The sequence below is a fragment of the Delphinapterus leucas genome, chromosome 1 (genome assembly GCF_059928025.1).
Source record: "Delphinapterus leucas isolate spDelLeu-1000000601 "Yukka" chromosome 1, BTC_Dleu_Yukka2, whole genome shotgun sequence".
NCBI classification, from domain to species: domain Eukaryota; kingdom Metazoa; phylum Chordata; class Mammalia; order Artiodactyla; family Monodontidae; genus Delphinapterus; species Delphinapterus leucas.
In genome coordinates, this window is record NC_143129.1 from 170,815,810 (window position 1) to 170,959,988 (window position 144,179).

At 43.0% G+C, this 144,179-nt stretch overlaps 3 protein-coding genes across 12 annotated transcripts; 1 reads left to right on the forward strand and 2 right to left on the reverse strand.

The window, feature by feature from the left end:
* Nucleotides 1-14,496: 14,496 nt before the first annotated feature.
* MACO1 (macoilin 1) lies at nucleotides 14,497-70,648 on the reverse strand. Of its 2 annotated transcripts, XM_022551771.3 has the most exons (11): nucleotides 70,353-70,643; nucleotides 55,383-55,524; nucleotides 53,694-53,820; nucleotides 49,219-49,342; nucleotides 47,478-47,656; nucleotides 45,723-46,224; nucleotides 26,373-26,531; nucleotides 24,815-24,997; nucleotides 22,656-22,776; nucleotides 19,490-19,664; nucleotides 14,497-14,960 (listed from the first exon to the last, which is right to left on the reverse strand). In XM_022551771.3, the coding sequence occupies exons 1-11, from the start codon at nucleotides 70,430-70,432 to the stop codon at nucleotides 14,758-14,760; spliced, it is 1,995 nt and encodes a 664-aa protein (XP_022407479.1). In that variant the 5' UTR covers nucleotides 70,433-70,643; the 3' UTR covers nucleotides 14,497-14,757. The 2 variants fall into 2 exon arrangements, with proteins under 2 accessions (XP_022407479.1, XP_089754874.1); XM_089898748.1 differs by lacking the exon at nucleotides 14,497-14,960 and having other exon boundaries at nucleotides 19,563-19,728; nucleotides 70,353-70,648.
* Nucleotides 70,649-72,716: 2,068 nt separating this feature from the next.
* On the forward strand, nucleotides 72,717-112,401 carry LOC111163394 (RH-like protein). Its single transcript, XM_022552033.3, has 10 exons — nucleotides 72,717-79,342; nucleotides 89,277-89,463; nucleotides 93,036-93,186; nucleotides 95,621-95,768; nucleotides 96,545-96,711; nucleotides 98,259-98,396; nucleotides 100,751-100,884; nucleotides 104,483-104,562; nucleotides 107,554-107,627; nucleotides 112,235-112,401. The coding sequence occupies exons 1-10, from the start codon at nucleotides 79,195-79,197 to the stop codon at nucleotides 112,259-112,261; spliced, it is 1,254 nt and encodes a 417-aa protein (XP_022407741.2). The 5' UTR covers nucleotides 72,717-79,194; the 3' UTR covers nucleotides 112,262-112,401.
* Nucleotides 112,402-114,023: 1,622 nt separating this feature from the next.
* TMEM50A (transmembrane protein 50A) lies at nucleotides 114,024-134,887 on the reverse strand. Of its 9 annotated transcripts, none has more exons than XM_089898755.1 (8): nucleotides 133,849-133,873; nucleotides 132,931-133,036; nucleotides 131,107-131,219; nucleotides 128,640-128,707; nucleotides 126,503-126,595; nucleotides 123,507-123,567; nucleotides 121,777-121,851; nucleotides 114,024-114,521 (listed from the first exon to the last, which is right to left on the reverse strand). In XM_089898755.1, exons 2-7 carry the CDS (start codon nucleotides 133,021-133,023, stop codon nucleotides 121,809-121,811), a joined length of 471 nt encoding a protein of 156 aa, XP_089754881.1. In that variant the 5' UTR covers nucleotides 133,024-133,036; nucleotides 133,849-133,873; the 3' UTR covers nucleotides 114,024-114,521; nucleotides 121,777-121,808. The 9 variants fall into 9 exon arrangements, with proteins under 9 accessions (XP_089754881.1, XP_089754887.1, XP_022407584.1 ...); XM_089898761.1 differs by having other exon boundaries at nucleotides 121,767-121,851; XM_022551876.2 differs by lacking the exons at nucleotides 121,777-121,851; nucleotides 133,849-133,873 and adding an exon at nucleotides 134,712-134,887.
* Nucleotides 134,888-144,179: the final 9,292 nt, after the last annotated feature.

Consider the following 144,179-nt stretch of genomic DNA (forward strand, 5'->3'; position numbering starts at 1 on the left):
TGCAGAATCCCTGAACTGGATTCTTCTTTCCCTGCCTCACTTCCCCACTTCCCCACCAGGGCAATACTGCCCAAGAAGTTCCAAGGGCACCTCTCTCATCCTTGTCTCAGGGTCTGCTTCTGGGCGGACCCAACCCAGATAGCAGCCAAGATTGTCAATAACCAGAATCATGTATTATGTGGGCACAGGGATTTACAAAGGGAGAACACATCTGCTACTGGCTCAGGCCCTACAGCAACCCCAGCAGGCAGGCAGTGGGGATTATCCACTCCATTTTGTGGATGGAGAAGCTGAGGCTTAGAGAATAGCAATGATTTGCTCAAGGCCATACCAGCATCGGGGAGAAGGGCTAAAACCAGGGTGTCCGTATCCCAAGTTTTCAGCTTTGAGCTGCTCTGGGCTCCTGGAGTGCCCTGAGCTGGCTGGGAGGGTGTTTTCCACCCCTCTGACTTCTCTCCCCTGACGGATAGGCTGACTCTGGCCCCTCTGTGGGCCTGGGACAGTGGAGGGCAAATGGGCTGGTGGTAGGAATGGCTGGTTATTAAATTCATCTACCACTCAGCAGGCCTGACCCCATTCTGTCCTGGGAAAGCCAGCTTTGCCTGAGGGTGGCTGGGAGGGGAGGGTGGGGTGGGGGCCTGACCCAGCAGGAAGGGGTTAGGTGGGGGCCGTGAAGGCCAGAGAGTAGCTAGGGTGGGATGAGGTCAGAGGCAGCTTCTGGCCGTCTGTGTCCCCACAGTGTGAGGGCAGCCAGGGCCCCAGGGACAGGCAGGGCCACTGTGATGCAGTGGCCTAAAGAGAGGCCTGCTCATTCCCCCATCACTGCCTGAGCCATGGAAGTTCTGAACCCCCCAGATCCGGTACCCAAGCTCCAGAAGACAGCGGTTGGAGCAATACAGTGGCTATGACACGAAACCTGGTTGTGCCTGTGACTGCCCACTATTTAATGAGCACCAGCTGTATGCCACACGCTACTTAATAAGCACCAACTGCTGGGTACTCAACACACGTCTCATTTCATCCTCAGGCTGTGTAGGGAGTGGTTAGGTGTTTGAGTTCAGACTCAAGAACAGACCTGGGTCAGAATCCAAGCCCCACTCCATGGGTGTTTCTGCACCTCAGTGAGTTGTCTCACCTTGCTAACCTTAGTTTCCACATCTGTAAAATGGGCTTAATAACAGCAAGCATCTCATGGGAGGAACGTGGTGAGGATTCACTGCTAGATCATGTGTAACTTGCTGAACTCAGGGCCTGGCACATCGGGCACAGCAGCAAGGATGACGTTAGCACCTACTGTGTGCAGGCGCCATGCTAAGCACTTTCCATGGGTTATCTTATTTAAACTTTACAACCGCCCCAAAGGGAAGGGACTACTGTTAGCCCCTCTCTTATAGGTAAGGAAGCCAAAGCTCAGAGGGGTGAAATCCCGGGCCCAAGGTCACGCAGCTGGTGGCAGCAGAGGTAGCATTTGAATCCAGGTGGTCTCTCTGCCTTGGAGGCCTGATAAGCAAAAAACTCCCTGGCCTTATCCATCACCCTCCACCCGACCTGTGAGGTTAACAACCCACTGGCTCATTTATTTGATCTTTGAAGAGATACTGCTGGGTGAAGCGTTACTGGAGGCCCAGAGAAGACGAGGCCAGCCTGGAGCTGCAGACAAGATGGTGCCAGAGCCGAGACTAAACCCAGGGCCTCTGGCTCTCCGGTCAGGCCTCGTTCGGGACCGGGATGTCATTCCCAGCTCTGCCCTGCCCCCTCCTCACCCTTTCTTGGTGCAGGAGAGCTCCAGGGCTCCCCAGACCACTGAAGTATGGGACTGAGGCCCCAGTATTTTCTTTTCCACTGAGAGGTAAGGTGCCTGGAACACGTTGAGCACTTTAAAAATTTGGTCACATTGCAACCGTCTGGGTTACCATGGTGACCTCATTTTGAATTTGCTTCCCAAGGGAGAGTTGGTAACAATTAATACAGCACTTAGTGCTGGCTGCCCACAGCGAGGGTGGGAGAGGATCACAGAGTCCCCTGGGACCTACCTGCCCAGGGGAAGTGGCGCCTCCTCCTCTGAGCAGGGTCCTGGGGTTCCCCAAGGAGGCAGGGGAAGGGAGGATGCCCCGATCCTGCCCACCTCTTCAGCAGCCCCAGCAGCCATGTTGCTGGGGCTGAAGTAGATTGGGGTGCTCTGTTTTACAGATGGGGAGACTCAACAGAGCTAAGCCTTATCCAAGGCCACACAACAAGATCCAGGCAGCTTCAGCATCAAGCCAGAAGGCTGGTTTCCTGTGCTTCAGGACAGGGCTCTGGTAGTTGCCACGGTTGGGGAAGCCCAGCTCCAAAACTTCTCCCCTTCTTAAGCGCCTGCAATACTACCTTTTGTGAGCCATTTTAGAGGGTTAAGCGTTGCCCTCTCTGGGCCCCAAGGAGGGGCTAATGGACCTTTGCTCATTCATTGCCCCTTGAGTGCTAAGTGGATTGACTATAAGAGGGTGCGAGGTGTTAGGGCCAGGCTCTGAAGGAATCTGTTAGAGAAGACTGGGTAGACTAGGATGGGGAGAGCCTGGGAGGGAGACTGTGAAAGAGCTGCAGGCAAGGCTAGGCCTTAGCCATTTCTGGATAGGTGCCCCAAGAGGCGGAAGCGCTCCTCTTCCGTCCCATTCCTCCCCATCATTGCTTGGTCTCCACCCACTCCAGCTCTTGTAGAAAGTGAAGTAGAAAGACATATAGTAGAAAGAACAAGAAGTCTCTTGTTGAATTCAGACTCCGTCCCATTTTTCAGATGGGGAATCTGAGGCTCAGAGAAGCCTTAGAGAGGTCCAGAGACCCACAACCAGTAAGTGGTCAGCAGGGATTTGAGCCCACAACAGTCCAAGTGTACCATCTGCACTCAGCCATTACGCTTGGACTAGGTTCTCTCCATATACTCACATTCCCTTTTCAGGCTGGGCTAAGGGCTTGGGGATGTGTTAGCACAAATGTAGAGCTGGAGAGAAAATGGGCCTGAGGCTCTCCAGGCCTGGTGAAGGGCAAGAGACGGGGAGACAGAGCTGGTTGGCTTGTCTGCTGAGTAGGTGTGGCTCAGGCAAAAAGCTGGGAAATTGGGAGCATCAACTATAGAAGTTGGGTTTTAGTAAAGGGGTGGGGAGAAGAGGAATGGGGGGAATGGCGTTGATATCTCTGCTCATATCCAAAAATCGAGCTTGCAGCGTTTTGTTCATCTCAAACAAAATAAAACAAACCTGTGATTTTAGTATGCTGCCACCAGGTGGCGGTATAATTTGGCTGCTCCTATCAGATATTGACCTCCATTAAAATAAAAATTTCACTCATTTTTTTCAAAAAGGACAAAAATCTAAAGAATTAAATTTATACATCATTTCACATAATTTTTAAAATTAAGATAATATTTTAGGAGAAAAATTCCTGAGATACACGTTGGTTCATTCTTCCCTGACCCTTAATTGTATCTATCTAGGCCTGCCCTAAACCTTGGGCTCTCTGGTAGTCTAACTTCCCCTTTCTGTCTGGCTCGGGTCAACAACTGGAGCCCATCCCAAACGTTTTCATGCCAACTCAACATACTGGAAAGAGCAGGGGGCATGGAATCAGTTCCATCCCTCACCTCAATGAGTCCAATTTTGGAGCTAGCGTCTCACCACCCCAGGTCACCCCACACCTATACAGTAGATTTTCCATATTCCCTGGCTTTCCTCCCACTGGGTTTTAACTCTGACTGCCTGCCACACCCGAAGGTTAATTCCTCCAGACACAGACCTTGACGTATTCATCTGTATAGCTGCCCCAGATCTTAACCACAATGCCTGGAACATGGATGATGATCAACAGTTTGTTGAATGAACAGATGAATTCCCATTTCACAGATGAGAAAACTGAGGCTCCCAGAGGGAAATGATGATGATGGTAACAATAATAATTGACATTTGTTATGTACCGACTATGTGCCAGACATATATTAAATTCATTTAGTTCCCACAATAATTCTAGGAGGTAGGTACTATTATTACACTCAGTCATTTAGTTCTCACAATAATTCTAGGAGGTAGGTACTATTATTACACTCAATAAACAGATTAGGAAGCTGAGACTAGAGACATTTGGGATGGGGGCACAACTGAAGGAGACATAAGTCCAGTTCAGCAGCTCATTTGGGATAGGGAGCTGAGGGAAGGCATCGTTCTTCATCCATCGATCATTTATTCAGGAGAAGTTTACTGCAGCTAGATGCCCCGTATCTACGGGATCCTTAGTGCGTGCTAGGCCCTGTGGTCGGTGGGCGAGCATTGCCTTGTCTCCCCTCTTCACCCTGGTCAGGCTGTGAGTGAGGCTGTTCACCCAGCACCTCGTGGACAACCCGCCAACAGGCCACCTTGAATGCCACATCCTCACGCCACGTGGCAATTTGGGTGGGAGAGAAAGGAAGTGCTCTTGTGGAAGGTGGGTAATGACTCCTCGCTTCTTATTGGCCCTCATGCATTAGAGTTTCCATCCCTGAACCAATCAGAGTGGTCTGAAGGATGCCATTGGTGGATTGACTCCACCTACTCGCTCCTGTCGCCTGAAGCTGAGAACCATAAATTCTCACCTCACTCAGGGAGCTGGCCCCTCCAAATCAAGGCCAGCCTTCCTGCCCCCTCCTGCTCTGGTTGGCTGTGGGAACTCGGACACGGCCTCAGTCTGCTCGCCTGCACAGAGCTGTGGTGAGGGCCTGACCCAGGCAGGGCCCAGGAAAGCAATTGCCCACTAGACCCCTCCTTGACCGTGCATGATGTTCTGACTAGGCTGAATCATCCTCTCTCTTTCTCGCTCTCTCTCTGCAAACACCATGCACAAATCTTTCCCTCAAGCTTCCTACACTGTTGGTGGGAATGCAAATTGGTGCAGCCCCTATGGAGAACAGTATGGAGGTTTCTCAAAAAACTAAAAATAGAGTTGCCATATGATCCAGCAATCCCACTCCTGGGCATATATCCGGACAAAACTATAATTCAAAAATTTCATGCACCCCTATGTTCATAGCAGCCCTATTACAATAGCCAAGACATGGAAACAACCTAAATGTCCATTGACAGATGAATGGATAAAGATGATGTGGTACATGTATACGATGGCATACTACTCAGCCATAAAGAAGAATGAAACAATGTCATTTGCGGCAACAAGGATGGACCTAGAGATCATCATACTAAGTGAAGTAAGTCAGAAAGAGAAAGACAAATACCATGTGATACCACTTATATGTGGAATCTAAAATATGACACAAATGAACTTATCTATGAATCAGAAACAGACTCACAGTGACAGAGAACAGACTTGTGGTTGCCAAGGGGGAGGGGGTGGGGGGAGGGACGGACTGGGGGTTTGGGGATTAGCAGAGGCAAACTATGATGTACAGGATGGATAAACAACAAGGTCCTACTGCACAGCACAGGGAACTATATTCAATATCCTGTGATAAACCATAATGGGAGGAAAAAGCCCCTCCCTCTAACTGCCAGAGGAATCCCAGGCTGCAGGAGACGTGCATCTGAGGGAGGCTGGTAGACTGAAGGAGGCCAGAGGCTTCACTCCCTGCCTGTGTGACCCTGCCTCTCTGAGCCTCAGTTTCCTCACCTGTGAGGACAAGATAACTCTACCAACCCCCTGGGGTTGTTGTGGAAGTGAATGAGGGTAGGTGGACCTAGGTCCCCAGGAGGGAAGCACTCAGAGAGATTTTCTCTTGTTTATTGGGGAGGGAGTGCAGAATATGGATTGAAAGGGGATCCGGAGGCTGACAGATTCTAGTGCTCATTCTTTCATCCAGCAAACATTTATGGAGCATCTGCTATGTGCCAGGCATGATACTGGGTGCCAGGGATACAGAAGTGAGCAAAACAGACAAAAGTCCCTGTCTTCATGGAACTGACTTTTTCTGTCAGGGAAAACAGACAAACCACAAAATAAGTAAAAAATTTAAATGTGATAGATAGTAATAAATACCGAGAAGAATAAAGCAGAGAAGAGGGATAGAGACTATTTGGTTAGCTGGTCAGAGAAGGGCTCATTGAGAAGGTGACACTTGAGTAAAGACAGGAAGAAGGTAAGGAAATGAGTCAGACATTTGGAAAAGAAAGAATGGAGCTGTCACAGCCAAGAGAAGCCTAAAGAGACATGATGACTAAATGTAATGTGGTGTCCTAGATGGGGTCCTGGAACAGAATAAGGACACTAGGGCTTCCCTGGAGGCACAGTGGTTAGGAATCCACCTGCCAATGCAGGGGACATGGGCTCGAGCCCTGGTCCAGGAAGATCCCACATGCTGCAGAGCAACTAAGCCCATGCGCCACAACTACTGAGCCCGCACGTCATAACTACTGAGCCCGCATGCCTAGAGTCCGTGCTCTGCAACAAGAGAAGCCACCGCAATGAGAAGCCCGCGCACCGCAACGAAGAGTAGTCCCCACTCGCCACAACTAGAGAAAGCCTGCGTGCAGTAACGAAGACCCAACGCAGCCAAAAATAAAATAAATTAAAAAAAAAAGAAAAAGGACACTACGTAAAAACTGAGGAAATCTGAATTAAGTGTGGATTTTAGTTAATAATAATGTATCGATATTGGTTCATTAATTGTAACAAAGTTACCATGTTAATGTATGATGTTAATAACAGGGGAAGCTGGGTGGGGAGTATAGGAACTTCTGTACTATCTTATCAATTTTTCTGTATACCTAAAACTGTTCTAAAATAAAATGTTTATCCAAAAATGGGGGAAGAGAGGGCAGCAAGTGCAAAGGTCCTGAGGCAGGAGTGTGCCTGGTGGGATTAGCAAGGAGGTACTGCTTGAGGGAGATTAGGAGGAGAGGAGATCAGAGAGGTAGGTGTACAGGCTGGTGGGACAGTGTAAGGACTCCTTTCTTTGCTGCGAGGAGTATATAGAACCACCAGGAGTCTTTGACATCATCTGATTTGTGATCTAACAGCACCTCTCTGGTTGCTTTGTTGAAACTGGACCATGGGGAGGGGGGCAAGGGCTGAAGCAGGAAGGCCAGTGAGGAGGTTCCTGCAGAAGTCTGGGCGAGAGAGGATAGTGGGTCAGACCAGGATGGTAGCAGTGGAGGAGGTGAGAACAGGTCAAATTCTGGAAATATTTTGTTTTTCCAGGGGGAGAGCTGACCGGATTTGCTGACAGATTAGATGTGCAGTGTGAGAGAAAGAGAGCAGTCGGGGAGGATCCAGGGGTAGCCTGAGCAACTGGAAGGATGGAGGAAGATAGGTTTGGGAGGAAATTAGGAACTCGGTTTAAACAGATTGAGTTAGAGGAGTTGTCAAGAGGCATCTGGAAATACAAGTCTGGAGCTGAGGAGAGAGACCTAAACTGAAGATTATGAATGATGCTGGAGTCAGCAGCAAAGAAACAAAAGTTTAAACTCTAAAACCTGGGGAGGTGGGATCACCTTGGGGCAGGGAGGGTGAATGCTCAGGCGTGGACACACACACACACACATACACACACACACACATGTGAGTGTGCTTGCCACCATTTAAGCTTAGAGACTCACCCATTTAAGCTTAGAGACTTCCATGCCTTCGCTCATATCATCCTTGCAACAAACTCCCCAGCCTACTTCTCTTATGTTCTTCCTAAAACAGCCGGGAGGACTAGTGACGTGATGGGTGAGGTGAAGTGCGAACCAGCCCAGTGCCCGGCAGGTACCTATTCATTGACTTCTCACAGCAACAGTGTGACCTGGGGACCATTTTCATCACCCCCATTTGACAGATGAGGAAAGTGAGGCACAGAGAGTTCAGGTGACTTGGTCCAAGCTCTGTCCAACCGAAAGCATCCTAGCAGGTGGGTGTCACATCACCCCCTGCTGCTCTCACAAGGAATTCAGTTTATTCAGAGTCAGGGCTCATCAGTGGGCAGACAGCCTTATGCACAGGGCTTCCCCCACAAAGGCCCTGGTATCTGCTGAACCGCCTGCCACGCTGCCTGCACTGCCCCTGCTGGGCTAATTCCTTCGGTTCTCAGGACATTTTTGGCTTCCAGTGTGGCGGCCGGGATGGAGTGAACAGGGAGCACATTAGGCTGTCAGTTCCCACCCCCGGGGGCCCAGCTATATAGAGGCCTGGGAAAAATCACTGTGATAAATGTGGTTGGCAAGGGGAGTCCAGGACAAGGGCCAGAAGGGAAGCCCAGGGGCCAGACAGCAGAAGAGAGCCGACCAGGGTCTCTCCAGGGAAGGTGGGCAGACAGACCGGCTTCCCGGACAGCTCAGTTTGGCCAGCTAAAAACACCTTCGGTCCTGGCCCGGCCCCAGGCCTGCAAATGCCCATAACACCTGTCTGAGGCTCCAGACCCCGGCCAGGACTGAGGCTTCCTCTCGTTATCCTCTAGTTCCGCTTCTCAACCCTGACTGTACATTAGAAACCCCTGCAGAGTTTAAACAAAACAAAGCCCAGGTTCCTCCCAGCCTGGTTAAATCAGGCTCTTTGGGGGTGGGCCCTGGGGAATGGGCATTTTTAAGAGCTCCCCAAGTGGTTCTAACGAGTGACCAGGGTTGAGACCTGAGGCCTACTTCTCCTACAGATTCTGCAGTGCATGGAGAGGGATGCCAGCCCCGGGATGCCAAGATATGTAGATTTTTCAGCAGAAAACAAACAAACAAAAATCTGGATGTGAAATCCCCAATTTTCAAATGTTGAGTTGTTGTTTTGGCTTTTTTTTTGCTGTACGCGGGCCTCTCACTGCTGTGGCCTCTCCCGTTGCGGAGCACAGGCTCCGGACGCGCAGGCTCAGCGGCCATGGCTCACGGGCCCAGCCGCTCCGCGGCATGTGGGATCCTCCCGGACCGGGGCACAAACCCGCGTCCCCTGCGTCGGCAGGTGGACTCTCAACCACTGCGCCACCAGGGAAGCCCTGTTTTGGCTTTTAATTACATTTAAAATGTGTTTTAAAAACCATTATTTTTTATTATAAAAGTAATATTAGGTTTATGGTGGAAAATTTGGAATATACAGTGAAATGTAGAGAAGAAAATGAAAGTCACCTATAATCTTAACTGCCCCTTGGGTTCTGAATATGGAATGATTCCAGGACGTTCTGAAAGAAAGTTCCCACTTCAATGCGCTGGGGGAGAGGGGCCCCCCGGAGTCTTTTCCTGAGGAAAAAAGAGTTCCAATTCTTGAAAGCCTGGACATTCAACACCTTTAAAAGGCTGGTCCCTTAGACCTTTGATGCTTGTCAGAGACAGACTTTGAGAACTCACCTTATTTTTTAGATCAATATTTCTTCTTCCTAATACATAATAACAAAAATTACAATCAGAAAGAAAGAAATCTTTAGGGGAGAACCTCTGCCGTCCAGTGGAGACAGCGCTGGAGATGAAAAAAAGACCTCTGGCTAAGATCGCATGTGCCCTCTGGTGGCAGCTGGAGGGGATGGCTTCACAGGGCCATCAAGTCAGTGGTTCTCAAAGTGGGGTCCCAGGACCCAGCCTCACCTGGACACTTGTCAGAAACAACTTTTCAGGCCCTACCTCAGTTCTTTTGAATCAGAAACTCTGAGTGTGGGACCCAGCAATTTGTGTTTTAACAAGCCATTTAGGCACTTCCAATAAGCCCTAAAGTTTGAGAACCATTGTTTTAGATAAGTACAGGCCTGGTACCAGATAATGTGTCAAAACAGCACAAGCTCTGAGGACAAAAGGGAAGGAAATGGTGAAGGCGCTGGTGCTGGACAAACACCTCCTCAAGGTCCCTGCCCACACTCGGCCCCATCTCCCTCTCAGCCCTGAGGTATCTGGAGGCTGCAGAGTTGGGGAACAGGGGCAGAAGGGACCACTCACTGCCCAGAGTAAACCCATCCAGGCTTCTTGGACGGGGCTTAAAAGGCCACACCACATTGTGTGAAACTAAGACTTGGATTCCTAGGACAGAGATCAGAGGTATAAGGGCAGGGTGATTCCAGAACCCTAGCAAGCCCATCCTGAGCGGATGCAAGACTTGAACTTCAGGTAGAGGCAGAGGAATGAAAAGCAAACACTGAGGTAGGAATAAAGCAGGAACAAAGTAAGCCCCAGGAAGGAGGGGGCCGAGAAAAGAAGTGTGCTCCCCTTGGGCAGATGGATCAGTCTTTAACCAGATACCTTCCTGGAGGAAATGCTTTATAATTCGATTACTGTCAGAATGAAAAAGCCCCACATTGACTCAAGATGCAGCGGTGCTGGCACTCGGGGAAATTGGGTCTGAGGCTCCAACTGGATAGAAAACGCCTAGGCCCCCAGCAGGTTCCCTGCAGCGAGGCTTCCCTGACAGAGAAGTGATGGTTTTCAGGGCATCCAGCTGTTTAGGAAATCTCTGCACCTGGCAAAGTCAAGCAGGAGTTTGTAGAGAAAATCTGACAAGAAAAACAAGGTTTCAGCAGAAACCAGAGACAGGCAGATGGAAGCTGTCATGGTAAATACGCCACTTCAAATTTTCTCCTCCCCTAGAAACAGTTCTGTTTATACTGTCATTCTAACAGTAGTATTAAAGAGATGCTCTGATTCAGTTAAGACACTGTATTTCAGGTTACATGTCCAATCTATTAATTAACTTTATTCATTCAGTAAGTATTCACTGAGCACCTACTGTGTGGCAGTCATTGTTCTAGGTTCTGGGGTTAAGCGGTAAACAGACGGAAATCTCTGCCCTCGAAGAGTTTACATTCTAATGGCGGGGAGGGGAGAGATAATAAACAAAATAAGCAAAATGTGTAACGCTTTGAGTTCTTCATCTCCAGCTTGCCCCTCAAATATTAAGCTCTTGTTCTGAATTTTCAAAGCTGAACTAGGAGAGTGACAGTGTTGAGAGTCTTAGGGTTAGAAAAGTCAGCTCAGGCAGGGCTTCTAAACAAGTCATATGCAACTGAATCACCCGGAGACATTGTTAATGTGCAGATTTAGATGGGGGCCTGGGGAAGAGCTCCCAGGTGCTGATGCTGCAGGCCCACAGTGCGCACCACACTGCTGAGGACCCCACTTGGGAGTCAGGCTGCGGGGATGGAGCTGGCCCGGAATGCAGACTCCCAGCCAGACTGGCCTCACGGCCGCTCCCTGCTGGAGCTCCAGCTCCTAACCTCAGCAGAGGCCCTAGCTAGTTCACAGAGCACTCCTCTCCCTGATTTCCACAGCAACTCCTTCCGGCAGGCTGGGCAGCCAGGAACAATACTCCTTCTTAAAGGGGAGGAAACAGCACCTACCCCAGGGAAGTTGTGTGGTGGCAAAGCTGGGAGCAAACTCCCATCTCTGTCTAGAGGGCTTTGCCTGGCCAAGAACAGACTAGGGCCTTATAAAGAGGGGAGATGCTGCAGGCTTGTGAAGAAGCCAGCACAGCGGCAAACATCACTCAGAGTCACAGAAAACCAGGCATTTACGGGGCTCAAAGGGCCTTTAACCTAAACAGGTCTAGTTGCTGTGGCCCACCTGAAAACAGTTTACTAGTTGGCCTTCACTGAATTGGCTTTGGGGTGGGTTTCCAGTTTACCTGTCTGTCTCCCTCTGGCGTGATGTGAATTTCACAGGAAGCAATCTGATAGCAGCTGTTAGAGATGTTCAGCCCTCCCAGGTGGCTTGCCATAGCCTGACTGATGCAGCCAGGTGAGCCTGGGGACCTGGGATGGCAGGAGAAAGGACTATTCCCTTTCTTTAGGCTGGGAGCCATGAGGAATTACTCATTCTCATTTTACAGGATGTATTGGAAAGATGATCACAGAGGGAATGGGCACAAAACAGCTATTTCCTTATGTCAAGTTGGGAGACGTCAACAGAGGTCATTCGGCCAGTCAAAACACACTCAGCCCACGCTTTCTGTAAATATTTAACCATCCAGAATGGCAAACACTGCTTTATGGCATGTCATAAACGATACTGTACTAAGACGGAACCATTTCATGATGGGCCTAGAGCAACAAAGACAACAACTGGAGATCTCCTTGGTGGAAAAGAACATGACAATGAGAATGCTTTGGGCAGACACATTCCTTCAGGGAGGGCCAAGGCAAAAGCCAAGCCGCCAAGCCAAGGCGTTTCCCCTGGGGAACTCTGCTCACGGTATTAAGTGTGGTATGTTTGCAAGAGCCTAAATGGCTGAGACTCAGGAAGGCTATCCTGCAATAGGGACGGGGCTGAGGTGCCAAGAGCAGAATTTTCCGAAACTGGAGCCAAGATCAATTGTAACAATGGCCGAGAGAGGAAAACAGAGGCTGAGAGGGGCAGCTGGCTTCTCAGAGGAAGAAAACAGACAAAGCCTCTAGAAACAAGGGAGGACTACAGAAGCGGTTACCTTGGAGATCAGTTCAGGATCTGCGGCAGATAGGAAACCTAATAGGGTATTGGTCACAAACTGGCCTGACAAGATTCTGGAAAATGGAAATTTGCTCTCAAAAATTTCTCACCAACTACCTTCCAACCCCACCCCTAACCTTTTTTTTTTTTTTGCGGTATGCGGGCCTCTCACTGTTGTGGAGACGCCCAGGCTCGGCGGCCATGGCTCACGGGCCCAGCCGCTCCGCGGCATGTGGTATGTTCCTGGACCGGGGCACGAACCCGTGTCCCCTGCATCGGCAGGCGGACTCTCAACTACTGCTTTTTTTAGGAAAGAAGGATTGTACCAGAAAACAAGGCAGCCTTGGTTCTACTCAGATGACAGAGAGAAAGGAAAAGGGAGGGAGGGAGAAAAAGGGAAGGAAAGAGGGAGGGAGGAAGGAGGGAAGAGGAGGGACGGGGAGGAAGAGGGAGGGAGAGAGAATGAGAATGGATACATCCGAAGTAAGACTAGAACGAAAACTACTTGAGAGCCTGTATGGATTCATCCCAAATCCTGTAACCTGCGCCCCGCAGCACCCGTTGCCCGGGACACTGCCACTTGTCAGGGTTCGGAAATGAGGACAGAACAAGAGTGAAAATCTAAGGCCCATTCAGAACAATCTACCTTGTGGTGCCCTCCTGAAAAGTTAAAAAGGCAGAAAACTAGTTTTATCTGTAAGAAAATGTTTATTCTTTTGAACCCCACAGGAAAAAAAAAAAAAAAGGAATGCAGCCAAGACCAAGTATTTAACCAAAATAGTGTCCCAAAAGGCAGCAAAATGGGGGAAACCTCAACACAAAGTCAGTGACAATTTTCCATGTTTTTGCACAAAGATGAAAAAAATCTGTGACAATTCTGAGTAACACTTCCATGGTGACAATTACACAAGATGATTCAAAAATGCAAAGTGGCAGCAACATGCATACCTGGCTAAAGCTAGAAGGTTTTAATCCCAAAATAAGATCAGTGATTAAAAAGGAAGATTCTTTTTAACACTTCTATCTTGCTGACTTGCTTGTCCTACTTAATTTGCTTTAAATGAGACATACATGCCAATTAACAGGAAATTTTAGAACTATGTCCTTCCAGAATCCATGGCAAGGAAGTCAAACCATTCTATTTGGTTTCTTAATTTTCCTAGGTTCCAAATACAATTTTGCTTTGCCCCTCCCTCTCCCAGCCCCTCCCTCCACCCCCTCCCTGATTCTTAAACACTTCCAAAGGTTGCCAGTGCAAACACTTTTCTACCAATGTATAATATACACTTGAGACTGAAATCTTTGTGCAGAGTTTTGAGTTTTAAACTCTTTTAAAAAACAAAACAACACAACAAACCTTCCTTGGCACAAGAGCTGAGGAATTGTCAAGTTTCTTTTAAATCGTCAAACACAAGATGACGAAAAGTGGAAAGCACAGTTAAAGGAAATTTAAAAAAGATAAAACAAAACAAAACCTAGAACTGCAGCTTTTATTAGCCGGCATTGCAGTCTCTCGAACACAAACACCGCCCAGCTCCCCTTCCCAGGGTGCTTGCCTCGAGACAAGTCCAGAACACTGTGGTGCTTTCAATGAAAGGAAACAGAAGGTGTGGCTGAAGTGGTACCGAACAGCCCAGCTACCCACCAGTTCTATAGCAGGATCCGTAGTGAGCTTGACACAGAGAGAAGGTAGATGATGGTAAAGGGGGAAATTGTTTAAAATCAAGTTTCCTCTTGAAATGTCTTTTCCCAAGGCACTGTGAACAAGGCTGCTGCTAGCAATTTTCTAGGACTAAACACACCGATGGGAAGACACACATTTCAGACACAACCCGTTACATTCGCACAGCTGGTCCCATCACCTGAGTCTCCCCTCGGCTGAAATGACACTCCTTGGATTTGTTTGGTCCTTGGAGGGTAATCAATTTTTGTTTTCTGTAATTTTAGTTATCATTTTCTTTAATGCAGCCATAGCATCAAAGCTGTGTTCGGTTATTTAAACCTTTCACACTAAAAACTAAGTTTTCATTGTCATCCCATGTGAATCCAATGTGCAGGTTTTGCTTGCTGATTTAAGAACAAAACAAAACAAAAAGAAAGGGTTGAGAAGGAAAAACTCTGCTTTTTTTTTTTCTTCAAGAGGAAACTGTAAGAATACATAAAAGGCAAAACTGGCTACTTGAAATCCAAGAATGGTTTTAATGTAATGGCCGAGAAAAATAAACTGCAAAGTTCTGTGAGGTCTTCTAAAAACTTACAAGAAAAACTGGTGGGCAGTTCTAATCAGGCTTGGATGTTATCTTTCCCCCCCTTTTTAAAAACGACAACATATACAGTCCCACAAAATACAATATAAACTTTTTTTAATCTTGACTGCCAGAGACGCTCCCTTGTGATGCTTTCTGATAACCAAAGCCTGGAAAAAACACGCTGCTGGCCTTCATTTCTTCAGGGGCTGGTAAACAGAGGCATTGGGATCAAGTCCAGAGGGGCTGGTCTCCACAAATTTGGAAGAGTAGTGTGGGGAAACGGGGCTCAAGGGGCTGGTGGCGGCACTGTATGTTATGCTGGGCATGACGGCCATGACTTCGGCTATCTTCTGTTTTAGGTCCTTGATTTCCTGGTCTTTCTGAAGAATTTGTCCTGGAAGATCAAAGACCCACCATTAGTGAGAAGGGAGCGTTCACCCACCAGAGTGCCCTCTTGGGCCCACTGATCCCAAATGGATTCGACTCCAGCTTTGATGGTTTGTAAGGGGAGACACATTTTTCCAGTAATGTGCCAAACAGTAAATATTTAAACACTGTGAGCCACATACTGTCCTTGTCGTTTTTTGTTTTTTTTTTATTTTAAACCATAGAAAACTGCGAAAACCATTCTTAGCCCACGGGTGGTACAAGAAAAGGTGGCAGGCCAGATGTGGCCTACGGGTCATGGTGTCAAGAGGAACTGCGTTTAGGTAGGTGTGACGAAGCAAAGAGCTCAATCTCCAGGAGCCACATTTTGAGCTTGGCAGTCACCAGGGCAGCCGAAGAGGGTGCTTCTTTTGAACTCGGGCTCTACCTCTTGCACGGAAACATTTTTCTGGGAGGATGGACTATCTCGGAGTATGAGACCAAGGAATCCAACCAGCTCCTGCCTGCCGCAGGGCCGCTTCCCTTTCTGTGCTTCTCCAATGCTCTCTGTGTTAACTCGTGAGGTTTCTGTTTCTACTCCCTCACAAAGCTTTCCCTGCTCCTTCCATCTAAATCAGACCCTACCCCCAGCCCCCGACTCCTCGATTCTCAACACACCCTAAACTTTCCTTTCTGTCACTTTATTCTTTGTAATAATGATAATAATTACAATAGCTAACACGTATGTGCCAGGCACTGTTCTAAGTGCTTACGTAGACTAACTCATTTATTTACCCCAACAACCCTATCAGATGGGAATTATCATCACCATCATCCATTTTATAGATGAGGAAACCAGGGCACAGAGAGGTTGAGGGACAAGAGCTGGGATTCAAGATGATGCAGTTTGGCTCTGGAGTCTGCACTCCTGCCGACTGCATTTTTCTGTCTCCGGTGAGTGTTCATTTGGGTGATGATTTGTGTCCATCATCTCTCCACTGGCCCATGAGCTCCATGAGGGCTGAGACTGTCTCCCCATTTTTGTCCTTGCCAAATCCCTAGTGCCCAGCCCAGTGGAAAGCTGAGGCCCTGCAAGGTGTGTATCTTGCCCAAAGTCATTCAGTTATTAATGACTAAGCAGGACTTAAACCCAGGACCACTTTGTTCCAAAGCCCATGCAATTTCCATCATGCTTTGATGCTCCCTGGTCTACTAGGGGAAGAACACTTAGGAGTAGCCCTTCAGAAATTTAAATGCTGAAAAAAGGAAGAGATTGTATTTGAGTTGCACTCACTTTGAGTCCTACAGAAGACGGTAATATATTTAAAATGTAAGAGAGCATGGTGGCGTATTTTAAAAAATGATATAGTAGATGAAAGCCATTTTGGAACCAAGATGAATCAAATGATATAGAAAGTAGGAAGGAGAAACCCAGCAAGGGGCTTGATTTAAATTATGAAGTTGGGTTCTTATTAGAATATTCCAAGCATGAGCATGACAGTGGAGGGGAGTCGTGGGAAAGGCGGCGGCAAAGAGCCGCCCCGCTCTGGCTTCCTTCATGTCCCCTCAGCTTCAAGTAAGCATCAAATACCCTCCATCCCTTTGAACGAAGTAAGCCTCAGGCGAATAAAATACCTAACAGCATCTGATATATAAGCCACTGTATCTTTTTTCCATGAAGATTTAAGTTTGATTTCTTTAATCAGTAACATACAAACACTCCCAGAGCTTTGGAAAAGACAGTTCTCTTTGCTTTACGAGAATTTCTGGGCCAACAAGGAAGCATAATCTGTGCTGGGAAGCCAAGTTCCCCTCGGCTACTCTGAGACCCAGGTGCTGCTTCACTCCAGCAGACAACCTCTTTCAAGTCTGCAAATCCAAGTAAAAGGGATGAGGCAGAGAGAGGGTAGCCACTTCTCAAGGAGGTGAGCCAGGCAGGCAAAACACCAGCGTACGGTCAGAAGTTTAGCAGGATTCCCAGGAACCCTCCTTTTTTTTTTTTTTTGCGGTACGCGGGCCTCTCACTGTTGCGGCCCCTCCCGCTGCGGAGCACAGGCTCCGGACGCGCAGGCCCAGTGGCCATGGCCCACGGGCCCAGCCGCTCTGCGGCACGCGGGACCCTCCCGGACCGGGGTACGAACCCGCGCCCCCCGCATCGGCAGGCGGACTCCCAACCACCGCGCCACCAGGGAAGCCCCCCAGGAACCTTCTTTTTAAATGCCTTTCCCTGAGTCCACAGATCCATAAGACTGGTTCTCAACCCCTTCTCTTCTTGCTCTGCCACTGCCATCCCAAGCCACTCCTATGGCTTCATTGACTTCTCACAACTTCTACATCCCACCCCCAACCCCGGGGTTCTGGCCTTTTCTCTGGGGCTTAGGGCCCAAATTCCCACTGACTGATGAAGATCTTTAGGCTGAGTGTCCGGTAGGCAACTCCAGATCAAAGCATCCCAAACCAAACTCATTCTCTCTTCTCATTCCTTAATCTGTTTTGTTCTTCTTCCATGGTTCCAGCAACCCTGTTGGAACACATCACCTGCTTCCTCCTCAAAATCTAGGGGATACATCCTCTAGTACAGCTTCATTCACGGTCCTACTAATCTACTCTCTTCTTCCATGTCCCCCAGCTAGAGGCCACTGGACTGCTTACGTGGACATTCTCAACACTGTCCTTCCTTTGCTTAAATGCCATTCCCTCAGGTAACAATGTTCTTCCCTGCCATTCTCTGCTCTCAGAATTCATCCTTCGAAGTCCACTCAATGGTCCCTCCCTTATGAAGCCACCCTGATCTCTCCTCTGTCCTTTCAAGCCATCTGCCTCTACCTAGTGGCAGCAGGCCTCGTGCGTGGCTTTCCCTAGTGCAGCACTTCCCACAGCGTCCATGTTGTCCTCATGCTAATACTAAGACATTTATCCGCCTTCTTCACGTGCATTCCCTCATGAGCCTAAGTGGAGTCTTCCAGGAGCAACATGGCAAGTGAAATAACAATAGACTGAATGTAGAGACAGAGACGAGAACTGAAATATCTTCTATTAACCCAGAAATTAAAGAGATTTGCTAAATGTAAAATACTGCTTTTCTCACTAAATTTTTTTTGTTTTGAGAAATGGTTATTTTCATAAAATGTTAACACGCAATGTTTATTACATTATTTTTTAATGAATTAATAAATGTTTTAGGTTTTAATTTCTAATACATCAATATTGGTAGACATAATTCACTTGAAAAACACCTCCCTTGGGGTACTCAATAATTTTAAGAGTGTAAAGGGGTCCCCAAGACCAAAAAGTTTGAGCACAACTACCTTAGCGGATCCCCAGCTAGACTATGTCTTGTTCGTCTTTGTCTCCCCTTCACCTTCTAGTAAAATGCTTTATGCAGAGCAAGTGTGAACGCTCTGTAAGTACCTGCTGAAATATTCTTTTCCTTCTATTAAGTCAACTGTTTGAAAATTTTTTTCAGTAATCTATTGGTGGCTTATCAATTTCTTGAACAAAATCTAAATTTCTTTTCATCAGGTCATGTCAGGCCTCTGTTCAGAAGCTTTCCAAAGTTTCCCATGTCACGCAGAGTAAAGTCCAAAGTTCTTTCCATAGGCTGCAAAGTTTGGCAGAATGTGGCTCCTGCTACTTTTGACCCTAAAAACTCTCCCCGTCACTCAGGCTGCAGCCCCAGTGGCCACGACACATGTGCTTTTCCCCTAGAGACTTATATGGCTCACTCACTCTCTTCCTCTCAGTCTCTGTTCAAATGCTACCTATTCAAAGGCTCTTCCATGTCCTCCATGTCAAAGCAGCAGCCCTACACACACACACAGCCTGCGTCACCACTGCTTTATTTTCTTCACTGCACCCATCAGATATTATATATTTGCTTGTTACTGTCTGTCCCCTTAGGGGTTTGCACAGTGCCTGGCATGTAGTAAGTCTCAGTAATATCTGCCGAGGGAATAGCCTGCTCTCCAGACTTTCCTCCCTCCACTCCCTCATCTGCAGCCTCCACTCCAGCAAAGCAGAGCCAGCTGCCGCTCTGAACACATCAGGCCCTCCTAGCTTCCCTGGCCTTGCTCGAGCTGTTTCTTCTGTTCAGATGCCTCTCTACCCCTCACCGCCACTACACCGCTTCTTCACTGGGCTAACCCCTTCTCATCATTCAAGACCCAGCTCAGACATCAGCTCCCCTGAGAAAAAGCCCTCTCTAACTCTCCAGACTGGCTGAGTCCCTGGGTCTCTATGTTCCCACAGGCCCTGTACATCCTGTTACATCAGTATCTTTTGGTGACTCTGCAGTTCTCTATTTCTTCTACAACACTCTGAGCTCCTTGAGCAGAGAAACTCACTCTTCCCTGTGTGCCCTGCACTTGGTATGTTCTCATCTCAAAATATGTCTGCAGAATGAATTAATGTGATGATTCCTAGATGTCCACGGTGGGTACTTATCAAACCACTTGAAGAGGAAACGGAAATGCCTTTGGTTTGAGCTCTAAGGGAGCTCTGCTCTCCGTGTCCCCAGGCATTCTCAGCCATGCTGCGTGACCTGGGCTGTTCTCCTACCTTGGGCAATCTCGAGCTGTCGCTTTGCATCCCCCAGTGCAGAGAACAGGTCCAGCTTGATTCTTGTCTCTGCGCTCAGGCTGTTCTCCAGGTGCTGCGTTTTATCTTGCATGGCTGAGAGGGCTGACATTAACACCTCAGTGTCCTTCTCATTTTCCTTATACTTCCGAAGCTCCTATCAATATCATCAAAGCAGCAATGTTACAAGATAGTTTTGGCATCGATGTCTACAAATTAGCCTGAAATCACAAATAAAATCCCACTATTATTGACCTGGCCCCTAGAACACAGAATCCTGGTGTTTCATGGGTTTAGACCTCGCCCCTTAGAGGGAGTGCAAAATGTATTTATACAGTGATGTGCACATACAAAACGATAATTGTATTGGACTTTTTGAGATAACTGTGGACTCTGTCTCCAGATAAAACTTTCAGGCTTCCCTGGTAGCGCAGTGGTTAAGAATCCGCCTGGCAATGCAGGGGACACGGGTTTGAGTCCTGGCCCGGGAAGATCCCACATGCCACGGAGCAACTAGGCCTGTGCACCACAGCTACCGAGGCTACGCTCTAGAGCCCGGGAGCCACAACTACTGAGCCCACGAGCCACAACTACTGAGCCCGTGTGCCACAACTACTGAAGACCGTGCACCTACAGCCCATGCTCCGCAACAAGAGAAGTCACCATAAGGAGAAGCCTGTGCACTACAACGAAGAGTAGCCGCAACGAAGACCCAATACAGCCAAAAATAAATAAATTAAATAAATAAATTAAAAAAAATATATATAAAACACTTTCTTACAACCCTAATTCAGAACCACAAAGAACTGTTTCCCGGCTGCCGGCTGCAAATGTTGCTGTAACGCTGTAGTCAAACGTGCGAAAACTCTACTCTCAACCTACACTAAAAATGTTAATTATTTTGACAGCGTATACTGAAAAATAGGCCCACTTAAAACATCAGATAATGTAGCCTATATATATGTGTGTGTGTGCCCATGTGTGTGTGTGTGTATATATATATATATATATATATATGCTGATATTTTTTTCATTTTAAGAGAGAAATCAAAACTTATTATAGTCAATTAAAAAATACTTAAAAGTTCAAAGAAGAAAATAAAAATCACCCAAAATCCCAGTGCTGCAAAAAATTTGATCTATTTTCTTTTAGTCTTTTTTAAGTATACGTGTATCTTTCAGCATAACTGAAATCAAACTACACATACAAGTTTTTAAAAACATATAATCTCAATTGTTCTTTGAAAATGCAATTTTTATTGGCTGTTTAATATTCCTACATGTATATGTACCATAATTTATTAAACAAATCTCCCATTGTTAAGATGATTTCCAATTTTTTTGCATTTATATACCACTATGATGAACATCTCTGTATATCAATCATCGGTGAGGCTTTTAAATATTTACCTTAAGGACGGAGTCTGAGGAAAATATTCTTTAAAAATACGTGACCTTTTCCAGAAAGTTACACTTCCACCGGCAACATAATACGAGGCCTATTTCATTGTATCCTCACCCAGGTTGATACTGGCATTTAAAAATTCTTTGCTGATTTCACAAGAGATAAGTGATATCCAATTTTAATCTATCTGTCTTTGGTGACAGATGAGGATATATTCTTACATTGTTATCAGTCATTTATATTTCTTCTGTGAATTATCTATTCATATAGTTTGCCTACTTTCTGTGTGTTTGAGCTTTTCTTAGCAATCTTTATGAGCTATTTACATATTGAGAATTCTTTTTTTTTTTTTTTTTTTTTTTTTGCGGTACGCGGGCCTCTCACTGTTGTGGCCTCTCTTGTTGCGGAGCACAGGCTCCAGACGCGCAGGCTCAGCGGCCATGGCTCACGGGCCCAGCCGCTCCGCGGCATGTGGGACCTTCCCAGACCAGGGCACGAACCCGTGTCCCCTGCATCGGCAGGCAGACTCTCAACCACTGAGCCACCAGGGAAGCCCCCTAATTCTTTTTTTTATAATATTTGTTGCAATATCTGTACCCTCCCCAATTGATTTTTTCATTTTTTTTTCACTTTGTGATTTAAAACAAAATGGTATTTTTCCCTGGATTCAACTCTTCCTCTGGAATTTATTTTTGTGTGGTGTGAGATGAGCATCTCATTTTATTTTATTTTTTCCCGTTGTCTAGCTGTTCCTCAGCCTTTCACTGACTAACACTTGCTGTTCCATCCATTTCTTTTTTTTTTTTTTAAATAAATAAATTTATTTATTTATTTATGGCTGCATTGTTGCTGTGCACAGGCTTTCTCTAGTTGCGGCGAGTGGCGGCTACTCTTCATTGTGGTGTGCGACCTTCTCATTGCGGTGGCTTCTCTTGTTGCAGAGCATGGGCTCTAGGTGTGCAGGCTTCAGTAGTTGTGGCACATGGGCTTAAGTTGCTCCGCAGCATGTGGGATCTTCCTGGACCAGGGCTCGAACCCGTGTCCCCTGCATTGGCAGGCGGATTCTTAACCACTGCGCCACCAGGGAAGCTCTCCATCCATTTCTGATGCCGCCTTCACTGAACACTAAGTTAGGCTTTGTCTCTGGGTCACCTATTCTACCCCACTGACCTACCACTAATTTCTTATGGGCTCCATATGACTCAAATTACTGTAACTTTACAACTTATAACACTAGCCTTAAACATCCCTTTGAAGACCCAATGCCACCACATACTAGGCTAAGGTACACACAGCCCCAAAACTGGCTATGTCCACAGCACTGGCAGCTTTCCTCCCTATGCACTGCCTAGAGTGGCCATCTGTGAAGCTGAGAGCCATCCAAAATGGTCAATTCCCTGGCGATGGACAGAGAATTAGGGCTAAGAAGAGGTGTATACGTTCCAAAGCACACTAATCTGGCCTATAACCTGAAAAAGTGAAATGAATCTCCCGGAAGTCAAATTCTGGTATAAAACATGTCAAGGACCATTAACATTTCTGGCTTGTCTTAGAATCCAGATAAACTAAATATGACTTGAATGAGCTGGACAGGTGAGAGCTCCTTTTGGTCATACAGAGATTTTCAGATGCAATGGGGTTTGGCCTGTATCAGAAGGCACCATCTCTACACGGAAGCACAGAGCACAAACCTAACACGGAAGAGGAATTCAAGCGCGATGAAGTCTGTTTTTCCTCCTTTACCTGAACTTTCAGTTCTAGTTCTCTGATCTGGTCTTCTTTCACCTTCATGTCCATTGTGAGCTTCTTGCCCTCTGCTTCTAATTCTCTGATCCGATTCCGTAAGGTTTCGGTGCACTCTCCCCTTATGAAAAAGAAGAGAAGGGAAAAAGAGGATTTAAAAGACTATAGGTTTAACTATACTGCAGGACTGATATTTTTCTTATACTCCAGAGTCAGATTTTAGCTTTTGGCTCAGTCTGCTCATTCTCTCTGTTCTTTATAATTTCAAAAATGATCTAAAATAATTATTAACTGGGTGTCTAATATGAGCCAGGTGCCAAGCTAGGTACTTTACCCACACTTCCTTCTTTACTGGGGTAGGGTTTATTATCCTATTTCCCAGAGAAGAAAACTGACGCTACTTAGATATAATACTAGTTCAAGGTCACCCAGCTTGCAGGTCACAGAACTGGGATAAAAGAACTGAGGTTTCTCCACCTTGCCAATCCAGCAAGCTTCCCATCAGGCCATATGAGTTGAGACAAGGCACACAAGCTGAGCAAGAGAGAACCAGACGTGTGCTGTCTCCAGCAGGGGGCAGTGAGTTAACAAACATTTTCACTTTTGAGGGACTGTGCACTGGGAACGTCACCTTTCTTCAGTCATGAAGTTTTGACAAGACTGGAGTAAACAGAAAAAGAAGGGAGCAGCATGAGGTTCCTTCTCAGGGCTATAATAAGGACAAACTTAAAAAGATGATGGCAATGGCCAGTCCAAAGCTGGTGAACTGTTTAGGTTTCAGAAACAGCCTGGTGGAGAAGGTAGGTGTCCTTTGCCTACGAAAAGGAAGGCCCAGTGAGAGACTAAAGCCTTAAGATATACTTAAGAATCAAAACAGCCTCTACATAAATGATGGCAAACAAGGACCATCCAAGGATAAGACCAAAGGCAATAAGCTTAACCAAAAGCAAAAGAAATTAAGGGTAGAGACTGAAATCAATGTACTGATTCTCAAGCATAAGAGACACTAAACAATATGGTTAAGAAACTGTCATATCCTCCTCAGGGACTTTTTGAGAAAGAGTAACTGCTGGATGAATTAAGGAGAGCACAAGCCACACCAGATGACTGTTCAGGAAAATCTCCTGCAAGTGTAAGTGCTTCAGGAACACTCACAAATCTTTAAATGAGTGAACAAACAACCCCACCCCCCACCCCCGACATCCTAAGCAGGTTAGTAAAGGGTCTTGTGAATCTGTATAGATGCTAACGGGCCAAGTTAGCTCAGCCATCTGCAGTACAGAGTCTGCTGGGGGAAGGCAGGATCACGCAGGAGAAAGAGTTCTCTCTCCCGCTGCTATTTCCTAAAAGATGAAATGATGGTTCACCAATTGTTCTACAAATGCCAGAACCCAAAAGGAGGCTATTAACATGACAAATACAAAAAATCAAAAAGTAGAATTATATCACATAGACACAAATTTAGGGATAGAAACTTAAAATTAAATAAATAATAATTTACCCTCCCCTGCATCTGTAAACCCATAACTGACCCCCACCATGCAGATGAACTTCACCAGTCAAAAAAACAAAGAAAAAAGAAAAAGTGAAGTAGAAGCCAAAAAGACAGAGAGACAGAAGGGAAGAAAAAGAGGCTCTTGACTCTCTTCCCCATCTTTTCCAGGTCATTTGACAGTTTGCTGATGTCCAACAAAGACATGAGCAGTCAGTACACAGTGCTTGGGGGACCAAGATTTTATCTTTCTTCCATTTTAAGATTAAAAACACCAGAAACACACAACTAAGAGTAAAGCACAATGATAGTCCTATAAAGGGAACAAAAGTCCAGATTGGTTCCCTCAAAGCATTTAGTAATTATCGGTCTTACAGAAAGTGGCTGGAAATCCCTTTTTGAGCAGAATTTTGCCTCCCAGGTGTGGGAGGCATGGAGATTCCCTCATCCCACTTTAGACAGCAGGTCACTGGTCACTGAGGGATGAAGTTGTCATGACAGCATAAGCTTGCACAGATGGGGTTTAAACCAGCTAATAAAACAGTACTTAAAAGCAATCCATCCATGCATGATTGTGTATTTCCAGTCCTGCCCAAGGCATCAAATTCCCATTCTCAGTCCAAGGAAAGCCAACCTTGGATTAAGCACTCAGGTGACATCAACATACCTAGACGCAGCAGCAAATGCAACAGCCCGGGCAGCAGTAGCTTCTTCTAACTTCTTCCTTTTTTTTTCCTCCATTAACTGCTTTTCTACAAAACTTCGGGCTTCCTGCTCAGCTTTTAGCTTTTTCTCCAACTGGCTGATATTCTGCTTATCTTTTTGCTTCATCTGCACAGCATTATGTAACCTATATGGAAATGATTGCCATACAAAGTTTTACAATTAGAAACGTCCAATATAAACCCTGGAGAAACATGGCTCCTCTTTATCAGTTTGAGGCCAAAGCAAACAGGAGATTTGAACAGCAAATCATAAATGTCAATTCCCAGAGTGTCCAAGGAAAATACATTGTCATTATTATTTAACAATTCCTAAACGCCAATAAACAAGCTGCCTTACAAGACACAGAATTGGACCTAGCCTCTGCTGTATTAATGTAAGTGATCTACAGAAGGTAATCCAGAAAATAGGATAAAACAAGTTTCTATCAGAGGAAAAGATAACTGTAGAACTAATTCTAGTGCCCCAAAGCACCTTGAAAGAACTTCAGTCTGAGACCAAGGAAGGGCTGAACCAGATCCATTGACACTGAGGAAAAGGGTAGGAGGGGAAGGTCTTTCTCTGCCTGAACACAGTATGCCACAGCCTGCTGCAGCCCTTCCTTTCCCGCTGGGGGACGTTTCCTCAGAGCGCCCCGCGACAGTTAGAATCACAGGATGCTTAATTTCACATAAAAACTGCAGCCACATTCCCTTCCCTGCCACTACCACCCCCAGCTTTACGCATCAATATAAGGTGAGTTTCTCTCAATATATCAATGTAAGGTAAGATGTTCTCTATGTAATAATGCTAGAGCCATCGCACACATACGTGAGTCAGAAGCAATGGAGAGGTTATTTGCCTATAATGCTCTAGCTTTTGAGCTACATTCCCTGAAAACGATGAAGAACTGCTCTTTCAAGGAAAAGCCCAGAAAGCTCAGCACCTGTAATAGTAATCACTACCCCAGACACACGCTGTTTAGAGATGAAAAAAAAAGACAGGCCCACATTGAGTCAAGAAGTAATTCCAGAATGAATTAATGGAAAGCATAAAAGAATTCATGCAGAAGAGCTAGCTTTTTGTCTGCCTCTTCAAATAAAATCAAGTTCAACATCAGTTTTTAGTTCCAGAAATCAAAGGAGACAGAGTCTAATCCTCTGGAAATGTTCACTCAAGGGAACAAGAGTTTCAAATTGTGGCAGAAATACTTCTTGTCAATTTTACTCATATTGTCACAAAAGCTCAATAACTATTTTAAACTAAGAGAAGAAGTTATTAAATGAGAGAAGACAGAATAGTAATATTAATAAACTGTTTGGCTGCAACGAAATAAGTTTTTATAGATTTTATAACATGTTGAATATCTGGTCCTACATTAAATATTTTAAACATTTTGTTTAAAAAAAAAAACCCCTCTGCTAGATCCCTTTGTCGTCATGAGCCTTGTGCTCCAATCCCTGGAAACAAGAGCAATGCGAGGCTGCTTGACTCACGGCCAGAGGCCCACGAGGCACACGTACTTGTTCTGCAGCAGCTCGTTCTCTTGCCGGAGCTGGCCCATTTCTGAGCGGATCCCTCGCTCGGTGCTCGAGAGGGAGCTGATCTGACTGCGGAGCTCCTGTTCCACTTGCCTGCTGGCCTGCAGGTCGGCCTTTAACTTTTTAATGTCTTGTTCCAGCCTAGGAGAAGGAGAAACACAGCATCTTCATCACTGACAGGCCAACCCGGGGCCTCTGTGGGAGACCCTGGCTGAAGTCCCTGACTGCTGGGTGGCCGGTGGAGCACCCTGCCAGCAGCTCCTGACATCAACGCAACTCCCGTCTGCAATCAGCCTTCGAATCAGTGCTTCCGCCTGGGTCTCCCCCTTCCCACCAGAGGGTAACTTTTGATTTCCCCCCAAATATTTGTGAACACTGACAGGTGAAGATGGTGCTTGTGAGTATCTGAGCTGCTAATAAAGGAGGAGGGGAAGGCAGAGGGAGGGTGCCTGAAGGGCATGGTCCCCTCTCCACTGGTGAATTCCCCATGCCCCTCAGCAAGGGAGATATGCTAGTAACAACCAGCTCAGGACCCACATGCTTTGAGATATCCTGATAGATCAGAGTCTACTGTCTGAGATTCCCTCCCACCATGGGCCTAGAAGAAAACAGTGTCTGAGGCAGCCTCCTGAAACTGCTAGCATCCTTGCTAAATGGTGTTCACACTTATGGTGACTGTGACAGAAGAGCTCACTAGACTCAACAACAATGAAAAAAGGAACAAATTACATGATCTACGAATCACAAGAAAACTCAATCTGTGAAATGAAGCTTATCTTTTCAATTCCTTACTCCTGTTCCATCTATTTTCTTTAATGCAGTAATAGTTTCACTTTAAGTGATACGTATTGGGGAGCTATTATATGCACATGTAGGACTGAAAAGGGTCAACAAAGAATATAAAGTTAAGCCCCCTTCTTCATGAGAGGACTTTACAATTTCACTAGAGGCCAATAAAGAGACATTTAAAATGATTAAACCATAATACAGGAAGGCCATGGTTAAAAACATGCTAAAGGGAGTAACTAATATTTAATGAGAACTTACATGCCAGGCACTGTTCCATAGGTTTTAATGGTACAAACGCATTTAATCTGTACAACTATGAGCTAAATTGAATAACCTTGGCAATTATTAGTCCCATTTTTACAGATGAAGAAATTTAGATTCAGGAAAGGTTCCAGCCCAAGGTCACACAGGCAGCCTAGCTCTAGACTCCACTCTCTTCTCCAGCAGGCCAAACTGTGGCTCTATCAGCCACAGCATGGCATGGGGAGAAGTGTCGCATGAGTTCTGAGGAGAGAAGATGGGAAATGAGTTGGGCCTCGAAAGTTGGGCAGGATTTGGAGAAGCAGAAGGGGAGGAGAAGGCATTCTAAACAAGGGGAAAACATGCTCAAAAGCTCAAAGGTAGCAACAGCCACAGGCATTTGGAGGCAGAGCAATCAGTCTGGCCTCTGAGGAAGGCTTGTACTCTGGGAACAGGGTGAGAAAGGATAGAAGGGACCTGGCAGATTAGACCATGGAGAACGGCACTCAAGTTCAGGCCAAGGATGACTGCCAGGTGAGACTCAGAAGACACCTTTTCCTACAAACTTACAGTAGGCAAAAGTCAGTTAGCTCTGAAGAGACTCTTGTGCATTTCACTAATCCAACACACCAACAGAACCAAGAATTCTGGAGGGCAATGGTGATCTCTCCTTGGAACTGCCAGGTCCATAGACTAGGTCCTTACAGATATGTTTTATGAAGCACGAAATCCCCAGGGCCCATCAATCACAGTGATCAACACTTACTAAATACATGTATCGGTTGCCTGGCATTCCTTAGAAAACCAAAGAGCAGCTTTATTTACCTGTCTTACCTTTAGCCAATTGAAACAAAATCTCAAAACCAAAAAGTCATGAAACATCAATGGTTAGCTCCCAGGCCCAGTAGCCAGTCCCCCTGTCCAGTGCCTGGGAACACGGACTAGAGACTCTGTGTTCCAGAAGAGCTGCCGGGTCTCCTGACACAGCTCGCTCCCCAGGGAAGCGTCACAAATGGACATCATGCCACACTTTCCCTATTGCCAGGGTTATTCCAGTTGAATGTACTCCCGGAACTGTTCTAAACAATTACCGACTGGCATTTATACCATCCCCACACCGTCACTCATTCACCCGAAGTTACCCAAGGGATATTTTCTAAAACAGGTCGATGCTGTCAGGTTATCCTCATTAAGAAGTTTGGCTGAAAAATGTGTTAGGTAATTTATCTTTTTTGAGAAGTCGGTTTCACAGCCCGAGGGCTGCATTTTTAGTAAAAAGGATGAGCTTTAAGAAGAGACTAGGGACTTAGCAAGGTTTAGAAACGGGGTATAGGATCAGGATTCTCGACTCAGCTCTGGAGCCAGCTCTGCGACCCTGGACAAGGCATATAACCTTTCAGGACTCAGTTTCCCCATCTGAGGCAAACGATCTCTAAAGTTCCTCCCAGCTTGGTCTAGGATTTCTAGGCCTGACACACTTACCACTGGCTGTTGATCTGCTCCTTCAGATTAGCAACCTAAGCTGTATCATATGCAGAGGCCCAGGAATCAAGTTCCACACAACCAGCCACTGGGGCAAAGCATATGCCGCAGTTGGGAATGAAAGAAAAATTAAATCTGCGAAGTCTAGATGTCAAGAATTTTGAAGTTATTACTTTTTTAGAGTTTTTAACCTATAAAAGCCAAATTTCCTACCATGAACTAAGAATAACAATTTCTGAATGAAACTTTAGAGCTCTTTGAAAAATGTAAAAAAACCAAGGAGTTAGTGCAGTTAGGAGAGCAAAGTGTGCAAAAATATCTAGAGTGTAACTTCTGGAGATCGCAGAACACTAAACAATATTTTTGGTGTGTAGAACTATGAAAATTTTATCAAAGACATATAGCAGCACAATACAAGAAAAATAAAGTGACGTGGTTTCAAGGGTGTGTTCACTTTTTGAAAATTCATAAGTTGTACACTTAAGATTTGAGCACTTTTGTGGATGTGTGTTATACTTCAATAAAAAGCTTATTTTCAAAAATTAAATAACTTAAGTTCACAAGGCACAGAATTAAAATGCTTCAGGATTTTCATAACTGTTGCCATTGCTTCTGTAAAACTCTGAATGACTGTTTTCCAAACAGTTGCAGCAAACCTGTTAGTTAACACAGCATTCCTCAGTTTAAGGAACACTGGTCTACAGGAAACTGCATGACAACATGTAAGATAACTTAATGTGCTAAATGGTAAATTCTCAGTAACTTTTAAAATTTATTAGGGGAAACTTTTCATTGTCTCTCTGCAGAAAGCATTAATTTAATGTTGAACGTTCACTATATTTTAAATCTTAACTGAGGTAGGTGGTAAAATGATTTACAAACCCTTATTGGATTTATGTTTTTATTGCAAAAGTGATACCCAGTCAAAATAAAAAACTGCATACAACAGAAAAGTATAAAGAATAAACATGTAAATAACTCATAACCCTTTCATCCAGACAGAAACACTATTTGTATTTGGTTTACTTCATTTCTGCATGTCTTTTTCTTTCTCTTTCTTAACACATGTAAACATTTTTCATATTGCTGAGAGGGTATCACATGTATAGTTTACATAGCTTAAGCACCTTTCCACACGATTAGAAACTTTTCACAAACAACTTAATTGCTGCATAATATTACACTGCACAGAGGAACTGTACTCCCAATCCCCGCATGTGCTCAATAAAAAATGTATACATGAGTCTTTAAAGAATTACATGAATTAGTAAGTTGAACTGAATCGAGCCAGTCAAGTACCAGGGGCATTTATTAGACAGATAACTACTACTTGTCATAATGGTAAACTTAACCCTTTTGTGCTGAAGGTCAATACTTACTAGGTAAAATGCAGATATATAATTTATTGCTGTGAAACACCAAGAAGTACTGATTAAATGGTGTTAAGAGGTTAATGCAAAATCTTCAAATGTATTCATGGGATTTTACTAAAATGTCGATAGCTGCAACCTAAATTTGAAGCACGTGGCCAGGAAGACAATGAGGCAGAAGTAATAGTTTATAACCCTTAAAACTAATTTCAGTAAATAGGAATCAAAAGAAAGCAGGAAAAAATTTCATCTCCAAGCTCAAATCCATTTATCAGAGCTAAATCCTATTCTCCTCCCTACACAATAGAAGATTAAGGGATAAAAGAGAATTTTCCTCCAGCAGAACTATAAACTCATCCAAAAAAGAGAAATAATGGGTCAGACAGATCTTAACCAAACTTTGGTAAGGCTTCGGCAGGAAATAAACATACTCCCTCCTTGCCCAACTCCCGTGGCGCTAGTCACCCTTACGAAGGCTGTCCAGTAGTGCTGCCACTTGGCACACAGACAGGGCCCACAGCAAAGCTGAAGTCTATGCGTCCAATAAATATGTCTGTCTGGGCCCAATCAGACAAACCAGGGGTCTAATCAACTCAGAATGTTACCTGTTAGGTCCAGGCACCTTTCCGAGCCACTTTACTGATAAAATTTTAAATCAACTTCTAAACTTGTAAGCTACCTCTAAACTCCAGCAGAGCACCTAACTCACAAGCAAGAGGTGGGGCCCCTGGAGCAGCCCTTCCTCAGGGCTCCACTCGCCGGCCCAGCTGACTTCAGAGCAAAACTGCCAAGCTGAGGAACACTCTTACCCACTCCAAACCTCAACTCTACCTCATCTCCTCCCTCATTCCACCCAGCTAAGGTACGCTATAATGTAAATGGTTGCTAATTATTTAATTTTAAGGGAAAAAGTTACATTTTAATAAGGGGTAATTTCCTAGCTGACCAAAAGAATGAAGCTCAAACCTGAGTCTTTCAAGGCAGGCTAAGTAAGAAAAATATCTTTGAGCATCTTGAAGCACACCTGGTAGTAAAACAAAGTACAGTATTCAAGTGTCAGCTTTTAGTTGAAAGAGGTATTGTTAAGCATCTGAAAAGGTAGGGAGATATTTATGTCTAAGTGTTTGTAATCCTTATCTTTGTGAATTACTTGAATTACAGCCACAGTGCTATGACTTCATTGAAAGTTTAAAAGTCTCCAATGTGTAGAGCCAGTACCTTCATGTTTTTATAAAGCCTGAGGCTTTATGAGGCCTGACTGAGAACACAGAAGAACTTTAAGACTTTGGGGCAGGAAACTGCCCCAGGAAGCAAGTCCTGCGAAAAAGAGGGAGATCTTTTCTCAGCCAGGACTTCACCTACGGATGACTCCATACCCATTCCAGAAAACGACCTAAGTGTATATTTCTATGGGTTGCCAGCTTGACCCCATGAGGCCCTCAGGAAGATAAGGAGCCTCGGCTCTGCTGGTTATCTCTGAGCTCTAAGAAGCTGTGACAGAGATGCTGTAGGCCTTGCATGACAACACAGGACTTAAGAGTGCTGCTTACCACGTAAGAAAAGGGGCTTCAGAAGGTCACCTTCAAACGATACAGCCAAGTGACTGAAAGATGAGTTTTTTTCACAAACCCATCATACCAGCCAAAACGACCCGCTCCTTGTTTCCAGACATCTTCTGCCTTTAATTATACCACCCCTCCCTCCTGGAGGAATGGCCTCCAATTTTCAAGTCTCACTCATTCGAGACCCACTTAAAAAATAAAAACAAAAACCAAACTCTCCACCATGAGGTGCTGATTTCCCTCTCCTTCTGAAATCTGAAAGCCCTTACTGTTGGTGTTTCTGGTTTGGCACTAAACCATTTCCCTGTGCTGTTTTTACATTTGTTTTGGTTTTTAATATTTTCCTGTGTATATATCTTATTTCTAAAGAGCCTATAAGTTCTCTGAAGCCAGGGACTGGCGGTGCTCTAAAATTAGAAGCTGGAAGTGTATTTCTAAAGTTTCTTCCAACCCTTCCAAGACCATGTCTCTAACTCTCGCTCTGTGTCCATTTCCTCAGTGCTTAGATTAGAACAGGGTTAGCGTTATGATATATGAGGCTCTGGAAACAACCTATCTACAGAAGGCCGCCAGATTTTTAGTTTCAATAGTGGCTGAAGGAGACCGGGGTAAAGGGGCATTTGCTTATCAGGAAGGCAGGTGCACATGAAAAGACTGAATGAAGATGGGAATAAAGACACAGACCTACTAGAGCATGGACTTGAGGATATGGGGAGGTGAGAGAGTGGCATGGACATATATACACTACCAAACGTAAAATAGATAGCTAGTGGGAAGCAGCCGCTTGGCACAGGGAGATCAGCTCAGTGCTTTGTGACCACCTAGAGGGGTGGGATAGGGAGGGTGGGAGGGAGGGAGGTGCAAGAGGGAAGAGATGTGGGAATATATGTATATGTATAACTGATTCACTTTGTTACAAAGCAGAAACTAACACACCATTGTAAAGCAATTATACTCCAATAAAGATGTTTAAAAAAAAAAAAAAGACTGAATGAAGAGCAACTGCTTTATCTCGCTAAGTACCTAATTCCATTAGGAGATCCCCTGGCATAGGTTAATCATACAAGACAAAACTTGTTTAGGGACCACACAGCTGTCTATGCAGGAAACTGAGCTCATAAATCAAAGCTCTGTCCCCAAAAGAAATACTGTTTACCTTCTCCACCAACTCCTTCCCTTCCCCCCTTTCCAGGTCATTCACCCTGACAGGCTGGGTAGCATGGGTCACTCACATAAAAACATGAATGTCTTTCATCTTAAGTGAGGCCTACACTGACTTGAAGCTGCTCTAGTATATCCTATAAACCACAACTTTGGAAATAAGGAAATGAAGCTGCCTCTCTGTCTCTGGTTACTGTCTGGTTAGCTGTCTCACTCTGGTTACTACAATTGCTTACCAGGCACAAGTATCCAAAAATAAGCAACAGCCTGATTACCTGATTGCTAGGTGAAACCATAATACAAAGTACCTTATGTCTCTGCTCCCTAATCTGTCAAACACATTCATTTTCATTAAGGAACACAGAGAAGGAAAGGAAATCTAGAGGATTTCACTGGCCATTCACGGAATAGAAAACTGACTTCTTGAAGCCCTTTAAGAATAAAGCTATGGGTGCCATGAACTAGTATATTTAATAAGGTCCTTAAAAGATGTAGTCAGATATGATACTTTGTATCAAAAAAGTCTTTAAAATGTTCATATCTGTTAATACATCATCCCTCTCCCACACTGGAGATACACACAAAGATTTGTGTAAAAGTGTGTTTGTTGCAGCATTATTTATAATAAGAAAAAAAAAAGCAGGAACACAAATATTCAACAGAAGAGTGGCTAAATAAATTGTATCTTCATGTGTCTGACTGACATGCCACCATTAAAAAACCATTGGGGTCTTCCCTGGTGGCACAGTGGTTAAGAATCCGCCTGCCAATGCAGGGGACATGGGTTCAAGCCCTGGCCTGGGAAGATCCCACATGGTGCGGAGCACTAAGCCTGTGCGCCACAATTACTGAGCCTGCGAGCCACAACTACTGAGCCCACGTGCCACAACTACTGAAGCCCACGCGCCTAGAGCCCGCGCTCCACAACAAGAGAAGCCACTGTGATGAGAAGCCCATGCACCGTAATGAAGAGTAGCCCCCGCTCGCCGCAACTAGAGAAAGCCCACATGTAGCAACAAACTCAACACAGCCAAAAAAATAATAAACAAATTAATTTTTAAAAAAACCACTGAGGAAGGATATTCAATGACATGGGAGAATGCTCATGATATAGTCAGTGAAAAAGACAATTACAAAACATTATACATAGTATGAGCTTCGTTTTGTGAAAATATGTATGTATGCAAGAGAAAAAAAGACTGAGAGGATATACATTAAGATAGTGGGGCTTCCCTGGTGGCGCAGTGGTTGAGAGTCCACCTGCTGATGCAGGGGACACGGGTTCATGCCCCAGTCCAGGAGGATCCCACATGCCGCGGAGCGGCTGGGCCCGTGAGCCATGGCCGCTGAACCTGTGCGTCCGGAGCCTGTGGTCCGCAGAGGGAGAGGCCACGGCAGTGAGAGGCCTACAAACCGCAAAAAAAAAAAAAAAAAAAAAAAAAAGATAGTGGCCACCTCTTCTTTATTTTCAAAATTGGAAGTAATCAACAGCTTATTTTTAACATTTTAATTATCATTTTATGATCGGGAGAAAAGTTATTTCAAAAGAGGAAGCTGTTAATTTGCTTTCCATGGCTTTTCAACATTCACTGTTACTCTTAGATTTGCCCATGTCACAGGCCAGTTTCAGAAATAATCTGAAAGCCTTAGGGAAAACCCAACTCTTTCACTTCCTAAACTTTTTAGGTCACTCCAAGGAAGGCGAACTTAATTTTCTGAAGTAGAAGACACCTCAGTTCCTAAATCTACATCAACTACCTGTACTTCCCATTCATCAGTTCCTATCAAAGCAATAGTTTGTCTAAATCTAGATTCTAGAGCTGCAGTTTATGGCCCTGCCCTGGCTCCCTGTAAAAGAAGAGAGCAGGCATCACTCTGACATCAGCCTTGACAGTATACACACGTTACAGGGGATGGTGCTGGGAGGTCCAGATTCTAAACTGGCTGGTCTGTGAAATCTGCAAATAACCACTGTCCATGTCCCCTGTTTCGGTGTATTTTATGCTCCAAGAACATGGCAGAAAAACACCTTGATGTGGAGTAAGTCACCTGCCTTAGACACAGGAGGCCTCTATACCGTATGGTTTGAGGAACACCAGAGACCCAAACTACCCTTCTTACCATAATGCTGTCCCCTCTCCTTCTAAGTGGTCTGAAGGCCTCACGGTCAGGTGTGAGGATGCAACAAAAAAGGTGGCAGTCTTTGACTCTGGAGGGGCACTGTCAACAGGTGCATGTTTTCCAGGAGCACACAGAACTCAAGGACAGGAGAAGGCAAAAAGTTCCCATTAATACATGGCAGCTCAGTTCATGGGAATTACCAGATTGCCCCTAACTACAAGTCCTTCCTGCAGGAGTCCAGTTTTTGACTGGTGGGGTCAGTGGGGGATGGAACAAAATACAAGAGTAACAGGAAGGGTCAGGTGCAGAGGTTACAGACTGGTGAGCCAATCCGGCCCATGAACATGTTTGTTTCACTCTCCTCCACATGATGTAAAAATAAATGTTGTGGAACTGTGAGATTTCACATAAAGACACCTATTTTGGCATCTCCTCTGAATATCAGAAGATTTAGCAACACTGGGCCTGCAACCCCACAGCAACACCTGGCTGGGCCGTCTGGAAGGGCATGTGCTTCCCAACTCCCACGTGCCGGGTGCAGTACTGAGTACGAACGATGCCAACCCCGGCCCCCTGCTCACGCCTGTGCCCTGCCTCGCTCCTGTACGTGCCGGAGTCCGCAACACCCTCTCTAGAGCCAGGGGGACAGTAAGGGCAGTGGTCCTTTCCAGTTCATTATACTGTTTCTGTTTCAAATCTGTTACAACACTCTACCAAGAAAGGTGAAACGTGCCTTACGAGAGAGAGGAGTTGTCATTCTTTCCATAAAAAAGAAACTAAAACTTGCTTTAATTCTGAGAGTCCCAGCTGACTAGAAAAGAGGTCTAAGAGATCCCAGAGAGATTTGCACAGACTGAAGTATACCCACACTGGCGGTCAAAGTACTCAAATAGCCAGTCTCTAAATGGTAGTGTGAGTAACATTTAAAGAATACAGTTCCTTTTTCTTGGAGTTCCGCCCCTTCAGGGAATCCACCCCTAATTCCCTTAGCTGGAAATCTCAGTTCGTTATGTGCCAGCAGGGGTACTGACTCAGAATTTAACACAACATTTTATAGTAGTTCCTTCTGAATTCTAGGGAGGAAACTTTCTAGCTGGCTAATCAGAAATCCCTGTTTTAGAATAAACTCTCAGTACTCAACATAAAAATGTTTCTAATGTGGATTCTCCCCACCAAATAATTTGTGTTATTTCATAATTTATCCATACAACATAGATAATGATCTTTTTTGATCACCTGGATATGCAGACTAAGTAAACTGCTGGCTTAAATTCATTAATGCCTAGCTTCTAAAGTGCTGCTTGGTTTTCAAGTCACAAAATAGGCCTGCTTAAGTATAAAATTATCATGCTTCTATTACCACATTTATATCCCAGACTATTATAGTTTTAAATCACTGCAATGGTTAAAATAAATTCAAACTATATTATGAATTAATATAATAAACAAAGCTAACCAAATAAAACCTACAGGTACCTTAAATATTATGAGCATGGCAGAAAATGAAAATAAATCAGGTCCAACAATGTATATCTGCTCAGAAACAATGCTAGACTAATATAAATCAAAAACATGTTTCCACAGAGACACTGAACTTACTAATAAATAGAAATATGGCTGTACTACTTTTCTTTTCACTTAATAATTTCCAAAGCATTTATTTTCACTTAATAATTTCCAAAATATTTAGTAGCAGCTATATCCAACATATTTAATCTAATTCTTTCTGAAATGTCATGTATTTTTACTAAATTTACCTCTCAGCTAGAAATGATACTGTTACAAGTAAATGGTCAAATGCACCTGTGGAAGCGGAAAGGCCTACTTTGGCAGCCACCACTCACAAGGAGAGTGTCAGGCAAGTCACTGTGCAGCACAGGTTGTCAATGCAGGTGACAGGTAGCACACGTAGGGAAAGCAGCCAGGGTAAAGCCCCAAAGCCCCAATCACTGTCTTCCAAGGTCATATTTTCTTCCACAAACTATTCCTGACACACAGCAAAATGTATTCAAATGCAAAAGAAAACAAACAAAGATACCATTTTCTCTTTGGCACCAGAGATGACATACAAGCAGTCAATGCATTTTCTAACCAGGGGGATTTCCTTGGAGGGAAGTTTGGAAACATGGAATCTAAGCTCTCTCTCCAGCTACCACAAAGACAAAGAGAATGGCTAGAGCTAAGGGGGAAGAGAGAAGGCAAGACCCACCAGGCAAGACCCACCAGGAAAGATGAATAAGACAAGGCAAACTGAGATTTCCTCCGAGTTCTTGGCTGACATGTGACTTGTGCCTAGATTCCTTGGCCCTGAGGAACAACCAACCCACTGGCAGAGCAAATGGCTTTTTCAAAAGTCCCTTGGAGGAGTTTTCTCCCCTTGCCCTTGTAACTTCCAGAAATTCTTAAACCTCCTCACAGCCTGGAAAAAAGTCCTGACAGAGTACTTGATTTTAAAACTTTCTGGGAAATACCAAGGAAAAGGGCTTAGAGTGGAAAGTCCTTCTATTTTTTAGAAATAAAATCAGTAACAACTTACTCAAGAACAACAAATAGTTTGACACTGGATGGCAGGTCCTTGGCCTGGTCTAATGTAATATTTAGGTTTTCCACCTTCAAAAGCCTTTGAGTTGCACTGCACTGCATCTTTCCTCCCCCTGCCCCCATCTAGTATTTTCCCTGCACAAAGGTAATATTCATTCAACAAGTATTTACTGAGCATCTACCCTGTGGCAATCACTGTGTACTGTGGCAGACAAGAAAAAAGGAGGTCCCTGCCCTCGTCGAGCTTACATTCTTTTATGGGCATAATAAGCCCGTGTAAAAATTCAAAGTATGTAGAAATAGACATTGTAGAAAGTAAACATCTCCTATAATCAGCTACAATTGACCATTTGGTGTATACTATTTCAAATAATTTTCTGTGTATGTAAGAATCATACCTAACCATATTTTGTTAATGGTTCATACCATATGATCTGTTTTGCTATTTCCGCCCCTTTAACAATCAATGTTGGGGTGTTTCCATTACCTTCTTTTAAGATGAGTTTCCACCTTTCAAGAGACTCCTTTGTAACCTTCCCCACTTAAACTACAGTGATTTCCCACGTAGGACTCTTTAGGGACTTGGGAGAGGGCTGGAAAGGTCTATAAAAGGCCACCTCCCCCTGGAGTACCTGTCTCAGGGAATGCTCGTGGGCTCTTCCTCTGGAATTGACTGCTCTGTCTTGTTTCTTTCCCATAGTCAGGTCTCAACTTTGGATTCTACCCTCGCTTTGTGCCTACAATCTCTAAGATGACAAAACAGGGGCTTCTTGGATTATCTTTACTTTTCTCTTTTGCACAGCTATTCACACCAAAATCATACTGAACCCACTGATTATTAAAAATCAGTATCTAAAAATATGGCCATTTGCTTTCAATGGGTACATAATTTTTAATTGTGTGTAGACACCTTAAAATGTGGGAAATGAAAAATAGGAAGTAGTGTAAACTGTCTGTTGTTTTTCCCCCAACAGCAAGACCACACTAAGTAGCCTTCTATAAGGCAGAGGTTACATGACAATCTCAAATGTTGGTGTCTGGAGACAAGATTAAATGCAGAAGTACAAAGACTGAGAACTGCTAGCCAAACCACCTGAGCAATCTGTGGCATCAGCAAATCCTGTCAAAGAAGAAAGTTGGCTGTTGTTAGCTTTTGCTGTCTTCGTCCCCCTTAAGAAAAACATAAAATCATAAAACATAAACACAAGGTTTATATGGGCTAGAAAGTGGAATGAAGACCAGTGACATTTTGCTCACCTACCAGCTTAACCTAGAAAGAGCTGAGTCACAAATATTCATATCACAGCTACTAAAAACACAATCAATATACTCACGGATGGATCAGAACACTATTTATAAAGTATGTTGTCATTAATCTATATGATCCCAAAATATTTCCCTAAGACCCAGATCTAGTAATATAAGTTAGTTCCTGGGTATGAGTGTAAGTTAAACACTCCTCAGTGTCGGTGAATGAGTTAAAATGTCTTAAAGTGCTTCTCTATCCCTCCTCTCCTCCTCCCTCCCCTCTGAGTCAGGCCTATCACACTTGCTTAGTGATTACTGGAAAAATCCTGATACACGTTTTCTCCTTTTCTCCCAAGGCTCTCAAGTCTCCAAATAAGCAGAACTGTATGAACAAACTAACTTATAAGTAATAACATTTTGGTGTGCTTAAAATAACCAAAGGAATTCAGAGAGGAAAAAAGAATGACTTTTCAATATATGAAAACATATCCCAGATTTCCACTTTCCCCTGAGGAAAACGCACCCCCACCCTCACCCTCAGAACTTACCACTATGGCCACGCCCACACCCCAGCACCTCAGGCCTTCAAAGCAGTCACTGGTGGCCTTTCCTCAGGGTAAGTTGATCGTTACATCCCCAATCCTAAATTTTCCAATTCAAGGCTCTTTGCTCTGCTGCTGTCAAGCTAGGCCTACCCCGGATTTATTCCTAAAGGGCAAATTTCCTGCTGGGTGGCTCTAGGCTATCTGAAGCTGTAACCAAGCTTTCAAGGGTACGAGTGGATGGCCCCCTTCTGTTCAGAAATAAGTACACCCCTGTGTCTTTGGCAAGAGCAAGAATTTTTAAAACACTTAAAAGAGCATATCTCTAGAAAAATGTAAAATTAAATGAATTCTAAGCATTTCTTCTGTAGATTTTAGCCACGAGAGCATAAAACTTAGCTCTGGAGCCAATCCTTATGTCAGCTTTAGCTGTGTGTGCATTTAAAACAAAAACACAAAAACACAAAATGTTTTTAAAAAACAGAAAAATAAAGCAGGTTGATAAAACTTTTTTTTTAAGCAGCATGGTATAACAGCAAAGGCAGAAGTCAAGAAATTTCGGTTCCGGTCCTGGTAACTACCACTCTAGCTGGGTTACTTGGACTAGCCATTTACTGTTGTAAGGCTTGTTTACTTTTCTGCTAAAAAGACAGGGCTGGGGAGGCTGGTCTAACTGTCTCTTAGAACTCTTGCAGTTCCAAAAAAAACACCCATCATTCTAAATTCTACTCAGTTTTGTCAAATGCATCTCTACTAGGCAAACTGTGGATACTTTTCCTTCATGACTCTTCACACCAAACATTATTCAACTATGTTAAAGAGTTGATATCTTATTAAGAATAAGCACTAGAAACAAGAAAGGTTAATCTTCTGTCTTGAACACAAAAAACAAAGAAAGAAAAGGCGGGATGGAAATAAACCAAGAAGAGACTTTTGCTTCCACATTTCTACAGAATATGGATCACTTTACATTTTGTACTCAGTTTTAAATTCTCTCCCTTAACCAGGAAATTGAAACAAGTAACAAACCCCAACAAGAAACCCCACAGTCTTGGGCTGTATTTGAGAGGGAGCTTTGTGCCAAGTACAAACAAAAGTGTTGGCTCTTCTGCTTGTAGGCCCTGAAACTACAGGAAAGCAGCTCAGGTGTCGCACCCTGACCTGCCGGATCTTAGAGTGACCACTGAATGATCACACACACCTGCCATGGAATATTCCACATCAAGTGAAAACCAGTGTTAGGCTAAATTGGGAAAATGATTTCAATATAATTTAGGTGAAAAAAGCAGGACACAAAAACTACACAAACACAGCGAACAAACTTATGGATACCAATGGGGGAAGGAGGGGGTGGGATGAATTGGGAGATTGGGATTGACATATATACACTACTATGTATAAAAAAGACAACTAATGAGAACCTACTGTACAGCACAGGGAACTCTACTCAATGCTCTGTGATGACCTAAATAGGAAGGCAATCTAAAAGAGGGGATATATGTATACATATAACTGATTCACTTTGCTGTACAGCAGAAACTAACACAACACTGTAAAGCAACTATACTCCAATACAAATTAATAAAAAAACCCTACACAAACACTATGGCCCCAACTATATAACTTTAGTTGATGAAATACAACAAAAATTTAACAGTGATTTGTGTCATATATTTCCTCCTTTTTCCACCTAAGTTTTCTATAATTTTTTCACACTTAAAATATTTTAAATTTGACCACTGAAGAAAAAATTGAGCAAACCTCACTCTAATTTACAGGATTCCTTTCTAACCCAGCACTTACTTAAAATAACTGATCTTCCTTATTGCTTTTTTGTTTATGTCTAGCAGTTTTTTCCACGTCAGAATTAAAAATATTTTTCGCCACCAATATTATAAGTCTGTTTCTAAATAACTTGGGTAAAGAATTCAGAAATCAAGCTGGCAGAAATTGGGCCATTTTGTAAGATATGTATTTCTCAAACCAAAAGAGGACTTTGGAGTGGCTTTAGCAAGTTCCCAAACTTTTCCTGGGAAGGAGCCTACAGGCAACACTTACTGCCAAGTTCCCCACCTTCCCCCACCTTAGTGGATCTATCAGCATACTTTTTTTTTTACATCTTTATTGGAGTATAATTGCTTTACAATGGTGTGTTAGCTTCTGCTTTATAACAAAGTGAATCAGTTATACATATACATATGTTCCCATATCTCTTCCCTCTTGCGTCTCCCTCCTTCCCACCCTCCCTATCCCACCCCTCTAGGTGGTCACAAAGCACCGAGCTGATCTCCCTGTGCTATGCAGCTGCTTCCCACTAGCTATCTATTTTATGTTTGGTAGTGTATATACGTCCATGCCACTCTCTCACTTTGTCACAGCTTACCCTTCCCCCTCCCCATATCTTCAAGTCCATTCTCTAGTAGGTCTATGTCTTTATTCCCGTCTTACCCCTAGGTTCTTCATGACCTTTTTTTTTTTTTAGATTCCATATATATATGTTAGCGTATGGTATTTGTTTTTCTCTTTCTGACTTACTTCACTCTGTATGACAGACTCTAGGTCCATCCACCTCACTACAAATAACTCAATTTCGTTTCCTTTTGTGGCTGAGTAATATTCCAAAACTACAAATAGAACTACCATATGACCCAGCAATCCCACTACTGGGCATATACCCTGAGAAAACCATAATTCAAAAAGAGTCATGTACCAAAATGTTCATTGCAGCTCTATTTACAATAGCCCGGACATGGAAGCAACCTAAGTGTCCATCATCGGACGAATGGATAAAGAAGATGTGGCACATATATCAGCATGCTTTTTCTGTTACGGGCTAGGAGTGAACATCTTTGGCTTTGCAGGCCATAGAGTCTCTGTCGCAGTTACTCAACTCTGCCACAATAAAGCAGCCATAGACACTATGTAAATGAATGAGCGTGGCTATGTTCCAATAAAACTTTTTTTTACAAAAACAGGCAGTGGGCCAAGTTTGGCCTGTGTGCAGTGGTCTGCCAGCCTGTGGTGTACAGCACACTAGAGAACATCCTTGGAGCTTGGAGAGACGGTGAAAAGACCTGAAGGACTGCTTGCTCCTTCACAGGGAACAACCATCGGACTTCATTTTGACAGCCACACCGATCTCCAAGAATTCTTTGAAGGTGATGTACTAATGAATATTCCCCCCAAAATCAATGAATTGGTTCCTCAAATACAGTAGTTTTCAACCATGATACTGAGACAGACATAGCTATGTAGAATGTGCTGCAATTAATTTACTATTAATAATACAGTACTGGTTTTCAAACGATTTTTAGAAAAAGCTTTATAAAAGGGATGATCAGTCTTATCCTTATAGCCAGCCTGGAACTATACACAGCCTTGGGTGTATCTGCAGGAGCAAAGGACTCATGTACATACTGTCAACCCATGTACGTTTGCATCAGAAGCAGCCTTAGAGACCACTGAGCCCAGCCCTTTCCATCTGAAGATAACAAATCCACTCTATGACTAACAGCTCAAACATGTCAGGTTTGGATCCGTTACAGTCTTATTAATATTCATCAAAACATACATGAAGTCAAGGAAGAAGAAACAGGAGACAGCCAAGAAGGGCGAGGGACAGTGTGATAATTCACTAGGATAGATATCCTTTTCCTTTTATAAACTTTCATTGTTGTTCATCATAGAAAAACTTGAAAATGCATGAAAGAGAGAAGAAAAATTAAAAGCCCCCATACTATCATGGAGCAATTAACTATTGTTATCATTTTGGTTCCTTTCCCTTCAAATCCTTTCTCTGTGTATACCAGAAAAACAAAATGTTTTTAATAAGATTGATTTCTACTTTCTTCATGAAATATTATGTCATAAGCACTTCCCTATATTATTTAATATGGCTCAAAAATATGATTTTGTAATTTCTGTATTAAAAATCTATGGAATATATGGACCATAACTATTTAAATTTCTCCCCTATTGTTGGATATTTATATCATCTCTTTATTTTTTATAATATTATATTAAAAGTTGAAAATAATCCTGTGGAAGCTGATAAAACTATTTAAATATAACATTTTATATTTAGGTATTTGACAGCAGGTATTGCCTAAAGCAGAGTAATATTCTGGGGCCCTTCAGATCAAGGCACATCAGAGGACACATTAGTGATCACAGGAAGAGGTATATACTCCAGGAGCAGGCACAGGAGCACTGGACCCACGACTGGAAAATGGGCCATCTGAGACCTTGAAATTCTTTACTAAAGGCAGATCAGGTAGTAGAGTCAACCAACATGACAAGTGGGCCCAAGTGAGGTGGTATCACAAGACTGAGCCTTGACTGCTCTCTCTCTGCAACACCCGACAGAGGAAAACTGTTTTGACTGGACTGCTATTATTAAAATTGTGTAGGAGAAAGGATGTTAAAAAGATGGTGGCAGATGTTTCATTTATAGCATATAGTAAATTTGTGGGATATTCCCTTTGACATAGAAGGTCAACTAATTGGTCTTTCTCCCATGGGCAAATGGAAGAGAGTTCTCTGCTGAGTGTTTTCTCTGCAGGGTATGATGGGGCAGAACGTCAAATCAAAAGAAACAGATGTGGATGCCAGCCTGGCATCAGCAACAGCATGTATGCTTCCAGAAGTGGCAGAGGGCTCTGAAACCTCTAGCGGCTTCAGCAGTAGAACCCACATATATTTCCTTTCATCTAGCTGCCAATAAGAAAACTAAAACAAATTAATAATCTAATTCATATAATTCATAACACTAGAAAAACCTTCCCTCATAAATTGTCTGTTCTGAAGCAAGCCAAAGGAAGAGGAATAAAGATAACTTAGTGGAGGGAAGGAGTTACAAGTGCCCTCTTAAGTTATGTATTTTTAAAAAGCTCCTCAAAATAATGACATTTACAGCAACATGGATGGACCTAGAGATTATTATACTAAGTGAAGTAAGCCAGAGAAAGACAAATACCGTATGGTATCACTTATATGTGGAATCGAGAATATGATACAAATGAACTTATTTACAAAACAGAAAGAGACACACAGACACAGAAAACAAACTTATGGTTACCAAAGGGGAAAGGGGTTGGGGAGGGATAAATCAGGAGTTTAGGATTAGTAGATACAAACTACTATATATAAAATAAACAACAAGGTCCTACTGTATAGCACAGGGGACTATATTCAATATCCTGTAATAAACCATAATGGATAAGAATATGAAAAAGAATATAGATATATATGTATAACTAAATCACTTTGCTGTACACCAAAAAGTAACACAACACTGTAAATCAACTATACTTCAATTTTAAAAAATAAGGAGAAAAAAATAAAAAAGCTCCAATTCAGATCTCAGTTTGCAAATGGAAAGATATGAAGTAAAATGAACATATGTGTATTTTATTAAATACATAAAATACAGAAAAATTAAGTCTAAGCCAGTCAAGGTAATACAACGTTACTCTTTAACTGAAAGATGGGGAAAGGAACATTTCTGATTAAAATCCATGTCTAACACTGTGCAGTCGACCCTTGAACAACGTGGGGGTCAATCCCAGTGTAATTTACAGTTGGCCCTCCATATCCATGGTTCTTCCACATCCGCAAATTCAACCAACCAAGGACTATGTAGTGCTGTAATATTTACTACTGAAAAATAAACACATATAAGTGGTCCCATGCAGTTCAAACCCGTGTTGTTCAAGGATCAACTGTATTTACCTATGGAATTTTTAGAAAGAGATTATTTTTCAAACCTAACTTTCCCAGAATTATTTGGGGGATAATTCATATTTTAAGTGGACAATCAAGAACAAGTCCAAAGTGGTAAAGGACAACTTTCTCCACCCCCACCCTCATTTTTCTATCTATCTGACAAAGATTTGCATGAACAGGACACACACTCTTCTTTTTGTGTCTATGCCACAAGAACTTTGGATACGCAAACAGAAGAGGTCAAGGACTAAAGATATGCCTCTCAAAACCATGAGAAGAATCAAGTTACATGTAAATTTGTCAAATGTGGAAAGTAATCACTGTCACCACTCACTCAGAACACTGGAAAGAGCTGGAGTCAATGCTTTTGGACAACGGCACAGGTGACCAACAAACCCATGTGAAATAAACACTGAATGTCAAACACCACAAAGTTAGTTGTCACAGTATCTGATCACAAACAATTCCTACAGGCATACTTGGAAGTGTGTTTTTCAAGACCTAAGTCAAGTTTATGGAAAGCGTTGGTAAGGTCACAGCACACACACTTACCTTACCAGTGCATCTGGTTTGCTTAGCTGGTTATTAGGAATACAGTTTTCCATTAAGTCCTTGTGTGCACTTGGGCTCTTGCTAGGGCATTTCTGCTTCTTCTCGTTTTTACTAGACGAGGAAGGAATGCTCCCATTTGTGGCGCTGTGACTTCGAGGTGAGGAGTTCACAACTCCACTGGCATTTTTGTAGTTTTTTGAGGAAGCAGTGCATGAGTCCTCTTTCAAGAGATTTTCTGTACTTCCCACGAGATCATTATTTAATCTTTTACTATTGATATGGTTTTCCATATACTCAATTTCTTGTATTTTAGAGTCTACAGGTTGTAGAATATTGTTGTTATTTATTCCAAGGTTGTGTTTTTTGGCATCTTTGTCTTTTTCTTTCCCTTTTTCTCGGTATTCTATCTCTGGCAAAGTTGTGGGGAGTTTTTTATTGGCTGGGATACCTCCGTTGTGGTGTATGAGGATTGAGGAATCCATATCAGGTAATCCTTTGGCTGCTACAATACCAAAAACAAACCAACAAGCAAAAAAAACCCACACTGGAATATTTAGTTGTAAAAAAACACAATGGATTGATTCAATAAACTGCATCATCTACACTTAGAAACTCACCACATTAAGCTGCAAACTCATTCAGAAGCAATGACCGCACCACATTATGCTAACTTCAAGAAGCAAATCCAAATAAATTTGAGAAGCTGCACATTTAGAAAATCGCCATCATTTATGAACACCAAGCCATTAAAGTTTTGGCCTTGAAAATAACATGAGGATTTTACAATTAAGTCATACTTCACTTATCAGTCAAATCAAACTTGTCTATCAGGGGGGTGATAGGACACAGGCACATCATACTCTTAAAAGGTCACATTTTAAAAGATGCTTAGATTAAACAAACTTAATAATTTTACTGCAAAGAAAGAGATTAAATGAAACAAAAAGGTGTGATGTTAGGATACAGGGCATCTATCCTCTGCTGGACTTTATCATTAAAGTAATAAGAAGTCTATTATCATTTTACTAGGCCACTTACAAAGAATTTTCTGTATCAGGTCTACATATTCCAACTTGTCAAAGTCTACTTGAAGAGATAATTTTGCACCACACCAGATAATAAGATTTTGTCATGTATCAACTAAAAACATGACCCTCTCAAACCAAAGAAAACTGGTATTGCTATCAATTCATCTGTTGAATTGGTTATATATTCATGAGAGAGGTTGTATTAGAAGAAGGTCAATCTGAGATCCATGTTGCATTATACAAACCATTTAAAGTGAGACCTAGCCATCTTTGCTCTATTCAGAAGAATTTTGACTTATAAAACAATTCTATATGTTTACATCTCTATCTTGCTTATACTTTGGTTCTTGGTTTGCTTCAATTACAAATGCACATAGTTATATACACTATTTTGTTACTGAGAATAAATATTTTAAAATATTTATAACAAATAAAATATTAAAATAGAAAATGAGCTATAAAAATGAAATATATAAAAATAATAAGATAAACGTATTTAAAAGCACATGGCCTTCAGACACTAGGTAGAAAAACATCACGCACATTCTGCATTTCATGACCAAACAAAGCAACAGCCCTGAAGAGGCACACCAGAAGACAGGGAAAGCCTTGGTAATTTTCCAGAGCCCTAGCAACTTTTCTGAAAAAAAAAAAAAACAAAAAAAACAACTGACAGACAAAATAATGACTAACCTATTGAATCAATAGCTTTAGAGTAAAGACCTACCTTCCTCAGCCTCTTTTTCTTGCTTTTGTAGCATTTGTTGCTCTGCGGGGAGGGCTTGTTGAAGAAGCTGCATGTAAAATTCGTTCTCTTTTTGCACTTCCTTCTGCTTCCTCAACCGCATTTTGTAGCTTACATAACTTTTGAAGCCAAAGCCCAAAGTCACCACAGGGTACCCAATACTAGAAAGAAGACAATCCCGCCAGTAATTGTAAGTTAAAAACAAACAACATGTGCATCAAGTACATGAGGACACCTGTGACTGAAATTAAGAAATTCTAGATGATGATGATAGCTGAGCATTCAGTAAACACACACGTAGTGTGTAATGCATGCTGTGGAAATCAGAGGCAGCTGGCACGCAGAACAAACCCCCAGGGAACAGCAGGACTGCTGGACCATAAGAGGCTGCCCATCAGACTTTGGCATTCTTCAAATGAACTCAAGGAGTTACCGCAGGGACTGTTGGATACAGTGGCTAATGTCTTTGATTAACATTGAACTGCCTTATGCATGATTAGAACTTAGGCATCTGTATGCTTTTAAGAACTAACAGGGTAGAGATTTTATGAGTGGTCATAAGTGAACATTACAAGTGTTAAAAAAATCAAAAGGACATCATTTGGTTTTTAATACTAGAAGGCAGGGTCAAATTCAAGTGACTAATCTTCTTGCTGCCTGAGGGGTACGGTCACCAGTTATTCCTGGAAAATTAGTTCATACATAAACACTCCATCAAACATAAATTCAAGAATCATTTAACTAAGTATCTGATGTTATCAGTGCCAACAACTGGTTTGCACCAACAAATTAAACCACCTGTACTTACAACCCTAATCTCTGGGATAAAAAGTTGAAATATTTTCATTCAACTCATCAGTCTGTCTAACATCATTTCAAAGTCTCTGAAAACACTGTTGAAACTCATATTAAGCTTCATTAACATGAAAACAACAATTATAATTAGTCTAAACGTGATCACACCACAAATTTAAAGTGACAAGTTTTACTGACCAGGTTTATTTAATTCACTTGTTTGTGAAAAGACTTTAAACATACTGGAAACTATGTTTTTGTTGTTGATGCCTATTTGTTTTGGTTTCTGCCATAAATATTAGCAAAAATTGGTGTATTTAAAAGAAATATACATTACGTGGTTATTTCCGCAATAGATATAAACAAGAATCAAGCTCATTTTAAAACATGTTTCATGGTTTAAGGTTAAAAATAATATTCCTTAAAAAATTATTAACAATATTCTCTTACTTTTGTAAATAGGCAAAGGAAATTGTAAGTTCATTTAAGCTCCATGAAATAGCCATATATTTCACTAAGACTTCTTGGCATCATTATCTGATTACAATAAAAATAGATAACATATATCAGACACCTATGTGCTTGGCATTAAGTTAAACACTTCACATATATCACCTTATTTCATCTTTCCCATGACACCCCATGAGATTTCATCTTTCCCATGACACCCCATATATCCCAATATATAGGTAAGAGAACTCAGGCTTAGAGAGGGTGACGTGTCTGAGGCAACAAAGCTGTTAGGGGGCAGAGCTGGGATTCAAACACCCATCTGCCTGACTACAGGGCTCATGTTCTTTACCACACCATGTTATGTTATCTTCTGGATTCATGTAATATCTCTGAGAAAAAATTTACAATTGAAATTACCATTCTACATTGAAAACACTGAATTAGATTACAGATTAAGAATACACATAATACTCACCAGTGAGCAGCAAATGGACGACAAAGGTCTACATGAAAATTTTTGAGATCTTTAAATCTAATTGCTGCTTCAATATAAACAAAGAGTATCCAGAGGGATACTGTGGGCAAACACACTCCCCTTTCTGTGGGAAAGCAGCAGAGAGACAAGCATCAATGAAACATTAACTAATACAACAGATGGGTTGTTTGGGAGACTGGTTCAACTACAGTAACTTTAAGACTTTCAAACTTGGGACTTCCCTGGTGGCACAGTGATTAAGACTCCGCGCTCCCAATGCAGGGGGCCCGCGTTTGATCCCTGGTCAGGGAACTAGATCCCACATGCATGCTGCAACTAAGAGTTCGCATGCCACAACTAAGGAGCCCGTGAGCCACAACTAAAGAGCCCACCTGCTGCAACTAAGACCCAGCCCAAGCAAATAAATAAATTAAAAAAAAAAAAGACTTCCAAACTAATTAAAAAGCAATATGATCCAAACTGAAAGCTTTTATATGACAAAAGATGCCTGGAATCATAGACAAAAATAAAAACAAGCATTCTGGCAGAAAATATTTACAATATATGTAAAACAAAGAAGTCATAGCCCTAGCATACAAAGAGCTCCTACAAATCAACAGAAAGTCAACTGAAGAAAAAAATTTGAAAGTCATAAAAGAAAAAATATAGATGGCTAAAAAACATGTGAAAAGATGCCAACTTCATTACTGATTAGGGAGATAAAAATTTTTTAAATGAGATTCTATCATTTTAGCCTATCAGATAAAGCAAAAATTTTAAAGATGGGTAATAGTATAGGGAAGATATGTGAAACACTTCCTTCTCATACTCAGCAATAATATAAATTGGGGCAACTTTCTTAGAAGGCAATTTGGCAGTATAGTTAAAAATACTTATACCTTTGACCCAGAAATTCCAATTCCAGGAATTTACCCTACAGGAATACAAAAGAGCCCTGGGAAAAATGTATAAGAATATTCAATGTATTATTTGCAATAGCAAAAATTAGGACTTAGAATGAACTTAAATGCCTATCAACAGGAAATGTTTAATTATGATAAATCTATATAATGAAATATGATGCAGCTTTTCAAAAGGATGAAGATCTGTACTACCACAAAATATGTAAAAAACACAAATTCTTAAGTAAGAATGAGTTACACAGCATGAAGAAATGTTTCTGACATTTAAGTATTACTCAAAAAAATTTTTTTCTTAACTACAAGCTCATATTCCTTTTGTAATTAAAAACAATTTTCAATGTAGGAAAAAGCAACTTGCAATAGAATAAATAAAACTCAAATAATGAGATAATTTTCACTGGGCTTTAGAATCAAAGTCTGTAGGCTATGTCCATCTATGTCAGGACATGACTAATAATGGGATATTTCATGAAAGATAGACCACAAAGGCATGAGATCCACTAACTCTGGAAAGATCTCCTTTGAGACCATATAAAGCTAGCAAGTTACAGAAGACAGAACTGGAGGGAAAACTCAGTGACCTGAAGAACTAAATGGCTTTTTTCTAAGTCTCTTTAGGATGAAACACAAGAAAAATTATAGCATCTTGGTACTAGAAAGATGATCACTTAGTCCAACTTTCATTTTATGGAAGAGTAAAGTGAGGCCCAGAGTTTATACAAATTGGGTCCAAATCACAGAGATAACAATGAATCTGCTTCTAAGGAGAACCTAAATCCCCATAGACCTAGTCCATAAGGTAAGAAGACACTCGAAGCTCCGTGAAGACAGCTAATGGTCTCAACCATTCTTACAGATTTAATGTACTGGAAAAAGTGTATTTTCACAATGCAGGAAGACAAACAGCAACCCTTAGGATAATGCATTTTCAATTTCATTTCAAAATGCATTTTAAAAAATTTATATTCTGTACTCCCTTTATTAATTTCTAAAGTTATCATAAACAAAATAAGCACATTACAGAAAAAATAGAAAAATTTGGATAAACTACCCATATTTCTACACCTATAAAATAAATAAGATCAAACCATGTTGAAAATATTTTTGAACTAGTATAATAGTCATGTTGTACATACAGGTGGTTTTTAGGTATTCTTTTTGCTTCTGTTATGTATGTATGTATGTATGTATGTATTTAGGCCATGCTGTGCGGCACGTGGGCTCTTAGTTCCCCAACGAGGGATCGAACCCGTGTCCTCTACAGTGGAAGCGTGGAGTCTTAACCACTGGACCTCCAGGGTAGTCCCGTACATACAGTTTTATATCCTGTTTTCTCCCTCTTAATAGCAAGGAAAAAAATTAATGATATAATATTTTCATTCTTTTGTGGCAATATATAATTTCATCAACCATTCGTAACATTCTTAAGAAAAATTTAAAATTTTAACAACTGAAAGAGAAATTAATCCCAAGCTATAAAAATTGCACTCATATTTATTGGGCCTAATAAGAACACAAAGTTAGTTTTGTTTGTTCACTAATCATTCCAAATTAAAACATACTTCATAACGTAGGTATTCCAACATGCATTTCTGAGCCTAGAGCTAAAGAGAGGCCAATATCATTTATAACATTAGCTTCATTGCTGCCCTGTGGGTCACCCACTGAACTCCAATAGGTTCTATTAACAGTTATATGAGTAGTTTTTTCTCAACTATTAAGACATTATTAAAGTAATTTAGGGAATCATTATAGTTCATCAGAGTCAGAGATTATCTGAGCTCGAAGGCTCCCTTAAACACTGTCTAGATTACTCTACCCTCACATGACAGTGAAGAAGCTGAGACCTAGAGAGAATGACAAGTATAAATTGCAACTCACTCGAAACTGAGGGCCAGGACAAGGAAACAGAAGTAAAAACTGGTATATAGGAAAATCACTTTAACTAGAGGAAAGCAGACTAAGGAACCAGCATGCTAGCTTATAAATTCAGTCAGATATGAGAGAGCGCTAAAGATGGAGAAAACAATGCTCAAAGTGGATACTTTAAATAAGAGCTGAACTGTGTCTTCTACCATGGGACAACATCATCCTTATAGCATTTAGAGAAGAGAATGACTGTTGCTCCAGACAGCTTTTATTAGTTGGTGCTTCAACAGCGGTCAAAATTCTACAGGTTGCAGCTGGGCCTAGGAATCAAGTTTCATGCAGCTTTGCAGAGAAATGGGACGATCTGAGAGCCAATCATCATATCCCCATGCGTCCCTTGTGCAGGCTTCATAGTGGACTGGAGCTATCAAAACATCTCAGGTCATCTTAGTTTGTAATAGCAAAAGAATAGCTCTAAGAAGAAGGGAGGTGGCTACGTAGCTCCACTCAAGTCAGAACATACCTGAAATAGTACATTTTGGTTTAGAGAGCCATTAAGAACTAGGGAGATCAGAATGGTGCAAGTGCTTAAAATAACATACAAGGAAAAGCTGATGAAATAGGAGATGCTTTGGTCTACAGAAAAGAAGATGAGAGGATATGACAGTGTCTTTAAGGCTCTAAAGAAATGTTAACATGGATGGAAGATTACGCTCATTCAGTGTGGCTCTAATGCAGGGGTCCCATGTTTGGACTACAGGGATGGTCTGTAAGCCCTTTAAAATAAAAAAAAAATTTTTTCTGTATATTCCCATGTGTTTTTCTGGGGAAAGCCCTTTATATCCTCTAAGTGATCAGTGAGTCCCAAGACAGTCAAGACATGCTGGGTCAAAAGTGTAAGGAGGAAAATTCTGGCTCAGTAGGAGGAAGAATTTTCTATTTCAGTTGCCCCAAAACAACAGTAGTAAGTTCCTTGTCACTAGATTTTCAATCAGAGATTAAACCACCATGTGCCAGGGATGCTGTGGGGACTCTTATGCCAAATAAGGGTTCAACTAAATGACTTCTGACATTCCTTTCAATACTGAAGCTGAAGGAACATTTTTCCTATTTGGCACATGGCTGTCTTCAAGTCCACCTAAATAAAACCTGCTTCAACTTTTTTTAAAAAAATGGATATCTTCATAATGAGAGTTGGTAACTGAAATGTCTACAATCAAAATATCAAATCATAAAGGCTTAAAGTTTTGATTCAATAATAAAAAAATAAATTTTAAAGGTATATTATAATCTATTATGAAAAGGGATCTTTAAAATGTCCACATTTATACACTACCAAATGTAAAACAGACAGCAAGTGGAAAGCAGCAGCACAGCACAGGGAGATCAGCTCGGTGCTTTGTGACCACCTAGAGGAGCAGGATAGGGAGGGTGGGAGGGAGATGCAAGAGGGAGGGGATATGGGGATATACGTATACATATAGCTGATTCACTTTGTTATACAGCAGAAACTAACACAACATTGTAAAGCAATTATACTCCAATAAAGATGTTAAAAAAAAATTGAAGGATTAAAAAAAATGTTCACATTAAACTCAACTCTAAATAATTTATTCAAGGAAATCACATTAAAAAAGTTTGAATCTAAGATTTCTATCTATCTAAGAAACCATTAAAACTTACCTGTGTGCCATACGTACTGAACCCACACATATGTACTAGCAGCAAAAAAAAGCCATTGTATGGGGATGAACAGCAGACATATTATATTTGACGTGAATGCTACACAAACAAAAAATACTGAGAAGGCCTAAAGGGAAAAACAAAATAAAAAACATATCTTAGAACATGTTAATTTCAAACAGAGATTATTAAAAGCACGTTGGACAAAATCTCTGAAACTGCTATGCAATAACTACAGAACAAGTTACAACAGGAAATTTTAAATAGTTAAAATCACCCATATAAAAAGTAGTTGTTAATTTAGCATTAAAGACTAATCCTATTTATGGCCTCAAATCATGAAGAACTGGACCAGTACAAACAGGTTGATTCACAGTGAGTTTACTTGGACTCCACAGGTGGGTTACCTAAAAGAAACAGAATTTTAACACAGAAAAGCCTCCTCTCTCCTCACAAAATATTACTAAAGAGACTCATTCTTAAAGGATAGGCTGTTGGAGCACAGATAAAACACAACTGTGGCAAGAATTACACTGATGTTCATAATTTTAACAATGCAGCTTCCTCTGGACACATCATTATCTATTACTAACAGGACATGAGCTCAAAACCATCTTTTCAAGGCATGGATTTGCTCTGACCAAAGCACCAGGCCTGGGTAGAAGAGGTACAGGTTTAAGATGTGGCTCTGTAACACAACAGAACTACAGGTCAACCAAGGGAGCAAGCCCAGGCCTATGCCCTTGCTCTAATGCAGTAGTTCTCAAAACATGATCTGGGGATCCCTGGGGATCTCTGAGATCCTTCCAGGGAGTCTTCCAGGTAAAATAATTTCATAATAATACTAAGGCGTTATCTGCCTCTTTCATGCTCATTTACTCAGGAGTATGGTGGTGTCTTCTAGAAGTTACACGATAAGTGATATTGTAATCACCTGAGTTCACAAGCAGATATGAAAATCCAGCTGTCTTCTATTAAGCCAGACATTAGAGAGATTTTCAAAAATGTAGTCAATCTTCTAATTATTTTGTTTTGGAAAATACAGTTATTTTTCATTTTGAAATGTAATGTGTATTAACATGTAATGGGTTTATTATTGCTTTTTTTAAGTGAATTAAGTATTCAATTTTTATTTTAAATTTTATTTTATTTTAAACAAAAATTTAAATTTTTTATTTTTATTTAAATTAAATAAGTATTAAATTTTTTTCCAGTTTTAATTTCTAATATAGTAAAAATAGATAGATGTAACCTACATAAATAAAAGCTTTTTGGAGTCCTCAATAGTTGTTAAGAGTGTAAAGGATCTGGAGACCAAAAAGTCTGAGAACCACTGCTCTAACTCGAACCCAGTCACAAAGCCAGTGATAGGGGCTCCAGAGGTACTTCAGAGTAGAACTGGGCAATTACTGCTTTATCCACTACTCTGTCTTCCTTCTGAAATCCTCCCTCCCTCCCCTTCTTTTCACTGGAATGGTAGAGGAGGGAGTAAAATGATTTGATCAGTGGGTTTAGACAAAATAGCCTCAAAGGCTAGTTTCAGTCCGTAGACCCTGTTACTCAATACAGTCACCTAAGTATTGCTAATAAAATCTACTTTAAACAGTTTCACTATCAGTTATTGAAGACTTTCTTAGAAGGGTAAATAAATCTTTTACACTTGAAAAATATATATATTAATAAACTTACCAGTCCCTGGTATCTGAAGGAATCATAGACGCTTCTGATGAAAAGCCAAAATGGCCACAGGTATTCAAATCTGAACTCCAGGACAAAATCTGCCAGGAGGACAAGTGCCCACACGACCAGGAATTTCAGGTATAAAAACGTACTGCAAAATATAAAAGAATTCAAGGTCATTTGTGAAAAGCTAGAAAAAGAAAATTCACTGCTTTATTTAAAGAGATAAAAAATATCTTCCTATACTATGAAAACAATGGAGATAAAGGACAAAAAGAGATGCTGCCATGGCCCACCTAAAATTTAAAAGCTCTGGTGTTCATTCTGAGACCCACAACTATCAAAATAAGATGATGACCCAAAGTGCTTAATTCCATTTAAGATGGAAAAGGCCCACTTAAATCTCACCACTATTTTAAAATGTGCTAAGTATATGACTTCACAATACTGCAACACTCTCAAAATTACAGCTTTCAAGCTGTTCTTCATTAGAAGAAATGTCATGGTTGAGTGGCTTGAAATTTGCTGTTTCCCCACCCCTCAACATCTGTTTGAAGAGTCTTTGAAATTCTTGATGCACATCCCTACACGCCTAAAGAATTCTGTCTTTTTCCCCCCGTTTCTCCTCTTGCCTCTCTCTATAGTATTCATGTGAATTAACCAAACAACAACCAAATGACTTCCCAAAACAGACAGAAATTAACTTAGGGAGCAGATGCCAATCACTTCTAAGGGCTGTGAGGGTACCAAAATGTACATTAAAGAAAAAACCCTGAAAGATCCCAGCCTTGCTCTAGCTGAGATGTTAACGTGTGCTCCCACTTCCTTCTGGACTTACGTTAAATAGAAACACACCTTGATAAGCCAGTCAGAACACATATCTAACCACTGTGATATCTCAAAGCAAGGTAAGGACCTGGATTAAAAAATATATTTTTCATATAATCTAAAAGCCCATTCTTCCAATTCACTAGTTGTATCATAGGTAACAGAAGCTTTCAGACTCTACCTATTAATAAGCCCCTAATTCTAGGTCTTTAATCTGGTCATTTCTGGAGCAGGTTAAATTTAGGTATTTTTTTTTTAAAAGGTTTTCTAAGATATACAGATGGGAAGTACCTAAAATTCACTTTGACTCGGGCAACAGCCTTGCATGGTGTTTTGCAATACAAACATTCCAATATTGCTGATTAAATTAGTTGTCTGAATATACAACATGAACAATAAAATCAAAGCTTTTAATAAATAATTTTGAAATATGTTAAAATAAGGTACGAAAAGACTTATATTCTTGGGGGTAAAATTAACAAAAGCAGGATCCAGCACTGAGGCTTCTTTCTATGCCCTACAAAGCCACACAGGTAAAAGATGTCAAGAACAGACACATATGACCCTTAATGTTACAGTATCATAATGATACATAATTTGCAACTAGGGTCAATTTCTAATACTAATTCTTGGTAGAACTTCTTTGGGCACAACAATAAGTTTTGATTAAGAGGTTTGCTGTAGAATCAAGGAACCCAAGGCAAACCACAACACAAGCTTGAATCTTTTTATTTTTCCATATATTTATTTATTTATTTAGAGGCCGCATTTGATCTTCATTGATGAGTGCGGGCTTCTGCTAGCTGCAGCGAGCGGGGGCTACTCTTTGTTGCAGTGCACAGGCTTCTCACTGCAGTGGCTTCTCTTGTTGCGAAGCACGGATTCTAGGCGTGTGGGCTTCAGTAGTTGTGGCACGTGGGCTCAGTAATTGTGGCTCGCAGGCTCTAGAGCGCAGGCTCAGTAGTTGTGGCGTACAGGCTTAGTTGCTCCGTGGCCATGTGGGATCTTCCCGGACCAGGGCTCGAACCCATGTCCCATGCATTGGCAGGCGGATTCTTAACCACTGAGCCACCAGGGAAGTCCACAAGCTTGAATCTTAAGTCCCACCTTTTAGTTTCATTAGAGTCATGTTAGCCAGATGAGGACAGAGCTCTCATCCTCATTCATTAAATCCATCACTGATCCAGTGGAGAGTAAGGCATAGTTTGTTAGAAAGAACAACTGAGCCACGCAGGCATTCAGGAGCACAAATCTAGTTTGAAACTAGATTTCCAAGCTTGGCTTTAAAAGGTTTTGGGGCTTCTCTGGTGGCGCAGTGGTTGAGAGTCCGCCTGCCGATGCAGGGGACATGGGTTCGTGCCCCGGTCTGGGAGGATCCCACATGGCACGGAGCGGCTGGGCCCGTGAGCCATGGCCGCTGAGCCTGTGTACCCGGAGCCTGTGCTCCGCAACGGGAGAGGCCACAACAGTAAGAGGCCCGCGTACAGCAAAAAAATAAATAAATAAATAAAAGTAAAAGGTTTTTTCCTTGTTTCTAGAATTGTTTCTAGGTTTTAAAGAAGAAATAATAGCCTTTCATCCATATTCCTAAGGCATTTAAGAAATGTCATGGAAATGTATTTACTTCTCTGATGATCCTTTTCCCATGGGGCTGTGTCTGGAATGTAGCCGAATAAGACATGGTGGGTGCCTCATCATGTCTAGTTGTCACTATTCCCCAAGTGGAGAAGACAGAGTTCTACCGACTGCTCTCTGCCCCAAATGCTCCCAAGCATGGCAGGGTCCTAGTCTAGCTGGCAACAAACCATTTCACTGTATAGAAAGCATTATCCTAAGAATGGCAGCCTGTTGAATACTTTTTAATAACTCAATCATTTAAACCTAAGGCATTACAAAAATGATCATCTTTGTTACAGTGACTGCTCATTTTCAATTCTGTAACTTCAAGGGGGTTCCTTTTTATATATTTAATTTCTTTTCAAACAGCTGCTTTCATACCTCTGATGTTCCTGGACACCCAGTTCTTACGGAGTCACAGTTTGGAAGTACAGATATCTAAGGAAACTTGATCTTTCACAAACATGTGCTATACCCTCAGCTTTCCTCAGGCTCCCCTTCTAGGTGGGCCTGCCTCTAAAATCAAGAGGCAATCTTAGTTAACAGTTGATTCTACTCTAGGACTAGTTTTAAACTTTATAGATTCATTTCAATCTAATAAGAGTTTTAGAAAGTTTAAGACAGTTGCCTGATTCACTGAGCCTTCTATATCAGTAAATTATGCCTATCATCCTTCTATAGGTACATGTACAAAATTTAAAAGACAAGTAAACTAAAATGACTGCTCATCAGTGTAGAAAACCTGACTAATTCCTTTCCTTCCATACTCTGAAGGTCGTAAGATTTTGCCAAATCCAAAGAGATGACATTCTAAAGGGGGAGAAAATTTTAGACAGGGTTTTTTTTAATATAAATTTATTTATTTTATTTTTGGCTGCATTGGGTCTTCGTTGCTGCACGTGGGCTTTCTCTACTTGCGGCGAGCGGGGGCTACTCTTCATTGCAGTGCGCGGGCTTATCATCGTGGTGGATTCCCTTGTGGAGCACGGGCTCTAGACGCACAGGCTTCAGTAGTTGTGGCACGCGGGCTTCAGTGGTTGTGGCTCGCGGGCTCTAGAGCGCAGGCTCAGTAGTTGTGGCGCATGGGCTTAGTTGCTCCACGGCATGTGGGATCTTCCCAGACCAGGGCTTGAACCCATGTCCCCTGCGTTGGCAGGCGGATTCTTAACCACTGTGCCACCAGTGAAGCCCCTAGACAGGGTTTTAAACCCTTAACATTCCAAAATATTTCTTTTAAACCATGAAAAAAATATGATTAAATATAAAATATTTTTATATATATGGTTCATAATATGACTTATGGCTAACTTGCTGTTACTTTAATTCTCTGATCCAAATAAGTTTACTAATTACTATAAAATATCTTGAACAAAAATTTAAAGCAGAATTGCAACAAAAAGATACTTTCCATAATAATATATTGAAACAAGGGCAGACCAATAATGTCTTCTGATGGTCTGATTAGCTTCTACTCTGGGTGCCAGTGAAATACAGAAGAGATATGCAAACATTAGGCTTAATGGTGGCGACTCTTTCACAGTGAATATTAACTATAAGATTCTTTTTTCCCATTCCATTCCCAATAGAATTCCCCATTCTACTCCTACCCTTGCCATTTACAACCATTTTTTAAAATTGAATCTATTTAGCAATACCCTCCATCTATGGATTAATCACCTATGATTAATGAGAAGTAGTATTGAACATTCTTCTTTTTCCATGTGAATTGCACCTTCTCTCTAGTATCTCTAGCTGCTTGTCACTTAGATCACTTTCTGGAGCTCATATAATTACCACAGGGTGGCTATCAATCCTCAGTACCTGACCTCTTCCCTAGGCAGACTAATGGTCATTTAGTTCACCTGGGCCTCACCACAGAAATGAGTCTGTGGAATATTTCACTGGCTGTGCTAGTAGTCATCTATCACAATCCCAAGCTTTCCTGTCCTCTCCGTAACAGCAACTGTGAATCCCTTTTACTTTTCAGTATGTAGCATGATACCTCTTGAAACAAACTGCTTTGTCTCTACTGTTATTGAATACTTCTCCCTATTGGACATCACTTCCAGAATGTTTGCCCAGCCTCTTGTCCAGCTGGTATCCTGCTAAAGTCTTATTATATGTAATTACAGTTTTGTTACTCAAAGTGTGGTCCATGGACCAGCAGCATCAGCATCATGTATGAGCTTTTTAGGAAAGCAGTATTTCAGGGACCACCCCAGGCCTATTTAATCCAAGGCTGTGTATTAACCAGATCCCTAGACCCTTTGTGCTTACATTAAAATTTGAGAAGTACTGGTTTACTGTATAAACTTCTCATACTCATAGAACTTCCACTGAATTCCACAATTTCTCAAAAAGAAGACAACGATCTACTCAGATCATCAGTACTTATCTCCAAACTGTTAGCTATCCATTCCTCAACTGGGAACATTCAAACGGTCCAGGGTTAATTCTTCCATTTTTCTACATTTCTTTCTGAGTCACAGACAAGATCCTTACCTAAATACAACTTTAACTAAATGAAGCACTTCCATTACTACTTATCCCTCAGCACGCAGCATGAGCATCGTGTCTTCAAAAAAGGCCTCCCTGACCCCACAGTAAAGACTGTTACCCCACTATATGTTCATATAGCATCCTGTACCACAAGAATCATGTTATAATTAAATAACATTTTGTATAACTAATTGTTTAAATGTAAAGTCCACAAGAAGAACAAAGGAGCTGCCCATTTTGTTCCCTGCTTTATTCTCGATGCCCAGCACAGAACCTTGCCCACCAGAGAAACTTAACAAATAGTTGTTGAATGAATGACCTGCCATGCCTAAGAATGTTTAGGACCAACAGTAGGGCTTTTATCAAAGCACACAATTACAAAGTGAAGGTAGAGGGAAAGATGATGCACAGGTGACTAAGAAGGGTGTCTGAACAAAGCAGCACCGACGAAGATAACAAATACAGCTGCTGCCTGAAGGATTACCATGCACCTGCTCCCAATCTGTTCTCACTATTTTTCCACTAGGAAGAAAGATATCTTATCAGCCTTGCTCTGGATGCCAGACTATCGCTCCACTTAGCCTACCTGCCACTGGTTCTGACTACTGTGGGGGTCCTCAAAGTATCTTCTATTAAGCCTAACATTACAGAAATTTGCAAAAACGTAAGACCACACCACTCTTCTCATGCATTTATTACTGTTATTTTTATATGAACTAGTAATCATTTAAAATATTTGTCTTAATTTCTAATCCAGTACAATTTTTAGATATAACCCATACAAACCAAAGCTCTTTGGGATTCTCAATCACTTTTAAGAGTATAAAGAGGTTCCAAGACAAAAAATTTGAGGAATGGTGGTCTACAGAAAGTTGTGCATGAGCCTCAAGACTAGAACCACTGCTACATTCTGCAACCACATCCTTGTGTAAAATCCAGAAAAGGGGAGCAGGCTGAGAAGACCTAAGCTGTTCTGTATTTTTCTTTTCTATTCTGGGCCTCCTGCAGACTGCAAAGAAAACCATTCTAGAGTCAATCACTCACTCACACACACACACACACACACACACACACACACACTCATGCTTATACACATACACAGCCACTGGAATGACAAATCTAACAGTGTGAAATATGTCCAATTTAAAAAGAAAAAGACCCTAGAATGGAAATCACTAAAAAAGCTTTTAAGAATTGTGTTGTATAGTATTTTTCTAAAGTACTATATGACTATTAAGATATCAGGAACAAGTACTGTAACCTAATGTAACTGGAAAGTTTAAAGTTTTAGAATTTCTGCTTCAAAAACACTTTTAATAGTGTGGACTCTATGGGGTTTGGGATTAAAAGAGGTAAAGAAGACATCAGGAGAAAGAAGACAACCCACAGGCCCTAAAAAATTGTGTTAACATTGTACAAACATTAGAAATTCATTTTATAAACGAATCAAGTATTATGCTTCACATCTTTAATAGTAATAATCATGTACCTAGTCATACCTTACGTTTATATCGCACCTGTGTAACTCTTCCAAAAGCTTTCATATTATCTCATTTTATCCTTACAACTATGACATAAGCAAGGCAGTTATTATCATTTTATAGGAAAGAAAACTGAGGAACAGGGAACTAATAAGCTGCAGGACACTGTTGAAGGAGCACAGGAATGGGAGTCAGGAGACCGCAGAGAACAGAGTGAATTCTACATGCACTGCTGTGTTGCTGCTAAAAAATTATAAATAAATTTCTATGTAAAGAAATGGACATGATTAATTAAGGAGAAAAACCAAGAAACTTTTGTGTAAAACAGAATTCTATTTTTGTTAAGAAAGAACTATATATGTTTGTTTATATGGATCAAAGAAGAAACCATACTTATGAATTATATAACAGTGCTCATTCCAGAGCAAGAGGACAAAGCTCTTTTCTGTTACACTTACACATTGTCATACTGCTTTAATTTTTTATAACAAGCATGTATTGCTTTTATTTTCTTAACCCATTTTGAAATAGTTTTAGACTTACAGAAGAGCTGCCAAAATAATACAAAGAACTCCCTTATATCTTTCCACCCAGATTTCACAAAAGGTAAAACATTTTATCAAGTTTCTATCATTCTCCCCCTATATATGTATACGTAGTTTTTTCCTGAACTATTTGAAAATAATTTGCAGACATAATGTTCCCTTACTCCTGAAATTCTTGAAAACAAGAAAATTTTCTTATATAACCACAACACAATTATCAAAGTCAGGAAATTAACACTGATACAGCACTATTATCTGATCTACAGAAGTTATTCAAATTTCAAAATTCAAAATTAGTAATGAACTCACTAATGTCCTTTATAGCAACAGATAGATAGATAGACCCATTGATCAATCAATCCCAGTCCAGGATCACATTTTGCATTGTTGTCACATCTATATTGGATTATTTAATGGAAAAGAGATTCTCATTTTGAGAAGGAAAAAAGATTAATGGCCTTGCACAAGACACTCCTGGTACCTGTTGCTTCACCTGAAAAATGAAGATAATGACACCTGTCCTTCATGTAGTAGAGAGTTTGAGAGCACCATAAGAGTTATTACACATAAACACCATTCAGAAAGGGTGAAGTAGCACAAAAAGTAAAACAAAAAGAGGACAGACTTTGGGGTAAGGCAGATAGAGGTCTCTATCAAGTGGTGAAACCTCCTGTAATCCCAGTTTCCTCACCTGTGAAACTGAAGCTAATATCCTTACTGGAACTAAATAACAGAATGAAGATAAAATTATAGTAGTAACAGCAAACAACTTTTTGAGCAGCCCTGTCTGTGTCAGGCACTATGTTAAGTATTTTATGTGACTTATCTCAATTATCCTTATAACAATCCTATAAAGTAGGTAATATTATTAACTATCTTCATTTTACAGATGAGAAAACTGAGGGTTAAAGCAGGTAGATGACTTGTTCAAGATCAAATAACTAGTGTCGGGGACATTAATCGAACACAAGTTCATATGATGTTAAAGCCCATATGCTTATCCATCACATTGGACTTTCTCATCTCTTACTAAATGTTTGATAAATATTATTTCCCTTCTTTATATCCCTTTGTGTATACGTATTCAAGTTACATAATTCTTTCTTTTTAATAAATTTATTTATTTATTTATTTTTGGCTGCGTTGGGTCCTTGTTGCTGGGCGCGGGCTTTCTCTAGTTGCAGCGAGCGGGCGCTACTCTTCATTGCGGTGCATGTGCTGCTCACTGCAGTGGCTTCTCTTGCTGTGAAGCACGTGCTCTAGGCGTGTGGGCTTCAGTAGTTGGGGCACGCGGGCTCTAGAGCACAGGCTCAGTAGTTGTGGTGCTCGGGCTTAGTTGCTCCGCGGGATGTGGAATCTTCCCGGACCAGGGATCAAACCTGTGTCCCCTGCATTGGCAGGCGGATTCTTAACCACTGCGCCACCAGGGAAGCCCCCAAGTTACATAATTCTTTAATTCTCCAAGAGAACCAAGTTTTAAAAAAATGAGCAGATGTGCTTTATGAAAGAATAAACACTCAGTACCTTAATTCATAAACTATGAATTTGTAAACATACTATGAAGCTCTGCAGAAAAAGATGTTAAAGTCAAATGCTCTTTACAGAAATAGCTATGGCACAAAAGATGGGACAATTCAAGACTGCTTTCCAACAATATTCACACTCATAGAATGGTCATTGTAAAAGAGAAACATGTAATTTAAAAATAAAAAGACAACTCATTTTTTAAAAAGCCAGAAACACAATGAACCATGAGGTATAGTTTGTCAAGTCTAGAAAAAGACAAGAAAATAATACTTATTACCTCTGAGACAGAAGACTCCAGCCTTAGTATCTCTCTCATCTGAGACAGGAGTTTTTGTTTGACCATGAACATGGCCCCCATTTTCTCCAGAGCTCCTGACCTCACTACAAGATGGCAAAGTACTGACTTTAGTACTGAGCAGCTTATTTGGTTTTTAAAAGTGTTTTGAAGATGAGCAAAGTAATAATATAATTTAAAAACAGAACGAGATTATTTCTAGTCACCTCCCCTGTGCTGGGTAGGAAACAGATCCCAAACAGCCTTAATAAGTCAGTGATCTCTATGGATACACCTGAAGTGGACTAGATGCACCATTTTAATCCACTAAATGCAAAACCTCTAAAACAGAAATGGCAACAGAGGAGATGGGGTGAGGGATAAATTACTTCTGATGTTATAACCCCATGAGTCAATGTGAGCATATCATCCTTAAGGGCAGCAGAGGGAAAAATACAAAGGAATGAAAGCCAGTGCTATGAAGGGGCTTCAAAGTCTGGGGGTGACAGCCATCTTCGAAGGTGGATGAGCTGAGGCCAATTTGATGTCAGTTAAATTAAATGCCAAAGTAAAGACAAAAAGCCTCAAAGAATGTACTCTAACAGCTGATTACATTTTTTAAAGTTTCCATTACCAGAATGCATTTGCCTGAAGGTGAGAGATCTTGAGGAAGTAGTCACTCCTCAGGTATTTGAAGAAATCCACGATGGGAAAAAAAAAAAGTCCCGCAGAGGCTATGTGTTTCTACCGTTGGTAAGCACCGTTCTACTCATGCAGCTTGTTGAGCAGAGAACTTGTTTTTCTTCTGGACCTATTTCTTGAAAACTATCCAAGTAAAATAATTACACCCAAATCTGGGAAGCCTAGAGAATAAAGTAAAAACTATATTTGAAGAGCACACTAAATTTAATGAAGAAAAGTAATCCAATTATAGTATTTCACTTTGATCTCAACTAAGTTTATAAAATTTCTATCTGACCCTCCAGACTCCACAAGATACATGTTATATCTCGTTATAGCCCCCTAAGTATATCACCTAGATGGTAGCCTAGAAAATGACAAAACAAAACACACACACATACACATAAAACCCCAAAGGGTTAATATGGAGGAAATCTGGGAGAAATGGCCAAAGAAAAAGACTCTGGAAATAAAAGTGCTTATAGAACATGGATTGGGTCCACAATATATAGGTATATAACAAGAAAGTGAAAATAATAAGCTATTAAGTCTACCATTAAAATCAGTCTCCAAATCTAGTGAGGTTCAAGAAAAGCCACGAGGTATCAATGTGAAGAAAAAGGAAGAGTATCGTTAACAAAACAGGAAGCTTTTAAGCCAATAATCTGGAATAGATCACATTCCCTCCTTTCCCTGCCTCAATACATAGCAGCAACTTAAAGGGATTTTCAAAACATCTAATGAAATGAAACTGCCACGAATGCTCAGACGAGAAGAATCATAAATGAAAACTGGAGGAAAGTACTTTTTTTTTTAAGGTAGTATACTACTAGCAAAAATTAAGTACAAAATTCCAGTGTGGCAGATTTGTTTCAAGGTATTTCACAGAAACTGCAAATACAAGGGTTTAGCTCAACACCTCACTAGAGGTGGGTGAAAACATTTCAATTTCTAATTTCTCTATTGTACTTACCCCACTACCCAATACCCCTCTAAAACAATACTGCATTTATCACTTTTATGTCAAGTCCAGCATAGTTGAAGTTAAGGCCTACCAAGATTACCAAAATGCTTTTAGGCTGTGAGGTTGCAACACTGGTATCTGGGGTTTCAGTTGCAGAACACATGTACACTCAAGGCAGCCAAGGGTCATGCCAGCCTCCCGTGGCTTTAGTAAGCACAGCCCAAAAGGAGTCTAAAACCAGGCTTAGGAAACATCATTAAGGTGGGCAGGAAAAGCAGAGAAGTGAAATCTCTGGAGATCAGATTATTTAGACAAGGGTCTGAAAAAGGAAATTAGGAAGCTGAGAAGTATGTAAACTTTGACCATTTAGAAAGTCAAAGGCCAGAAAACTCTTCTCTGAAGTAAGGATGGGAAAAGGTACTGTATATACCAGGGAAGTCTCGAGTCCTAAAATGTAAAAGTCAGGTACAGTACTACACTGCTTAAGCTTCAGGCAACATACTACAAGGAGAACCCAGCACACCATGACAGGAAGTATCCAGAAATCCACCAGTGAAGGAATGCTTCCTTCAACCACCAGTAACAAAGCTATAAAATAATTTCCTGAAGCTTAAAACACCTGCCTTACTTAAAATTCTTATATTACTTACTTGGGTAAGGAACAATTTTAACTGCAGAGACTTTAAACATAAATGTTTCTGCCTCTGTCTTCTACTCACCACACCTTATCTCCTCATCTTCCTATTATAAAATCATTAATTCTCAGGCAAGATGAAAGGTGAATGAACCACCCGGAATTCCCTTAAGCCTTTTAAAATCTACATAGCACTCCAACCCCACTTCACCTGGAGAATCACTGCATGGAGTAATTAGATATTACTTTTGGGAGGGTCTGGTGCATGTGTGAAGGCAGACACAGGGAGAGAGTCACTGCCCTAAAACCCGAGGACCTCTGAAATGTTATAGTTATGTAGAGTTATTCATTTTACTTTCTCTTATTAATAACGTTTTTCATAACTTCCAAAGTACTTTCACATCTATTTCATTTGAGTTAGAAAATACATATTCCCTCACATAGTGGCAACTGTGTACCGCATCATAAAATAGTACAGGGCAAAATTGTTAATGCATCAGGTGAACCACTAAAACGGCAAGTGAAAATTTAATTCAACTAAAATATTCTTACTTGAACAGAACTCAAAGTTCTTTGGAGCCTCAAAACCACTGTACAAATTTAAGAGGGCATTATTATGGCCTCCAAGACTGTAAACTCCTGGAAGACAAGGAACCATGTCTTATCCTGTATCCTCCATAATTACCAAAACAACGCAGGTTCTTAAATGAATAGAATGGATTGGTTTATATTCATTTATTTACTAATTCACTTGCTCAACATTTACTGAGGACTGAATTCCTATTCTCTGTCAGGCTCTATACTGGCTCAGAGTTTTTGAAAATGACATTGATTTTAGCTCATAATAATATAAAAGAAAATAATCACCATTCCTATTTCCTTTCTCTTATTTTTGATTACTAACTTGACCGGAATAACATATTTCTATACATTTCAGTTTTCAAATGATGGGCATATATATAAATGTAGGTAATACTAACATAATGTTAAAATCCATTTTCCATCTACCTTACCCCTGAAACAGAATTCTACCACAGCCATTATAATGACAATAATGATATCATTTGACAATCACCTCAGTCACAGTTGCTGGATTGGAGCCCATGATTAAAAGCATCTCAGCAACAGGATTTTTTTTCAGCAAGACCAAGCAGAAACTGACCCCTTGTTTTGACTACTCAACTTTTGTTTGATAGTTGTACCAAACCTTATGGTCTTTCCTGACTCCTTAAAAATAAAACAAATATGGTAAACTGCGATAACAAGTACATGCTAAATAATGTTTGTATTAAGCATGCTAGAATTTACAGAGTTTCACAAACTGTACATTATTTCCTCTCAGTCCTCAAAACTCACTTGACAGGTGAGAGAACTGGGGCTCAAAGCGGTGGATGCCCTGCCTATCCCACACAGCAGAGCTGGGACACTGAGTCTGAACCTAGGTCTCCTGACACTCCCAGTCCAGTGCTCTCTTCACCACAGCTGCCTCCTTGCTATGCCAAGCTCAGAGAGCTGTGCAGACTGAGAACATGAAAATAATAAGTCCATGAAAAGTTATGCTGTGAAACAGTAGATAGTGGTTATCAAAACTGTCAACGGAGCCTGAGAAAAAAACAAAGCTCTCTATTTAATGAGATAAAAATTGGCCAGACACTGAGAAACAAAGTGGGCAATGGTGTGAAAAACAATTTAGTGTAGACTTAAATGTGATGATTAACAGAAATTTGATACTCACAAATCCTCAAACACCTAATTTGTAACTAACCCACTCATTATGTCTGCTTTAGAAATAACTGGAAATTTTCTAAATCTTTTTAAAAACAAAATTGTAAAAAAAAAAAAACAACCCCAACACTATGGTCTTGTTCTTCAGACAATAATATTCCATAATATAATACTCCATAATATACACTAAGAAACAGATAAGTGAATTGAAACACTCATTTGATATATGATGCTCCAAGAGAAAAGAAAGTAGAAATATATGTAAGTTTTTTTATTAACGTTTAACCTAAAGAATGCCAAATAGAGAAGAGTAAGGATATTTGAGAGCTGAAGTACTATTGGTTTTTTAAACTTTTACAGATGAAACTCTGAATAACTTGCATAGGGCATTTACTATTAACCTTTAGGGTAAGAAAATTCAAATTCCAAAAGTTCATCAATAAAATAATAGACCTTAATTAGACAGTAAATTCACTTCTTCACATTGATGCACACTGACTGAGTGGTTACTATGGGGCAGGTGCTAAACTGGGCATATTTGTTCAAATACTAGAGAAGTTGAAATACAACAGAAAACATGTAAACAATATGGGATTCCCAATCTTCTCACTATAAACAGAAGTACATCATCATATGTTACTGTAAATAGCAGCCATTCAAATGGCACAGCTGTCCTTGCTTTACCAACTCTGTTTAACACGCTTTTTCTATTCTTGTGTCACTATTAATATTAAATTGTTCAAATCGTTTTCAATAGGCAGGGGGAAAACCCTTCCTTTATTCAAGAATTATAGTGTGTGTAACTTGAAGAGAACTTTCCCCCACCCATTAAATCTGTAGGAAAAATGGTTTTTGCTTTTACAGTTTTAGTTTAAATGGTCAGGTTTGATTGATTCAGCATGGATTTTGGCCTGTTTTACTCACTGCTGCACCCTTACTAGCTAGAACAGGGCCTGGCACATAGTACATGGATTTGTTTAATGAATGAACTCTTCCTATGATCTGCGGCTCATTACATAAGGATATATCTAAAAACTTTTTGTTTCAACTGACTTCTTAACCCTTTTAAGCTTGAAATTAAAAAAAACACCCAATGTTTACATCGGTCAGCTGCTTGTGGAAAGGAATCATTCTAAATGTGTAAACAGTAGCATGTGCAAGGTGTACAGCTATGCTAAGGCAACTTGGGTGTTACCAGCTACCTCACATATTTCTCTAAGTCCCACAGCTAGAAGAGCTAAACTGTAAAACACCAATTAAGCTTATATGCACATCCTGAGAATTCTCCTTTGTAAACTAATTACTTCTCCTCTGAAATCATTTCTTTATCAAGGCAGGTACCATTCAGAATTAACATTGTGAGAACCAGAAAATAACAGTCCTACACAAATTTTGCTTAGGGAAGCTGGGATTCTCACTAAGTTGCCCCATGAACCTGTTGTCCTTCTACCCCTCAGTCCTGAATTCAATTTCTATTTAAAGGGACACTGCTTTGTTTTTGGAGAATTAAAACAAACTAAAAACAACAACCACAAACCACGCGAGTTTGGAGAAAATCCTTTTTAAAGGGGTCGAAGAAAACTATCTGCTTGGAATTGTCAAAATAATGCTGCTGAGAAAATGATCATCACTCCTGAGTCTGGAGCACGGCCACAGGCCATGATTTGGGGGTATCGGCTTCAGCCCTCGGTGCCAAGTTTGAGATCCCATAAAAGAAGTAAAAGGCGAAAGGGGGCAACGTGGCCACCTGCCCAGTCCGCAGAGGGACCGCGGGGCCACTGTCTGCTCCCAACTTTGTCAGCCTTCCCCCGCACCAGTGCATATGCTCCACGCGCCTCCCGACTCAGGCCGGCGACTCCCGGGCCGGAGCGGGTTGGGGGACCAGCGGAGGCCCTTCAGCCCCTAGAGCAGCCCCGAGGGCCCGGCGGCGCGGATGGGGAGGGGGTCACCGCCGTTGGGGACAGTCCCAACGGCGGCCCGCGCCCGCCGCGCCCTCCCAGCCCGGCCGTCGGCCCTCGCCACGCCCCGCGCCCTCGGGGCGGACCCCGGCGGGCCGCCCGGGGCCCCATGGGCAGCGCTCCTCCGGGGAGCCCCCGGCAAGGGCGTGAGGCCTAGTCGGGGTTACATAACGGGGCTCGGCCCCTCCAGAAACGGCCGGGGGCCGCAGGGCCCGCGCCGGCGGAGGCGGGGGCGCCGCCGCTCACCTGCCGTAGATGCCCTCGGTGATCCGGTTCCGCTTTAGGGGGCGGCGGAGCTTACTGCACTCGGTGTTCCGCCGCTTCATCCTCCCGCTGGGGGGCCGGGTGCCCGCGCCGCCGCCGCCTCTCACCTCAGCCGCCGCCGCCGCCGCCGCCGCCGCCGCCGCCGCCGGCCCGCCCCGCGTCGGGCCTGGACTCTACCCCTGGGGCCGGTCACACAGACATGGAGCCAGCACCCGGGGGGAGGGGGTGGGACGAGGAGGTGTGGGCTCAGCGCTTCCTCCGCCTTCGGAAACAAAGAAATGACAATTCCGGGGCCCGCCCGCCCCAGCACCAGCCAGCCGCCTGCCCCGCCTCCTCCGCTCCGACGGACGGCCCTCGGGACCAATCGAAGGCGCCTCTGCGCCGCTGCCGGCCAATCCCAGGACCCGCTGTGGCAAAACGGACCCTAGAACCCGCCTCTTTGAAGGACAGAAGAGTGCCCCAATCATTACGGTGTCTGGGCCCGAGTCCGAGCCTATCAGAAAAGACTTAAATAGAGGCTTATAAATAGGCCCTATAAATATAACATCCTATATTATGCCCTGTTGCGAAGATACATTTCATTATTATTGGATTGCATTTCATTGTATTATAATCCACATTAGAGCATACGGTGCTGTTTTCATTGTAGGCTATCACTAGCACCCTATGAAATCGCGAGGCCTGGGTTTGCGGCATGTGCGTATCTGGGCTGAACTGTGCTCCAGTCAGTCGCATCATTATGTAAGGGGCTCACAGCACCCTTCTCATCCCGGAGCCGCCGGGGACAGCGCCGGGGGCCTTTTCTGCGGAGCCTGGAGTGCCCGGCCAAGCCGGCCGCGCCTGCCTGCGACGGGGGTACGAATGACAAAGCAAACCACACACACACACACACACACACACACACACACACACACACACACACACACACACACACACACACACACACACACACACACACGCCCTGCCAGCTTCCCCCGACGCGGTGACAGCGCGGCGGCCTATCGGAGGCGCGGGCGGGGCCGCTGCAGTCCTGCCTCCTGGAGGTGGTGTCACAGGGGGCGGGGCCGTGGGTGAGCGCGACGTCGCGCGAGGTTGCAGGGGGTGTGTGGGGCGGTGCGGCCCGGGCTCCACGTACGCAGGGCGGGCTGGGCGGCGGGTTTTGCGGGCACCGCGCCTGCTGGACCCGGCGAGCGTCGGCTTCGGGAGCGTTTCTGACGCCGGGCAGAGGTCTGGAGATGCGGGGATGCTGGGCCAGCGACCGTTCTCACCTAACATTCCTAGAGCCCCGATTTTGTGCCAAGAACCGTGCTAGGTGCTCTGCATCCATTTGTTCATTTACCCCTGCAACGTAGGTATGGCAAAATAACAGAAAAGACAAAAAAAAATTTTTTAAGAGAAAGAAAAAGATGAATGTATGTCGAAAAGAGGAATGCATGTAATTAAAGAAAACTGGGGAAATGTAGCACAGTTGCTGGGTTGGGGGGAACACCCATGGGTCTCATCACCTTAACACAACTACTGTTAGCATTCTATATATTCCCCTTTCTTTCCAGTTTTCCCCCATGGATGATATATTATTACTATTACTGTTGCCTTTATTATTAAGCAGAATAGTGATCATATTAAATATTCAATTTTGTATTCTGTTCTTTAGCTAACGTAAGCATTTTTACATGCTATAATTAATGCACCCTTCCTAAATATTTCTGATGAATGCAAAATCTCCTGTCAAGCGGCTGTACCAACTTAACCACTCACCAACAGTGGGACAGTTAGATGGTCTTACAGCACATTTTAAATACTTACAGGAAGCAGATGCCGTCTTGTTTTGTCCTGGGATGCATGGACCTCTCCCTGCCCTGTGATCACCCCGAAATAAAAACCTGCCCCAAGAAGGAACTTGTAATTTACACCAAATGCATCACCCTCCACTGCTGCTCTTTTATACTGTCGCAAATCTTCAAGGATCACCCAGTGCCTGAAAGAGAAAACCCATTCTCTCTATTACGGCATCCAAAGATGGTCACAATGGGGACCCACCCCTATTTTCCAGGCCTCCTCAGGCAAGCAAGCCTTATCTATTCACTGTCCTCAAACCCACTAGTACAACCTTATCTTCCCTCATTCCTGCCTTTACTTCTACAGAGAGCATCCCTGTCAGTATTGTTCCTAACTTGTGGTTTCTTGGGTGAGGCTTGTCCATCCACCTAGATGAAAAGCTTCTTGGGGATTGGATTCATACCCTGTACAGATGCAGTTTAGAAAAATGGCAAGAATACCTGCTTTTTCAGACCAGGATTGAAATTCCAGCTTGGCCACTTACTAGCTTGGGCAAGTTACTGAATGTCTCAGAGCCTCTGTTTTCACGCATGTTTGTTTGAAGGCTTACCAGATGATGAACTCTCAGGGCCAGGCATACAGTAGGTAAGAGCAAGTCATTTCTGTTAACAGTATACTTGGTTTTCTTCCTTCACCTCTACTCCAGCATGTTGATAAAGTGTCACCGGGCAGCCAAGGATAACATACTCTGTGAGCTCAAAGTTTCACCAAGGCTGTCCGTCATTGTGAAATGCTCTGCTTGGAACCACAGAAAAAGACTGCAGTTGCCAGGGCAGGTTGGTTCATGGAGAAGGATACAGGCAGAACCTAAATCAATATGACTGGAGGCTGAAAGGCATAGGTACATGGTGAGGTCATGGCTCCAGACTCCATGGGGTTCGTCAACCTGAATAGCCCTCCTCTCCATGACTGCAAGTTTCCAGATTACCTGGGCCAGGGACTAAGACAGTCAACTCTGTGAGGTTAGGGGCCGTATCTGTGGTCTTTTCCACTCCTCACTGGGTCCCTGTCATCTAGGACAGTGCCACGGCACACTGCGGAATGGGTAGGTGAATAATCCAGAGAAAAGATGAGAGAGGCACTGGGGACACATGCCAGCTTTCTGGAGCTCACTGTCTAGCCTGCCATCAAATAGGTTCCTGGCAAGGGCATTCCATGTGGAGAAGTGTGGAGTGGCTGGGTGTTACTGGAGTATGTGGCTGGGAGTTACTATTGGGCAACAGACTATCTGAGAGCAGAGGAAGGGCAGAGAGAATCCCAGGGTTGGCCCAAGATGATGCAATCTGGAGGTCTGGGTTCCAGTCCCAATTCAAATGTCAACTCACTGGTGTCCAGAGTTGAGTCACCAGCCCGCCCTGTGCCAAGATCAACTCTGGAGACACTTCAAGCCCTATGTTTAGAAACAGAACATGTTAGCTCCATTTTACGGATGAGAAAACCGAAGCTCAGAGAAAACAAGGTCATGCAGTTGGTATGGTAAAGGAATTTGGCTTGAGTCACGAGCTGAGCAATATGAAGCCTTGGTGCTCTGGTGCCTGTACATGGCTCTTGATGGTAAGGATTGTTGATCTAATGATTGGCTGGAGTGGGTTGATGGGAAAGGCCTCCTTGTCAAGAGCCCTAGGACGGGCCACAGTAAGTCTGCCCTTCTCCATTCCCTTCCTCTCACACCTCCTGTCCCAGCTGGATCCTGTATTTCCCTGACCGACCATAGCCCAAGCCCCTCTGGCTCCAGCCAAGTTCCAGCCTTTCACCTCTGCAACCTGAAAGGACCCTTTGGGATCCTAAGGGCACAGAACTGGGCTGAGATGAGGCCTGACACAGAGCTCCCCAGTTCCCCACACTGCCACCACCAATCAGGAAGCAGGGGAGATCAGCAGTGGCCATTTTACAGATGAGTAAGACAGGGAAGAGGAAATCATTTGCTCTCATTCAAAAGACCAAGGGCCAGACAGGAATTCAGGGCTGTTCCTCCTCTTCTCCTGGGACTTTCTGATGGCCAAGGGGTTGGGATTGGCATGTGAGCTTCAACTGAGCTCAAAATAGCTCAGAATAGCCTGGAGAGAGATCATCACACCCTATTTCACATATAAGGAAATTGCATACCCACCTCTTTCAGCAGCTTCGATCCCCTCAAACCCACCAGGCACGGCTGGCCCAGCTCCCTTGAGCTTTGTTCCTGTCCCACGTGAGTCACAGAAAAATCCAGACATTGGATGGCCACCTCCTATACGTGTGTCTGTATCCCCCAGAGAACGCTGTTAATGAACGATGCTCATAGTATGTTTAGAACAGAAACAGTTTAGAAACAGCCCAGCTATCCCACAAAGGGAGCTGGTCAAACAAATGACCACACATCCTTACTGTGGAAATCAGTGTGCCATGGAGAATGATGACACATAACACTTACTATGTGCAGGCACTCCTCTAAGTATCATATACATTTTGATCTAATCCTCACAACAGTCCTGTGACAAAGAGATTACTACTGGTGCCATATTACAGATGAGAAAACTGTGACACACACAACTACTGAGCCTGAGCTCTAGAGCCCGCAAGCCACAACTACTGAGCCCACGTGCCACAGCTACTGAAGCCTGTGCGCCTAGAGCCCGTGCTCCGCAACAAGAGAAGCCACGACAATGAGAAGCCCACACACCGCAACGAGGAGTGGCCCCCGCTCACCGCAACTAGAGAAAGCCCACGCACAGCAACGAAGACCCAACACAGCCAAAAATAAATAAATATATTAAAAAAAAAGAAAAGAAAAGAAAACTATGGCACAGAGAAGTTAAGTCATTTGCCTAAGGTCACACAGTAAGTGATAGAGCTAGGATTCAAACCTAGGCAGTCTGGTGTCAGAACCTGGGCTCTTATCCACCATGATAGTGTTATAGAAAGATTTTTTCCTGGCTTGGAAACCGCTTGTGATATTCTGTTCATGAAAAAAGCAAGTTACTAAACATTTGCTACATAATCCCTTTTTTGTAGGGGAAGAAAAAAGGCATAAATTCACATGAATAGAAAAAAATCTGAAAGGATATATACACAAAGAAGTAGAGCTGGTTTGGGGAGATGATGAAATCATGGGTGCTTTATGTAAGCTTTACGCACCTTTGCATTTTTGAAGTTTCCTATGGTAAACATGCCAAGCTTGTGCCATAATAATAATGCTAACATTTATGGAGTGTTTTCTACACGTGACACTTTATGTGCATTACCTCATTTAATCTTCACAGCCACCCTGTGAGATCGATCCTGATTTTCTCCACTTTACAGGTAAAGAAACAGACTCAGAGATATTGGTACTCTTATCGAAGGTCACACAGCTAATAATTTGCAGAGTTAGGATTTGAACCCATGTTGCCTGACTCCAAAGCTCATGTTTGTTAAATGAATAAATTATTGACTTAGCCACACTTTAACCAGGCATGCCCAGAGCAGGATCAAACCCTTGGTTTGGACAAGCTTCCAGAGAGGAGATGGAGGGCCTACCTACCTCCTTGGTCACTGCTCATGACTGAGTTTTACAATACTTGGCTCAGGTGAGGAGGGCCTGGTGAGTATTCTCATAGAGTCCTGTTTCTTACAGAAAACGCGAGATTACACGTGAAAGCTGCAGTCTCTCTGACTTGATTCATCACACGCGGAGGAAGCCTGGTCACTCAGAACAGGAGGCCACAGTCATGGCACCACTTGCTCACCTTCATTTCCGAAACACAGGTTGCCAAGCATGCTTACATAGTCTCACATTTATAATAACTCTGTGAGGAAAGCAAAGCAGCTCATCTTATTTGACTCACAAGGAAATTGAGACTGTGAGTTGTTTAGTTAATGGAAGGCAGAATTGCAAAGAAGTTAACAGCACAAGCCATGGCGTCAGATGGATGTGGGTTGGGTTCCGACTCTGCTGTTTATTAGCTTTGTGACTTTGGGCATTCACATCACCTCTCTGAGCCGTAGTTTTCTCATCTGTAAAATGGGAGTGGTGATGCCTGTACTCACAGGCTTGAGGGGGAGAGTAGATGAAATAATGTACGCAAAATGCCGGGTCCAGTGCTTGGCATTCCAGAAATGGCAGTTGTTAGTCAGTCAACAGATATTTATTGAGCACCTACTATGGACTAAGCATCAGGTGCTGAGGATACAACAGTCAAAAGTCCTTGGTCTCCTGTTGCTTGGATCTGGGTCAGCGAGGGCAGGAACATGCAGATACCTGGGTGGAGGGGTGCTTTTGGCATAGGGAGTGGCAGGTGCACACAGAACCTTTTCCCCCCAACATTTTGTTATGAAAAATTTCAAACATATATCAAAAAAGTTGAAAGAAATGTTCAGTGAAAAGCCATTCACCTCCCACCTAGAGTCAACAATTAACATTTGATTTGCCTTATGACATTTCTGGCCTAGATCGCCTGTGCTTTTCTGTACTAGGGGCCCTGCCTTGAAGATTTGGAGTCACACTAGCTGGAACTGTCATCAGACAACAGGGGTCTTTTGCAAGAGTTAGAGAGGAAGACAGAAAACTCCCCTTTTGACCAGTCTTCTGGGAGAGGCCACCTGTGGGGGTCCCCTCTCTTTAATAAAAAAAGCCTTTCTGTTCACTGAGGAGCTTGGCCCTCTTGTCAAGCGGTCCATCCCTCACTGAGGCAGGATCAGGACACACAGTGGGTTAGGATGCCTCTGTGAGAACCAGCTGCCGTCATCACTGAGTTTGCTAGCTGGGAAACGCAACCATCAGGGGCTCCAGGCGCAGGGGCGGGCAGCGACTGGAAACCTTTGGTGTTCATCTGCCTGACATTTGGTTTCCCTGGGCTGCCTGGTTTACAACCTGCTGGTACAGGACCCATGCCAACAGGGGTCACATTCACTTATCGCCCTCACAGGGGAGTCCCTCTTTAAGGAAACCCAGCTCATCAGAAGTGCTGATGGCCAGAAAAGGACCAGAAATCAGAACCAGGGCTGACCAATCTCTAGAGACCAGGGCACCTACTCCCTTATTTACTGTTGAGATAGCAGAAGCCTTAGAATCCTACATTCCTAGACTTTTAGAAGTGGAAGAAGACTTAGAAGTTATCTGGGCTAAAGTTAAGTGGTTCAACACCCAGGTGCACAAGTCAGACTGCCCGGGTTGAAATCCCAGCTCTATTACTTACTAGCCCCATGAACTTGGGCGAGTCACCTAACCTTTCTGTGCCTCAGCTTCCTCTGTTGTAGTAAAGGCTAATAGTCCCATCTCACAGGCTAGTTAACTGAGTTCATACATGTAAAGTGCCTAGGACAGTGCCTAGCATGCTAAGTGCTTAGTAAATTTTAGCTCCCGAAAATACCTAAAGCAAAAGTAACCAGGTAGTGGTTTGCAGCCATTTTTTTTTCCTATGCATGTCTTAACATACTGTGGCATTATTATTTTACAAAAGTGGGATCGTACTTACACACTGTTCTGTAATTTCCTTTTTCACCAAATAATATATCCTCTGTGCCATTTTTGAGAAACCTTAAAAGCATTTTCCTCTGGATTTTCCCCCATGTTCAGAACCATCATATGGGTGGCAGATTGTGTGTCCTGTAGTTTACTTAACCAGTCTTCTACTATTGGACATTTAGGTTATTCTCAATTTTTTCCCTTCTGTAAATAAAGCTGTGCTGAGCAAGAAGTGACTGATGCCCATGACTGTATGACCTTGGGTGTGACCTTCTGTGTCTCGGTTTCTTCATCTAAAAACAAAAAGACAAGATTCTACCAGGTGATTAGAATCTCCCTTGATCCAGATATGAATCGCATGCCAGACATCTCTGACAAGCAACCATCAGTTTCTGCTTGCATTCCCCTAGTGACAGGGTGCTCACTACCCCATGAATGGTCAATAAAGTATCCACTCATGTTGGGTCAAAATCTGCCTCCCTGCTACTCCTAGCCAAGTTTTAGTCTCTGGGCTCCCATAAATTCAGTCTATACTCAGTGGCCAGTAGCTGGCCAGTGCAGAAGGTAAAAAACTTTGATTCCTCCCTCCCTCCCTTTCTCCATGCTTACTATGTATTAGGTCTTCTGCTGAGCAAATGGATGTGACCACAGGAAAAGTTAGCTGCAGGGTCAGAACTAGATCTCAGGTGCCCTAAATCCTATTCCAGGGGACTGTCCTCCATTGTGGGTTGGGCGTGCTAAGGCCGGTGGCCATCCTCAAATGAATTGCAGTGTTCATGCCCCAGGCAGAGTCCTGGGATGCTCTGTGAGCAAGTGACCAGAATGGGGGACAACTTTAGCCTCACCAGGGTTTTACTAGAGCTGGACCCAAGCCTCTTTTCTTTTCTCCCACCTGTCCTTAAGAGATTTAGAAACAGGTCAATTTAAATACAGTTTCAAATAAAAATAATTTCAACTGTGTAGCTCTGAGGACTTAGTTCTCTGTGGGTCCTGTGTCCTCCCCAGGGCTTAGCATTGCTCTTTGCTTTCATTCATTCATTCAATATATCCTTTTTAAGAGCCCACTTGGTGCCCTCTCTGACATGTGGTAAGGTTTTAAAGAGAAATTTTGCCAATCCAAAGCCCCATCTGAGCTTTAGTTTCTCCATTTGTAAAATAGAGGTGTTGAGTTGATCTATTCTTTGCCATTCTTGCAAGATATAGTGAAGGTAAACGAAGTAAGGGGTAGAGAAGGATTCTCATGTTTGGGGATCAAGTGAATGAATGCCCTCTTTTCAACTGAGCACAGTGCCTGTAGTAGGAATGTAGCAACTCCTTGTTGAATGAATAAGTCAATGAATGATTGAATGAATCAGTTAATGTTGGAATAAATGCATTTTTTCCTCCTCCCTGTCATTGCCCCTCTGCTCCTGTGTTAACTCCATAGACAGGCCAGCAGGGCCAGCCTTGAAGCCTGAGATAAGGCCTTTGGCGGGTGTCTCCCCTATCCCTCCCCCGAGTGGGTGTGGAGCCGAGGTGTAATGCCCGGTGCTGGTGGAACTGACGCACAGAGACAGACACAGGATGGGCTCTAAGTACCAAAAGTCTGTGCGGGGCCCGCTGACCCTGTGGGCCTTTATGCTGGAGGTGACTCTCATTCTCATGTTCTTCTTTTTCACCTCCTATGAAACTTCTGTAAAGGAACAGAAGAAGCTCATGAGGACCTATCGAGGTGAGTGTCCAGAGGGGAGGTGGTCACAGAGGCAAATAGCAGGGGCAGGGGAAGAGGAGGTCTGTGGTCCTCCAAGGGCCTAGGGGCTCCTTTCCACAAAGTCTCCGAGGAAAGGGGTTCCCTCGTCCTCTTCCATTCATTGCACAAAGACCCAGCCAACAATACAGTCTCTTCTTTAGGACCGGTGTCACCATCACCTCTTCCATGAAGCCTCCCTTGATTTGTCAGGGCAGAGGGAGGGGCCTCCTTTTCTGTGTTCCTAGAATTCCCTTTGCCAAATGGTCTTCACAATTCTCTGCTTCTCTGCTCCCCCACCCCCGCTTCTCTCTCCTTAAAAGCAATGAATTTCATGTTGTTGTTGGGTTTGGGGGATTTCGTTTCCTTTTTTTGTCTCTTTTTCTCATTTCTGTGCCACCCTCCTTTTGGAAGCTTTCCTCTCACTTAGGGGCTGGGAAGTCTGCTTTCTGCCTGCAAATCCAGAGCCATAAGCTCTGGCTGAAGGGGAATGTAGGATGGTTGTTATTTTATATGCAGCTAAAAATATTCATAGGCTGTGATGAGAACAACTCTAAACAAGACAGACATCCACAGTGGTGTGGCTTTTGCTTTTTTTAAAAGTTGAGATGAGTTTTCAAGTATATCTGTGGGTCAATATGTTGTTTATGATAATGGAAGGGCCTCCTTGAGTGAAGTCCCTGGGACAAAGCTGAAACTTGAGCCTAGTTGAGTGCTTGCTTGTTTCTAATTGATATTAACTAGTTAACTGGAAGCAAAGGGAAGGCATCCCTGGGCCCTCAGCAGTGGAAAGAAGGACAAGGAGATGACTTGGGAAAGGAAGTCCCTATACTGCTTAATGGGCTAGCCCAGAGAGGGCTCTCAGTGCTGGACAAGTGAGACCTGGGCACAATTTTAATTCATTTCAATTTACTTTAATTCTTTTTAATCCGGTACAATGTAATTCAATCCATTCACTCATTCATTCCCTCAACCCTGTATTACAAACCATGTGAGATCCAAACGCATGCTAATCAGGGATGATATTTATTGATTACTTACTAGGTACCAGGCACTATTCTAAATGCTTTACCATAACTCTACAAGACAGGTACTATTATGATCTCCTTTGTTCTTGTGAGGAAACTAGGCACTTAGACATGGAATGATTTGCCCTAGGTTGTTCAGCTAGCAATAGTACAGCAGATTTAAACTTAGTCAGCCTTATATTTTAAATAGGTAACCAACAAGGACCTACTGTATAGCACAGGGCACTCTGCTCAATATTCTGTAATAACCTAAATGGGAAAAGAATTTTAAAAAGAATAGATCCATGTATATGCATAACTGAATCACTTTGCTGTATACCTGAAACTAACACATTGTTAATCAACTATACTACAGTATAAAAGTTAAAAATTAAAAAAAATTAAATAGATTAAATAAATAAAACTAAATTAAGGGGAAAAAATAAACTTAGGCAGCCTGGTTTGAGTTTCCATGCCCTTAACCATGATGCTTCACGACCCCATTTTACAGTAAGGTTGAGTCTCTTGTCATATAATCAGTAGGCGTAGGAGCCGACATTGAAACTTTGTCCTTTGGGTACAGGGTCCCTCTTCTTTACACCTAGGCTGTGCTGCTAACATATAATAGATATAAGTGTCCTCAGGTGCTCACTTGGTATGGAAGCACAGAGGAGGGCCCACAGTCCATGCAGGGAGATGGTTATGTCAGGAAAGGCCTCTGGAGGGAAGTGACTGCCCAGCCAGGACTTGGAGGCTCAGTAGGAGTTACCATGTGAAAATGGAGGGTCAAGAGCTCAGCAGGAGCCATTGTGTGTACACTCATTGGACTGCACCAATCTGGGGTTCAACAGTGCAGTGCTGTCGGAGCATAAATAGGGAAGCAGGGTGTGGTGGACCCATTGCACTGAGTGAGAAATTTGCCCTTCATTCTTTTGATCTAATAGGAAGCAGGAGTGTGATCAGTTTGGGTTTGGGTTATGGAGAAAGCCATTCCAGGGCTGGCATGGGGATGGGGAAGAGAGCATGACTTGAGGTAGAAGGCCAGTGTGGAGGCTGTAGTGTAGTATGGACCAGGGGGCTTCAAATTTTTCTGATCATGCACACCATTATTCAAGCATGCACCATATTTATACGTACCGCTACATGAATACATTTTGTACATTATTATACATGTACACAACTTAGAAAATTTGAAAGAAATCAAAAGTAAATATAAAATATTTTCAAATTACTGATCATAATGGTGTCAGTCACTCTTAAGGCAAGGTCCATTGTTACTGTTAATGATAGTGGGTGGGGACTTCCCTGGTGGCGCAGTGGTTAAGAATCCACCTGCCAATGCAGGGGACATGGGTTCGATCCCTGGTCCAGGAAGATCCCACATGCCGCGGAGCAACTAAGCCCATGCTCCACAACTGAGCCCGTGTGCCACAACTACTGAAGCCTGCACGCCTAGAGCTGGTGCTCTGCAACAAGAGAAGCAACTGCAGTAAGAAACCCACGCACCGCAATGAAGAGTAGCCCCCACTCGCCGCAACTAGTGAAAGCCTGCGTGCAGCAACAGAGACCCAATGCAGCCAAATAAATAAATAAATAAATAAATGATAGTGGATGGCAATCCATTCCTCGGGGTCTTCTTAACAATTTCAAATTATCTTGCTTGATTTCTTGTCAGATATGGTTAGATTGACATTTTTTTTTAAACTCTGAATGTGGCTGACCGAGAGTCTGCACGAGGAGAAGTATCACTCTGCCCTTTTGTTTCTGTATGTTTGGCTGCCATTATTGATCAGCCTTCAATCTTTGTTTTTTTGGCAGGAGTTGTTTGAGCCATTAGTCCATTTTGTGAAGGTTAGTTGAGTTAAAACTAGGAAGCAATCTGTCAATCCACTTAATCTAACCCAGTCCCTGTAAACGATAAGTTATTTAAACCAACCAATTCTTTTTTTTTAAACATCTTTATTGGAGTATAATTGCTTTACAATGGTGTGTTACTTTCTGCTTTAGAACAAAGTGAATCAGTTATACATATACATATATCCCCATATCTCCTCCCTCTTGCGTCTCCCTCCCACCCTCCCTATCACACCCTTCTAGGTGACCACAAAGCACCGAGCTGATCTCCCTGTGCTATGTGGCTGCTTCCCACTAGCTATCTATTTTACATTTGGTAGTGTGTATATGTCCATGCCACTCTCTCACTTCGTCCCAGCTTACCCTTCCCCCTCCCCATGTCCTCAAGTCCATTCTCTACATCTGTGTCTATATTCCTGTCCTGTCCCTAGGTTCTTCAGAACAATTTTTTTTTTAGATTCCATATATATGTGTTAGCATACGGTATTTGTTTTTCTCTTTCTGACTTACTTCACTCTGTATGACAGACTCTAGGTCCATCCACCTCACTACAAATAACTCAATTTCATTTCTTTTTATGGCTGAGTAATATTCCATTACATATATGTGCCACATCTTCTTTATCCAGTCATCTGTCGATGGACACTTAGGTTGCTTCCATGTCCTGGCTATTGTAAATAGAGCTGCAATGAACATTGTGGTACATGACTCTTTTTGAATTATGGTTTTCTCAGGGTGTATGCCCAGTAATGGGATTGCTGGGTCGTACGTAAACCAGCCAATTCTTAAAAAAGACATTTTTAAGACAATCTGGAAACTGGAATAAAACATGAATATTATATAATATACAGAAATTATTGTTAGTTTTGTTAGGTGTGATAATAGCATAGTGGGTGGTTTTTAACTTATTTAGAAACAGGTTTAACAATTTAACAAATAGTGAGCCCTATTTGTTAGAGAAGCATATTGAAATGGAATGATGTCTAGGGTCTGCTTCACGCCAAAAAAAAAAAAAAAAAGAAGAAAGGAAACAAGGATAATAAAAACAAGATTGACCCCATGTGACAATCATCAAAGCTGGGAATGGGTACATGAGGTTCACCATGCTACTCTGTTTTTGTGTATGCTTAAAATTTTCCATAATATAGAGGTAAATTTAAAAAAAAACAAATCCCTGTCGTCAGTCGCAACATGACGCATATAGAGAAACACGTCACCCCCCTGCTCAGTGGCCCAATATTCCCTTAGAACACCTTCCGAAGCTAGGAGACTAAGCTGTCTGACATCCTGAGCAAGTGAGAGGAGGCTCCTGGGTTCATCTCAACATTAAATGCTTGCAGAGTTGCAAACTTCACCAAGTGCCTTTAGGGGTAGAAGAGCCTAGATTAGTGGTTCTCACAATGTGGTCCCCAGACTAGCCACCTCAGCATCCCCTGGGAACTTGTTAGAAATTCCCGGGCCCCCATCCATACTTACTGACCTGAAACTCTAGGGTGGGGCCCAGCAATCTGTGTTTTACCAAGCGCTCTAAGTGACTCTAATGCTCATGGAAGCTTGAGGACTACTGGAGCTAGACTGATTCCCATCTTGCCTCTGCCTTTTCTTAGCTGTGAGACCCTGGGCAAATCACTCAACCTCTCTCTGCCTCTGTCACACGATGATAGTACTCATTTAGCTGTCAAAAGGATTAGAAGAATGAACACATACCAAGACTGATAAAGAGTATTATCTTTTATTATGAATAAACTTTAATTTCTTAATTTTGTTAGTAAAAACGAATAGAACTAGAGTGCTAATATCTCTTCTTCCAGCAGCCCCTATGGATTGTCTGGAGCATCTTCTGAGGGGTGTGATCCCTACTCTGATGACCACTGGCCTGGATGACCTGTGATGAGGCCAAATGGGCAGGGACAATAGAGGAGAAGTGAAGAGTCAGATTCAAGAGCTACTTAGGAGATAAAATCAGCTGTTCTTGGCAAAAACGAGGGAGGAGTCAAGGATGGCTCCATATGTGAGATTTGGCAGATGAAGGAGCTCATTCCTGAGACGAGAGACACAAGGGGAGGGGCAGATTGTGGGATAAAGGAACAATGATATGTTCATTCTGGGCTTGGGGTTCAGGCGCCTGTGAGATGCTTGGGGGAAGCAAGTGCATCCATTATCTATTGCCGCATAACAAACCACCCCCAACCTTAGTGGCTCAAAACAGAAATCATCTAACTTGTTCCTGATTGTGATTCCATGGTTCAGCAATTTTGGCTGTATTTGGGGATGCAGTTCTTCTGTCAGTTTCACCTAGGGTCACTATGCATCTCTAGCCTGGAGGTGGCTGAATGGCCTCAGATAACCTCATTTGCATGTTCGTCAGTTAGTGCTGGCTGGCAGCTAGCCCATGTGGTTCCAGCAGACTAGCCCAGACTTTTCACATGGCAGCCAATGTGTTACCACAGTAAGAGAGGGCAAGCCCCAATGAGCAGGTGCTTTTCAAGCCTCTGCTTGTATGGTGTTTGCTAATGTCCCATTAACCAAAGCCAATCACAAGGCTCTACTCAGGTGGGAGGGGTCTACACTGGAAACCTTGATTCACTGGGGGCCATTACTCTGACAACCTATCACACAGAGCCTGCTTGCAAGCTGCCACATTGGGGGACCATCCTGGGCCCTGCACTGTGGCTACCACCCAATTGCCCCCATACGCCTTAGAAGCAGTAAGCAGAGCTACTAAAAGACAAGAGCGGCTTTGCCAGTGACATATAAATACCCCCAAATCCTGGTACCTTCTATATCTCAGCCTTGACTGCCCCTTTGATTGGGCAATCTCTTTTTCTTTTCCCAGGCTGCTGCAGAGGTGAGGGTGGGGTGAGAGGATGCGGGGAGGGGGAAGGCAGCATGGGGCTCCGTGGATGGTCCCTGACAGGGGCTGCAGTCAGGTCCTCCCAGTCAGTGGTGGGGAGCACGGTGTGGAGGCCGAGCCCAGGGCCTGAGGGACAGAAGTCTGGCCTGGCTTCAGAGCTGACGATGCTGACGTGTCTGCAGGCCAGAGGGAGGGGCTCGGGTGGGTGGGGACACAGAATGAGACTCCGAGGGGCAGCCAGGCCGAAGGAAGGGGGAACAGTCTTGCCTGAAGTCACAGCTAACAAGTGGCAGGTGTGGAATAATAGTTACTAACACTTACCGTGCACCCAGCGCTAGGCTAAGCAATTCGAAGGAGCCAGCGAGCTCAGTACTCACAGCAAACCTCTGAGCAGGTGCTCTTGTTTCAGACCATTTTACAGACTAGCAAGCGGGTACACAGAGGTAGAGCCAGACTCTGGACTCTGACAACCTGACTCAGAGGCCCACGCTCTTCGTTTGACACTATGGAGAGCGAAGAATGTATGGAGAGGCAGGATGGTATAGTGGTTAAGCCCAGAGAGTCAGGATTCAGCTCTGCCACCAACATTTGCTAGCTGTGTGACCTGGGCTAATTACAGCACCTCTCTGTGCCTCCCTGTCCCCATCTGTAAAATGGGGATAACAAATAGTACCTCCTACATGGGCTTGTTGAAGGTTAAGGCTGGCAGGCACTTGGAAGAGTGCCTGGTATGTGGCGGGCACCATGTATGTGCCCGCTGTTACAGTGATGGTAATTATTGTCCTGCAGGACTCCCAGGTTAGACTTTCTCTAAGTCATGGGACTTTCATAAACTTCTGAAGGCCTGCCTTAGACAGCATGTAAAACTCCCCTCTGGGGCCCGGTTGTTGGGGCCCCTGCAGCAATCCTCTCTTTATCACCCCTGGACACCTTAGCATCATTAGCTTGTCAGACCAGCAGCTGGTGAGGGGCTCAGCGCAGGGTCAGAGAGGCAGAGGCTGGCACCAGTGGGGATGCCCTGAGCTGGCACCCAGCGCTGAAGCTGGGGTCCAGGTCGTGAGACATGGGAGGAGCAGGGGTGGGCCAGAGCCCTGAGAGGCTGGGAGAGGAAATGGGAGGATGCATGGGGTGAGAGTAAAGGGACCCTGAAATCAAATGTGATTTACTGACCAGTTTGGGGTGAATGTGCTCTGTCAACAGCTCCCAGAAACTTCCACCCTAATTTCATCCCCCTGGCCGAAGCACAACCCCACCCTCAAGGACACTGTGGGGTCTTGGGAGGAGGGTCCTGAGTGCCTATACCAGGCAGCAGGCGTGGCAGCTGTGCCTGATAAAGCTCCCCAACCAAGAGGCGCTGACTTTCTATCTTTAGAGCCCCACGTCTGCCGTAATCCTGGTGCCCTTCCCCTCCCCACCCACTGCCCCCCTCCTCTGAACACACCAGAGCGGTGAGGTCCTTACAGAGTATCAAGTCTGACTCCCATGTGTTACAGATAGGGAAACGGAGGCCCAAAGAGGGCAAGGGACTTGCCCAAGGTCCTTTAGTGCATTGCGGGCAAACAAGAGCAAGAGACAGCCTAGCCTGATGGGAGGGCACTGCACCAGGAGTCCAGAGCTTGGCTCTGCTACTGACATGCTGTGTGCCCTTAAGTAAGTCACAGGCTGTCTCTGGTCCCCCTGTAGAATGAGAGGAAAATGCAAGATCCCCCTACTCATGGAAACTTTGATAAATCTGGACCCTTTGCATATAGCATTGCTGCAAGATGGTGGATGTGTTTGTTTGTTTGTTAGTTTATTTGTTTTTTAACAGCAGTGTTTAAGAAAAGATTGAATTTGAATATCTAAAGTGGAGTTCGCAGTCTCCATTTGGCCATAGCCCTCACCACTCCCTAATACACATTGTACCCTTTGTATACATAGTTTCCTGTTCGGCTCCTGAAGGAATTTGAGGGATCCCAGGAGGAGCCCCTATACAAAATGTGCCCTGCCCACCCCCATTCCACCCCCATTCCTAAGGGGATGCAAGCAGGAGATGGAAACATTGCCTCCCCCTCCCTTATGTCAGAGAAAAAAGGTGAAAGAAGTTGAATCCTCCTGATTGCCCACTTCTCACCCACTCCAAGTCCCCAGATCCTGTGGAGATGCCCGGGTCTCCTATAACCCAGTGTTTGTCAGACTGACCTGGGATCGTCAACACCCACCCAAGTCCTATGTGCAAGATTCTAGGTATGTGTATTTTTCAATGAAAGTGAATTTAAATGTAAATTGAAGAGGCTTTGGAGAGATCTGGAAATGAGAGCTTCCTTGTTATCAGAGCCAAGGGTGGAGACCAGGTGAGTTCTTATTGCTGTGACGGTGATGATGGTGCTGGTGCTGAATAACCACCACTTTCTGAGCTTTCTCCATGTGTCAGGCATGGTGCCAAGCTCTTGAACAAAACATTACTTCCTCTGGCTCTCCCAGCACCCTCCGGGGGGGATAATTGCTCATATTTAGCGGATGAAGAAAGTAAGCAACCCACAAGGCCGTGCCGCTAAGAGGTTGAAACATAAAAACTGCCATTTTTGTAGGTCAAAATGGTCAAATGTTGGCAATTTAATGTGGTTTAACCTAATAGGGAGCGATAGAGGTGGAGTCAAACAGAACTGTCTGACCTCAAAGCCCATGCTTTTTCCTTTAAAAGAAAATTACTTACTGTCCACGTGCTGGTTGTAGAAATTTTTAACACTGAAAATTTTTTAAAATATAAAACTCTCCTAAACCCAGAGATAATCTCCACGGGGCAAAAAATTCCTTCAAGATCTCTCTCCAGGCATTTGTACACGTATGAACATAGTTGGTGTTTGTTGATGAAATAGTCTTTACTATTCTGAGCAATTATGTGCCTCACACTGTTTGATTCTGGCAACCTGACGAGAGAGGTGAGATTATTTTTCCCATTTAATAGATGAGAAAAGCAGGAGGGTAGATAGTGCGGTAGCTCAAGGCACAGGCTCCAGAGCAGACCGTCTAGGTTGAAATCCCAACTCTACCAGCTGGAGCAAGTTACTTAACCCCTCTGTGCCTCGGTTTTCTTGTCTGTAAAATGGTGATAGTAACAGTACCCGGGACCTCCCTGGTGGCGCAGTGGTTAAGACTCCGCACTCCCCATGCAGGGGGCCCAGGTTCGTTCCCTGGTCAGGGAACTAGATCCCACATGCCTCCTGCAACTATAAATTTGCATACCACAGCTAAGGAGCCCGCCGGCCACAACTAAAAAAACAAACAAACCAGTGCCCACCTTGCAGGGTGCCTGTGAGAACTAAATGAGGCCGTTTACGTGAAGTGGTTAAAACGGTGCTGGCGTTTGATAAACACTTAATAAACGTCGGCTGTTACTAATGCTCAGAGACATTAAATAACTAGATTAAGCCACACAGCCGGAAAGTGCCGGAGCCCTGATATGACCCCAAGCTTATCTGGTTCCAGAGCCCAAACTGTTATCCATTTTGCAAACCTGGCATTAATTCAAAGCATCCGCCCGTTTCCTTTTGCTGGTCCCCTCCGGAACATTAGCTAAGTCCCTTGCGCTCATCTGTCACAGCAGCCCCTGTGCAGGGTCCGAGGCTAGAAAAGGGGAGGGTCACCCGTGTGGCTCTGGTGCTTTCTGCTGGCCCACCAGGTCCCTTTCAGCAGGGGTCAAAGGGAGAGAGCCGTTTTCTGCAAAGATAATTTTGGTTCTTGCCTATGAACCCCCAGACCCGCTTCTGCCCCCTCTTCTGCATGACCTGAGCTAAGTCACCAGCTTCTGTGGCCTTATTTTCTCTCACACATGATCAGGAGGTTGAACCGGATCCTCAAAAGCAGGAGTCAGTACCTTTACTGATTGTAAGCTATGTGCAAGGACTTGTCCTGATGCTCTACACGTGTTCATATCATTGTGTTTAATAATAACAATAATTGCTGCATTTACTGAGCACTCAGTATGGGCCAGGCCCTGCATTAGCTCAGTTAAACCTTCCCTCAAACCTGCATGGTATGTCTGTGTTATCCCCATTATTCAGATGAGAAAACTGAGGCTCAAAGAGGGGAAATAACTTGACTAAGCACTCTTCAATGATCTTCAATGTCCCTTCCAGCTGCCGTTCTGTAAAACTCCAATTTCACACAACCCTCCACCTTTTCTGCTTCTCCTCCTCCTTCTCGACATCTCTTCCCTGAGCAGACTTCCAGGATGTTATCATCATGGCAGTCCTTGGCTTGGGTTTCCTTAACACATCTTTGCGGAGACACTGCTGGAGCAGCGTGGCCTTCAGTCTCTTCGTGCTGGCCCTCGGGGTGCAGCTGACAGTCCTGCTGGATGGCTTCCTGAACCAACTCTCCCTTAGGAAGATGGTCCTCAATATTTCCAGGTAACTGGACGGCCACTGGATCACTTTTGGGTCCTTGGGAGTCTGGGGCCCAAGAGGGCAGATTCTAGAAGAGCTGGCTTGTCCCCTTCCCTTTCTAGCACCGGCACCACGCAATATTCAGGGCTTATTTATACTCACAAATTACTCATTGTTTGTCTAAAATTCAAATTTAACTGGCATCCTCTATTTTATCTGACAACCCTACTCTGTGACATCACAAGGGGCCCAGATCTACAGCCCACCCTGTATCCTTTCATTTTTGTTGATTTTGATTTCATAAACTTATACAATAAATATTAGTTCAAAGAAAAAATTAATAGAGATTAGACAAAAAGAAATAGAAATCTCACACTCAGACAGAGAGTCTCTTGAAAAGAAGGAAGTACTCTCAGTCCTCAAATGCTGGTGGACAATAAATAGCCTTGTCTTTAGTTTCTTTAAATTAACTTTGATTTATTTAGATGCCTTTGTAAGAACTAGCAAAATTAACCTGCGTTGCTAGAAGTCAGAATAATGGTTACCTGAGGAAGGTGGTGTTTATTGATTAGGAAGGGGCACAAAAGAAGTTTACGTGGTGCAGTAAACATTCTCTATGTTATCCTGCGTGATGGTTACACAAGAGTATATATATACACACACACATACATTAAGTTGTACATACCTGCAAAAAAAGTCATTCACACTTAATAGGAGGAACCAGGTAAAATTTTTCTATAAAAATTGGTTTTTGGTTTTATCCAATTCTGAAACTTTGTCTTGCCCAGATGATGGGTAAATCCCACCTTAGGTATCTTGGGGACCCCTTCAAGGCCATTCTACCCTCCCCTCTGAGACCCTACTAAACCTCTGGGCACTGCTGTTAAACATCTCTCCATGAACCAGGCTCTGTGCTGGGCACTTCACAAACATTGTTTGTTTAGCCCTTCCAAGTAGGGGTCTGATGTGGCGTACAGGCAAGGAACTAGAGGCTCAGAGCTCGTAAGACACTTGCCTAGGGTCACATAGCTAACTGGTGGAAGTGACTTCAGTTTTAACTCTGTAACCTTTCCCACACACTGCAGAGTGGTCCTGACAAGAAACACAGTGTAGCCAGCTCCCCAGGGGCCCTGAACAAAACTCTTCACCTTTTTTCTTTTAAACCATTTTAGAGCTGATCCCCATGGGGATTCAATAACCCTCCCCCCACCCCCCCAGTAACCACCTGGGAAGTGACAAAGGGCATTCTGGGGGAACTCCAATAGGGTGGTCCTGGTCTGGTGTTTCTGCTGCCCTGGCTTAAGGTCACACAAGCCTTTGGCTTCCTGAGCCTGAGTCTCCAGGCATCTCCAGGCTGCCCCCGTCTTCTGACGTCCTGCCTGCAGGAATCTGTCAATCCGGAAAGACAAGAAGAGGCCATTTACAGCCCGAGTGAACGCCCCTGCCCTGCCCTGACCACTTGGGTCCTCCCAGCTGTGACCCCCAATGGGGCTGGCTTCACAAATTTGAACAATGGGCTCCTTCCTGACCTTTCCTGCTCTGGCTGGGCTGGTAGGCGGTGTCCAGGCCTGCCTCTCAGACGGCCCTCTCCCTCTCCTGCCGCCTCACCAGCTCGAGGCCTGACTTGGCACTGAATCGGTTCTGCCTTGAGTCACCGATGACCAGAACCTTCAGGGCGGGGGCCTGTCTTATTCAATTTTGTCCTCCTTTGTTTTCCTCACATAGTAAGGACTTAGTAAATGGTTATTGGAACAAATATGAAAATAAAAAGAACCCTGAAAGTTGTGATATTTTTAATGCTGTATGTTAAAAGGTCTTGGAGGGCCTATCATAGCAATAACCAACCCCCTTACTCTGCTTGACTCACTTTGCCCTCCCAACAGCTCCATAGGCCTTGCCTCTCTTATAGATGAGGACATGGAAACACAGAGTGGTTAAGTCATTTGCCCAAGGCCACACAGCCAGGAAGTGGCTGAGTCAGGATCCCAACCGTGGCAGCCTGAACAAGACTGTCCTAAGTACCGTACTTCACTGTCTTAATACCTCCCTGGTCCCAACTGGCCCCTGAGGTCTGAAATCCTCCCACTGGCACAGAATCTCTTGAATTAGGCTTTTGCCAGTTAAATGAGTGCTTACCCAAAAGATAACATGGCCAGCCACAGTGAAGCACTGAGTGACCCTTCATTTCAAATAATTCCTGGCCCCTGTGAGGCTCCTTCCCCATACCTTTGGCCTCCTCTGGCTTTTCCTCTGAAGTCCTTGAGCCTTAAGTAGGACACTACATTGGCAGCAAACAGTGGGAAGTCTGTGTCCAGACTTCAGAACACAGGCTTTGGATCCAGGCCAAATGGGTGGGTTTGAACCTTACATTTGTCATTAACTAGCTGTGTGGCCGTTACCAAAACAAGTCACCTCTTCCAGTCTCAATGTCCTCACCTGTAAAATGGAGGCACTGAATGGTACCCTAGCACCATTTACAGAGGGCTACCTGGAGGATTAAAGTTTAAATGAGGTGACGTACTTGCAAGCCTGTTATACGTAATGCTCCATAGATTATTATTATTACTATATCACTAGTATGGTGGTGGTGGTGGTTGAGGCATCATCATCATCAGCTCCCGGCGGGAGGGGTGGTCTCAGCAAAGTGCCAGAGGAGGGTGGGTTGGTTTAACCACAATGGATTGTCCAGCTCAGTGCCACCTCCTCCAGGAAGCCCTCCCTGATGAGTCCAGTTCACATTGCTCTCTCCCTCCAGCGAACCCCTCTGGCCTCATGATATTGCAGATGGTTTTAATTGACAGGGTCATGATGTCGCTTTGTCTCCCCAGCCTAATCGTAAGTGTCTTGAAAACAAAAATTGTTTTCTCCTTCTGAATCCCTGCACTAAGCTTGCTCACTTGTCAAGGGAAAGAAGGAATCAGTAATAGCACTGAGTTAGTTCTTTGTGCCAGTCATGGTGTGCGAGACACACATGCACGACTATTCCTTCTAATCCCCGCAACACTCCCATGAGATAAGTATTATCATCCTCCTTATTTTACAGATGAAGAAACAGGCTCAGTGAGATTAAATAGCTGTTCAAGTGGAAAAGCTGGAACTGGAAGCCAGGCTTGTCCTACTTCCAAACCCAGTCTCTTTCCACTACAGCGAGAGGGAGAGAGGAGGGTGGTGGTGCCTGAAGGATGGGCGGGCAGGTGAAGAGCGCCCTCTATTGGGCATCTGTAAGTGATGACAGCAGAAGAGAAGCCCAGGGCAGAATCCTAGTAGTCAGATCCCAGAAGCGGTCCCGTGGGAACAATCAGACATTCCTATGAGAACTTCGGCGCATCCTCAGTACAGATGAGCGTATGCAGGTCAATCAGAGTGTGGCTGCCATCCTGAGGGTGGGGGAGGGGATGAAGGAGACCCCAGACTCGGCAGCCTCCATCCCCATGAGAGCGGAAATCTTGTCTATTTGCTCTCCTACTCCATCCCCAGTTTCTTGAAAAGTTTCAGGCAGAGAGTAGGTCCTCAACAAGTGTTTGCTGAATGCGTGGATGAATGAATGGGAGGCATCCTTCCTTCTCAATCATCCCTGTCTTGCCCCCTCTCCCCAGTATTCAGATATCCACCATGAGCGCTACGTCTGTGCTGATCTCAGTGGGTGTCATCCTGGGGAGGGTCAACCTGCTGCAGCTGCTCTTGATGACGTTGATAGAGGTGACAGCCTTTAGTGCCACGAGGATGGTCGGCAAGGAAGTCTTCAATGTGAGTCATGGTGCTGTGAGGAGGGACCTCGGGGATGAGGGCTGAGCAGGTGAAAGGGGAGGGCTCTGTCTCCATTTGATAAAGCTTCTGGGATTAAAAAAAATTAAAGACAGGCCAAAATGGGGTTGCAAAAGTGTGGTCTATGCTAAACATTTAAACATAGCAAGCAAATGCTATGAAGGCGGTTCTCACGGTAAAAACTGTCAAGGAGGACTTCCCTGGTGGTGCAGTGGTTGAGAGTCCGCCTGCTGATGCAGGGGACACGGGTTCGTGCCCCGGTCCGGGAAGATCCCACATGCCGCGGAGCGGCTGGGCCCGTGAGCCATGGCCACTGAGCCTGCGCGTCCGGGGCCTGTGCTCCGCAACGGGAGAGGCCGCAACAGTGAGAGGCCCGCATACCGCAAAAAAAAAAAAAAAAAAAAAAAACTGTCAAGGAAAGAGGTCAGTTCCCAGAGACGGAAAGCCCACTGTGGGCAATGCATTATAAGCCTTTTCCTGCTTTGTTATGGTTTTCATAGTGGTTGTTTTAAAAAGCTGCATTAATTCAAAGCCATCTCCTCTCTTCCCTGCAGCTTCAATGTTTTAGTTTAGCTGGTCCGGGGGAGGGTTTGGCACTGATTTTGAGAGTTCACTGCTTCTCCTCAAAAACTTCAATTCAGCCTGGGTTTGTTGCATGGAAGGGCTCAGGGGAAACTAGAGCCAGAAACCAGAGCTGTTCCCAGTAGAGGCAACTCAAGAAATGAGTATTCCAAGCTGACGATTCCTGGGGGACCACAAAGAGATTAAAAATGCAAGACTTCTTCAGGTCTTACAAGGGAATTCCACAGACTTTCATTTTTATGTGTGACTGAGGGTTCCTTACCATTCATTCATTCCTTTCACAAATATTTATTCTGAGCCTATTGTGTACCAGGCACTCTTCTAGGCAGTGGGAAAATGCAGCTGTCGTGGAACTTCTATTCCAGAGGGAAAGACTGCCAATAAACAATAAAATAGGCAACAGATACAGTGTGTTAGATAGTGATAAGTACCATGGAGGAAAAAATAGAATGAGGAAAGCAGACAGGAATAGCTGTGAGGGAGGATAAAGTGTTAGAGAGGTTGGCCAAGGAAGGCTTCCCTGGGCAAATAATTTTTGAGTAAAGAGCTGAAGGCAGCAGGTTTGCAAGTCACATGGGTATCTGAGGACAGTGGCAGATGGAAGGCAGGGCCGTGGGAGCGGTCTGCCTCTTTCAGGAGGAGGATTGTGTCAGTGACACTGTTTAGAATTGCTGGCACATGATGATAATAAAAAGCAGATGGGCTTTTAGTTGCTTTAATTGTTTTAAATTCTCTACAGACAATGCATCCCCTTATTGCCTGTACCCAGGGTGGACCACTCCCTTCGCTGTGCACTCCAGGCAGTGGAACAGATGGTGCAAAGTGGTACTGATGTGGGAGCATGAGTGTGGGTTTGAGGAACAGCAAGGACAGTGTGTGTGGAATGAGTAGGAGGTGGAGTCACAGAGGTTGTGGGAGGGCAGATCATGCAGGGTCCTGTAGGTCGTAGGAAGAACGCTGACTTTGACATTGAGGGAGACATTGAGGAATTCCCACCCCCCTCACTGGGGGATTCTGAGCAGAAATATGCCATGAGCTAAGATTTTAACAGGGTCTCTCTGGCTGCTACGTGGAGAAGAGTCAGTTGGGGGACAAGGGTGGAAATGGGGAGACCAGTTAGAAGATTACTGCAAAAATTTGCGAAAGTGTTGATGGTGGCTTAAACCAAGATGGGGATCAGTGGAGCATGGTGGTGAAAATTCTGCCAAACCTGGATATTTGTTGAAGACACAGCTGACAGGGCTTACCAGTAGCCCACGAAGTGAGTTATGAAGGGTTACTAAATTCGATATTCGTAAAGCAAAATTAACATATAGCTGGAATTTTCTGAACACTTTAGTTCAGTATTATAAAAATTCTGGCTGCTTCATGGTGCAAAGATCATATCACTCATACTCTATGCAAAATTTGAAATTCTGCCAAAATGTAGGAAGCAGTGGGGTGCATGTCCGTGTGGCTCTTCCCCCACCTAAGTGGACTTCAGCCAAAAGTGTTTAAAGCCAACCAGAGGGGAGTCCCCTGGCGGTCCAGTGGTTAGGACTCGGCGCTTTCACTGCTGGGGCCTGGATTCAATTCCTGGTCCTGGAGCTAAGATCCTGCAAGCCGCAAGACGTGGCCAACTAAATAAATAAAGCCAACCAGAAACCTGTCGGGAATAAATACACAGCAACTCACGGGACTCCTCTGAAAGGCGGGCTGCTGGGCTGGGTCAGTCTCCTGACTTCAAGTCACGCCTCCTACATGAAGCCAGAACTTTCTCCAAGGAACACGGGAGGTTCCCTCCCTGTGGGCAGAAGGTGCTGACACTCACTGTTCCCGCTGGGTTTTGTTGCAGATGGACAACCACATAAGCATGATGTACATCCACGTGTTTGCGGCCTGTTTCGGGCTGACTGTGGCCTGCTGCCTCCCGAAGCCTCTGCCTAATGAAGCGGAGGACAAACAACAGACGGCCACGAGCCCCAGTTTGTTCGCCATGCTGGGTGAGGACAAGGTGGCGTGGGTGGGCTCGGATCTGGGGTGGGCAAGAAGCTCCAAAAGGGCTCTGCAGGAAAATCTCTCTCCTTTTCCAACCTTCTCTGGGTGTCTGAAAGCCCCTCGGTAATGATCCATTTCTTCAAGTGGTATCTGATGAATTCACATCTTTGAATTCCCCTCTAGGGAATTTCTCTTCATTAATATCCAAAGGAGAGGAGAGGCTCATTACATCTCAGTTTAAATAAGGTTATCCAATCCTTTTGTCCTCAACTTAAAGCAGAGAATTGGACACATGAAGAAAGCCGGGCCTAGGAGTGGAGGAAAGAATGGGAGTGGGAAGAGAGGAGTAATAATGGTGTATCAATAGTTTGAAGAGCTCCAGTAAAAGTGATGAACTTAGAGGCTGGGAGAGGCTTAGAAGAAGGAAATCAGGCAGTGAGATCGTCAGCAGGCAACTGAATACCAGGCCATTGGGCCAAATGAAAGCATCCCATTAATTTTTTAAAATAAGCATTTAAGCCATCACAGGCCAGGGTCAGGAGGCCTGGGGTTTGGTGATTTCAACTCTCTGGACCTTAGTTTCCTTGCCTGTAAAGTATGTTAGCTGGGCCCTACCAGCTTAAGAATTCAGAGAGGAGACATGATTTGCCCAAAGTCACAGAGCAAGAAAGTGACAGAGATGAGACTTGCCAGGTCCAGAATTCTCCTGTCTGAAGTCCCCCTGGCTCAGGCTTTGGAGCAGGAATACCGGCTCCGGCCACTGACCCTCTCTGGCTTCCAGGCACCCTCTTCTTGTGGATGTTCTGGCCGAGTTTCAACTCCGCTCTGCTGGACATTCCAGATGAAAAGAAGAAGGCCTTGTTCAACACCTACTACGCCCTTGCTGTCAGCATGGTGACAGCCATCTCAGTGTCAGCCTTGGCGCACCCTCAAGGGAAGATCAACATGGTGAGGAGGGGGTGCTGTCCCTTGGGCAGCACTTGGGTCTTCTAGGCCTGACACACATATTCACACCCAACCCGCCGGCCTCAGTGCCAGCCCCACAGGTCGGGAAAGAGCATATCGGGTGATGGGGTCTTGTCTGCAGCATCGTGGGGCATCAGCCCATCAGCACTGCCTTGTCAAAATGGGCCTGGAACATAGGAGACTGTCAAATGAGCAAAGGCCCTCTGGGGGGAGTGATTAAATCTATCAGCCTTGACATCAAACAAACCCAAGTCTGAACTCCATTTCTGGTGGTTACTAAAGCCAGCTCCCATAAGCAAGAGTCAGCAGAGAAAAACCGGGGTAGAATGAACCATCCTCTCCCCTTCCCCGAAGAAATTTCAAGAATGGAATAAACAGAATCAGAAGTAAAGAACTTTGTTTCCCTAGCCATCTGAACTTGGCCAAGCCACTTAAACTGTTTGAGTCTCAACTGCCTCATATGTAAAGTGGGAATTGAGAGATGATGCACGTACAGGGCTTCATGCCCAGAGCTAATAAGTACTGGGCAAATATTAGCTGCTGTTATCAACGTAGCTGCGAGTCTGTGTGTGAGTTTTCGGGGGAGAGATGGGTGAGATGGTAGACTAAAGACAAAACAAGGTCCCATGCTGATCAGGGCGTGAGGTCAGCCAGCCAGACATGATGGGAAAGTCTAGACAGATGGGGCAGGGGGTGGGGTAGGGGGTGGGGGTGAAAGGGGGAGAAGATGGCCAAGGATGACAGGTTAACAGCACTAAGGGGAGGTGAGGGTCCCCACAGGTGAGCTCCATGGTCACAGAGAGTCTAGGATCAGACAAGGTAGCAACATCCAGGGAGGCAGGTGCAGGCAGCAGGTCGGGGAAGCCCAGAAGCTGGTCCCAGGGCCCAGAGCTCCAAGATCTGGGTAGAATTGAGAGGGGCAGAGAGCAGTAGCATAAGAGCAAGGCAGGGCCCCAGCTCTAGAGGAGGTAAAGGTCACAGCAGAGACATGACCCAGGAACAAGGGCCAGCTTCTTGGGATGGGGTCCAATAATACAGGGTGACATCGGCACCAAGTAGCCAATAATAATAATAGTAAAAAAACAATAATAATGGCTTATATTTGGGGGCATTTACTCATGTTCTATGCCAGGCACTGGGCTCAGAGTTTTATATATGGTAACTCAATTTTCACAATAACCATATCAGTAGATACAACCAAAACCCCATTTTTCCGGTGACAAAGTTAAAGCACTGAGTGGTTAAGCGCCCAAGGACACATCACAACTAAGTGTGAGCATGGCTAGGATCCTGAGTAACTGCACTTTCAGGCTAAATGACTCCCAGTCAGGGTGACTGCCCCCTCAGCCTGAGAAGTGGGGTGAGATAAGACCGTTGGTGAACTCTCAGCAGAGGGGAGGGGCTGGTTTCAGGATCAGAGAAGCAGGGAAGATGGTACACTGCTGTCTTGCTACCGGCTTACCAAGTAATTTAGAGAGATGCTGTCCTCTCTATGTCATTTCATTCACCCACAAGCTATTCCTCTGCAGACTCACATCCACAATGCGGTGCTGGCAGGAGGTGTGGCTGTGGGCGCCCCCTGTTACCTGATCCCTTCTCCTTGGCTTGCCATGGTGCTGGGTCTCCTGGCTGGGCTGATCTCCATCTGGGGAGCCATGTACCTGCAGGTAAGGAGCTGGGCAATGAACACCTGCTGCTTTGGCTTCCACCAGGGTCCAGGCCCCTAGAACATGGCGGGCCATCTTGTAGTGCCAAGGGCTGCATTAGGCAGCCGTTGGCACCTTCTCAGTTTAGCTTCAGAGCTTGGGTGAGGGATCCACTCAAGTTGGATGGTGCATTTGTTAAGATCTGGGGAGCAAGTATCAGAACCTATTCAAGCTTGCTCAGGAATAAGGGGGATTTGTTAGAAGGCTACTGGGGTATCACCGAACCCAAGGACAGGAATGCTGCTAGGAGCCCAGGAATGGCTGGCACCAGGGATGCGAGTCTTGTGGGGAACCCAAGAAGTCCCCACTCTTCTTTTTTTGCTTTTCCTGAACATCTGCTTTATTCTCACCCTGTAGACTTCCTTCTTCTTCTCCTACTCCACATGGTGGAGTGTCATCTTTCTCTTCAAGAAAGCAGCCAGGTGAAATCTCTTGGCCCCAGTTGCAAATTCTTTGGAGAAGGGGCTCCTTGGTCTAACTTGGATAATGTGCCCATCTTTGGCTGGGTGGGAGGTAGGGCACATCATACATGCAAGTCTGCTGTTCATGAACCATGTGAATGGGGGTGGGAAGGGCAGCACTCAAAAGAGGGATGCTGGGCTGATAATCCAGGTCACGTCCACTTCTGATTATTTAATTCTTCTTCTAAGTGGATGGATTTGTCTTCCTTCAATATTCAACATATACTGGTAACATCAGAATGCGCCATTATAGCCGATTTGTTATCACACGCTTCTAAGAGAAATATTTAGGAGCAACAGATCTTCATAGGTTTGAAGACCTGATGGAGGAAATAGGAATAGACTTTTGGGTGACACAAGAAGATGAATTTGGATGAACCGTGGATATTCAGGGAGGCAGTTTCAATCCCAAATAAGGAAGAACTTACCAACAGTTCGATCTGACCAAAAGATGGGGTAGTCTGCTTTTCATCTTTGGAGTGGAAGTGCACGTCTTTTATCTCCTCTGGCTTTGAGATCCTCTGATGAAAGTAGGACATATTCAGCAAAACGTGTATCACAGGAATTCCCTGGCGGTCCAGCGGTTAGGACTCCGAGCTTTCACTGCCGAGGGCCCGGGTTCAATCCCTGGTTGGGGAACTAAGATCCCACAAGTCACGCGGCGTGGCCAAAAAACATGTATCACAAGTATCATGAGGCTCAGTGTCTGTCACTTTCTCTGTGCCTCAGGTTCCTTGAGTCTATCACTGCGGGAAGGATTCAAAGATGATTCACTGATTTTTTCATTCATTCATTCATTCATTCAACACATTTGTTTTAACAGTCATCCTGCTTCCCAAGCTATAGTGTAGTGAAGGAAATGGACAAATAAACGCAACACAGTGTGTTAACTGCTACTGGAGCACATCTAAGCTGGCCTGAGATGGGTCAGGAAATGCTTCCCAGAGCAGAGAAGGTCTCACCCGAGCATTGACAAAGAACTTATATTAGCCAGGGAAAGAAGTGGGAAATGTACTCCAGGCAGAAGGAACAGTGTGTTCAAAGGCTCAGTGGCAAGAAGAGCATGTGGCCCAACCAGGAAACGGAAAGATGTTCTTTGGGCTGAAGCGTAAAGTTCATCAGGGAGTTCGCCTCTCACCATAGCCTTGGGAGATGGCAGGTGCTCAGGAATACCTTCTGGGCGAGTTCAGGAGTCTGAATTTTTATTCCCAAGACAATGAGGATTCTAAGGAGGGAACTAGCCTGATGAAATTTGCATTGGTATCCACATCTGTTGGCTCCCAGCCATCTGGGAGGCCAAGTGATGAAATGGAAGGAGTACTGACTGGGCGTCTAGAGGTGTGGTCAGATTCTTTCCTTTTAATCAGCCATGTAGTCTCTTGGATGGCAGTTAGGTTTGGTCTAGACCAGTAGGTCTCAATCAGCCCCTGGGGACATTTGCCAATATCTGGAGACAGTTTTGGTTGACACACCTGGGAGAGGGGTGCTCCTGGCATCTAGAGGGTACAGACCAGGGGCGCTGCTAAACCTCCTACAGTGCACAGGAGGGCCCCTAGCATAACACAGAATTATCAGCCCCAAATGTCAGTAGTGTGGACAGCGGACCAGCATTGGTGTCATCTGGGACTTTGCTAGAAATGCAGAATCTCAGGCCCCAGACCCACTAAATCCAAGTCTGCATTTTAATGAGCTCCCCAGGTTCTGTGTGTGCACGTTCAAATCTGAGAAGCACTTATTTAGTTGAGTCCTAATGCCCATTCCCCTGGATGCCCTGGATGCCAAGGGTCTGTGAAAGGGTGGGTAAGGAGTATCAGTCCCACATGCAGATCTGCTGATAATGGTGTTTGTTCTCAGGTGTGTCTTCAACGAACGCTGGACCTCCATGACACCTACGGTGTGCAATATACCTTCGGCTTGCCGGGTCTACTCGGAGGGATCACCAACATTGTGCTGATGGCGCTTCAGGTCAAGTGGACCAAGATTTCCACGTAGGTCACTTGGCTCAGCCCCTTATCACCCCATCCAGCTCAGGAAGGAGTGTGCCCAGAGCCCTTGGCCGGGGAAGGGGGGTGGTGCCCAGGGCCGGGCAGTCAGAGGCTTCAGTGAATATTTGTTGGCCAATTTATTCTGAAATTCTGCCCAGCCCCTACTGTGTATGGACTTATCACCTGTCCAGGCCCCTTCTTTCTAAAGCAGGCAGCTTAGGTGCAGGGCAAAGGCAGACAGTCCCGAGTCCTCCCCAAATGCAGGCAGAGCAGGCAATCAGGCTCAAGCCAACTGAGCCTGTCTTTCAGTCCCTGGTGGTTTAGGTTGTGGTGAAGTGTGCCGTGGGGTCTTGACCTCTTACTAGCTGGGCCATGCTACCTAACCTCTCTGAGCCTCTGTCACCCGATGGTAAATGAAGATAATGATAATTCCTCCCCTCCTAGGGGTGTTGGGTGCTACTTGAGGCCAGGTACTGTGTGGTTAAGAGGATTTGATATGTTAATGTAGGAAAATGCTGACTACAGCCCATCCCTGAGACCCAGAGAGGGAAGGAGCTTGGCTAAGGTCACACAGTGAGGTGGGACCGTGGGTCTCTGGACCAGAGTCAGGTCCTGTGCCCCCCAGACAATGGACAGCAATGATCAGAACCCTGGCCATCACCTTCTGGAAGTTATCTTCTTGTTTCTTTCCTTTTTTTTTTTTTTTGCGGTGGGGGGCAGTTGTTTATCTTCTGAATGTGACACATATAATGGAAGAGTGACTTGGGCACAGGGATAGATTTTTCCAGATGAACTGAGTTAGTGATAACAATAATAATATTACTGGTGACAGTGCTGTTCGACCGCTTTCTAAATGCTAGGCATTATGCTAAAATCATTATGTCATCATCTCATTCAATCCTCACAACCACCTGGTGAGGTATTATTAGCTTTCCCTAAGAAATGATACTTCGGGGGAGTTAGCTGTCCAAGGTCATGTGGCTGAAACCTGGCTGTAAAGGTTATGAGCACCTGCAGTGGGTGATGAGAGCTCATTGTTGTGGAGGTATCTCAAAGAAATCATGGAGGTCTGCATCCCTCAGTTCTAACAACAGAGACGACCATAGCCCCAAATTATAGGAATCTTCTGTGAGCGGGTGAGATATACCTCCATGAGCTGCTTGGGGGTGAAGAGCATCCCATTTGGGGGTGGGGAGGGGATGGTCTGTGTGAAGCAGTGCATCTCTGTAATGGACTCCAATGATGTGCCTGTCACTGCTTCAATAGCTGTGTGACTCTCAGCAAAGCTTTTTCCTCTCTCTGGGCTCCTGAGTTCCCCTCTGTAAAATGAGGGGTTGATCTAGCAGGGTCCTACACTCAGATACCTGTAGGGACCAGGCAGGTAAGGTTAAAACTGAGACCAGTGAGGGGAGGAAACTATGGGCATTTGCTCTTCAGTGCCAGGCAGCTAATACCGTGCAGGGTCCCAAGATAATTGTTGCCAGATCTAATGACTTTTCAAAAGTCAGAAATCCAGAGTTTTGCATGTACTTCCCAAGCATTGGCAAAAGATTCAAAATCATTGGAAACATTGTGTGGGCCAAATTCTGCTCGTGGGCTGCCGACCTGGAACTTCTGCATCACCTACCCTTCTATCCCCCAAATTCTGTGGCTCTCCTAGAACAGTGGCTCTCAACAGCATCAGCATCATCTGGGAACTTGTTTGAAATGCAAATCATACCCCACTCCAGACCCACACAATTAGAAATCTGGGGGCAGGCCCAGCAGTCTGTTTTAAGGAGTCCTCTGTGTGATTCTCATACAAGCTCAAGTTTGAGAACTATACAAAGCCCTGACTTAGAGCATTTGCTGATTTCTCCCTGTGGCCAATTTCAAGCCATCAAGGTAACACCCCTGAACGTGGAGTTGAGGAGAGCTGAGAACCATCGGCCTGTGTGTCTGTGTGAGCTGGCTCCAGCACCCCTCTGCAAGCCAATTCTCATCAGGATGAGACAGCCGAGGACCAAGAAGTAGTCCTCTCTCCTCTGCGGGAACCTGGCAAAGGGAAGGGCACAGTGACAGCGATGACCCCTCTCAGGGTGGCCTCTGGTCTGCTGGAAGCAAAGGGCTTCAGGGACAAACAGACCAAGGTCACATTTACCAGTTGTGTGACCTTAGGCATGGTATTCAAACTCTCTTTAAGTCTCAGTTTTCTATCTGTAAAATAGGATAATAAGATCCATGTCCCAGGGCTGCTGTGAAGATTCAGCAACATATAATAATTAAAGGGCTCAGGACAGTGTTTGGCATGGAGTAAACACCCAACGCATGGCCCCTTTCTTTATGATGGTTACTGATGCTGCTGCCTCCGTAGGAGGGGCATCTGGATGTAGTGGAAAGATGGGGAAAGGACTGAGCTGGCTGTTAGAGCGCTTTCTGGGAAGTGTGGGTCAGCTGCTTTATTAGCTCTATGTCATTGGATGAGTCAGTTGACTTTACATTCATTCCACAAACAATATTTGTCGATTTCCTATTTGGGTGAGCGAATGTAAATCAGTCAGATGCTGTGCTTGGAGGCTGGATGGAGCATTTTTCACAAATTGTGGGATTTTTTAAAAATAAATTTATTTATTTAATTTATTTATTTTTGGCTGCATTGGGTCTTCGTTACTGCGCGCGGGCTTTCTCTAGTTGTGGCGAGCTGGGGCCACTCCTCGTTGCGGTGTGCAGGCTTCTCATTTCGGTGGCTTCTCTTGTTGCAGAGCATGGCCTCTAGGCACATGGGGTTCAGTAGTTGTGGCACGTGGGCTCAGTAGTTGTGGCTCACGGGCTGTAGAGCGCAGGCTCAGTATTTGTGGCTCACGGGCTTAGTTGCTCTGCGGCATGTGGGATCTTCTCGGACCAGGGCTCGAACCCGTGTCCCCTGTATTGGCAGGTGTACTCTTATCCACTGTGCCACCAGGGAAGTTCCTTGATTTTTTACTTTCTTAATGGTATCTTTTGATGAACAATAGTTTTAATTTTACCATAGTCCAATTTATCATTGTTCCCTCTATGTTTAGCTCCTGTGTGTCATGTTTAAGAACTTTTTGCCTACTGCAAGGTCACACAGGTGTCCTCCAAGGGCCGCTTAACAGTTTAAAGTGAAGCCCTGGGGTTGCTTTGAAGGAGAGCGGACAGGCACATATGTCCAAGGGGGTAGGCAGGGGAGATGGGTCTGATGGCCAAGCTGTACTCCATCTCGCCCTGATAGAAATAAAACCTTCATCTTTAATTGCCTAATGAGGAAACTCAGGACTCTGAGAGTTTAAGTGCCTAGGGTCGTGCAGCTAGTAACAGAACTGGGACCTGAACTTGGGTTTTCTGACTTCTACTCTAGTTCATCGTTCATGGGGTCTGAGAACTAAAGCAAGCCAAAGAGGATCTTGAAATCCCTTCTTCCCCTTCTACATGTCTGCATAGCTTTGTGGGAGAATGACAGGAATGTACTGCCTAGGGAGGGGACATTTGTTCTCCTGGTGGCCCTTCCTGACAGCATCACTACTGATGCAATCTTTTCTGTCCCCAATGACCTCTGCGGCCTGATGCCCAAATGTGACCACCTCTGCTTTGTCATTTCTAGGCTTGGCTACCAGATACTCACTGACTCCGGGGCATTCAGCTTCACCATCATTATGGGTGTGGGATCTGGTCTTCTGACAGGTCAGTGTGAGACCACCCTTCTTCCACCATTGTCCAGGGCACAGGGCCTGGGCCTAGACTGCACCTGCCCCATCCCTGGACGTGTATGTGCCTGTGCCCTTCCCCCTGAACCCACCCCCTCAGCTCCAGCCAAAGGAGGCAAAGAGCCCAGACCTTGATTAAAAAATAAAGGAACACAGAATTACAAACTTTCATAATTGGAAAGGTCCCCAGAAGTCACCTGGACACTGCAGCCTCTTGAGCCCAGGACTGGTGATTTCATCAAATTTTGCACAGAAGACCAAGGAGACCCTTATGCTACAGAGCTTACCTTTTACTCCCTGAGAACACCTAAATACTATTTTGTTCAGCAAATATTTGTTCAGTATCTGCTATGAGTCAGGCACTATTCTTAGGTACTCAGGATACAGCAGTGAACCAAATTCCCTGGCCTCATCGAGTTGACCTTCTAGATGGGGAGGGGGCTTTTACCATAAACAGAAAAAAAATAAATAAAATAAAATAAAATATATATATATGTGCTATGTCAGATAGTAATAAGCACTATGAAGGGAAATAAATCAGGGTAGGGGAAATGTAGAGTTATTGTGAAGGTGGGCTGCTCTTTTAGAAGGGTGGTAAGGAAGGCCTATCTAAGAAGCTGACTTTTAAGCAAGGACTTGAATGCAAAACGAGGGAGATACCATGTGTTTATTTGGGAGAAGAACATTCCATGAAAAGGGACAGCAAGTGCAAAGGCACTGAGGCAGGAGCATGCATTGCATGTTTGGGGAACAGCAAGGATGTCAGTGTAGCTGATGTGGATGGAGTGACAGGGAGAGTGGCAGGGGTTGAGGATAGAGTGGTAGCAAGGAGCCAGATCATTCTGAGACATGGGAAGGCATTAGAGATCTGTAAACAGAGGACTGATGTTTTTTTGCTTCTGCAATATGACAGGCCTGCAAAGAATCTTGGGGAGATACCAATTTGCCAGTCTTACATGCTAGGTGAAAACATGCATTCTGTACAGAAGTGCTCACTCTTATTCTACAAGCAAACAGCTTTTATTGGTTAGACTTTCATATATTGTATCTCTAAGCATGGAGTGAATGCCAAATAAGAGACAAAATAGCATAAGTCGACACTAAGGAGTTGTGTGATCTTGGGCATGTCACTTTGGGCATTGGCTGGCTTCTCTGTAAAATGAAATGATTATAGTAACTAATCATATGGCGTCCTTTCAGCTCTAAAACGTATGAAAGTACTGTTTGGAGTTTTAGAGAGTGAGATTGGCTAGAATTGCTTTAACGTAACAATTGGCCTCAGCTTTCGACAGAGTCTGAGGTGATTAATTAAATACAGATAAGAAAAATGTCTCCAGCCATCACTTTACGTTCTATTCATGGTGGCAGTCCAACCCTGAATAGGGTTGCCAGATTTAGCAAGTGAAAACACAAGGCACCCAATTTGGAATTCAAAAGTAACTGAGCATCTTGTATTTTATCTGGCAGCCCTACACCTGGCCTCTCACACCATTTACCACTCTCCCCAGCGTGTGGAGGCTTCCTGTGCTTCACTGAAGCCAAGAAAGAGAATAGAGGAAAGACACTCCTATCATTCCTTTAAGAGTTAAGACCAACCACCTTTCCTCTTCACATGTTGCTTTCCACATGAGGGAGCCAGTGATAAAAAAGGACTTGGACAATGGAAGCGGAAAGAGGCCTCTAAGAGGCCAAGATGGCAACAAATTGACCCCCTTAAGCCAAGCATTTTACATGCGAAGAGACCCCGTTCCGTGGAGCCCGTCTATAATATATGCACTTATTTAAGAAACCATCTTATCAAGCATAGTTATGGGGTTTCCCAGGTCAGGCAGATTAGAAATAGCAGATTAGACGTGGATAGGTTTCTAGAGGCAAGGCACCCTCATAGAAGTTAGAAGTGAAAGCAGAGAGCCTAGCAGGAGAAGAGAATTTCCTAAAACCAGTCACAAGAACATGAGAAGCTTGGGCTGCTGGAGAACAGGCCAGTAACCTTCAGCAGCTGTAGCCCTTCTCCACGTTACACAGCACATTTCATAAAAGGATGTTCCTAGGAACAGTTCTGATTTTTTTTTTTAAAGTCTAAATGTGTTCAGTGTTGTCTCATAAGACAAGAAAATATAATAATTTTAGAGGATTTGCATCAGATGAGTAAGCCTCAGCTATCTGGAAAATATATGTAGGCGACAGGGGTCGTTTCTGAGTAATTCTAGCTAAATGAGGTGTGCTGATTGCACTCTACATGCCAATCAGTTAAAGGCACGCACTATAAGATGAAAATATGAATAAGCACACACCTACTCTTGTTAATCTTACTCTTTAATACATTGGGACTGATCGTCATTAAAAATACACAGATAAACCTATCAATGGCATTTCCCTGCTTCACATGAAAGGTAAACACTACTTTATGTACTGGAAATTTGGCAGACTTGGAGCGACTGGGGAAAGCATAGGGCCCGAGTTCTCTGGGCGGAGGAGGGATGGGTGAAAAGAACAGGCACAGATGCAAGTTGTTATAAACTACTTTCCTAACAAGTGGAATCTTGAGCTGAGGTCACTGGGACTTTATTGGAACCAGTGAGGATGGACCTGCAGGGGTGGCTATCTGAGTCGCTCTCCATGGTAGCTTTTGCATTTTAAATGCACCAGCTCTTAAGAGGGGCACCGTCTAACAGGGTCCTTCTATTCCGTCTTGGGAAGTGTATTAATCCATGACTATCGTATACCTCCCTGCGTAACCGAAATCCTTTGGATGTAATTGTTCTTGCCAGTTCCTTTTGAAAGATGTCTATAGAATTAATTAAGCTGGTCCAGGAAGGACAGTGCTTCAATTTGTCTATTTCCTGGTTGTGGAAGAATAAAGGATTTCTGTTGAGATACCATAGTTGACTTATAATATTTTGATTAATTTTAAGATAACAAATGCAATCATCTAAGTGTGTTAACATTTAATTATGAATTTAAACAGGTATGCTCTTAAACCTCAAAATATGGAAGTCACCTCACGTGGTTAACTATTTCAATGACCAAACTTTCTGGAAGGTAAGAGTTTTAACCTATTAATGTCTAAGGTTTTGAGTGAATGAACTTAAAGAGATACCTGGGTATATATGTTAACTTGGTGTTTATGAGAGTAAAGTAACAAACAAACAAATCCAAGATGTGTGTGTGAGCGTGTGTGCATGCCTGCGTGTGTAAGCATGCGTGCATGCATGAGCGTGTGTGCATGCGTGCGTGAGCATGTGTGCATGCGTGCGTGTGTGAGCGTGTGTGCATGCATGTGTGTGTGTGTGTGTGTGTTGGTGGGGGGGTGAGGAGGTAGTAAATGTTCCCATTTCCCTGATGCCTCAAAATCACTGAGGGACAGGGATGCGAGAACTGTCACTGGCCACATGTCTCCTCCCCACCTGGAGTCACCAAAGTGGGCGGGCGAACAGTTTGACGTCAAGGTGATGGAATCCTGCAGTGCAAGAGCCAGAAGGACCACAGGGGCCAGAGAGTCCAATCCCCTCACTTGATAGACCTCCAAGTGGAGCCATGAGTATCCAAGTTCTCACAGGGAGTGAGTGGCACAGCTGAAGAAATTAGAGCTAGTGGACATGAGAAAGCTTGCAGCATAGGTGTCTGGGGTTATTTAGTCAGGGGACATAAAGTTCAAACAACTCAGCTGCTGCTGAGGGTCTCTGTGATATTGTAGTGTTTGTTGTCATGACTGGGCTAGAAAGGAGGTCAGGGCTCATTCCCTGAAACCCCACTGCCCTCCTCCCTTTAACCTACACTTACAGTTCACAAAGCATTCTGATGTGTGTCACCTTAGGTAATCTTCCAATTGATGCTGAGGTTGGCTGGGCAAGCAGGGACCCATATTGCCAAGTTATAAATGGGAAGTGGGGGCCGACAGAGGGCAGGCTAATGCCCAGCATCATGTCTTTGTGAGTGGAAGCAGTCCTTCTGAGTCCCAGGCCAACCCTTTCTCCACCCAGCAGGCCAAGATACTGACCACTAAAGAGACAGAGAACCAGCCTTACTATAGGCCTTGGCATTTGTGTCTGTAGGGGCAAAACAGAGAGAACCTACGGAGAAAACCCACCTCGTCTCCCTTTCCTTCATCTCCGCACTCTCTTTCCTCCTCTTCCTCTTGAAACAACTTTCTAGAGGTATACTTGACAATGAACTGCACATATTTAAAGCATACATTTTGATACATTAAACATGTTTATACACCTATGAAACCATGACCGCAATAAAGGTAAGAACATATCCATCACCACCAAACATTTCCTCCTGACTCTTTGAAACTGCTCCCTCCTGACTCCACCCTGTTCCATCCCCAGGCCACCACTGAACTGCTTTCTGTCCTATAGATTAGCTTACATTTTCTGTAATTTTGTATAAATGGAAGCACACGGCATGTACTCTTCTTCGCCTGGCTTCTTTTGCTCAGTGTAATTATTCTGGGAGTCATCCATGTTGTTGTGTGTAATCTGCCTCATCTTGCACCAGCTTCTCTCTATATGGCTTCTCCCAACAGCAGTCTCTCCCAGTCCCCTGCAAGTATTCTTGCCCCTTTAGCAGAAACAGGGTGATCTAGTGAAAGGATTCAGAAAACTGGCTTCATCCATCCATTCATTCCACAAGTGCTTATTGAGCAACTATTATATACCAAGCACTCTGCTCATTAATGAGAGATACCACAAATAGGACAAATATCCAGCTGAATTATTTGAGTTGCAATAAATACTTGCTGAACAAATGAAGGAAATCTGAGGAACCCCCGCCCCCAACACTAGCCCCTTGCAGCAGCAGGTGAAATGGAGATTGTGTCCCTGGAACAAGAAGACCTGGATTCTAGTCACCATTCTGCAAGGTCTGATGTAGGCAAGACCCTTGACCTCTCTCACTGGTAAAATAAGAACAGTAACCTTCGTTCTACCTCACTGGGTTGTTTTGAAGACCAAGTGGGGTCATAACATATGTGACCACATTATGTAAAACGCAAACTGCCATGTGAATGTGAAAGTTTATTACTAGGGGTTTAGACAACCACAAAGGAATGTGTAAGCCTAACAGCTATCATTTATTGCAAGCCTATTTTTTCCGATTCTGTGCTGGATGCTTTTCAACATTATCTGATTTTATCCTCGCAAAAACCCTGCGTAAGAATAAGTCTCCCCGTCTGCAGATGAGGGGTAACTTGTCCAACATGACAGAGCTAGTAAATGGAACAGGAGGAATTTGAATCGGTGTCTGTTTGGCTCCAAAGACACAGCATGTATGTGTTGTGGGCAGCTACTGGAGAATGGTTATGTCTCCCCTCATCTTCTGATGTATATTTTTTTACAGCTGAGTAGAACTATTTATTCAGCAGTGTAACACTTATAGCTTGCATTTAAAAAGCAAGAATACAAACTTCCAAAGCTGATAAATCCAGAGGTGATTTTTTTTTTTTTTTTGTAAACCATCCAAAAAGACATTTTAAACATTATGGAATGCCCTTTATTGTGTGTCATAGAAGCAGACTACTGGGGGTTGGAAGGGACATTCCTTCACCGGTTGCCCAGACCATGCTCAGCACTTCCTGGGATGGGGCACTCACCACCCCCCAAGAACACCCATCCCATCCTTGGATGACTTTATTAAGATGTACTCATTCATTCACTCATTATTAATTTCATAAATATATTAGCTAATATGTGATCAATATTGTATGAAGAGCTGGGGAGACACATCTAAATAAAATTTAGTTCTAGGTCTTAAGGAGCTGCATGTACTAACCCTTTGTCTTCTTGGAAATTACAGTGATCCTCACCCAGATACTGATTTACAAAAATCCAATTTATAATTTTTCATATGTCTTCTGCATTCACTAAGAGGATAAATTCTTTCAACTTTTAATTTCAATTTCATAAACCATGGATTTTATTTCATGCTTTCCAAGGCACAAGGACCCACTGACATCCATTTATTAAAATGAAGAAAGGAACTTTGTTTTGCGAGTCTCCCATGGACAAGCCCCTGTTCTGATTATTGTGTGGATGCAAACAGAGAAAATAGGGGTCTAAGCACTTAGAAGAACTGGATCTTTACCTGTGCACAGCTCTATCTATTAGGTACTAAATAAGTAACCCTGTAGCTGCTAGTTGAACCAGCGGAGGCAGAGGTCACAAGCTTGGGGAGGTCAGGATTTGCTGGACGTGGCTAAGTGACAGAAACTGGAAGACATTCCAAGAAAGGGGAGGATTCAGAGCAAACACAGGAGAAGCATGAAGCAACTGGCTCAGGGGCGAGTTGGTGAAGAGGAGGATGAATGGTGGGCAGAGTCACTTGAATCATCCTTCAGGCGATGGGGAGCTCCCAAGGTTTACGTGGGGAAATGGTGCCATAAAATGAATGTTTCAGGGGTGAGCAGTATGACGGGATTAAGCATGTAGGATGGATTCTGAAATGACTGCAGTATACTCAAGGTCATCCGTTGCTTTCTGAACACGTATTTGTAGTTTATTTTTTACAGGATTGTATTGCCAAAAAATTTAAACACCACCACTGTTTTGGCACAAAAACACGACAAAATGTGTTGAGTTCCTCTTGCTGTTTTATGCAAAACAGCATAGCCTTGTCACATTGGTGTCACCCCTGCTTCTGATTTAAAACAGATGTTCTAGACACACAGTAAGGGTCCAAAAAATGCTCGTTCTGCCAAAATGAGGAGAGCCGGTTTTTAAAGCAAAGTAGGAAAACAGATCAAGAGCCTGCTGATTCCTCCCCTTTGGGAGAGGCCCAGTGGAAACAGCCTCATCTGGGCGGCAGATCTGAATTGAGTCCTAGCTCACCCACCACAGGCTGGTGCCCTTGGGCAAGTCACTTTACTTCTGTGGGGTGGAGGGGAGGTTCAGTTCCTTCATTTGTGAAATGAGATCAAATTCGACGTTCTGGAGTCAGACAGATCTGGGTTCTACCACCTCTAGCTCTGTGATCTCTGAAATGGAGATATCTCACTAGGTTGTTGGAAGGATTTAAGGGAGGTAACATGTGTGAAATGTTAGCACACTGATCCATAGAAAACACCGCATAAACTTTAGCTACTCTGATTTCTGGTTCTAGAATTCTGTGATCCAAGGCTACTCAACATGCAGTGATGTTGTATGGCAGGGTACCATATGGCACAACCAAAGAACTGAGGGTTGATTTATTTAGCTTGCAGAAGAGAAGACCCAAGGGAGACCTAAGAACAATCTTCAAACACTTGAGAGACTGTCATGTAGAAGAGGGAAAAGATTTTTTTCTATGCTTCTCCAAAGAATTTAACTAGTCCCAGTGGGCGATGCAGTATAAATTGCTAACAATTTGAACTGTCTGCAAAACGGAATAAACTACTTCATGTGGTAGTGAGTCTCCTGTCACTGGAGGTGTTCAAACAAAAGCCAGGTGACCACTAATGATCCATGTAAAGAGCTATATGAAATGAGATCTACCTATCTAAGAGATCTTCCAATTCATATTTTATGAAAGAACTTCTAAGACCTTTGTGATGAAACAACATTTCGGGCAACAGAAGTTTCAAAAGATCAAGCCAGAATCAATATGTGTACAATATTAAGCATATAATAAGGGTTCATCTGTAATAAAAAATGTTTGCTTTCCTTTTACAGTTTCCACATTTGGCTGTTGGATACTAAGCGAAAGCATCCAAGAAAAACAAGGGCTGTTTGAAAACAACCTCTTTTCACTGTTGCCCATTTTTTTGTGTGTGCGACACTCATTACAGCAAAGTCTCATGTCCAATGAAACAGGTCAGAGATAGATTTGATATTAAAAATAAAAGACTAAAAACATAAGGGATAATTTTATATTATAATAATTTTAAATAATTATGTTTGGTTTCATGAAAGATACTGGTATCATTATTTTCTTGGGTGCAGACACACAGTTCACAAAATTAAGGTTTTGGTTCAATTTTATTGACAATTTAGATCCTTTCTTGCGCTTAGTAAAGTATTAAGCTATCAGTTAACTCACCTACATCAGCAAAGCAGATGATATAAAACAGGGGAAAACTAAGAACTCACTTAGATTTAGCCCTTGCAGACACTGTGCTTTTATTCCAGTGGTTTTACAAGGAGTTCCTACTCCCTGAGCATATCCTGAATTTAACTGTGGGGAAGAAATTCGTGGTCAAAGGTGGAGATACACTGCCTCAAGATTTAAAAACTAGTTCTATGACCTTGAGGAAATCATTTAAATTTGCCATGGTCCGGGTTCCCTTATCTGTAAGAAAAGAAGGTGAACTTCAACCCCTAAGATCGCCTCCACTTCTCACATCCTGTGGATCTAAAACCTCACCAGGAGTGATTTGCTGTGAGATGAGAACAACACAGCCGTTTCTTTGAATAGTTGATGACCAGGCAACATTCAAATTGTACACACTGGGAGAAAAAGATGGCTGACATAGAAAGGGGACCACTGGGACTTCCCTGGTGGTCCAGTGGTAAAGAATCTGCCTTCCAATGCGGGGGACGAGGGTTCGATCCCTGGTCAGGGAAGATCCCACATGCCATGGGGTGACTAAGCCCGTGCACCACAGCTACTGAGCTCGCGTGCCTCAACTAGAGAGCTCGCGCACTGCAATGAAGATCCCGTGTGCCGCAACAAAGATGCAGCTAAATAAATAATAAATTAAATTAATTAAATAAATAATAAACTAAATTAAATAAATAATAAATTTAAAATAATAAATTAAAAATATAAATAATAAATAAACAAATAAAAATAAATAAATACTAAAAAAAAGGACCGCAATTTAAATCTAAGTGATATTTGGCATTTAATGAATGGCTAATTGTAGCAAGTTTTATGAAAGAAAACATTTCAAGCTTTAGTTCTGAAGAACATGTATCCCACAGTTAGTTTATTAAAGAATAAAAAAAATTCCCATTTTGCCAAAGTGGGGAGCCTGGGGGATAACAGAATTCCAAAGAGGAACAGACTAAGAATTCCCAGTAGTTAACATTTGTCATTATAATTGACCCTGCTGGTCTATCTTGAGCTTAGTGGTTCAGTACAGAGATACAATGAAATGGAATCTAATTTATTATCAAACCGACAACAGAATTAGTCATGTGAGTAAAGACCAGTGTCAAGTCCCTATCCTCTTCCTCTTTCCTTCCATGGTAGCTGTGGAGTGATTGTCAGCGTCCCACCAGGACCAGGTATCACAGCTGAGTTATTACTCACCCCCTTCCCCCCCCCCCAATCACTACCACTGAAGGGACACTTTTGAGGAGACTGGAGGCAGGATTGTGGGGCTACTCTCTTTCAACATGTTCACTCATCCCTTGGGAGATGCTCAATGGTTACTTACACTGAAATATTTACAGAATTTTTGGCAAAACCATATAAACCAAACACAAAGTATACTGAGAAATAATTCTGACCACTGAATAGTTTTTTAAAAACAACAATATGTTTATATTTCATTTAACATTTGACACAGAAGAGGCCACATTTAAATAAACACATTAAATCTTCAGAGAACTTTAACTGCAGTTTTGCACCTTGGATATGACAGATACTCATATAAGATGCTTCCATAATTTCTTTTGTCATTTATTTTTATTTTTACAAATTATACCATGATAAAACATAATAAAAATTTCTCGTATGAAATATTTTTAACATTTTACAAGTTAATCAAATGCATACCACAATAGATTTTGCTGTTGTTGGTGTTGTTTAAATAGGGAGTTCTCATGATTTTAGTATTATACAAATTTAAGTTGAGACTACACTCAGAAAGAAGTTTAGAAAATGGCATTACAAAAGACTGGGAGTGAGCAGTGAAAATAAAAACCAAACCCATGCAGGACTTCTCTGCAGTAATAAATCAGATGTTTTCACTGCCACAAGTCTTCAGTGCGGCCAAACTTAAAAATGAGTCCTCTGTGAATAAAATAAGAAACATCATATGACTAGCTGAGTTTGGTAAAAGAAAGACTGTGTGAGATTTAGAATCGTGGGAAACTAACAGTAAAGAATAATTGATGAGTTGTATGGAAAAAACCCATGGGACGTATCAGAACAGAAACTGATCATTCTAAGGTAGTAAATTCTTTCACTGTGCTCAGCTGTGCTATTTACCGCTAGCTTCCCTGCATCCTTAACTTCTAAGTTTGGAGACATATGTCCCCCCTAAAAAGTTAACCAATGTTTAGCATGTAACCATTATATGTCTGATTTTATCTAGTTCATTCAACAAGCCTTTTTTTCTTTTAACATCTTTATTGGAGTATAATTGCTTTACAATGGTGTGTTAGTTTCTGCTTTATAACAAAGTGAATCAGCTATACATATACATATATCCCCATATCTCCTCCCTCTTGTGTGTCCCTCCCACCCTCCCTATCCCACCCCTCTAGGTCATCACAAAGCACCGAGCTGATCTCCCTGTGCTATGTGGTTGCTTCCCACTAGCTAGCTATTTCACATTTGGTAGTGTATATATGTCCATGCCACTCTCTCACTTTGTCCCAGCTTACCCTTCCCCCTCTCCGGATCCTCAAGTCCATTCTCTACATCTGAGTGTTTATTCCTGTCCTGCCCCTAGGTTCTTCAGAACCATTTTTTTTTTCTTAGATTCCATATATATATATGTGTTAGCATACGGTATTTGTCTTTCCCCTTCTGACTTACTTCACTTTGTATGACAGTCTCTAGGTCCATCCATCTCACTACAAATAACTCAATTTCGTTTCATTTTATGGCTGAGTAATATTCCATTGTAATATGTGCCACATCTTCTTTATCCATTCATCTGTTGATGGACACTTAGGTTGCTTCCATGTCCCGGCTATTGCAAATAGTTCTGCAATGAACATTACTGTACATGTATCTTTTTGAATTAGGGTTTCTCAGGGTATATGCCCAGTAGCAGGATTGCTGGGTCATATGGTAGTTCTATTTTTAGTTTTTTAAGGAACCTCCATACTGTTCTCCATAGTGGCTGTATCAATTTACATTCCCACCAACAGTGCAAGAGGGTTCCCTTTTCTCCACACCCTCTCCAGCATTTATTGTTTCTAGATTTTTTGATGATGGCCATTCTGACTGGTGTGAGGTGATACTGCATTGTAGTTTTGATTTGCATTTCTCTATTAGTCATGTTCAGCATCCTTTCATGTGTTTATTGACAGTCTGTATATCTTCTATGGAGAAATATTTTTTTGAGGATTTTTGCATCTATGTTCATCAGTGATATTGGCCTGTAGTTTTCTTTCTTTGTGACATCTTTGTCTGGTTTTGGTATCAGGGTGATAGTGGCCTCATAAAATGAGTTTGGGAGTGTTCCTCCCTCTGCTATATTTTGGAAGAGTTTGAGAAGGATAGGTGTTAGCTCTTCTCTAAATGTTTGATAGAATTCGCCTGTGAAGCCATTTGGTCCTGGGCTTGTTTGTTGGAAGATTTTAAATCACAATTTCAATTTTAGCATTTGTGATTGGTCTGTTTATATTTTCTATTTCTTCCTGGTTCAGTATCGGAAGGTTGTGCTTTTCTAAGAATTTGTCCATTTCTTCCAGGTTGTCCATTTTATTGGCATAGAGTTGCTTGTAGTAATCGCTCATGATCCTGTGTATTTCTGCAGTGTCAGTTGTTACTTCTCCTTTTTCATTTCTAATTCTATTGATTTGTCTTCTCCCTTTTTTTCTTGATGAGTCTGGCTAATGGTTTATCAATTTTGTGTATCTTCTCAAAGAACCAGCTTTTAGTTTCATTGATCTTTGCTATTGTTTCCTTCATTTATTTCTGATCTGATCTTTATGATTTCTTTCATTCTGCTAACTTTGGGGGTTTTTTGTTCTTTCTCTAATTGCTTTAGGTGTAAGGTTAGGTTGTTTAATTGAGATGTTTCTTGTTTCTTGAGGTAGGATTGTGTTGCTATAAACTTCCCTCTTAGAACTGCCTTTGCTGCATCCCATAGGTTTTGGGTTGTCATGTTTTTCTGTTTGTTTGTTTTTTTGCGGTACGTGGGCCTCTCACTGTTGTGGCCTCTCCTGCTGCGGAGCACAGGCTCCGGATGCGCAGGCTCAGCAGCCATGGCTCACGGGCCCAGCCGCTCCACGGCATGTGGGATCTTCCCAGACTGGGGCACAAACCCATGTCCCCTGCATCCGCAGGCGGACTCTCAACCACTGCGCCACCAGGGAAGCCCGGGTTGTCATGTTTTCATTGTCATTTGTTTCTAGGTATTTTTTGATTTCCTCTTTGATTTCTTCAGTGATCTCTTGGTTATTTAGTAGTGTATTGCTTACACTCCATGTGTTTGTATTTTTTATAGATTTTTTTTCCTGTAATTGATATCTAGTCTCATAGTGTTGTGGTCAGAAAAGATACTTGATACAATTTCAATTTTCTTAAATTTACCAAGGCTTGATTTGTGACCCAAGATATGGTCTATCCTGGAGAATGTTCCATGAGCACTTGAGAAAAGTGTATTCTGTTGTTCTTGGATGTAATGTCCTATAAATATCAATTAAATCCATCTTGTTTAAAGTATCATTTAAATCTTGTGTTTCCTTATTTATTTTCATTTTGGATGATCTGTCCATTGGTGAAAGTGGGGTGTTAAAGTCCCCTACTATGAATGTGTTACCGTCGATTTCCCCTTTTATGGCTGTTAGCATATGCCTTATGTATTGAGGTGCTCCTATGTTGGGTGCATAAATATTTACAATTGTTACATCTTCTTCTTGGATTGATCCCTTGGTCATTATGTAGTGTCCTTCTTTGTCTTTTGTAATTGTCTTTAAAGTCTATTTTGTCTGGTATGAGAATTGCTACTCCAGCTTTCTTTTGATTTCCATTTGTATGGAGTATCTTTTTCCATCCCCTCACTTTCAATCTGTATGTGTCCCTAGGTCTTATGTCTGAAGTGGGTCTCTTGTAGACAGCATATATACGGGTCTTGTTTTTGTTATCCATTCAGCCATTCTATGTCTTTTGGCTGGAGCTTTTAATCCATTTACATTTAAGGTAATTATCGATATGTATGTTCCTATTACCATTTTCTTAATTGATTTGGGTTTGTTATCGCAGGTCTTTTCCTCCTCTTGTGTTTCCTGCCTAGCGAAGATCCTTTAGCATTTGTTGTAAAGCTGGTTTGGTGGTGCTGAATTCTCTTAGCTTTTGCTTGTCTGTAAAGGTTTTAATTTCTCCATCGAATCTGAATGAGATCCTTGCTGGGTAGAGTAATCTTGGTTGTAGTTTTCTCCCTTTCATCACTTTAAATATGTCCTGCCACTCCCTTCTGGCTTGCGGAGTTTCTGCTGAAAGATCAGCTGTTAACCTTATGGGGATTCCCTTGTATGTTATTTGTTGTTTTTCCCTTGCTGCTTTTAGTATTTTTCCTTTGTATTTAATTTTTGATATTTGATTACTATGTGTCAGCGTGTTTCTCCTTGGATTTATCCTGTATGGGACTCTCTGTGCTTCCTGGACTTAACTATTTCCTTTCCCATACTAGGGAAGTTTTCAACTATAATCTCTTCAAATATTTTCTCAGTCCCTTTCTTTTTCTCTTCTTCTTCTGGGACCTCCGTAATTTGCATGTTGGTGTGTTTAATGTTGTCCCAGAGGTCTCTGAGGCTGTCTTCAATTCTTTTCATTCTTTTTTCTTTATTCTGCTCTGTGGTAGTTATTTCCACTATTTTATCTTCCAGGTCACTTAACCATTCTTCTGCCTCAGTTATTCTATTGATTCCTTCTAGAGAATTTTTAATTTCATTTCTTGTGTTGTTCATCACTGTTTGTTTGCTCTTTAGTTCTTCTAGGTCCTTGTTAAACATTTCTTGTATTTTCTCCATTGTATTTCCAAGATTTTGGATCATCTTTACTATCATTGCTCTGAATACTTTTTCAGGTAGACTATTTCCTCTTCATTTGTTAGGTCTGGTGAGTTTTTATCTTGCTCCTTCATCTGCTGTGTGTTTCTCTGTCTTCTCATTTTGCTTATCTTACTGTGTTTGGGGTCTCCTTTTTGCAGGCTTCAGGTTTGTAGTTCCTGTTGTTTTTGGTCTCTGCCCCCAGTGGCTAAGGTTAGTTCAGTGGGCTGTGTAGGCTTCCTGGTGGAGGGGACTGGTGCCTGTGTTCTGGTGGATGAGGCTAGATCTTGTCTTTCTGGTGGGCAGGACCACGTCCAGCGGTGTGTTTTGGGGTGTCTGTGACCTTATTATGATTTTAGGCAGCCTCTCTGCTAATGGGTGGGTTTGTGTTCCTGTCTTGCTAGTTGTTTGCCATGGAATGTCCAGCACTGTAGCTTGCTGGTCCTTGAGTGGAGCTGGGTCTTAGCATTGAGATGGAGATCTCTGGGAGAGCTCTCGCCATTTGATATTATGTGGAGCTGGGAGGTCTCTGGTGGACCAGTGTCCTGAACTCGGCTCTCCCACCTCAGAGGCAAAGGCCTGACACCCGGCCGGAGCACCAAGACCCTGTCAGCCACACGGCTGCTGCCATTTTCCCCCGGCCAACAAGCCTTTTTTAAGTCGAGGTGCTAGGTGCTAGAAGCTAGGGCTAAAGAAGTAAAGATACAGTCCCTGCTTTCAAGTTGCTCATGTTCTTGATGACACAATGTGGTAGTATAGGGGGTGGGGGTGGGGAGACACATATATATCACATGTTAAGGGAGCAGAGAACATATGGGAATTTATTTTGCCTGAATGTGTTAGAAAAGGATTTACAGAGGAGGTAATATTAGATAAGTTTTGAAGGATAAGCAGGAGTTTGAATGGGAGGTTGGGAGGAACAGGAGCTAGTGGGATGATGAAGGAAGATGTTTCAGGGAGAGGAAAAGGAAAAGTAGATCACAAGGCAAAGAGGAATAAAAGACCATGGGGCCTCAGAACAAGCCCAGGAGATGGATGTGTCAGGAAATGCCCTCACAGAGCTTACACTCTAGGTTTTAGTTTGGGAAGTATCTATAGTTGTCTTCAAGGCTTCAGTTTAAGAGGGCAGAGTGGAATTATATGCATATGTATACACACACATATATATATATCTCAATATAAATATCTGTGGTGTAGTAAAGCAGCGGAGAGTCCAATATGGCAAGTATAGTTCAAGAATCAAGGAGGATGAGGAACAGCAGTGGCTGGATTTGGCCTGACCAGGGTGGCAAATTGCCCACAGGGGCCTTCGGTGCCTTAGATGAGTCAAGGGGGCAGGCACCAGCCTGTGATCTACTAAAGGGGCAGCTGGTACTCGGGCCCAGGCAATGCATGAGATGGGACTATGCAGAGATGCATCCCCCATTAAAAGAAACAACTTTAGCTCCAGCGGATTGTTGCTGAGCAGGGCCCAGGGTTGTCAGATCCTCTAGTTTTTCAAGAAAGGCCCCAAATTCCAATTTTTGATGAAATCTCTTGATATTTAAATGTCAGCTCAATAAAAAAAAAATACTGTATAGGCTAAATAAAACAGAATTGTGGGCAGAATTTGGTTGGACGGTCATTAGTGGTGGCCTCTTCTGTAGACAGCTCCGAGTTTTGAAAAATTTTAAAACAGGAAATGACAAGCTTAGAGCTTTGTTTTAGAAGGAAACCTGACATAGGAAAACTGGATCCAAGAGAGGTATCAGTCAAGGATGTGAAGTGCTCAGGAAGGGATGAGGACGACCAAACATAACAATGGAAATAGACAAAAAGAGAACAGGTTTAAGACAATTCAGAACCAGACTCATCATCAGGGCTTGGATGTGGGCAGTTAAGTGCAAGGGAGAAATGAAGAGAGGAGTGGACGCTTCAAGGACATCTGCTGGTTTTCATATCTGTTTTCCGATCTCCAGTGTATACTCAAGGTTAAACCCTCCATCAAAATGGTTGATTTAAAACAGGTTTCATAGGGAATTCCCTGGCGTGCCAGTGGTTAGGACTCTGTGCTACCACTGCAGGGGGCCCAGGTTCGATCCCTGGTGGGGGAACTAAGATCCCGCAAGCCTAGCAGCACGGCCAAAAATTAAAAAAAAACAGGTTTCATAGGCCTTTTTTAAAGGAAAACACCTGAGTGTTTTTTGATGAAAACAAAAATGCAACCAGGGGAAAAAAAAAAAAAGTGCAACCAGAAAGTCATCTATACCCTCTCTTGGAAGTATATGAATTTCTCTTTATAAAGGATTTCATAAACCTCCAAAAAGTGATTTGATCTCTGCTCTTCCAGGTAATGTCAAACCTACTGCTGCAAAAAAAGAAAAACCAAAGTTGGGTGTTAGGGACCCTACTCTCCAGAGAGCTTAAAAGAGATGTGGTAACTTCAGCACACTAGTCACCAGATGTAAACTATAATCTCAATAGTTTCTTGGGCAAGAGCCAGTCCCTCCTACATTGTCAGATGGTCACCTTTGGTACTGACATCTGTTTCTGAAACAGTAATTTCTAAGTGTTGCTGAGAACTGTTCTGTTATAAATCAAAATGGTAGGCAATCTGCTACAACTATTCTAACAATGGTGTCTATTAGTTGAATTTAATTTTGATTTGCTTACAGTATTTTCACAAAACCAAATTAGTTTTTAGACTTAATAGATAGAATAGTAATAAATGAGAAATTAACCAAACTCATTGCATAGAAAAGTAATTTATTATAACTAATTTGAGACAATGACAAGTCATTGATCGGTTTCCAAGGTTTTGTGAAATGTGCTAACTACCATATGAACTTAACGTGTTTCTTCCCTCATTGGAAAAGATAAAAGTTTCCCACAAATCTTCTCTCAATCCTCTGGTTCCTCTCTGCTGTGACAGAGTAACTTCTCTGCCAAAAACAGCATCTCAAAGTGGAACTTACTTTATCCTCTACCTCTGCCAGAGAAAATAATGATTAAAATAAAGAAGGCTGCTGTTTGCCCTTCCTTGGCTGGTTCTCGTAAATCCCCTCCCTACCACGCCATCCTGAAGCTTTTCTAACCCCTGCCTCTGACCCTGTTACACTGCCTTCCTTTGGCTGAAGTTGTGGGGCACTGAATTCCACCGAGCACCTCTAACCCTGTGGAGATACTGGGGTAGTGAGCTCAGGGTGCCTGGTCCTTCTTTAAAGATGCCCAAGCCTCAGCATTGCAGCTTGAAAGGAAAAGAAATCATAAATATCAACACTGTCCCTCTCATAAACACATGCTACATTACCCTATAAAATAACAAGCTTACCCATATTTACCAAATTTGCATAACCTGCGGGGTGAGGTTTGTTCACTTCGTACTTTTCAAGTACAGTGTTATACCAAGCAACTGGCTGGAGATTCAGCAAAAGGAGAAAATGTCAATTACATTCATTCCAAATTTCAAATTTCACCCTCATAGTACCTGGAGGCTGAACTTTGAAGTCAGATAGCCTGAATTCTAGCCACACGATCTCAAACATGAGCTCTGTGCCTGTTTCTCACATATAAAATGGTGACAATAATGGAGCCACCTTCCGAGTTGTGTTGGGGATTAACTGAGAGCACACATGTAACACTAAGATGGTGCCTTGCCCATAAAAAGTGCTCAATAAACTTTGGTCATTATTATTTTCTGCACAAAAATCAATGGGCTTTTTTTTTTTTTTTTTTTGCGGTACGCAAGCCTCTCACTGTCGTGGCCTCTCCCGTTGCGGAGCACAGACTCCGGACGCGCAGGCTCAGCGGCCATGGCTCACGGGCCCAGCCGCTCCGCGGCATGCGGGATATTCCCGGACTGGGGCATGAACCCGTGTCCCCTGCATCGGCAGGCAGACTCCCAACCACTGCGCCACCAGGGAAGCCCTGGCCTAACATTTTTAAAAAACCCTTTGGGTTTTTTCCACTAGTTTCAAGATGCAAGGTATGACCCAAAGTGGCTGTGGATCTTGCCACATGTAAGTTCACATTTTTCTTATTTCTAAACTGATTTTATAAAATTGCAAAAATGCTTTGTGGTAGAACGCGAAAAGTGTGAATACCAACTGCAGACTATTATTAAAGGGCAACTGCTAGCATTTCATGAGTGGTTCAAGTAGATATGGGGCATCTATTTCCTTTTAGGAGGTGGGTGGGAAGGGACAGGGAAGGAGAAGTCCTAGAATAGACTGTCCTAGAATATACAGCATATAAAGAAGATACAGAATATAAAGGTTTTTTTTAAAACCTTTTTTGGATTAAGGACATCTTTGAAAATCTGATGAAAGCCACAGACTCTCTTCCCAGAAACAAGCAGAAAAACCAACGTCTTGCATACAGAAATACCTGGTGGTTTCCAATCTTTAGAAGCCTACCCATGGAAAGGAAGTTAAGAACTCCTGATACACAGGATAAAGAGAAGTTTTTGTTGTTGTTGTTGTTTTGGGGGGGAGGGGTTGAGTGGGAGGCCAGGGATAGGGGAAAGAGCAGGCCCTAAGTGTCCAGGAAAGAATGAACATTAGAAAAGATTAGTGATAAAAGTATTAAGGTCTTAGCAATCTTTTAATTTGCCATTGCATCAGAAGGATAAAAAAATGTCAGGGCTTTTCCTCTACCCCTCAACTGTCACAAATTCTCGTGACACCAAGGATAGTAAGAACCATAAAATGCATTCAGAAACAAAATTTTAAGAAGAAATGATTTTAAGCAGGCTTTCATTAAAAGCAACTGTTAGAGATACAGATTTTAAATGAACAGTGCCAGTGTTATGTAACTAAATCTACACAAATCACAGTTCTTCGTTAAAGGGGAGGTGGTGGCAATTTTAAAAATCGATGTATGTTCCCAAGGTGGGCAGCAAGCCAACCCATGTAGTAAAAATATCTTTCTCAGTCTCATTCTTCGTATTTTATGACACTAACATGGGGAAGGGGCATTAGACGGGGAAATTAAGCAACTAAATATAGTAAATGACATAAAATAAACCATAATTTTAAAAAAAGATTGGATGAAGAATGCAAAACAAACTTACCCAAAAAAGATGAAGGCATTTTGGAAAAATACAGCAATTCCAGGGTATACTATGGCTTTTTCTGTAAAAGTAATTGTAATATTTAGAGGTTTATGATCTCAACACATTGTTTCTGATAAACTGGTGAATATGTTTTCCTGCCTAACATAATTGATTTTTCTGGTAACTATGGTTGGTGTGGGCATTAAATGACATAATACATACAACAGAGTGTAGCGCTGGTAGCCTCCTGCATTTATTTAACAAATACTGAGCACATATTACGTGCCAGCACTGTTCAACGTGCTGAGGACACTGCAGTACATAAAACAGGCAAAGTGTTTGCCTTCACGGAGCTAGAGAATACCAAGAATAAATAAGGAGAAAAAGCAGGAAAGGTATAGGAAATGTAGTGAATGATGATATTTTCTACAGGTGGCCAGAAAAACCACATGAGAAGGTGACACTGGCATAAGGACACAAAGAAGGAAGTGGGGGCAGGAGCCGTGCAGAAGCAGCAGAACAACAAGTGCAAACGCCCTGGGGTGGGAGTGGTCTGGTACATCAGAGGAATGGTCACGTGGGCCAAAGAGAGAAAAGTAGGAGACAGATCAGAGAAGTACGAGGGGCAGGCTGGGAGGTGCAGATCCTCTAGAGCCTTGCAGTAATGGTGAGGACTCTGATTTTCACTCTGGGTGAGAGGAAAAGCCATTGGAGGGTTTTGAGCAGAAAAGTGACCTGAGCTGACACATTTCAATAGGATCCTGCTGGTTGCTGTGCTGACAGTAGACTAAAGGGAGGAAGGGGAGAAACAGAAACCAGTGAGGCGGCTATTTTAAGAAATCAGGCCACAGACTATAATGGATTGAACCAGGGTGGGAGCCATGGAGAAGGTAAAAAGTGGTCAGATGCAAGACCACTTTCTTTAATAGCAGAATCAACAGGATTTGCTGATGGACTGGGGTGTGTGGGATGTGAGAGAAAGAGGTGTCATCCTTGACAGGCCTTAACCACCCAGGTTTTGGGCTTAAACACCTGGATAGAGAAAGCAGCCCCTAACTAAGATGGGCAAGACTGCCAGAGGACCATTTTGTCCCCATTTTATCCTCGACTGATGGAAATTCTCATAAATTTCTACTATTGGAACTGTTAATTATCACTGCTTAATTGACAAACTGAGGCATGATGAACAGATGAATAGCAACTTTTTCTCATAATAGTTTTAAATTAATCTGATTACCATAGCCACTGGTTTGTACAGGCCTTCTCTACTAGAAGGCCACATTAAACAACTATTGACACTAGAATGACTCATAAAGATCCTATATAAAGGCAACTTTATAAAATTCCAGATCTGCTGCTAATAATTCTCAAAGCATAACCTGGCTTCAGAAGCCTTTAGGAAAATAACTTAAAAGTCTATGAGATGAACACATTCTTACAAAAAGGGGCTCTGTATTAATAGTTGTATCTAGGAAAGAAGAATTATCAGTAATTTTAGTTTCCTCTTTTTTTTTTTTTTTTTTTTTTTTTGCGGTACGCGGGCCTCTCACTGTTGTGGCCTCTCCCGCTACAGAGCACAGGCTCCGGACGCGCAGGCTCAGCGGTCATGGCTCACGGGCCCAGCCGCTCCGCGGCACGTGGGATCCTCCGGACCGGGGCACGAACCCGTGTCCCCTGCATTGGCAGGCGGACTTGCAACCACTGCGCCACCAGGGAAGCCCTAGTTTCCTCTTTGAGCTCTTTTTTTTTTGGCGGTACGCAGGCCTCTCACCGCTGCGGCCTCTCCCGCTGCGGAGCACAGGCCCCAGACGCGCAGGCTCAGCGGCCACGGCCCACAGGCCCAGCCGCTCCGCGGCATGTGGGATCCTCCCGGACCGGGGCACGAACCTGCATCCCCTGCATCGGCAGGCGGACTCTCAACCACTGCGCCACCAGGGAAGCCCTGAGCTCTTTTATATTCTCAATTTTCTACAGTGAGAAAGAATTATGCACTTCACGTGATAAAAAAGTAACATTTTTGTTTCTAAAATATGATGGTGATAGATTTTATAGCAGCAAGAAAACTACTTATGATATCATGTTAAATGCAAAAGGCTAGGTTCAAAATTATATTTATACTATGATTATAACTACTTAAAAAACGCAAGATACCAAAGGAAATATACCAAAATATTTAAGAGTAGAAAGATTATTATAGTTTTTTTCTTTCTTTTCTACATTTTTAGTAACATGGTTTTATAATAAATTATATAAATAAAAGAAAAAAATATAAATATTTAAAATTGCCTATCATTCCTATCTGTAAGATTAAAACAATTTTAATAAAAAATCAGGAAACAAATGATTTCAATCCAAGAATTACATTTTATTCAAAGAAATAAAATGTTAAAATATGAGCTAGCTTAGATCTCTGCTGGTCTAGTTTGGCAAATCATTAATATTATATTTTTACTATGATAAGCATCGTCAATTTTACCCAGAACATTAAATGGATTTCATGTTTTTCTGGGGTCCCTCAAGGCAAAATTTCAGCCAGGGACCCAAAAGCAGGTCTTTTCCTAGCTTGCCTTAAACTGGCCTTATATAGCAGATACTCCTTAAATGTTAATTTGCTTTTCTGTCTAAAAGAAGATACTATCATATTATCAGGGAGCTTTAGCTCAATAAATTTCAATTCTAGGATGTTAGAGCTTTGCCTGGATATTACTCAGCAAGTCAAAACTTGCCCAATAGCTGGACAACATATGTGTTCTGCTTTTGAGGTTTCTGGAAGCCAAAGAGAAACAAGGTATAGAGCTATGTCCCATTCCTTCCAGGCTCTAGATTAGAAAATACAGAAGAAAGGCACACTAAAAACATAGCAAACAAACAAAACAAATACAGATAGGGGGAGGAAAGTTCCCAGGCACAAATGCCTTGTTAGTATGAAAAAAGCTTTATTCTAAAAAAAACCAACTTTAACACAAAATTTCAGTATTCCATTGAAGTAAAATAAAAACTGCGTTTTCTCTTACCTTTAGCAACATACCCTCCAAAAAGGATCCACATAGATGCGATCAGAGAGCCAAAGGCCAACATGAAACCAATGAACAGCCAAATGCGAGCACCTTAAGGAAAATAATATTTTACCAGAATTGTTTCTCAAATGGCAGCAGTCAGTTCAATTAACTTTTCAAAGAGAAGACAAAAACCCAAAGAGAAAAAAAATGTGTAGTTGCCATTAAAGTCTAAAGCAAGAACAGTGAAAAATGTGCTGAGTATCATCAGTGTGGACGTTGGCTCTTTTCCTGTTGGTTGGTTGGTCTGTATATTCTAAGTGCCTGTGCTTACTTTCCCCAACTATGACACTGAGAAAAACTTTACTCTCCCTCCCTATATAAATCTCATGAAATATGTTTCACCATATTTAGCAGCTCATTCTCCAAGTATTTTTAGAAATTGTGCTCCAAAGTTTAAAGCCCTCTAAGAGAACTTTCAAACAATAACATAGGTATACTTAACAAAAAATTCATATTCAGTGATATGTGAACCTAAACACTACCGTATTTCCCTTTTAGGCAAGTCAGGCAGCAAAGCAAATTCAAATTTAGTGTGGCTGGCACTTAGGACTAAGCTGCATTAAAATCATGTTAACAGAGAAAGACAACCAACTTATAAATCACATTATACAATATTTCTGAAGATTTGATATGAAATAAATGGAGTCATTAGATGGCCTAAAATGAATTCTGAGATGAGTTTGTTTAATTAGCACAAATACATTTTAATAAAAACACTGCCCTGCTCAATAAAGCACAGCAAATAGAATGTTATAAATTTCTGATTTCATACCCAAAACATAAAATAGTTCTGAAATAATAAGCTGTTACTCATAGATGAGATATTAAAACAAATACAACTAGCTCTGGACCCCCCAAAGCTGTGCTAGCTAACAAATTTTATTTATGGATGTGATTGCCATACTCTATCTAGTCTTAGCTCAAGCTATTATTGGCTTATTATTACCAACACTAACTGCTAACGTCCATCTCTTTGTTTAGAGTTTACAAGGTTGTGGTACGCTGGTATTTCTGTATCTTTTCTACTTAAGTTGATCTACAAAGAGAGTGAACCAAAGGAGAGTCTGAAAGCATAGACCAGAGCTGACTACTGCAGTTTCTCCTGTTTCATTAGGGAAAGAAAAAAAAGTCACCTGAAATTTGCCTATATCCAGGTTTATTTTTGTATGGATATAATATTTTACCATTTAAACTGCTCAATAAATATCTGTCCCCTCAAATCTCTGACTAAATTGCACCCTATAGGAAGCTGTGCTACACGTATCCTGTATTCTGCCTACCTTGGGGTTCAGGGGATATGAATTCCTTAGTTGAGCAGGGCAGGCCTGGGTGAATCTAAGCACTAAAATTCTATTATTCTATTCAGTTTTGCAAGATTGAAAGAGTTGCACAACAAAAATGAATGCACCTACTACTGAACTGTATACTTAAAAATAGTTAAGATGGTAAATTTTATGTTGTGTATTTTAAAACACACCAAAAAACTATGACTCTAAGCTATTTCAAAATGCTAATTCAATCAAGTAAGGTTGGCAAAAAAGGGAAGAAAATAATTTATATGGTATAGCTTCTTAAAAAAAAAAAAATTAATTAATTTGGCTGCGCTGGGTCTTAGTTGCGGCACGCGGAATCTGCATTGCTGTGTGTGGGATCTTTGTTGCAACGTGCGGGATCTCTAGTTGCGGCATGTGGGCTCTAGTTCCCTGACCAGGGATCCAACCCAGGCCCCCTGCATTGGGAGCGCCAAGTCTTAACCACTGGACCATCAGGGAAGTCCCGGTACAGCCTCAAGTAGCAGAAATTCTATTTTGCACATGTATTCTTTATTATACACTGTTCTTTACTGTACTCTGTATACGTTTATATCCACATATTATTGCACAGGGTTATATATTCAAAACTGTGCATATATTTAAAAACACTATTCGGCAATCTGTGATCAAATGCGACTTTTACCTTAGGCCTTGGAACCTATGACCTCTCCTTGGAACCTATAACCTATCTCTGATCTGAAGGAGGCAGACAAGTGGCCCTTCCATGCATAATTCTCATTTTCAGGGTGTATAGTAAGATGTTGTTTGCACCTATTTACCTGTTTGACCCAGGCAACCTTCACTGTAGCTATCACCTCGCACTTGTCCATTCGATACTGCATTAATCCTGTGTGAATACAATAAAACCAAGAGATCTTAACCAGAAATTATCCATGACATCAAATTACCAGGCACAATAAGCTAGACTTCTGCAAATTTAAGGTAAGTCTTATAAGTCTTGAGTCATGGGTTTATACACCTTAGGCAAATCCCCTCTACCAGGTATCCTGTAAAGCAGTGGCCATAGTCCCCAGACCAGCAGAATCAGCATCACCTGGGAATTCTTTAGAAAGAAAATTCCTCGGCTCCACCCCAAATTTACTGAAGCAGAAACTCTGGGTATGGGCCCCAGCAATCTGAATTTTAACAAATCCTTCAGGTGATTCTGATGCTTGTTAAAATTTGAGAGTGAAATTCTCAAAATTATATCTTGCTAAGATTGGAAGGATCTTTAGCTTGGTCCTATCAAGTTTTCCATTTGTACACATCAGACATACTCAACATGAAGAGGTGCAAGTGGTAAAATCTTGTTTTCTCAATCCCTGTTACACGTTCCAGACATAAGAAGTCTTTTGCTGACTTTCACAGAATACTAAATTGAGATAGCCTTGCTTTCTTTAGAAGTATCCTCTGAAAATTTTAAAATATCATGGGAAACTGTTCACAAGACATCAAGTTAAGAAGTTAGAAAACTATATATGTGTGTATGTGTGTGTATATCTCCATTTAACTGTGTATGTGTGAGTGTCTACTGCTAGAAAGACACAGGGGCTGTGTCTATCTTATTTCTCACTTTTGGTCTCAGTGCCTAGCACAGGGATCGGCACATAGTAGGTGCTGAATACATGAACCCTAATTTTTTCACAACAACATAAAGTCTTAATTTATTCATTCAAATCTAAGTTTTAAAAAGAATGATCAAAATACTCTTAATTATTTTCAGTGATCTCTTGTAAGTTATTTGGTACATAAAACAAATACATTTTAAAACAAGTTTCATATTTTTAAACAATGCAGATGTTCTTGGGCTAGTGGCTATTGGCTCTGCTTTTTCCTTGCTGGGCCACCTGAATACACTTCACAGCTCTCTGTGGGACAGTCATGACCCTGCCTCGTCAGTCTTCACCACTAGGCACATCCTCGAATGAACAACCTCTTTTTGTTCTCTGGTATTACCGGTTTTATACATATCTCAAACTTATAGAAAAGTCCCAAGTATAGTTCAAATAAATCTGTTTTCCTGAAACATTTGAAACTTGCCAACACGATGACCCATAACCCCAGAAATTTGTATGTATTTCCTATAAATGAGACAGTTCTACCGAACAATACAACCATCAAGATCGGGAAATTAACAATGATCCATTCCCATTAGCTAACCATCACACCTCATCCAAGTTCCCCGGTTGTCCCAATAATGCTCTAAATAGTAAAAGGATCCGGTCCAGAACCATGAGGGACATTTTGTTCTCCTGTCTCTTTAGTCTCCTCAGTCTGGACAGTTCTGCAGTCTTCTCTGGCTTTTATGACCTTGACCCTTTACTCCAGCCATGCTGGTCCCCTTGCCATACAGCCTTTGTGCTTGCTCTTCCATCTGTCTGGAATGATCCTCTCCTACGTATCTCCATGATCAGGTCCTTCACTTCTTCAAATCTGTACTTAAAAATCACCTTCCAATAAGGCCTTCCTTGACTCTATTTAAAATTTCTGCACCCTCTGCTGACATCTCATATCCCCACCTCTGCTTTTTCTCTCTAGCACTTATCATTATCTTACATGCTATATATTTAATTTATTTCTCTTTAGTTACAATCTGCCTCACTCATTAAGGTATAAATTCCATAAAGGCATGGATTTTCCTGTTTTATATACTGTATTTACTGTACCTAGAGCAGAGCCTGGGAATATAAAAGCTTAATAAATATTTGTTGGATGAATGAATAAACAAACTCTTAGACAAAGTATATGGTTTCTGACGTGAAAATAAAGTTATAAACACTGACAGCCTAGAAATAAAAGGATAGCTGAGAGAAGCTGGGGGACAGAAGTGGGAGAGGAGAGGTGGAAGGAAGAAAAGAAGCCTCCTGCTTTTCTTCAACAGTCCTTCTCTATGATTTGCCTTTTGTTGTTGTTGTTGTTGCGGTACGTGGGCCTCTCACTGTTGTGGCCTCTCCCGTTGCGGAGCACAGGCTCCGGACACGCAGGCTCAGCGGCCATGGCTCACGGGCCCAGCCACTCCACGGCATGTGGGATCTTCCCGGACCGAGGCACGAACCCGTGTCCCCTGCATCAGCAGGCGGACTCTCAACCACTGCGCCACCAGGGAAGCCCTATGATTTGACTTTTAAACCATGTCCCATATGTTAATTTGGTTAGCACTTAAAAGATTTAACTCTACTCAACTGTATGTAAAACATTTTTCTTTTGTGACAATCTGTAAGTCATGTCACTAACAATGACACTTACATTAGGAAGGCTATGGTTGCTATAACACCACAGGCATGGTAGGAGTGGTTGAACTCTTCCACACTGGGATAAATGACAGCTGCATCTATGATAATCCACCAGCCTGTAAAAAACTAAAACAAACAAACCACAAAAAGGAGAAATTAAAGTTATTTCATATCTTACTGGATAAAAAGCAAGGAATCTTGCTTTCCAGCAAAAAAAGCAAGAAATCAAGCAAAGAATCTAAGTGAACAGATCCTTTCTAATAAAGTCCAAAATTTTCTTAAATGTTCCAGCAGTTTCTTGCATATAATTAGTATATGGCTTAATATCTGATGAAAGATTAGATACCCTAAAGTCCCACAGCAATTATTATTTATTAACACTTCTTTTCTAAGTCTACTTTAGTCATTATTTTATGTTGTCATATTAAAGTCTGTAATCTAATTTTGTGAACTAGAAGTTACAATATTTCATGGCAGGAGAAAGGAAAAAAGTGATTCAGACTCCAGCTGACAGGAGGAGTGGCCTGTTGCCGATATATTATAAGCCTCCAGGAAGATATTATTGAAAATGAAAAAAAAGTATTCAAAATAATATAGGGAATAATTATCGTTGATAGAATTTTAGCTAGCCTCTTGGTGTTGTGAAATAAACAATGGCTATGCAGTACTGCTTTCCCTTTTGATGAACTATAGTGCAGTCTACAGATGGTTTCAGAGATTATGCTAAATTCAACTTAAATACCAAATTATAATTTATTTTAATTGCATTTGGTTCTGGACACTATCAAGGGCAAACATATAATGAAAAAACATTAAAACTGCACAAATATTTTTTAATCACCTGAGCAGAAACTTACAATAAGATGATATTAAGCAAATACTGACAAGTAGCTTAGAAGGTTTGGAAAGTAACCCCCTTCTCTATCCCCACTTGCAATCCTGACCTAGTTCGCTCTCAGAATTGCCATCTTCAGGGAATCATTTTAAAATAACTATTTTAGGCTAATCAAATTATTTTTATCAGGTTACAGACAGATCCATACTCCATTAATGACTTTTTTACTAGCTAGTGCAAGTACTCTTTCACTGTTTTTTTTCACCCTTAGCTCAATGTATTCAAGATATTTTCTTCATAGATTAAAATTCAAAGCTTTTTTTGTTAAGAGCAGAATTTCTATAGTAGTTTTATATTTTGACATTACTTTGGAAAAATAAAGGATAATTATTTTTCATAGATTATAACTGTCAGAGACTAGGCAAAGAGGACATATTTAGAGTTTTGTTTGTTTAAAATTCACTGTTTAGAGCATATGACAACATTAGAGGACAAAACAAATATCAGATACCTTGAAGGATCTGTAATGTAAATAAGAATTTTATACTCTAAATTACTTCTAAGCAATATATTTCTATGAGTTCTTTCCTTCTATTTTCTAATGAGATTGAGAAGAAAGTTAACGCTGATCATGGAGAAATGCAATCATATCTCTTGAATGGTTTTGACCTGATTGTTTCTTAAACACTTCTTAGTAACTTAATGTACTCATTAAGAGGAAGCATAATCCATGCTGAGTAAGTGTATAAAATATACTGTCTTACTATACAATTTTTTCATGCAGTTAAAGTAAAATAATCTAATCAAATTTCAAGCCATAATATCAACTCTAGATGGAATAACTAAACCCTCTCATAAATAAAACAAAATATCAACATTTTAAAAAATTCAGTAGCAAAGATAAAATAAATAGCACTTACTTAAAGACATCACACAGAGCTTTAAATACATAAAAACAAACACACCAAAATAATGAAGGCCCAAATTATCAAGGACACTTACTAGGATACCAGCAGCAATGGAAGCAATAGTATTGCGCTTTTCCCCCCAATCAATGCATTCTGAGCATCTCAAGCCTTCTAGAAATCCAGACATTTTTTTCAGGTCACTTGAAAAAACAAACAAACAAACAAAACCAACTAAAGTACTTCTATTGACTTGCTTCTAAGCTGACTTATGTTTCTAGAAAATAATTAACAGTTTAGGAATAATTTAATAAAAGTGAAGTTACAAATACTTTATCTGGCTACATATACTTCAGAATATTTAATTTAGCTTTTGATGAATTTCCACATAACTCTGGAAAACAAAATGTGGACTCATTTAAGTTTCTTTTTTTTTAATTTAAAAGATGGTTTTGGTATATTTTAAGCAATGTAAACAAAAGCGGGCATCCCAATATTGAAAAAATTTTACACTGATTATTAATTTTAATTCCAAACTAAGTTATTATGTGACTTAGATATTTACAGTCCAGCAGCACTAGCATAGCAGAGACAAGTGATAAAACTTTGGTTCTGAGTTAAAGCATGGACTCAGATGAAAAATATTTCTCTTAACAATTTACACATTTTGTCATAGAACATGTTTCTTCACACTCAGATTAAGAAATTAAACACTGCACCCGCCTCACGTCCCTTCACTTCATTGTTTTTTCCTTCTCCATGTCTGTCTGTTGGCGTCATTTCTATGTAAAGAACATCCACTTCATTTTAGTAAGCTCTATCTCTGACACTAACATGTTTTCCAGCCAAGAGGAAGCACAAAATTGAAGTCAATATTAATTCAGACCATAAAAAAAGAAAGAAGAAAAAAAAAAAGGAAGGAAGAAATTAAAGAAAGAAGGAAGGAAGAAAGGAAAGAAAGAAAGAAAACGCACTGCTATATTACCATGGATAAGTTACCATAGACGACACTTACATAAAACATTCCTTAGAGCTGGGCCATACAAACCTGGTCTGATACACATCCATAGGATCTCTATTTCAGAATATGAAAAAGCCTGCATTAAGTGTAAATTGTTAATAATCAAGCAAACATCCAAACTCCTACAGTGAATCTTAACCTGTCCATGAAGCTACTCTGTAGCCAGCAACCATGGTTGTTCAAAAACATATCCTAAAAAAGAGCAATGAATCCAGTTGGAAACTCCCTTATAAAAATTAAATTTAAAACCGTGATTATACCCAGTGCTAATATGCCTTTAGGACAAGTCCAATTTTGAAAATTCACTCGTTTTATTCTTCCCTGGGAGGAACGGCAAGCCAGTATGTTGTTTTCGGTTCACCCCAATGACGCCGCCCCGAATCTGTTTTTCTTTGGTTTATTACCCGCACAACTCGTGCCCAAACTCCGCCCTCCAGATTCTGGGAATCTGAGGTGTAGAGAGTGGCCTGCGACTGGGAAGATGTGGAAACTAGTTCTAGCTCTTGTGGCTCGGCCATCTCCCTCGCCCAGGGAACCAGCCGGCTTACACTCCTTCCGGGGTGTCAGTTTCTGCAGCTCTAAAGTAGGGAGGCATGCTGAGTTTCAGGGATCCTGTGACGTGTCGGGGAGGGCGCTGTCCGGACTGCTGAGGCGGTCGTCCTCTCCCGCCGCCGGCCGGACACGAGTCAGCAGGAAGTGGCCAGGAAGTGTCCAGCAAGACACAGCCTGAGCCTGCAGCTTCCCAGAGGGTGGACCCAATGACTCAGGCAGCATCAGCCGGGCAGACACTCCCAGGTCCCGGCCTCATCCGGCCTGCGGCAGTTCCTCCCCTTCCCCCACTCCTGCCTGGCACTTACGTCCAGCCCCGCGCGTGCAGTCGGTCCAGAGCCCGGTGTCGCGCCGCGCCGCGCCGGGCCGCCTCACTTTCCCAGTTCCAGCCAAGAAAACAAAACAGCCACAGGCCGCCGGATACCCGGATTGAGCAGCACCGCCCGAGGAGCTCGGTTGCGCATGCGGAGAAGGGGCGGAGGGAGCGGTGCGGGGAGAGTAGGACTCGCTGAGGGAGGGCCAGAGAGAGCCACGCCCACCACGCCGACGTCTCTGCGCATGCTCCGGGCGCCAGCTGTGGGGACTTTCCGCAGCGCTCAGTTCACATGTGTACGTCGGAAGTGATACATGGGTCCGGCATTGCAGGGTAGGTGTGGGAAGTTGCTTTCTCCTAAGCTTTCGAAAGAAGGCGTTTGTTGGGGCTCTGTATCCGTCTTCGGTGAGGTGGTAAAGTTTCTATTGCTGGGGTCGCTCACACAGTTATCTCAGGCATGGGTCCTGTGTGGTGCAAAAGGTAGGTCCGGATTCGCGGCCGGCCCCACAGCACTAATAGAGGTTTTAAAGTCCCGTTTATTTTCTCAGAGCCTGGCCCCGTCCTCGCCGTAGCTTCGCCTGCGTGAGTGGCGGGGTCATTCCCGGGAGGCGGGGACCTCCCGGTTCTGGAAGCGGGCTACATGGGCGACCCAGAGGGTCCCGGCGCGGTGACCCTCTTCTGAGACTTGACCTTTTTTTCCCGTTTGCATTAAGGTAGGGTTTCTCAGCCTAAGCACTACTGACATTTTGGGCCAGATAATTCTGTTTTTTTGGGGGGGGAGCAGTCCTGTGCGCTGTAGGGTGTTTATCTGCATCCCCTTCTTTCCGCCAGTTGTGACAACCAAAAATGTATCCAGATTACCGGACATCCCCTCCCGGGGAAAATCGTCGGGAGATAGGATTAGGTTTAGGAGATACTCTGGGTTTTGGGGAAGTGACCCTTTTCAGAGCCGGCATCAACGATGTCTTAGCTACGTGAAGGAACTTGTGGCCGGGCTCGCCCGCTCTTCCAGACGCTCTCGTTCCTGTTCCAGCGTCTCGCTGGAGTCGGTCGTGGTCCAGGAGTCAGAGCCCGCACGGGAGAAGGAGCAGGTCACGGTCTCGGTCCGGAAGGCGCCACCAGAGAAAGTACGGGCGCCACTCGCAGTCTTCTTCGCGGAGCGGGTCGCGACCCCGCAAGAAGTGCCGCTCTCGGAGAAGGTCGTATTACAGAAGGGCCTTCTCGAACACGCGGGGTGACAGTACTAGGGCTTTGACCCTGTAGTGTACCCACGCGGGGAGACAGTACTAGGAATTTGACCCTGTAGTGTACCCGAAAGAACACAGCACTTGGAGGGAGAGATCCAGGAAGAGGTCGCAGAGCAGAACCCCGTTTCCTGTAAGTAAAAAAGGTGGGTGGGTTATTTGTGCTTAAGAGAGGCGCACAGTTTCCTCTTTTTACATGTAGGGCGACAGTATATGAGTAGGCTAGGGAACCAAGGTGGTTGTGTCATTTAATTTCTTTGATTTCTTTTGATGTATGAAATCTCTGTAGCTTTGGGTTGGGGGCGGTATTATCTTTTTTAAAAAATAAATTTATTTTATTATTTTATTTTATTTATTTATTGTTTCTGGCTGTGTTGCGTCCTCGTTGCTGTGCATGGGCTTTCTCTAGTTGCGTCGAGCGGGAGCTACTCTTCGTTGGGGTGTACGGACTTCTCACTGCGGTGGCTTCTTTTGTTGCGGAGCATGGGCTCTAGGTGTGCGGGCTTCAGTAGTTGTGGCTCGTGGGCTTTAGAGCGCAGGCTCAGTAGTTGTGACACATGGGCTTAGTTGCTCCATGGCTGCTCCATGGCATGTGGGATCTTCGCGGACCAGGGCTCGAACCCGTGTCCCCTGCACTGGTAGGTGGATTCTCAACCATTGCACCACCAGAGAGGCCTGTGGGGGCGGTATTATCAGATTAGCAGACAAAACTATACAATCACAATCCATAGCCTATTTTTAAATGGACATCATTCATACCCCTCGAGATTAAAGATTAATTGTCGCTTTAAATAGCTCAGGGTGGAGGAATCTAGTGCAGGCAGTTCTTAATGGAAACTTTAAAATGTCTATTAATGACAACATTAGTTTACCAGCTCTGAGCAGTTTTTTTTTTTTTTTTTTTTTTGCGGTACGCGGGCCTCTCACTGTTGTGGCCTCTCCTGTTTCAGAGCACAGGCTCCGGACGCGCAGGCTCAGCAGCCATGGCTCACAGGCCTAGCTGCCCCGCGGCATGTGGGATCTTCCTGGACCGGGGCACGAACCCGTGTCCCCTGCATCGGCAGGCGGACTCTCAACCACTGCACCACCAGGGAAGCCCAGCCCACTTTTTTTTTTCTTTTTTGGCTGCACCACACAGCGTATGGAATCCTAGTTCCCCTACCAGGGATCGAACCTGCGCCCCTTGCATTGGAAGTGCAGAGTGTTAACCACTGGACTGCCAGGGAAGTCCAAAAACATGCCACTTTTAGCAATCCAGTTGCCCTATAAGAGAGAGCTCTCAACTCCCAGATTCTTGTGATGACTGTCAACAATGATAAGGCTCCAAGAAATTGCCCAGTAAGCTACTTTCAATAATTCCTTTAACTCAAGAATGAAAATTAAACTAAACTTAAATGGAGAAATTTCCACCATGTTGATAGATACCAGAGCAACTCTACTTTTTCTTTCTTTTTTTTTTTTTGTGGCTGTGCCATGAGGCTGGTGGGATCTCAGTTCCTCACCAGGGGTTGAACCTGAGCCATGGCAGCGAAGGCCCCGAATCCTAACCACCAGGGAACTCCCTTCCCCCCATCCCCCCAACTGTATTTACTTTAAAACCACCGTGATACATGAAGAACCTCCTCAGAGTAATAAAAATATCTTAGTAGTGGGAGTTTCCAGTCAAGTTCAAAGAGTTCCTTTATTGGAACCCATAACTGTTGGCTCTTTCTCTGAAAGTCATACTTTTCTATTATGCATTACTACCCCTGTGAATTTCCTAGGTAAAGACCTGCTTTCTATAGCTATTTACTATTTATAATAGCCGAGAAAATGGAAGCAACCTAAATGTCATCAACAGATGAATGGATAAAGAAGATGTGGTATGTATACACATACACACACACACACACACACACACACACACACACACCAATGGAATATTACTCAGCCATAACAAAGAATGAAATTATGCCATTTGCAGCGACATGGATGGACCTAGAGATTATCATACTAAGTGAAGTAAGTCAGACAAAGACAAATATAGTATGATATCACTTATATGCAGAATCTTAAAAAATGATACAGGGACTTCCCTGGTGGCGCAGTGGATAAGACTCTGTGCTCCCAATGCAGGGGGCCTGGGTTCGATCCCTGGTCAGGGAACTAGATCCCACATGTGTGCCACAACTAAGAGCCCTTGTGCTGCAACTAAGGCGCCTGTGAGCTGCAACTAAGACCTGGTGCAACCAAATAAATAAATAAATAATTTTTATAAAAATGATACAAATGAACTTATTTACAAAACAGAAATAGACTCACAGACAGAAAACAAACTTATGGTTACCAAAGGGGGAAGGGAGAGGGGAGGAATAAATTAATAGACACACACTACTATATATAAATAGATAAACAACAAGCACCTACTATATGGCACAGGGAACTGCATTCAATATCTTGTAATAAATAACCTATAATGGAAAAGAATCTGAAAAAGTTATACATATATAACTTTGCTGTACACATGAAACTAACACAACATTGTAAGTCAATTATACTTCAATAAAAAGTTGGTTGTTTTGGGGGGAGAAAAAGATCTGCTTTCTAAATTACAAGGCCAAATAAAATTTTCCTCAGGAGAAATAACCTTAGACTTTCCAGACTCATCAGACACTGAAGCATTATGTGTTCTCCAAGCCCAAATTGATTGTCCAGAGGAGACTACTAAATTCCATAAAAGTATAGATGTTATAGATCTCTCTGAAATCCCTGATACTTTTTATCAGGGATAAAAAGTATTAAAATTCAGAATGATCCTTCTAAATTGCTTCCTAACTCACCTCAGTACCCCTTAAAGCCTGAAGCCCTATAAGGGGTCACCCCTATAATAGAAGATTTATTAAGTCAGAGGGTAATTATCCCCTGTATCAATTCTTTCAGTGCTCCTATCTTGCCTTTAAAGAAGCCCTGTAGATGGGGATGGAGATTTGTATAAGACCTTAGAGCCATAAGTCTGTGATACTGACATTCCCAGGGGTACCAAAGCCAAGTACTTTGTTGGCAAATATACCAACTGAATCCAAATGCTTTACAGTTGTGATCTTATGCTCTGCTTTCTTCAGCATCCCTGTGGACAAAGTAAGTCAATATTTATTTGCTTTTACTTGGAGAAATCAAGTTGTATCGGACAGTAATGCATCAGGGATTTACTGAGGCTCCCCCACACTTTTCACAAATTTAACATGAGGGTTTAAACACTCTGCTGCAATTTCTCAGAAATTCTACCTTGATTTAATATGTAGATGATTTAATATGTAGGTATCGATTCAACATATCTGTTACAACGATTGGCTTATAAAGGCTGTAAGGCCTCAAGATAAGCTTCAGTTACCACAAGAGATGGTTCATTATCTAGGTCATGACTTCTCTGCAAAAGGAATCTTTCTGTCTTTAGAAAGAATAAATACCATTCGGGACTTCCCTGGTGGCACAGTGGTTAAGACTCTGCAGTCCCAGTACGGGGCACCCAGGTTTGATCCCTGCTCAGGGAGCTAGATCCCACATGCATGCCACAACTAAAAGGTCGCATGCCACAACTAAGGAGCCCACCTGCTGTAACTAAGACCCGGCACAACCAAATCAATAAATAAGTAAATATTAATAAAGTAAATAAATACCATTCAAAATTATCCTAAACCTGTAAGGATTCCTCGGACTTGCAGGATATTGTAGGTCCTGAGTCTCGTAGTTTTCTTTATTGGCTTCCCCACTCTATGAACTAAGAATTGCACTCAGGAATCTCTTCCTTGGGAAATAAAACATAAGGAAACCTTTACTGAACTCAAATGGGCTTTACAAAATCCTCCCACATTATTGCCCCCCAAATGTACTAGACCCTTTGTATTGTTCATCCATGAATGGAACAATCTGGCTTTAGGAGTCCTCACTCAAGAACATGGAGGAAAAAATAGACCTATAGCCTATTACAGCCTGCAGTTGGACCCAGCAGTCAGGGCATATCCAAATTGTTTAAAAGCAGTAGCTGCAGCAACAAAAAATTGTAGAGTCCTCCTCGGAACTTTTTCAAGGAAATGATTCATACCTACAGGTTCCTCATGCTGTAGAAAGTTTACTAAATACTGAGCATTCACAGCATTTCTCAGTCAGGAGACTAATATCTTAGGAGATTCTGCTCCTTCCTGTGTTCTTCAAACCTATGCATTCTTTGCTATAACTCTTTAAACCCTGCTACCCTCCTGCCTTTACCCAACAAAGGAGAGACGTATAACTGTGTTGAACTGGTTCCTCAAAATTTGACTCCTAGATTAGATTTACAGGAAACCCCACTAACCAATCCAGAATTAATACTCTATGTTGGTGGCTCCTATGCCAAAAATTCTGCAGGAAAGTATCAGGCTCTTATGTTGTTACTGCCCCAAATGAATGATTAGAAAGGAAAGTTCTTACCCAATTTAATTCAGCACAACCTGCAGAGTTAGTTGGCCTGACTCCAGCCTGTGAGTTAGCCAAAGATAAAACTATAAATAGGTATGACCAATAGAGAGTATGCTTTTGGAGTAGTCCATGATTTTGGTGTACTATAGAAACAGAGGGAATTCCTAACATCAAATGGCATGCCTGTAAAAAATGGACCTCAGAGTGCTGAGCCCCTCTGCACTATTACAGCCTTCACAAGTTGCTGTCAGAAAAGTTGAAGCTTATACAGATCAGACCGTGAATATCAAGGAAATGTTATAGCTGACTTTTATGCTAAGGTTGCAACTCAAGAGATTCAAAATGTACCAAAACTCTGTAACAAATTAACTCCATAAAATTGATGCACATCAATCACTTATGATAACTTACTCAACAGACAAGCAAGTGTATCTATATTAGAAAACAAAAGTGGCACCAAGTAGGATGAAAATTTGATATAAAAAGAAGACTCGGAGGCCCTGAGTAGCCACCTGGTGTTTCCTGAATCCCTCAAGTTGCCACTTTTGCGAGCGCTCTATGCCTATTCACCATGGAATTGACAAAATGATTCAAATTATGAAAAAGTATTGGTGGGGTAACTGTTTTAAGATGGTGTGAAACATCTCTAATTAATGTCTAACCTGCCAATCACATAACCTGGGTAAGTCCATTATAGTGGCTCCAGAACTGCTCCCTCACCATCTGGACCATTTGAACGTTTACATTTGCACTTCATTCATTTGCCTCCTTCTATGGGCCATCAGTATGTACTTAATACTAGTATGTCTGTTTTCTAGACGGGTAGAAGCTTTTCCATGTTGGAAAGCTGATGCCACCACTGTAGCAAAGAAATTATTAGAAAATGTTTATTCCCCTTCAGGGAATCCCAAACTTAATTTATTTTTAAAATTTTATTTACTTTTAGCTGCATTGGGTCTTCGTTGCTGTGTGCAGGCTTTCTCTAGTTGCAGTGAGTGGGGCTACTGTTCGTTGCAGTGCGTGGGCTTCACTTGTGGAGCATGGGCTCTCGGCGTGCAGGCTTCAGTAGTTGTGGCACGCGGGCTCTAGAGCACAGGCTCAGTAGTTGTGGCTCCCGGGCTTAGTTGCTCTGCAGTATGGGATCTTCCCGGGCCAGGGCTGGAACCCCTGTCCCCTGCATTGGCAGGCAGCTTTTTAACCACTGCACCACCAGGGAAGTCCCCAAACTTAATTTCAAGTGATAGAGAGATTCACTTTACTGGACAAGTTATAAAACAACTAGACAAGGTTATTCAAACGTAACGGCACTACCACTGTCCCTGTCATCCTCAATCTTCAGGAAAGGTTGAATGCACCAATAGTATTCTAAAATTAAAATTGACGAAATTAACTGAGACCACAGGATTACCTCGGCCTAAAGCGTTACCTTTAACTCTTAAGACAATAAGATCAACACCTTTTGGAAAATATAAGTTGACGCCTGATGGACTTATATATACTAACAAATGTAATACAGATAGCTAGTGGGAAGCAGCCGCATAGCACAGGGAGATAAGCTCGGTGCTCTGTGACCACCTAGAGGGGTGGATGGGGAGGGTGGGAGGGAGACGCAAGAGGGAGGAGATATGGGGATATATGTATAGGTATAGCTGATTCACTTTGTTATAAAGCAGAAACTAACACACCATTGTAAGGCAATTATACTCCAATAAAGATGTTAAAAAAAAAATAAGTTGACGCCTGATGAAATCATTACTGGGTGACCCATGCCCTTAATGATAGAACCCCACCTGCTCATTCAGCTCTTGTGAACTCTGATATGACCAAGTACTGTAAGGCTCTAGTGCAATATTAGAAGCTTATTTCCAGGAGGTCAAAGAGGCCTTTAGAGACCCTCAACCGGATGAGGACTTTCTACCCCACACTTTGGAACCCAGTGACAGTATTCAGGAAAACACATCAACCAAAAGCTGCACTTGAACCTTGATGGAGTCCCATCAGGTTCTTTTAACCTCTCAGATAGTAGTCAAATTACAGAGTGTTGAACCGTGAGTTCATATCTTTCAACTAAAAAGAACGCCCTCAGACTCTTGGACCTGTCAACCTACAGCCGACTTAAAATTAAGGATACCAGGGAAAAATTTTCCCCAGAAGCAGACAACCACATGATGTAGACAACTTTCCCAAGTCAATGGAGCAAGACCACTGGTGCCAAAATTAACGTGCTTTTATTATTAATAATTCTATTAAGGCTTTACTAATGTTAAGTATAAACACCTCTTAATTGACACTGTAAAAAAAAAATATCATCAGTGACTAATTAAGTAGAATGTTGGATATGTACCCAGATTGATGAAGAACCTGATGTATTCTTACAGTTATATCTTGCTAACAAAACAGTTTGGTATCAACCCAATGGATTATGGACACATTCCTAAAGCCTAACTAACCAGTTCTTGCCAATTATATTTCCTATTCATCCTCCAATAAAAGAAAAATTTCCACTTCATATTTTCAGTAATCAAATAGATTTTCTCTCTTTGGGACTTATCACTCCTCAATAGTGTAATGAAACTGTTCAGATTAGATTTTCTTAACAAAACCCTAAAAGATTCTCTACCTATATTCATTACCAATACTATGACCACAATAAAATTTTCCTGACTGGATGTTCTCCAATCCCTAAAACCATGGCGAATTCTTTCTTCTATCTAAATTCAGTAATCGAAGCACTGCTTGCTCATGGTTCTTGTTTTTGTTTTTTTGTGTTGTTTTTGCGGTACGCGGGCCTCTCACTGTTGTGGCCTTTCCCGTTGCGGAGCACAGGCTCCCGATGCGCAGGCTCAGTGGCCATGGCTCACGGGCCCAGCCACTCCGCGGCATGTGAGATTCTCCCGGACCGGGGCACAAACCCGTGTCGCCTGCATTGGCAGGCGGACTCTCAACCACTGCGCCACCAGGGAAGCCCACTCATGGTTCTTGAAGAAACCTCAGGTAACCAATCCACAAATTGCCCAAGCCAATACCATCAAAATTTAACTCTGTCCCTAAGAGGAGTGGGGCTTTATTTCCAATGCAACACCACCCTGTATCGGGAACTTCCCCTAAACTGGAATGGTCATTGTGGGTTAGAGCTATTAACTCCCAATAGTCAGAAACAAAAAAATATCTGCACATGAAACCACCAATCTTGATTCATTTATTCATAAGATACCAGTTCACAAGAGAAATCCATGAAGCACCAAAACCCTCTGCACACCATGCTGGATTCCTTCCTTTGTCAGAGCATTAATTCTTCATATTGGCACCTGTAAATTAGAAAAGACTGTTTTATATATCCCTAAAACTTAAAAAAAAAAAGCTTCAGTGACACAGCTAATTCTCTCCAAGCCTTAGATACCAAGGTTTCCAGCCTTGCTTCAGAAGTCTTACAAATAGAAGAGTCTTAGGCACCTAACTGCCCAACAAGGAGGTGCGTGTATTGTCATTGGTGAAAAATGTTTCCATGTTAATAAATCAGGAATTGTTACCCCAAATTTAAAAGATCTTAAAGGTCAGATGTTCATCTTTCGCCAAATAGGTGACACGGTTCATCCGTTGATTTCTTTAGTTAAGTCTTGGCTCCTGGGAATCTCTGCCCTAGGGAATTTTTCAGTCCTTGGTTATTATTCTCATAGTCATCACATTAATTTCCCTAGTGTGTTGCATCTTCTCAAGATATTTAAATACTTTTCAGCAGCTACTCACGCATCAAATGATGTCCATCAGGGTTAGGCAACTAGAAG

Coding starts and splice junctions, on each gene's coding strand:
- MACO1 (XM_022551771.3), bottom strand. CDS start 70,432: ATGAAGCGGCGGAACACCGAGTGCAGTAAGCTCCGCCGCCCCCTAAAG. Junction 47,657..49,218: donor CGTCCATTTGCTGCTCACTG/GTGAGTATTATG, acceptor TCTTCTTTCTAG/TATTGGGTACCCTGTGGTGA. Junction 19,665..22,655: donor AACTAGAACTGAAAGTTCAG/GTAAAGGAGGAA, acceptor TGATATTGATAG/GAGCTTCGGAAGTATAAGGA.
- LOC111163394 (XM_022552033.3), top strand. CDS start 79,195: ATGGGCTCTAAGTACCAAAAGTCTGTGCGGGGCCCGCTGACCCTGTGG. Junction 96,712..98,258: donor CTCAAGGGAAGATCAACATG/GTGAGGAGGGGG, acceptor ATTCCTCTGCAG/ACTCACATCCACAATGCGGT. Junction 100,885..104,482: donor AAGTGGACCAAGATTTCCAC/GTAGGTCACTTG, acceptor TGTCATTTCTAG/GCTTGGCTACCAGATACTCA.
- TMEM50A (XM_089898764.1), bottom strand. CDS start 133,901: ATGGATGTGTATCAGACCAGGTTTGTATGGCCCAGCTCTAAGGAATGT. Junction 133,037..133,848: donor AGCTCTAAGGAATGTTTTAT/GTAAGTGTCGTC, acceptor TGTTTTTTCAAG/TGACCTGAAAAAAATGTCTG. Junction 126,596..128,639: donor AGGTTGCCTGGGTCAAACAG/GTAAATAGGTGC, acceptor ATTTTCCTTAAG/GTGCTCGCATTTGGCTGTTC.